This window comes from Scyliorhinus canicula, chromosome 12, assembly GCF_902713615.1.
Source record: "Scyliorhinus canicula chromosome 12, sScyCan1.1, whole genome shotgun sequence".
In the NCBI taxonomy this organism is placed as follows: Eukaryota; Metazoa; Chordata; class Chondrichthyes; order Carcharhiniformes; family Scyliorhinidae; genus Scyliorhinus; species Scyliorhinus canicula.
Window position 1 is genome coordinate 161,721,262 of NC_052157.1, and position 104,237 is coordinate 161,825,498.

Genomic DNA, 104,237 nt, shown 5'->3' on the forward strand with positions numbered 1-104,237 from the left:
AGTTTTGGAGCAAATTGACTTCAGGACATGGAATAGCGAGTTGTGGCAAAAGGTTATTTTTGAGATAGTGTTTCCCCCAAGGGTCAATACGAAGACCAGCACTTTTTCAAATTCTATACAAATGACTTGAATATTCGAATATAGAGTAAAAATTCAAAATTTGTTGATGATACCAAACTTGGAAGAGTGGTGAACAGTCTTGATGCAGACCATCTACTGAGGCCGGGCAGTGAGGGCAGCTGTGTAGCGATAATGCTACTGAGCGAGTAATCCAGAGGCCTGGATTAATGTCCCAGATACACAAGTTCAAAACTGACCATGGCAGCTGGGAGATTGTAAATTCAATCAATTGCTACATCTGAGATAAAGGGCTAATTCCATTAATAATGATCATGGAGCTACCGGATTATTGTTAAAACCCATCTGGTTTACCAATGCGCTTCTCTCGGCAGGGGGAGAATGTCCACTGTCCAAGTGCTGACCACAGTAAGAAGTCTTACAACACCAGGTTAAAGTCCAACAGGTTTGTTTCAAACACGAGCTTTCGGAGCACGGCTCCTTCTTCAGGTGAATGGAAAGGCTTGTTCCAGAAATGTTTATATAGACACAGTCAGAGATGCCCCGGAATGCGAGCACCTGCAGGCAATCAAATCATCAAAGATGCAGAGAGAGAGGTAACTCCAGGTTAAAGAGGTGTGAATTGTCCCAAGCCAGTTCAGTCGGTAGGCCTCTGCAAGTCCAGGCTTGTTGGTGGGGGCCGAATGTAATGCGACATGAATCCCAGATCCCGGTTGAGTCCGCATTCATGCGTGCGGAACTTAGCTATAAGTTTTTGCTCAGCAATTTTGCGTTGTCGCGTCTCCTGAAGGCCTCCTTGTAGAATGCTGACCCGGAGATCAGCCTGGTGTTGTAAGACTTCTTACTGTGCTCACCCCAGTCCAACGCCGGCATCTCCACATTGTGTCTATATAAACATTTCTGGAACAAGCCTTTCCATTCACCTGAAGAAGGAGCCGTGCTCCGAAAGCTCGTGATTGAAACAAACCTGTTAGACTTTAACCTGGTGTTGTAAGACTTCTTACTGTGCTCACCCCAGTCCAACGCCGGCATCTCCACATCAAGTGCTGACCCACAGCAATGTGGTTGAGTCTTCACTGTTGTCTGTAATGGCCTATCAGGACATGCAATTTTTCAAAAATGGGGCCACCAGCGCATTCTCGAGTGATGGACAGTAAATGCTGGCCTTGCCAGAGACTTTCGCATCACTTTTTAAATAAATTTAGAGTACCCAATTTTTTTTTCCAACTGAGGGGCAGTTTAGCGTGGCCAATCCACCTACCCTTTTTGGTTTGTGGGGTTAGACCCACGCAGACACGGGGAGAATTCCACACGGACAGTGACCCGGGGCCAGGATCAAACCCTGGTCCTCGGCGCCGTGAGGCAGCAGTGCTTACCACTGCGCCACCAGGCCGCCCGGCACTCCCATCACAGGAACACATTTAAAACATTAGAACAGGTAGATAAGTGAACGGTGGAATGTAATACAGAGGATTGTGAGATGACAGAAGGGGTAAGGAGAGGATATCGAGACTAAATGTGGTAGGATGGCTGGACCTGGGGTGCTTTTGCATGAATCTTTGAAGGTGGTAGGACATATTGAGTGAGTGCAATTAGCAAAGTGTATGGGTGCTTGAGCTACACAAATAATGGCATTGAGAACATCATCCAGGAAGTTATGTTGAACTTTTCTAAAACTCTGGTTAAGCCACCATTAGAGTATTGGCTCCAGTTCTGATCACCGCATTTCAGGATGGATGTACGAATCCTTGAGAGGTGCACAACAGATTTACCAGAATGCTTCTAGGGATGGGTGGGGGCTTCATGTGGAAAAGTTAGGTTTGAGAAGCTGGGATCATTCTCCTTGGAGCAAAGGAGGTTGAGGGGAAATTTGATAAAGGTGTACCAGATGATAACAGATTTAGATTTTGGACAAAGGACTATTCCCATGAGCTTACGGTACAAGGATGAGGCGGACTACAGGCATAAGGTTTTTAGCAAAAGATGTGGGGGGTGGTGAAGAATAACTTTTGTTCTGACCTGGAACACATTCTGTGGGATTCTCCCTCGTCAGGATCCTCCGCTTCACCAGCAGTGCACCCATGCCCACGGGTTTCGCAATGGCGTGGGGTGGCCACAATGGCCCCATTGGCCGGCTGGTGGGCAGACGGAGAATCCCGCTGCCGGTGGGAGCGGCCAGGGCTGGCGGGCAGACGGAGAATCCCGCTGCCGGCGGGAGCGGCCCTGCCAGAAACCGGGGATGGCGGGACGGAGAATCCCACTGCCGGCGGGAGCAGCCGGGGCTCTCGGGACGGAGAATCCCGCTGCCGGCGGGAGCAGCCAGGGCTGGCAGGATGGAGAATCCCGCTGCCGGCGGGAGCAGCCGGGGCTGGCGGGCAGACGGAGAATCCCGCTGCCGGCGGGAGCAGCCGGGGCTGGCGGGCAGACGGAGAATCCCGCTGCCGGCGGGAGCGGCCCTGCCAGAAACCGGGGATGGCGGGACGGAGAATCCCACTGCCGGCGGGAGCAGCCAGGGCTGGCGGGACGGAGAATCCCGCTGCCGGCGGGAGCAGCCAGGGCTGGCGGGACGGAGAATCCCACTGCCGGCGGGAGCAGCCAGGGCTGGCGGGACGGAGAATTCCGCTGCCGGCGGGAGCAGCCAGGGCTGGCAGGACGGAGAATCCCGCTGCCGGCGGGAGCAGCCAGGGCTGGCGGGACGGAGAATCCCGCTGCCGGCGGGAGCAGCCAGGGCTGGCGGGACGGAGAATCCCACTGCCGGCGGGAGCAGCCAGGGCTGGCGGGACGGAGAATCCCGCTGCCGGCGGGAGCAGCCAGGGCTGGCGGGACGGACATCCCACTGCCGGCGGGAGCAGCCAGGGCTGGCAGGACGGAGAATCCCGCTGCCGGCGGGAGCAGCCAGGGCTGGCGGGACGGAGAATCCCACTGCCGGCGGGAGCAGCCAGGGCTGGCGGGACGGAGAATCCCGCTGCCGGCGGGAGCAGCCAGGGCTGGCGGGACGGAGAATCCCGCTGCCGGCGGGAGCAGCCACGGCTGGCGGGACGGAGAATCCCGCTGCCGGCGGGAGCAGCCAGGGCTGGCGGGACGGAGAATCCCGCTGCCGGCGGGAGCAGCCAGGGCTGGCGGGACGGAGAATCCCACTGCCGGCGGGAGCAGCCAGGGCTGGCGGGACGGAGAATCCCGCTGCCGGCGGGAGCAGCCAGGGCTGGCAGGACGGAGAATCCCGCTGCCGGCGGGAGCAGCTAGGGCTGGCGGGACGGAGAATCCCGCTGCCGGCGGGAGCAGCCGGGGCTGGCGGGCAGACGGAGAATCCCGCTGCCGGCGGGAGCAGCCGGGGCTGGCGGGCAGACGGAGAATCCCGCTGCCGGCGGGAGCGGCCGTGTCAGAAACCGGGTCTGGCGGGACGGAGAATCCGACCCATTGTCTACGAGGGTGGTGGAAGCGGAAACAACCGATGAATTCTGAAGGAAATTGAATAGGCACTTGACGGAAATAAAGTGGCGGCATGGAGGCGATGGAAATGTCAGAGCGGAATGTGCTGAGTTATGACCCCTGTACCCATGCTGAGATAGCTGATTTTGGTATGAACATGCAGTGTTTGTTTATAGGTGCCAACATGGCCAGTTACTGTGGGAGGAAATAAAGGTCCAGAAAAGCAGGATGTTTGTCAGGGATAACAACAGGAGCAACAAACAGCTTCCCTCCTGAGCGTACAACCTTCCGTGGTACGGTCCAGTGGGTGCTGAGTGTTCCTATTGTCCTCGTGCCCGACTCCAATGTGAATTTCAGTGGGTTAGTTTTTGGCATGAAGCAGGAGCAAATATTTCACAGCTGAGGTCAGTTTCATCCCCAGTTGAAGCCAGGTTCCAGCAGAGGCTGGATGGAGAATAGGAGAGGGGACTGAGAATAGAACAACTGAACTGAATGTAATGTTCATCTTTCACCTCAGGACCTTGGCTTTTCCATTCAGTCCCACTTTCAATAATGGAAACATTTTCTCTGTTTCATGCTAAGGTTGAGACGCACATTGTTGGAGACAGAGCTTTACTCTGTATGTGTGGCTAATCCCCTACCATACCTGTCCTGGGAGTGTTTGATGGGGACAGTGCAGAGGGAGCTTTACTCTGTATCTAACCCCGTGCTGTACCTGTCCTGGAAGTCTTTGATGGGGACAGTGTAGAGGGAGCTTTACTCTGTATCTAACCCCGTGCTGTACCTGTCCTGGGAGTGTTTGATGGGGACAGTGTAGAGGGAGCTTTACTCTGTATCTAACCCCGTGCTGTACCTGTCCTGGGAGTGTTTGATGGGGACAGTGTAGAGGGAGCTTTACTCTGTATCTAACCCCGTGCTGTACCTGTCCTGGGAGTGTTTGATGGGGACAGTGTAGAGGGAGCTTTACTCTGTATCTATCCCCTGCTGTACCTGTCCTGGGAGTGTTTGATGGGGACAGTGTAGAGGGAGCTTTACTCTGTATCTAACCCCGTGCTGTACCTGTCCTGGGAGTGTTTGATGGGGACAGTGTGGAGGGAGCTTTACTCTGTATCTAACCCCGTGCTGTAGCTGTCCTGGGAGTGTTTGATGGGGACAGTGTACATAGAACATAGAACGATACAGCGCAGTACAGGCCCTTCGGCCCACGATGTTGCACCGACATGGGAAGTCAAAAACTAAAGGCCATCTAACCTACACTATGCCATTATCATCCATATGCTTATCCAATAAACTTTTAAATGCCCTCAATGTTGGTGAGTTCACTACTGTTGCAGGTAGGGCATTCCACGGCCTCACCACTCTTTGCGTAAAAAACCTACCTCTGACTTCTGCCCTATATCTATTACCCCTCAATTTACGGCTATGTCCCCTCGTGCTAGCCACCTCTATCCGCAGGAGAAGGCTCTCACTGTCCACCCTATCTAACCCTCTGATCATTTTGTATGCCTCTATTAAGTCACCTCTTAACCTTCTTCTCTCTAACGAAAACAACCTCAAGTCCATCAGCCTTTCCTCATAAGATTTTCCCTCCATACCAGGCAACATCCTGGTAAATCTCCTCTGCACCCGTTCCAAAGCTTCCACGTCCTTCCTATAATGAGGCGACCAGAACTGTACGCAATACTCCAAATGCGGCCGTACCAGAGTTTTGTACAGCTGCAACATGACCTCATGGCTCCGGAACTCAATCCCTCTACCAATAAAGGCCAACACACCATAGGCCTTCTTCACAACCCTATCAACCTGGGTGGCAACTTTCAGGGATCTATGTACATGGACACCGAGATCCCTCTGCTCATCCACACTGCTAAGAATTTTACCATTAGCCAAATATTCCGCATTCCTGTTATTCTTTCCAAAGTGAATCACCTCACACTTCTCTACATTAAACTCCATTTGCCACCTCTCAGCCCAGCTCTGCAGCTTATCTATGTCCCTCTGTAACCTGCAACATCCTTCCACACTGTCTACAGCTCCACCGACTTTAGTGTCGTCTGCAAATTTACTCACCCAACCTTCTGTGCCCTCCTCTAGGTCATTTATGTGGACAGTGTAGAGGGAGCTTTACTCTGTATCTAACCCCGTGCTGTACCTGTCCTGGGAGTGTTTGATGGGAACAGTGTAGAGAGAGCTTTACTCTGTATCTAACCCCGTGCTGTACCTGTCCTGGAAGTGTTTGATGGGAACAGTGTAGAGGGAGCTTTACTCTGTATCTAACCCCGTGCTGTACCTGTCCTGGGAGTGCTTGATGGGGACTATATAGAGGGAGCTTTATTCTGTATCTAACCCTGTGCTGTCTCTGTCCTCAATGTGTTAAAGTGTTAGTCAGCTTGTGTTGTTTGTAATAAAGATATCTCCCTCAAGTTTCATCTCGTGTTGCCCTGATTTTGCAGGATATGGCCTCCCACTGCCTGAATGAGACATTAACCCACTTGACTTTCCACGTGTAGTTTATGGACATGTTGGGAGGAGGTTGTGGTGTCGTGGTATTGTCACTTGACTGGTAATCCAGAGATCCAGGGTAATGCTCTGGGGACCCAGGATCGAATCCCACCACAGCAGATGATAGAATTTTAAAAACTCAATCAAGTGTCTGGAATTAAAAGTTTGATGGCCATGAAAGCATTGTTGGTTGTTGTAAAAACCCACCTAGTTCACTAATGTCCTTTAGGGAAGGAAGTCTGCCTGGTCTAACCTACATGTGACTCCAGGTTCACAGCAATGAGATTGGTTTGGCCTAGCCACTCAATTGTATTTGACTGCCACAGATAGAAGAAAAAGGAATGGAACCAGGCGGACCACCTAGAATCAAACTAGGAAGCAAAAATGACAACGGCAAACATGGGAAACCTCTTGCTGATTACCACATACCCCCCCTCAGCTGATCACTACTGCTCCATGTTGAACTCCACTTGGAGAAAGCACTGAGGGTGGCAAGGGCACAGAATATAGTCTGCGTGGGGACTTCAGTGACCATCACCCAGAGTGGCTCAGTAGTACCAGGGGCAGCACGGTAGCACAAGTGGATAGCACTGTGGCGTCACAGCGCCAGGATCCCAGGTTCGATTCCCCGCTGGGTCACTGTCTGTGCGGAGTCTGCATGTTCTCCCCGTGTCTGCGTGGGTTTCCTCCGGGTGCTCCGGTTTCCTCCCGCAGTCCAAAGACGTGCAGGTAGGTGGATTGGCCGTGATAAATTGCCCTTAGTGTGCAAAAAGGTGAGGAGGGATTATTGGGTTGCAGGGATAGGGTGGAAGTGAGGGCTTAAGTGGGTTGGTGCAGACTCGATGGGCTGAATGGCCTTGTTCTGCACTGTATGTTCTATGTACCACCACAGACTGAGCTTGCCGGGTCCTAAAGCACACAGCTGAAAATTGGACTCCGGCAGGTCGTGAGTGATCTAACGAGGGAAAATGTACTTGACCTCAACCTCACCAACCAGTCTGCCGCAAATGCCCCTAGACATGTCAGTATTGATAAGAATGACCACACAACAGTCCTTGTAGAGGTGAAGTCCCATTTTCACCTTGAGGAAACTGTTATATTCTCTACGTGCTGCAAGGAGAAAAGGTATGGTGTTGAAACTGATATATATTACATTTTATATTCTGTGGCAGTAATGCTATTAAAACCCCTGGTTTAAAATACTACAAGCAGTGTGTCTACTAAAGCTGTAACTAAGAAGCCATATAAGAACATAAGAACTAGGAGCAGGAGTCGGCCATCTGGCCCCTCGAGCCTGCTCCGCCATTCAATGAGATCATGGCTGATCTTTTGTGGACTCAGCTCCACTTTCCGGCCCGAACACCATAACCCTTAATCCCTTTATTCTTCAAAAAACTATCTATCTTTACCTTAAAAACATTTAATGAAGGAGCCTCAACTGCTTCACTGGGCAAAGAATTCCATAGATTCACAACCCTTTGGGTGAAGAAATTCCTCCTAAACTCAGTCCTAAATCTACATCCCCTTATTTTGAGGCTATGCCCCCTAGTTCTGCTTTCACCCGCCAGTGGAAACAACCTGCCCGCATCTATCCTATCTATTCCCTTCATAATTTTATGTTTCTATAAGATCCCCCCTCATCCTTCAAAATTCCGAGTACAGTCCCAGTCTACTCAACCTCTACTCGTAATCCAACCCCTTCAGATCTGGGATTAACCTAGTGAATCTCCTCTGCACACCCTCCAGTGCCAGTATGTCCTTTCTCAAGTAAGGAGACCAAAACTGAACACAATACTCCAGGTGTGGCCTCACTAACACCATATACAATTGCAGCATAACCTCCCTAGTCTTAAACTCCATCCCTCTAGCAATGAAGGACAAAATTCCATTTGCCTTCTTAATCACCTGTTGCACCTGTAAACCAACTTTATGTGACTCATGCACTAGCACACCCAGGTCTCTCTGCACAGTAGCATGCTTTAATATTTTATTGTTTAAATAATAATCCCGTTTGCTGTTTTTCCTACCAAAATGGATAACCTCACATTTGTCAACATTGTATTCCATCTGCCAGACCCCAGCCCATTCACTTAACCTATCCAAATCCCTCTGCAGACTTCCAGTATCCTCTGCACTTTTTGCTTTACCACTCATCTTAGTGTCATCTGCAAACTTGGACACATTGCCCTTGGTCCCCAACTCCAAATCATCAATGTAAATTGTGAACAATTGTGGGCCCAACACGGATCCCTGAGGGACACCACTAGCTACTGATTGCCAACCAGAGAAACACCCATTCATCCCCAATCTTTGCTTTCTATTAATTAACCAATCCTCTATCCATGCTACTACTTTACCCTTAATGCCATGCATCTTTATATTATGCAGCAACCTTTTGTGTGGCACCCTGTCAAAGGCTTTCTGGGCGGAGAAACCCTTCTGACGACCAAATGAAATGAAATGAAAATGGCTTATTGTCACAAGTAGGCTTCAATGAAGTTACTGTGAAAAGCCCCTAGTTGCCACATTCCGGCGCCTGTCCGGGGAGGCTGGTACAGGAATCGAACCGTGCTGCTGGCCTGCTTGGTCTGCTTTAAAAGCCAGCGATTTAGCCCAGTGAGCTAAACCAGCCCCTATGGGGTGATTTAGCTCACGGGGCAGCGTCAATTTGACGGCAGTTTTCGAATCTCCACTCCCTCCGAAATGGCATTATCGCACCGCACACCATTGAAACAGCATTGGCGCGTCATTGGAAGGCCCTCCAACGATGCTCTGCCCCGATAGGCCGAGTTCCCGACCGTGCAGTTGGCGTATGGTTTGAGCGGTCGGGAACCCGGCGTGGCAGCCGGGGACTGTGTCCAGCGCCGCCACACTCGGCTGGGAGCTGTGCTGTTGGCCTGGGGGGTTTCTGCGAGGGCTGGGGACTGCTGGGGGGTGGCCTGTGGGGTTGTATTTCGCGCACGGCCAGCGCCATGTTGTACGGCGCGACCTCTGCATGTCATCGCCATGAGCATCCCCGGCCAGGGACTCGGCCATTCTCTGGACGTTTTCGGCACAGGAGCCAGGAGTTTCCGCTGCTATCCCCTCACCGGTCCCGGAATCGATGAGGGTTCGCCGTCGATTTTGGTGCCATAAAACGCCCGCAAATTTTCCATTTCAGCCGGCACTTAGCCGCTGAAACAGAGAATCCAGCCCAGCGTGTTCAAGTTTTTTCCTTTTATTTAAAAACTGTTTAACTGTTAATTGTAAAGCTATTTCTTTGATCTTAATGTAATTAATTCTGTGTTTAAATTGAAAGATTTTGAAAATAAATTTAGAGTACCCAATTATTTTTTCCCAATTAAGGGACAATTTAGCGTGGTCAATCCACCTAACCTGCACATCTTTGGGTTGTAGGGGTGAGACCCCCACAGACACGTGGAGAATGTGCAAACTCCAACCGGACAGTGATCCTGGCCTGGGATTGAACCCGGGTCCTCGGCGCCGTGAGGCAGCAGCACTAACTAACGACTGCGTCACTAAAGTTTTATGTTAGATTTGTATCAAACCTTGGTCAGACCACATTTGGGAATACTCTGCACGGTTCCAGCTTCCACATTGTAAAATGGATGTCGGGGCACAGAGAAGGTGCAGAAATCAGATTTACAAGGATAATAACAAGATTGAGAGGTTATAACTATCAGGAATGATGAGACAGACTGGGCATCTTTAGACACAGGAAAAATGGAATTTACAGCCTTTTTTTTCTCAACATAAAAGATACCTATTGGTCAGGTAATAGCTCCTGGGGTGAAGGATCCTTTCCTCGTCCAGGATCCTAACAAATGTTGGGTTTCGGTCCAGGGTCATAACACCATAAATGAATAATAGAAAATGCTCAGGGAAGAAACAATTCTGCTGCCTGCAGGGGATCATGTTGTCGTTGGTGGGATATTACACTGCCTCATTTATATTGGAGTGAGGGGCAGCACGGTGGCACAGTGGTTAGCATTGCTGCCTACGGCGCTGAGGTCCCAGGTTCGATCCCGGCTCTGGGTCACTGTCCGTGTGGAGTTTGCACATTCTCCCCGTGTCTGCGTGGGTCTCACCCCCACAACCCAAAGATGTGCAGGGTAGGTGGATTGGCCACGCTAAATTACCCCTTAATTGGAGTGTCATTTTTGAGGGCAGGGAACTCTGAATATATCTCTGTCTCAATGGTGTTTGCAGTTTAAACAACAAAATGGAAAAATCCTGGATTTGAGAAAATTTGGTTGTGTTTATGAACTTTGTACTTGCTCCAGGATTCCATGTGGTGCAGCAGATGGAAAAGTCTGGAATCTTTCGGCTTTCCTGAAACCATTCTGACCATGAGACCCGAGCAGAACCTTATCAACTCTGTCCAACTATTTAAACTATTGTGTTAATAGCCTGGCTGTAAATTCCATTTTCCCTATGTCTAAATAAAGAGGCCCAGTCTGTCTAATCATTCCTGATAGTCATAACCTCTCAATCTTGTTATTATCCTTGTAAATCCGATTTCTGCACCTTCTGTGTGCTAGAAGCTGGAACTGTGCAGAGCATTCTCAAATGTAGTCTGACCAAGGTTTGATACAAATCGAACATCAAACCTTTCAAAGCTGCTTTTCAATTCTATCTATCTGCAAATTAACCCAAGAACTTTACTCTTGAAGCCAGACTCCTGCACATGGGTTTTACTCTTCCACTGTGACAATAATATGCCGAGCTATGTCCACCACTTACTTCAGGCACCTTCCTAATCATCCTTGGCAGGAGTTTAGGGCTGACTAATAGATCCATTTGTCTTTGTCTGCAAACTTCAGCTCCTGTTAAGCTGATTTGAGTCCTTGCTGAGAAAGAATGAAGTGTCTGTCGATGACCTGGAACTGTGCAATCCTTGTGTGGCCTTGCACGGCTCGCCTCGATGATCTCTCGTAGAATCGTTCAATAGAACCCCTGCAGTGCAGAAGGAGACCCATCAAGGCTGCACCAACACGGCCACACTACCTAGCTCCAATCCCCATCCTTTTCCTGCAACCCCACCCTATGGGGCAATTTGGGGTCGGAATCCAACCCGGATCCCTGGCGTTCTCAGGCAGCAGTGCTAACCACTGTGCCACCATGCCGCCCCATCTAACGGAGCCATTTGTTGAAAAGTTACAAGCCAATAGGTGAGATCAAAACTAAGACAGAGTCTTCTCTTGCACAATTTATTGACAGTACAGAGTCAACACTCTTCCAACCCCACTAGTGTCCCAGCTATTTCCATTTCCAGGTGTACAAATACCCATCACCTGTAATACCATTAAACCTGAACACTATAATTACCAACAATTTTGACACATTTGCCACAAGAATTGTGCTTCACCCATTATAGGAAATGCTTGTTGTGAATAGAAGCTGGAATTTAAGCTTTCTCTTCTGCCCTTTCCTTTCTCTCAGGTTCTTCCCTCCTGACAATAAAAGACTCAATTCCTTCTTCTCAAGAAGGAACTGGGTATTACATCCCAGCCTTGCCGGGGACTGCCATCCCAGCCTTGCCAGGGACTGCCATCCCAGCCTTGCCAGGGACTGCCATCCCAGCCTTGCCAGGGACTGACATCCCAGCCTTGCCGGGGACTGACATCCCAGCCTTGCCGGGGACTGCCATCCCAGCCTTGCCAGGGACTGGCATCCCAGCCTTACCAGGGACTGACATCCCAGCCTTACCAGGGACTGGCATCCCAGCCTTACCAGGGACTGCCATCCCAGCCTTGCCGGGGACTGACATCCCAGCCTTGCCGGGGACTGACATCCCAGCCTTGCCGGGGACTGCCATCCCAGCCTTGCCAGGGACTGCCATCCCAGCCTTGCCGGGGACTGCCATCCCAGCCTTGCCAGCGACTGCCATCCCAGCCTTGCCAGCGACTGCCATCCCAGCCTTGCCAGGGACTGGCATCCCAGCCTTGCCGGGGACTGACATCCCAGCCTTGCCGGGGACTGACATCCCAGCCTTGCCTGGGACTGACATCCCAGCCTTGCCAGGGACTGACATCCCAGCCTTGCCAGCGACTGACATCCCAGCCTTGCCAGGGACTGACATCCCAGCCTTGCCAGCGACTGCCATCCCAGCCTTGCCAGCGACTGACATCCCAGCCTTGCCAGCGACTGACATCCCAGCCTTGCCAGGGACTGCCATCCCAGCCTTGCCGGGGACTGCCATCCCAGCCTTACCAGCGACTGCCCACATTCTGAGAACAAATATAACTGAACCATGGCCCAGCCACTCACCAGTATCGTTCCCACGTGCCCAGTCGTCATGCGTGCAGTTAGTTATTGGCTGTTGGCCAGCTGTTCCACTACTGGGGCGTCATCGCTGTCCATTCTTGGGCTACACTTGTATTCTTGGCTAGAGCCGATGGTAGCAGACAGCGCTCAGCATGCTGTCTGTCATATTTATTTTCCTCTCTAAACAGGGGCCCCTGTGGTTACGCCCCGACCTGAGCCCAGCCTTTTGATACTCCATTCCCTGTTTCTTTAAATGGGTCCTTGTTTAATCAGCAGTGTACGATTTTCGAGCCTAATTGTGCAAGATTCTATAACTGTTCCATAAATGAACTTCTCCTGTATAGCACCTTGCCACACCCCAAACCATTTCACTTAAACTGACTTGCATTGATGTTCAGTGAAAGCTTTATATCTCAGCCGCACAGTAGGAGCCCACAAACAGCAGGCAGACCAGTTAAGAGTGAAATAGGCCAATTACTCTAAATTTCAATGTTGTGTGTTGAGGAATGTCGGAGAGGTGAAAATCCCTCCTTTTCATCTAACCTAAGTGGCAGGTTTTGCATCTGTTCAGAAGGGTTGCCCCTCTGACAGTGCAGCACTCCCTCAGTACTGACCCTCTGACAGTGCAGCACTCCCTCAGTACTGACCCTCTGACAGTGCAGCACTCCCTCAGTACTGACCCTCTGACAGTGCAGCACTCCCTCAGCACTGACCCTCTGACAGTGCAGCACTCCCTCAGTACTGACCCTCTGACAGTGCAGCACTCCCTCAGTACTGACCCTCTGACAGTGGAGCACTCCCTCAGTACTGACCCTCTGACAGTGCGGCACTCCCTCAGTACTGACCCCCTGACAGTGCGGCACTCCCTCAGTACTGACCCCCTGACAGTGCGGCACTCCCTCAGCACTGACCCTCTGACAGTGCGGCACTCCCTCAGTACTGACCCTCTGACAGTGCAGCACTCCCTCAGTACTGACCCTCTGACAGTGCAGCACTCCCTCAGTACTGACACTCTGACAGTGCAGCACTCCCTCAGTACTGACCCTCTGACAGTGCGGCACTCCCTCAGTACTGACCCTCTGACAGTGCAGCATTCCCTCAGTACTGACCCTCTGACAGTGCGGCACTCCCTCAGTACTGACCCTCTGACAGTGCGGCACTCCCTCAGTACTGACCCTCTGACAGTGCAGCACTCCCTCAGTACTGACCCTCTGACAGTGCAGCACTCCCTCAGTACTGACCCTCTGACAGTGCAGCACTCCCTCAGTACTGACCCTCTGACAGTGCAGCACTCCCTCAGTACTGACCCTCTGACAGTGCGGCACTTCCTCAGTACTGACACTATGACAGTGCAGCACTCCCTCAGTACTGACCCTCTGACAGTGCGGCACTCCCTCAGTACTGACCCTCTGACAGTGCAGCACTCCCTCAGTACTGACCCTCTGACAGTGCAGCACTCCCTCAGTACTGACCCTCTGACAGTGCAGCACTCCCTCAGTACTGACCCTCTGACAGTGCGGCACTCCCTCAGTACTGACCCTCTGACAGTGCGGCACTTCCTCAGTACTGACACTATGACAGTGCAGCACTCCCTCAGTACTGACCCTCTGACAGTGCGGCACTCCCTCAGTACTGACCCTCTGACAGTGCAGCACTCCCTCAGTACTGACCCTCTGAAAGTGCAGCACTCCCTCAGTACTGACCCTCTGACAGTGCAGCACTCCCTCAGTACTGACCCTCTGACAGTGCGGCACTCCCTCAGTACTGACCCTCTGACAGTGCGGCACTCCCTCAGTACTGACCCTCTGACAGTGCAGCACTCCCTCAGTACTGACCCTCTGACAGTGCGGCACTCCCTCAGTACTGACCCTCTGACAGTACAGCACTCCCTCAGTACTGACCCTCTGACAGTGCGGCACTCCCTCAGTACTGACCCTCTGACAGTGCGGCACTCCCTCAGTACTGACCCTCTGACAGTGCGGCACTCCCTCAGTACTGACCCTCTGACAGTGCGGCACTCCCTCAGTACTGACCCTCTGACAGTGCGGCTCTCCCTCAGTACTGACCCTCTGACAGTGCGGCACTCCCTCAGCACTGACCCTCTGACAGTGCGGCACTCCCTCAGTACTGACCCTCTGACAGTGCGGCACTCCCTCAGTACTGACCCTCTGACAGTGCGGCACTCCCTCAGTACTGACCCTCTGACAGTGCAGCACTCCCTCAGTACTGACCCTCTGACAGTGCAGCGTTGTCTCAGTACTGACCCTCTGACAGTGCAGCACTCCCTCAGTACTGACCCTCTGACAGTGCAGCGTTGTCTCAGTACTGACCCTCTGACAGTGCAGGGCTCCCTCAGTACTGACCCTCTGACAGTGCGGCACTCCCTCAGTACTGACCCTCTGACAGTGCAGCACTCCCTCAGTACTGACCCTCTGACAGTGCAGCGCTCCCTCAGTACTGACCCTCTGACAGTGCGGCACTCCCTCAGTACTGACCCTCTGACAGTGCGGCACTCCCTCAGTACTGACCCTCTGACAGTGCGGCACTCCCTCAGTACTGACCCTCCAAGTGCCCTCCCCCTGAGGGCAGTATGAAGCAGTGGAAAGATTCTTGGGATGCTTGACTGTCTGAGAGGCTTCACCGTGAATGCTTCTTCAATAGCTGTGACGATCTTCATGGAGTCGATAGAGTAAATAAGAGGGATTATGGAAGATCCCAGACTAGACATGATGTGGGCTATGGGCACCTTTACATAACACGCATCCCAACCCATCGGATACCATTTAGGAATTTTGAGACAGAGCTCCAATGCTCAGTTGTTTTGAGCGTCTGAACCGCGGCCTGTTGGTGCAGGTGTGGAAATGTTCGCAGTTATCTTGTGGCAATAATAACGCTGTCATATATGTGGCAATGTGAAAACAATTCAGCAAATTTGGGGTTTTGTCTCGAAATAAATAGTAATAATAAATAGTGAAACTGTTTAGTGTTGGATGGATTCACAGCAGAGCTGTTGAGTGACTGGGGACACTGAACCTTGAGCTCCCTTGATCACAGCTATTGGATTATTGCTGAAGCATTAATGCTGCATTACATCAGCCTGATAGAGGCTCAGAGTACATTGCCTTATTATTCTGTGTTTATCTGAAAGCAAAGGGACCACTTGACTAATTCCAAGCACTTGGCTGGATTGAACGCAGCTCTCACACTACTGCAGTCTCACAAATAATCACAAAACCTCATTCCTGTTGCTGATAAATGTTTCACATCACACACACCCCAGGTATCACATATTTTCTCATCAGCATTATGTGATATACACTGGTTCTGTGTACCACAAGATGTGCTCAATAATTCTCCATAATATACACAGGGGCTGATATCATCCATAATATACACATGGACTGTTCACTATAATATACACAGGGGCTGTTATTCTCTATAATATACACAGGGGCTGTTATTCTCTATAATATACAGAGGGAAAGTTATTCTCTATAATATACACAGAGACTGTTATTCTCTATCATATACACAGGAACTGTTATTCTCTATAATATACACAGGGGCTGTTATTCTCTATAATATACACAGGGACTGTTATTCTCTATAATATACACGGACTGTTATTCTCTATAATATACACAGGGACTGTTATTCTCTATAATATACACAGGGACTGTTATTCTCTATAATATACACACAGACTGTTATTCTCTATCATATACACAGGGGCTGTTATTCTCTATAATATACACAGGGACTGTTATTCTCTATAATATACACAGGGACTGTTATTCTCTATAATATACACGGACTGTTATTCTCTATAATATACACACAGACTGTTATTCTCTATAATATACACAGGGGCTGTTATTCTCTATAATATACACAGGGACTGTTATTCTCTATAATATACACAGGGGCTGTAATTCTCTATAATATACACAGGGACTGTTATTCTCTATAATATACACAGGGACTGTTATTCTCTATGATATACAGAGGGAAAGTTATTCTCTATAATATACACAGGGACTGTTATTCTCTATAATATACACAGAGACTGTTATTCTCCATAGCATACACAGGGGCTGTTATTCTCTATAATATACACAGGGACTGTTATTCTCTATGATATACAGAGGGAAAGTTATTCTCTATCATATACACAGGGGCTGTTATTCTCTATAATATACACAGGGACTGTTCTCTATAATATACACAGGGGCTGTTATTGTCTATAATATACACAGGGGCTGTTATTCTCTATAACATACACAGGGGCTGTTATTCTCTATAATATACACAGGGACTGTTATTCTCTATAATATACACAGGGACTGTTATTCTCTATAATATACACAGGGACTGTTATTCTCTATAATATACACAGGGACTGTTATTCTCTATAATATACACAGGGGCTGTTATTCTCTATAACATACACAGGGGCTGTTATTCTCTATAACATACACAGAGACTGTTATTCTCTATAATATACACAGGGACTGTTATTCTCTATAATATACACAGGGGCTGTTATTATCTATAATATACACGGGCTGTTATTGTCTATAATATACACCTGGACTGTTATTCTCTATAATATACACAGGAACTGTTATTGTCTATAATATACATGGGTTGTTATTGTCTATAATATACACAGGGGCTGTTATTGTCTATAATATACACAGGGGCTGTTATTCTCTATAACATACACAGGGGCTGTTATTCTCTATAATATACACAGGGACTGTTATTCTCTATAATATACACAGGGACTGTTATTCTCTATAATATACACAGGGACTGTTATTCTCTATAATATACACAGGGACTGTTATTCTCTATAATATACACAGGGGCTGTTATTCTCTATAACATACACAGGGGCTGTTATTCTCTATAACATACACAGAGACTGTTATTCTCTATAATATACACAGGGACTGTTATTCTCTATAATATACACAGGGGCTGTTATTATCTATAATATACACGGGCTGTTATTGTCTATAATATACACCTGGACTGTTATTCTCTATAATATACACAGGAACTGTTATTGTCTATAATATACATGGGTTGTTATTGTCTATAATATACACAGGGACTGTCATTCTCTATTATATAGACAGAGACTGTTATTCTCTATTATATACACAGAGACTGTTATTCTCTAGAATATACAGACTGTTATTCTCTAGAATATACACAGACTGTTATTCTCTATAATATACACACACTGTTATTCTCTATAATATACACAGGGACTGTTATTCTCTATAATATACACTGGGGCTGTTATTATCTATAATATACACGGGCTGTTATTGTCTATAATATACACCTGGACTGTTATTCTCTATAATATACACAGGGACTGTTTTTAGAATTAGAACAGTACAGCACAGAACAGGCCCTTCGGCCCTGAATGTTGTGCCGAGCAATGATCACCCTACCCAAGCCCACGTATCCACCCTATACCAGTAACCCAACAACCCCCATTAACATTATTTTTTAGGACACTAAGGGCAATTTAGCCTGGCCAATCCACCTAACCCGCACATCTTTGGACTGTGGGAGGAAACCGGAGCACCCGGAGGAAACCCACGCACACACGGGGAGGACGTGCAGACTCCACACACACAGTGCCCCAGCCGGGAATCGAACCTGGGACCCTGGAGCTGTGAAGCATTGATGCTAACCACCATGCTACCATGCTGCCCCTAATTATTGTCTATAATATACATGGGCTGTTATTGTCTATAATATACACAGGGACTGTTATTCTCTATTATATACACAGAGACTGTTATTCTCTAGAATATACACAGGGGCTGTTATTGTCTATAATATACACAGGGACTGTTATTGTCTATAATATACACACAGACTGTTATTCTCTATAATATACACACAGACTGTTATTCTCTATAATATACACAGGGGCTGTTATTCTCTATAATATACACAGGGACTGTTATTCTCTATTATATACACAGAGACTGTTATTCTCTAGAATATACACAGGGGCTGTTATTGTCTATAATATACACACAGACTGTTATTCTCTATAATATACACACAGACTGTTATTCTCTATAATATACACAGGGACTGTTATTCTCTATAATATACACAGGGACTGTTATTCTCTATAATATACACAGGGACTGTTATTCTCTATAATATACACAGGGACTGTTATTCTCTATAATATACACAGGTGCTGTTATTCTCTATAATATACACAGGCTGTTATTGTCTATAATATACACCTGGACTGTTATTCTCTGTAGTATATACAGGGCCTGCTATTTGCAATAATGTGTACAATACCATATTTGTCTGTAACATACCCAGGGGTTATTATCAATAGAATAGACATAGGGTGTTTAATGTAAATTGGGATATGTGTGTTTTATGTAACTGACATGAACTTCCAATGTTTTAGTATATGTCTCGGATTCAGTATTTTTTTGTTTGTTGCTACTACATATTGATGGTTTGGAATTAACCCTCACAGCTGCTGGGTCAGGGCCAATGAAGGCCTGGATGTTGGTACTATAGCAATAAATCACCCCATCCTTCAGTTTGCTTGCTCCTGACATTATACGTGGTCCCTGATGTGCTCCAGCCCAGAGGGATCCAGCTGTGATCTGCTCCAGGATATTTGCGTATTAATAGAATGCTGCTCACAGTTTCTGCAGTGTCACCAATGCCCTCTCTGGTCACTTTCTGCGCGTCACTGCGCTTGTGGTACTGAACAGATCTCCAGGTCACATTGACTGTTAGCAATGAGCAAAATTACAGGAGACAGCCGTTCCCCAGAGTTTGTTCAGGGGCAGTATGTGAGGCTCCACCTAATGTTGCAATAAAACGATTGTCCTTATTTGTCTCGCTCACAATTTATTTTATAATCTGACCAGACTATTGCACAGGAAAGACAGTGGGCGAGATTCTCAGGTCCCCAGCCGTGTGTTTCTTGGCCGCGCTACGTTCGCTGGCGGTGGGATTCTATCTTCTCGCCGCTTGTCAATGGGATTTCCCATTGTAGCCACCCCACGCCAACGGGAAAGCCCCTGGCGAGCAGGAGTGCGTTGCCGGCGGGAATAGTGAATCACAATGAGCGGAGAATTTCGTCCAGTCTCTCCCAACATATCTCCAGGTAAACGTTTTGGTCTTGTTATAAATTTCTGTAACCTTCCTGTTTCTCAGGGTTTTTTTTCAAATTTTAAAGTACCAAATTTTGTTTTCCCAATTAAGGGGCAATTTAGCGTGGCCAGTCCACCTAACCGCCACATCTTTGGGTGGTGGGGGTGAAACCCACACAGACCATGGGGAGAATGTGCAAACTCCACACGGACAGTAACCCAGGGCCAGGATTCGAACCCGGGTCCTCAGCGTCACGGTCGGGGTGGTAACCACTGCGCCACATGCTGCCGTTTCTCTTTTTTTTTTACATGATTTTATTCCAAAGTATCAGCTATTCCTCGGTACCATTCTCCCCTTGGAGATTGTAGATTCAAGCCCTACTCCCGAGTCTGGAACCGGCAATCCAAGCTGGCATTGTCAGTGTTGGTGCTGAGGGAGTACTGTACTGTCAGAGGAGCTGCTTTCCAGATGAGACATTAACTGAGTCGTGGCCTTCTATCTGGGTTAGATGGAAAAGATCCCAAGGCCACGATTGGAGATGCGGAGGTGTCCTGACCAATATGTATCCTTCAACCAACATAACAAAGAAAGAATGGTCCGGTCATTGACACATTGCTGCTTGAGAGATCTTGCTCTGCACAAACTGGCTACTTGATCTATATTATAGCAGCAATTACACATCCTTGGCTGTAAAGCTCTTTGAGACCTGCTGAGGTTGTGAAATACAAGTTCTCCTGATCACCAAAGCATTTGTCACATCAGTGTCCCTTTACGAAAGGTGTTTGTCTCATCACATGGATTCAGTGATGTAATTGTGTGGGTGGAGCTGGGCTGTGGCTGTGTGAGGTTTTTGATTTTGCTTTCATTTTGATTTGACTGCTGTGGACTACAGACAGAGAAAATACATGTTTTGGCCTGTCTCTCTCTATTTCCATTTTAAAGAGTTCTTTCAGGAAAAAATATTGAGTTTGGCTACCTGCTTTTTACTAGGTTGGTGGAGCAGATGGAGGAGGAGTTCAAAAGGTGGGACATGCTGCCGCTGTCATTGGCGGGTAGAATACAGTCCGTTAAAATGACGGTGCTCCCGAGGTTTTTGTTTTGTTCCAGTGCCTCCCCATCCTTATTCCGAGGGCCTTTTTTAGGAGGGTGAACAGCAGCATCACGGGATTTGTTTGGGCGCATGGGACTCCGAGGGTGAGGAGGGTCTTTTTGGAGCGAGGCAGGGATGGAGGGGGGCTGGCGCTGCCCAACCTCTCTGGGTACTATTCGGCGGCTGACGTCTCGATGGTACGCAAGTGGGTAATGGATGGGGAGGGGGCAGCATGGAAAAGGATGGAGATGGCGTCCTGCGGAGGCACGAGCCTGAAGGCACTGGTAAAAGCGCCGTTGCCGCTCCCTCCAACGAGGTACACCACGAGCCCGGTGGTGGCGGCTACCCTCAAGATTTGGGGGCAGTGGAGGCGACACAGGGGGGAAGTGGGGGGGCTCGGTGGAGGCCCCACTGCGGGGAAACCACCGGTTTGTCCCAGGGAACATGGATGGCGGGTTCCTGGGGTGGCACAGGGCGGGCATAAGGAAGTTGGGAGACCTGTTCATTGACGGGAGGTTTGCGAGCCTGGGTGAACTGGAGGAGAAGTTTGAACTCCCCCTGGGGATTATGTTCAGGTACCTTCAGGTCAAAGCGTTTGCTAGGCGGCAGGTGGAGGGGTTCCCTTTGCTGCCCCCGCGGGGGGTAAGGGATAGGGTGCTTTCGTGGGGGTGGGTCAGGGATGGGAAGGTGTCTGACATCTACCAGGTAATGCAGGAGGTGGAGGAGGCGTCGATAGAGGAGCTGAAGGCTAAGTGGGAAGTGGAGCTGGGGGAGCAGATTGAGGAGGGGACATGGGCGGACGCCCTGGAGAGGGTGAACTCCTCCTCCTCATGTGCGAGGCTTAGCCTCATCCAGTTCAAGGTAGTGCACAGGGCTCATATGTCCGGGACGAGGATGAGCAGGTTTTTGGGGGTGAGGACAGGTGCATTAGGTGTTCGGGGAGCCCAGCGAACCATGCCCATATGTTTTGGGCATGCCCGGCACTGGGGGAATTCTGGCAGGGGGTGGCGAGGACGGTGTCGAGGGTGGTAGGGTCCAGGATCAAGCCAGGCTGGGGACTCGCGATATTTGGGGTTGGGGTGGAGCCGGGAGTGCAGGAGGCGAAAGAGGCCGGTGTGCTGGCCTTTGCGTCCCTAGTAGCCCGGTGGAGGATCTTGTTGCAATGGAAAGATGCGAGACCCCCAAGCGTGGAGACCTGGATCAATGACATGGCGGGATTCATTAAGCTGGAGAAGGTCAAATTCGCCCTGAGGGGGTCGGTACAAGGGTTCTTTAGGCGGTGGCAGCCTTTCCTCGACTTTCTGGCTCAACGATAGGGAACTAGGTCAGCAGCAGCGGCGAAGTCGGGGGGGGGGGGGGTTCATGGGGGTTTTGTTTATGTTAATTTAATTTATTTTAAATTTATTTTTTTGTTCTTCTGGTTTGGGGGGTGTGAGGGGGCTCGTTATATGCGTTGTTACGGGTCCGGGGGGTGTTCCTTATTGTTATTATTATTGTTCTGTTAAATACATTTTTCAAAAATTTCAATAAAAATTATTTATAAAAAAAAAAGAGTTTGGCTACCTGCTTTAGTAACTTAAAACATATAGTTTGCTTTCCAGAAGGGCTTACACCTGTTGGTGAGACGGGGTCAGAATCTCAGGGAAAGCCAGTCTTATTCAAGTGAAAATGCAGAGTGCTGGGCCACGTCCTTAAAAAGGGGTTTTAGTTAATGAGATTTTGTTTTTGAATTGGAACAGTTAAGGGGAGATTCATTAAGTGTTACACATAGATTAATGTAGCTGTGTGGTATCTTTTTGTTTTTAATTGATAGAAATTCTTGCTGTGTGTTTCTATAAACGTTAACTAAGTTCTTAGAATAAAGCTTATTTTGATTTAAATGTCTGAGAAGACTGTTGAATCACACCTGAGAGGTAGGCTCTTGTGCTCATCCTAGTCAAATTCAACATAAAAGGTTATAGGTCAGGTGAACTCCATAATACACGATGGAGTTTTTAAACCCTGGCCCATAACACAATGAAAAAAATAGAACATAGAACAGTACAGCACAGAACAGGCCCTTCGGCCCTCAATGTTGTGCCGAGCCATGATCACCCTACTCAAACCCACGTATCCACCCTATACCCGTAACCCAACAACCCCCCCCTTAACCTTACTTTTATTAGGACACTACGGGCAATTTAGCATGGCCAATCCACCTAACCCGCACATCTTTGGACTGTGGGAGGAAACCGGAGCACCCGGAGGAAACCCACGCACACAGGGGGAGGACGTGCAGACTCCGCACAGACAGTGACCCAAGCCGGAATCGAACCTGGGACCCTGGAGCTGTGAAGCATTTATGCTAACCACCATGCTACCCTGCTGCCCCAAATGTTAATTGTTAAGTGTCACATGTCCTGTCAAACCCCCTTTGTCACATTTGATCATAGTCAAATGTATTCTAATTGGCACCAATGTATTCTGGCAGAACCATTGCATCATTGCCCTGATGCACTTGACTGCCAGTCCTGGGCCTATCGAGGTTCCTCTGTCTTGAGTTTCACAGACAGCAAACAGCAAAACAAATGGACAAGAACTGAACATTCCAGTGAATTTTACAGCCTTTCCTCTGTCTCTGTCTAATTCACTCATCAGTTTGTGCGGGTGATTTTTCTCTCCACTCTCCCTGTCTCACTCTGTCTTTCATTCCGCTCACTGATAAATAATCCTCTCCTGTTTCTACAGCTGTTATCCTATTAAAGAAAACCATCCAGTCTGTTGGCCTCTGGGGGAATATACATCCGTCCTCTGCACACTGACGTCACACAAATAGGTCTGAAGTTATGGCTCCTGTCACAGGTTTTACAGTTGATTTCAGAAAAGCTCATGTTTGCATCTTGACTCTCAGATTCAAACCTTCAGCTGGAATATTTACCAAGGACGCCGTCAGACATGGGCTAGATGCTGACTCCACACCTGCGCGCAGTATGTACCAGTGAATATTTTAGGAGCAAGAGGTAGCCAATCTGTCACTCAGTCCACGGTGATCTGCTCCTCAGCTCTATTTATGTGCCTTTGCTCTACATTACTTAATACGCTTACCCAACGGAAATCTATCCATCCTCGTCTTGAACATGTTAATTGACGCCAAGCACCCTCACGCCTTTTTGGAGAGAGGGCTCCAGATTTCCACCGCCCCTTGCTTGAAGGAGTGCTTCACCCCTGAACAGCGCAGCTGTTATTTTAACGTTGTCTCCTTGTTGCAGTCTCCTTGTCACCAGAGAAATTAGTTTCTCCTTATTTACCCCGTCACATTCCTTTATCATCTTAAATAGCCCAATTGAATCACCCCTTAATCTTCACAACTTGAGGGAGTACAAAGCTAGTTTATGTAACATGGCCTCAGATTAATGTAACCCTTTTAGTTCTGGTATCATTTTGGTGAATCTGCGTTGCACCCCCAACAAAACCAATCCATCCTTCCTGAAGCCCAGGACCCAGAACGTAATGTCATCCTCCCCCACCCCCCCCCCCCCCCCCCCCCCACCCACCCCACCACCCACCCTGCAGCAGATGTGGAGTCTGCACTCCCAAGAACTAATGCTCCGCGTAATTAGGGCCTGTGCGTAATGTTATCACTTCCGACAGTTTAGCAGCTGCGGTATTTATGACAGTGCGGCACCCCCTCAGTACTGACCCTCTGACAGTGCGGCACCCCCTCAGTACTGACCCCCTGACAGTACGGCACTCCCTCAGTACTGACCCTCTGACAGTACGGCACTCCCTCAGTACTGACCCCCTGACAGTGCAGCATTCCCTCAGTACTGACCCTCTGACAGTGCGGCACTCCCTCAGTACTGACCCTCTGACAGTGCGGCACTCCCTCAGTACTGACCCTCTGACAGTGCGGCACTCCCTCAGTACTGACCCTCTGACAGTGCAGCACTCCCTCAGTACTGACCCTCTGACAGTGCGGCTCTCCCTCAGTACTGATCCTCTGACAGTGCGGCACCCCCTCAGTACTGACCCCCTGACAGGGCAGCATTCCCTCAGTACTGACCCTCTGACAGTGCGGCACTCCCTCAGTACTGACCCTCTGACAGTGCAGCACTCCCTCAGTACTGACCCTCTGACAGTGCGGCTCTCCCTCAGTACTGACCCTCTGACAGTGCGGCACCCCCTCAGTACTGACCCCCTGACAGGGCAGCATTCCCTCAGTACTGACCCTCTGACAGTGCGGCACTCCCTCAGCACTGACCCTCTGACAGTGCAGCACTCCCTCTGTAGGCTTTAAGAGTTGTTCTAAAGGAGCCGAGAATTAGGTTATGAGCTTCAGGGAGGGAATTCGAGACATTCAGCCCAGGCAGCTGGGTACAGCTGCCAATGATAGAATTATTAACATTGAGGATGTGCAGGAGTCTGAAACTGGAGCAGCACAGAGATCTTGCAGGATTGTTGAGCTGGAGGAGATTATCCAACATTATTAAAAACATCTGGCTATTGGAAGCAGGCTGCGGGATGGGGGGAGGGGGGGGGGGGGGTTGAGTTACTCTTGCAGAGAGCCTGCAGCGACAAGATGGGCCAAATGGTCTTTTTTTATGCTGTAACTACTCTAGGAATTTATGATTGCAGTTGATGGGAACTTGCTATGTGTAAATTGTCTGCTCTATTTCCTATATTACACCAGCGACTACACTTCCAAGGTAATAAGTTGGCCTTTCTCATTGTTTATTTTTCTTCTCTTTCTGCAGGATTTAGGGATGGAATCGACCTCACTGGATGATGTCTTGTGCAGATATGCCAGCTTCCGCAATCTAGTAGATCCCATTACTCACGATCTGATCATCAGTCTAGCCCGATATATCCATTGCCCCAAACCGGTAAGAAATACTCTGTGTTCCCAGTCTCACGGCCCAGGCACTCTTGCTGTCAGTAATGTCTGACCTGAATCGATTGACCTTCTCAGGGGACCGTGACAGTACGGAGGCAGTTCCTGTGCAATCGTCCTGTCGATGCTCAGCAAATATGAGATTGGGGCAGTTAATCCGAGAAAGAGCCCAAAAAGGGGGGAAAAGGTGTCCAACAGTGGGCAGCACTGTAGCATAGTGGTTAGCACTGTTGCTTCACAGCACCATGATCCCAGGTTCGATTCCCGGCTTGGGTCACTGTCTGTGAGGAGTCTGCACGTTCTCCCCGTGTCTGCGTGGGTTTCCTCCGGGTGCTCCGGTTTACTCCCACAAGTCCCGAAAGACGTGATGTTAGGTGAATTGAACATTCTGAATTCTCCCTCTGTGTACCCGAACAGGTGCTGGAATGTGGCGACTAGGGGCTTTTCACAGTAACTTCATTGCAGAGTTAATGTAAGCCTACTTGTGACAATAAAGAGATTATTATTATCACATCTAGGACTATCCAGTGGCTGCAGTGGAGACATTGGACATCCTGTTCCCCGCTCACCAGCCCCCTCTAAAATCTGGAGCATCAACCCATTCAATGACTGAGTAGAAAGTATGTCTCACTCTATCTGTCATTCGCTCTATTTCTACTCGGTTTCTCTGCCTTTCATTTTGTTTGACCATCTCTAACTCATATCAATCTCTCTCATATCAGTGCCATCAGGGGCTGGTTTAGCTCACTGGGCTAAATTGCTGGCTTTTAAAGCAGGCCAGCAGCACGGTTCGATTCCCGTACCAGCCTCCCCGGACAGGCACCGGAATGTGGCGACTAGGGGCTTTTCACAGTAACTTCATTGAAGCCTACTCGTGACAATAAGTGATTTTCATTTCTCTTTCTCTGTCTCTTTTTAGTCTAAAGCTCCGTCTTTCTCACTGATGACTCTCTCTCTCTCTGTCTCTCTGTTCATTTGTCCCTCACCAGCACCTGTTGCCATCCCTAGTTGCCCAGGAGAAAGTGGTCAGATGGCGCTGTTAGGAAGGGAGTTCCAGGATTTTCACCCAGTGACAGTGAAGGAACGGCGATATAGCATTACACTGGGTGTCTGGTTAACTACTCCAGTGATAATACCACAACGCCACCACCTCTCCCAAGGAGACTTGATCAGTTGCTTTAACACCAAAATCACTGCCTGATGTTGGTTCATTTGGAGCTCTGCCAGATTACCTTTCTCTGGGACATTTCCTTCACCCATGAACCTACCCAATGTTCCTGTGCTCAATCTTGTTTAAGAAGCTTTTATTTGGGCAGCACGCTGACGCAGTGAGTTAGCACTGCTGCCTCACGGCGCTGAGGACCCAGGTTCGATCCCGGCCCTGGGTCACAGTCCGTGTGGAGTTTGCACATTCTCCCCGTGTCTGCGTGGGTCTCACCCCCACAACCCAAAGATGTGCAGGGTAGGTAGATTGGCCACGCTAAATTGACACTTAATTGGAAAAAATTAATTGAGTATTCTAAATTTTAAAAACAAGAAGCTTTTATTGAAATATTTTTGGCCTATTGCCGTTGAAATGAGATCCTGATTTAATTAGCTTCACTGTGTAATTCAGATTTATCAGCCTATCCGTGTAACTTGCCAGTATGTTGATCTCCAAATCTCAGAGTATTGAAGAGCACAATAGTAGAAACATTTGCCTCCCTATCCTTCTGCCCACTTTTGGATTTGCCCCTCACTGTTCTCGGGACACAGTTTACGGCTTACCTTGGCAAACAGGGCGATGGGGGAGGGGAGATTGCCTCGCCAAGGGTCAGTGTCAATGATAATTATTTTAGTTGAAGTACTACCTTGGAGTGACTACCCCAAAGTGTGTATTTGTTCCTGGAGGGGTCAGTGGGTATCAGCCTGTCCTTGGCCTCTGAGGCAGATGATATTGGGTTAAATACACTCAATTCCCAGAGCGAGTGCCGCACTGTCAGAGGGTCAGTACTGAGGGAGTGCCGCACTGTCAGAGGGTCAGTACTGAGGGAGTGACGCACTGTCAGAGGGTCAGTACTGAGGGAGTGCTGCACTGTCAGAGGGTCAGTACTGAGGGAGTGCTGCACTGTCAGAGGGTCAGTACTGAGGGAGCGCTGCACTGTCAGAGGGTCAGTACTGAGGGAGTGCCGCACTGTCAGAGGGTCAGTGCTGAGGGAGCGCTGCACTGTCAGAGGGTCAGTACTGAGCGAGTGCCGCACTGTCAGAGGGTCAGTACTGAGGGAGTGCTGCACTGTCAGAGGGTCAGTACTGAGGGAGTGCTGCACTGTCAGAGGGTCAGTACTGAGGGAGTGCTGCACTGTCAGAGGGTCAGTACTGAGGGAGTGCTGCACTGTCAGAGGGTCAGTACTGAGGGAGTGCTGCACTGTCAGAGGGTCAGTACTGAGGGAGTGCCGCACTGTCAGAGGGTCAGTACTGAGGGAGTGCCGCACTGTCAGAGGGTCAGTACTGAGGGAGTGCCACACTGTCAGAGGGTCAGTACTGAGGGAGTGCCGCACTGTCAGAGGGTCAGTACTGAGGGAGTGCCGCACTGTCAGAGGGTCAGTACTGAGGGAGTGCCGCACTGTCAGAGGGTCAGTACTGAGGGAGCGCCGCACTGTCAGAGGGTCAGTACTGAGGGAGTGCTGCATTGTTAGAGGGTCAGTACTGATGGAGTGCCGCACTGTCAGAGGGTCAGTACTGAGGGAGTGCCGCACTGTCAGAGGGTCAGTACTGAGGGAGTGCCGCACTGTCAGAGGGTCAGTACTGAGGGAGAGCCGCACTGTCAGAGGGTCAGTACTGAGGGAGTGCCGCACTGTCAGAGGGTCAGTACTGAGGGAGTGCCGCACTGTCAGAGGGTCAGTACTGAGGGAGCGCCGCACTGTCAGAGGGTCAGTACTGAGGGAGTGCTGCATTGTTAGAGGGTCAGTACTGATGGAGTGCCGCACTGTCAGAGGGTCAGTACTGAGGGAGTGCCACACTGTCAGAGGGTCAGTACTGAGGGAGTGCTGCACTGTCAGAGGGTCAGTACTGAGGGAGTGCCACACTGTCAGAGGGTCAGTACTGAGGGAGTGCTGCACTGTCAGAGGGTCAGTACTGAGGGAGCGCCGCACTGTCAGAGGGTCAGTACTGAGGGGGTGCCGCACTGTCAGAGGGTCAGTACTGAGGGAGTGCCGCACTGTCAGAGGGTCAGTACTGAGGGAATGCCGCACTGTCAGAGGGTCAGTACTGAGGGAGTGCTGCACTGTCAGAGGGTCAGTACTGAGGGAGCGCCGCACTGTCAGAGGGTCAGTACTGACAGGGTGCCGCACTGTCAGAGGGTCAGTACTGAGGGAGTGCCGCACTGTCAGAGGGTCAGTACTGAGGGAGTGCCGCACTGTCAGAGGGTCAGTACTGAGGGAGTGCCGCACTGTCAGAGGGTCAGTACTGAGGGAGTGCCGCACTGTCAGAGGGTCAGTACTGAGGGAGTGCCGCACTGTCAGAGGGTCAGTACTGAGGGAGTGCCGCACTGTCAGAGAGTCAGTACTGAGGGAGTGCCGCACTGTCAGAGGGTCAGTACTGAGGGAGTGCTGCACTGTCAGAGGGTCAGTACTGAGGGAGTGCCGCACTGTCAGAGGGTCAGTACTGAGGGAGTGCCGCACTGTCAGAGGGTCAGTACTGAGGGAGTGCTGCATTGTCAGAGGGTCAGTACTGAGGGAGTGCTGCATTGTTAGAGGGTCAGTACTGATGGAGTGCCGCACTGTCAGAGGGTCAGTACTGAGGGAGTGCCGCACTGTCAGAGGGTCAGTACTGAGGGAGCGCCGCACTGTCAGAGGGTCAGTACTGAGGGGGTGCCGCACTGTCAGAGGGTCAGTACTGAGGGAGTGCCGCACTGTCAGAGGGTCAGTACTGAGGGAATGCCGCACTGTCAGAGGGTCAGTACTGAGGGAGTGCTGCACTGTCAGAGGGTCAGTACTGAGGGAGCGCCGCACTGTCAGAGGGTCAGTACTGAGGGAGTGCTGCACTGTCAGAGGGTCAGTACTGAGGGAGTGCTGCACTGTCAGAGGGTCAGTACTGAGGGAGTGCTGCACTGTCAGAGGGTCAGTACTGAGGGAGTGCCGCACTGTCAGAGGGTCAGTACTGAGGGAGTGCCGCACTGTCAGAGGGTCAGTATTGAGGGAGTGCTGCACTGTCAGAGGGTCAGTACTGAGGGAGTGCTGCATTGTCAGAGGGTCAGTACTGAGGGAGTGCCGCACTGTTGGAGGGTCAGTACTGAGGGAGTGCTGCACTGTCAGAGGGTCAGTACTGAGGGAGTGCTGCACTGTCAGAGGGTCAGTACTGGGGGAGTGCTGCACTGTCAGAGGGTCTGTACTGAGGGAGTGCCGCACTGTTGGAGGGTCAGTACTGAGGGAGTGCTGCACTGTCAGAGGGTCAGTACTGAGGGAGTGCCACACTGTTGGAGGGTCAGTACTGAGGGAGCACCGCACTGTTGGAGGATCAGTACTGAGGGAGTGCCGCACTGTTGGAGGGTCAGTGCTGAGGGAGCACTGCACTGTCAGAGGGTCAGTACTGAGGGAGTGCTGCACTGTCAGAGGGTCAGTACTGAGGGAGTGCTGCACTGTTGGAGGGTCAGTACTGAGGGAGTGCCGCAGTGTTGGAGGGTCAGTGCTGAGGGAGCGCTGCACTGTCAGAGGGTCAGTACTGAGAGAGTGCTGCACTGTCAGAGGGTCAGTACTGAGGGAGCGCTGCACTGTCAGAGGGTCAGTGACTAGAATATCTGAGACCTGCTTACCAAAGTGATTCTTCTACGGAGAAGCTCGAGTCTAGGGTGCGTTGCCATGACAGTCAAAGGAGGTTTTACACGGACATTACGAAGGCTTCACTTCAGTGTTTTGATACCCTACATCATAATTTGTACATCAAGAGTTGTGATTCTCTACATTGTAATAATAACCTTTATTAGTGTTACTCGTAGGCTTACATTTACACTTCAGTGAAGTTACTGTGAAAAGCCCCTAGTCGCCACATTCCAGCGCCTGTTCAGGTACGTCGAGGGAGAATTCAGAATGTCCAATTCACCTAATAGAACATCTTTCGGGACTTGTGGGAGGAAACCGGAGCACCCAGAGGAAATCCACATGGGGAATAGACATGGGGAGAACGTGCAGACTCCGCACAGACAATGACCCAAGCTGGGAATCGAACCTGGGACACTGGCACTGTGAAGCAACAGTGCTAACCACTGTGCTAGCTTGCTGCCTATAATTTGGGTGGTACTGTTTCCCCAGTTCTACATTAACCCTTACTAACCCGAACATTCTTATACTTCATGGACCCCAGAGCAATTATTCGGAGATGTGATTGAACTATTAAAATCACCTTACTGAATGAAATCTCCCCATGATCTGGCTGTTTGCTGGATTCTACATGTGATGAAGTTGATGCTTGGTGTATTTGGAGTGGTCTGTGGCTTTACTCAGAGCCCAAGAGGCCAGTGATGGGGTAAAGTGCTGTACTTCAACTACTCAATGTTTGGCCAATAGCCAGGAGTGTAATAAAATGATACATGTGAAAACTCCCAGCACAGCATTTGAAAAAGAGAACTGGAGAGTGAGAGAGCTGGAGTTCTGGAGTGGGAGACTGGGAGCCAGACTTTGGGGGGGGGGGGGGCAAACACAGACACAAAGGGCCAAATGGCCTCCTTCTGTATCATTCAGTGAGAGGCAGACAGATAAAGAGAGTGACAGGGCGGCACGGTGGCGCAGTGGTTAGCATTGCTGCCTACGGCGCTGAGGACCCGGGTTCAATCCCGGCCCTGGGTCACTGTCTGTGTGGAGTTTGCACATTCACCCCGGGTCTGCGTGGGTCTCACCCCCACAACCCAAAGATGTGCAGGGTAGATGGCTTGGCCACCCTAAATTGCCCCTTAATTGGAATTTTTAAAAAAAAGACAAAGACAGGGACAAAAGACAAAGAGAGGGAGAAAGACAGATGCTGCAGAGAGCAGGTATTTATGGTGCAACCACATTAAAATCCGTTTCTTCTCTTTCCTCATTCTCATATTTCCCACAAGAGCACTGGGGCTGTTCCTTTCAGTTCCTTTCCTTTCAAGGAATGCAGCTTGATTGACACTGAATCTCGGCCTCCTCTGATTCCCCTTCTATTCTCCCCCCCCACACGCACAGACACACGCACACACTTACACAGGCACGCACACACTTATACAGATATACACACAGGCATGCATGCACAGGCACGCACTTATGCAGACACACGCAGTCCTTATTTTACGTCCCATAAATAAACCACCAAATTTTACACTTGGTGAGCAGATTGATAATGAGTGCGACCCTCCTTGGGCCCCGATTAGCGAACCTCCCCCCTTCCTGTGAGTAATCTCTTGGAACGTGCAGACTCTGGGCCTCCTTTCCCACAGCCCTGGGGGAGTCCGAGAAACAGGCCTATCCTCCAAATTAACCATTAACACACATTCCTGAACAGTTACATCAGGGGCTGTGGAATGCATGAAAACTCCAGCTGGCTGCAAACACAAATCATAGTATTGGATCACCTCTCTTCCACTGCTCCCTAACACTGTGCTGCTGAGTGTATCCAGCTGGGCATACTCGGGCTGTCTGACACAGTTAATCCTCCTCCAGTGCCTCACCATCAGGGTGAGACTGTTTTCACCAGCTTCCATTCTTTTCTATCTCATAACCAGAGAGTTGCCATCAATGGGTTCTTTTCCCACTCCCACACCATTCCCTCTGGTGTTGCCCAAGGATCTATATTTGGCCCTTTCCTATTCCTCACTACCTGCTGTTCCAGAGTCTTTGAGTCTTTTAGAACACAGGAGGAGGCCATTCGGCTCATTGAGTCCATGCTGGCTCTCCAGTACTATCCCCCCCCCCCGCTCTGTCCCCATAGCTCTCAACTGCCCAACCAACTCTCTTTTGAAACCATTTATCATCTCCATTTCCAGCACCCTCGGAGACAGAGGGCTCCAGGTGATTACCGCTCACTGGGTAAAATCACTCTTCCTCACATTTCCCAGGCATCTCTTATCTGCCCAAAACCTTAAATCTCTATTTGGGACCAAACCAGAGTTCTATAAAGGTCCAGTAGAACTTTCCTGTTTTTGTACTCAATCCTCTATTTTTTTTAAATTCCAATTAACGGGCAATTTAACGTGGCCAATCCACCTAGCCTGCACATCTTTGGGTTGTGGGGGCGAAACCCACGCAGACACGGGAAGAATGTGCAAACTCCACACGGACAATGACCCAGAGCCAGGATCGAACTCGGGTCCCCAGTGCCGTGAGGCAGCAGCGCTAACCCCTGTGCCACCGTGCTGCCCTCAATCCTCTATTTATGAAGCCCAAATTCCAAATGCTTTGTTAACCACTCTTTCAATATGTTCTGCCGCCTTTAAAGATCTATGCACATGAATCCCCAGCTCCCTCTGTCCATGCACATTCTTAGAACTGTGCCAGTAAGTTTGTATCGCCTCTCTCAATTCCTTCTGCAAAAAGCATCACCTCGGGGCGGCACAGTGGCTCAGTGGTTAGCACTGCTGTTTCACAGTGCTGAGGACCCGAGTTAGATCCCGGCCCCCGGTCACTGTCCGTGTGGAGTTTCCACATTCTCCCCCAGTTTGCGTGGGTTTCGCCCCCACAACCCAAAGATGTGCAGGGTAAGTGGATTGGCCACGCTAAATTGCCCCTTAATTGGAAAGCAAATGAATTGGATATTCTAAATTTATTCTAAAAAAGCATCACCTCACACTGCTCTGTATTGAATTATGTCTGCTACTTGTCTGCCCAATCTGCTAGCCTGTCAATGTCCTGTTACAGTCAATCGGTATCATCCCCACTGTTTGCCACTCCTTTTTTAATAAATAATTTACCCAATTTTTTTTTGCAATTTAAGGGGCAATTTAGCGTGGCCAATTCACCTAACCTGCACATCTCTGGGCTGTGGGGGTGCGACCCCGCAGACACAGGGAGAATGTGCAAACTCCACACGGGCAGTGACCAGGGGCCGGGATCGAACCTGGGACCTCGGTGCTGTGAGGCAGCAGTGCTAACCATTGTGCCACCGTGCTGCCCCCTGTTTGCCACTCCTATGAGTTTGGTATCATCAGTAAATATTGAAACTTTTCTCAGGATTCCAATACCCAACTCATTCATGTATCTCTCTAAAGAGCAGGTGGTGTTCGCATTGCCTCTTGTGCTCACCACCATTTACCATTCTCCAGTCTGAAAGACAACCATTTATTACGACTTGTTGTTATTAGTCATCAGACAACTTTATAAAAATCCATGTTGACATTGACGCTCCTATTCCATGAACATTAATTTTGTTAACGAGCTATTTTTGGTTAACGTCAGCGACATAATCTGAAAACACAATGTCCGTTTGCACTTGTACACTGACCCCACTCAGTTCTTCCTAACCACCATCTCAGGGCAGCATGGTGGCGCAAGTGGTTAGCATGGTTGCCTCATGGCGCCGAGGCCCCAGGTTCAATCCGTGTGGAGTTTGCACATTCTCCCCGTGTTTGCCTGGGTTTCACCCCTGTCTATCTCTCTCTCTCCTTAAAAGTGCTGCTTAAAACCCAACTCATTGGCCAAGCTTTTGGTCACCTGTCCTTTGATTGTTGGGATGGGTTTCGCTGGCGAGGTCAGCATTTACTGCCCATCTGAAATCTCCTTGGGAAGGTGGAGGTGAACTGCCTTCTCAAACTGCTGCAGTTTAGGGGGGGGGCAGTGCCGTAGTGGTATTGTTGCTGAGCCAGTGGCCAAGGTAACGCTCGGGGGATCCGGGTTCGAATCCCTCCACTGCAGATGGTGACATTCAAATTCAATAAAACTCTGGCATCAAACATCTAACGATGACCATGAAACCATTGTTGACTGTCGTAAAAGCCCATCTGGTTAAGAGAACGAAATCTTCCGTCCTTTCAGCAGTCTTAACTGTCCTTTGTAAATGCACAAACCACTCAGCTCAAGGCAATTAGGGATGGGCAATAAATGGTGGCCCAGACACTAATGCCCACATCCCCGAATGAATTTTTTTTAAAAAAGCCCATGAGGTGTAGGTACACCCACGGTGATGTTAGGGAGGGGTTCCAGGATTTTGACGCAGCGACAGTGAAGGGACAGCGATATATTTTCAATTCAGGATAGTGTGTGGGGTATTTGACTGTGGGCATGTTCCCAGGAATCTGCTGCCCTTGTCCTTCTGGGTATCATGGCTTTGTAAGGCGCTATCAAAGGAGCCTTAGTGAGTTGCTGCAGTGCATCTTGTAGATCAGGGGTGGGCAAACTACGGCCCGCGGGCCGCATGCGGCCCACCAAAGGTATTTCTGCGGCCCTCCAAGTCATTAAAAAAAAAATTTTTTTAAAAGGTTTGTGGGGGGGGGGGGGGGGGGGGGGTGGGGCTGTTGGGTTACTTACTGGTATAGGGTGGATACGTTGACTTGAGTAGGGTGATCATTGCTCGGCACAACGTCGAGGGCCGAAGGGCCTGTTCTGTGCTGTACTGTTCTATGTTCTATATGAGGCACCCAGAATCATAACCGGGTGAAGTAATTATTTTACTTAATATACTATGCGGCCCTTTGTGAATTGTGAATTTCTGAATGTGGCCCTTGCACGGAAAAGTTTGCCCACCCCTGTTGTAGATGGTACACACGGCTGCTACTTTCGTTAGTGGCAGAGGGAGGGAATGTTTAAGGGGATGAGTACAGTGCCAGTCAAAGCGGGGCTACTTTGTCCTGTACTGAGTCACTGTTTATTCAGTATGGTAAGGGTTAATTACATTTGCCAATGTTGTATAAAGTGGTCAGTAATTACAGGCAGAGAGAGGGAAGATTGAGATCTGAAGAATGTTGTCCAAATGTCTGTTTAGACTCAAGCTGAAGGAAGGCAGGACAACTCCCTGCAGTCAGTGGGAGAATCAGAGGGCATCTTACACTGTTATCAGCAAGGTTTCTTAAATAAAGTAGAAACGTTTCAGGTCTGTGAATGTGATTTCTGAGACTCGCCAAGGTGAAAATCCAGAAAACTGATAAACTATGGAAGCATTTGCCAAGAGCTGGTTTAGCAAAGGCTTTACAGTTAAACTCCCAGCAGAGCGACCTGGAAAATTAGCTTTGACCTTTAGCAACAGGGCTGTTCTGAGGTCCAAAACTGCCGCGAGGTTTTGCTGCAGCTTTATAAACCCCTGGTTAGACCACACTTGGAATATTGTGTCCAATCTTGCCGCCCCATTATAGGAAGGACGTGGATGCTTTGGAGAGTGTGCAGAGGAGATTTACCAGGATGCTGCCTGGAATGGAGGGCATGTCTTATGAAGAAAGGTTGAGGGCTTTTCTCACTGGAGCGAAGAAGGAACAGAGGTGACTTGATAGAGGTGTACAAGGTGATGAGAGTGGATAGCCAGAGACTCTTCCCCAGGGTGGAATTGGCTGTCATGATGGGATATAATTTTAAGGTGATTGGAGGAAGGTATAGGTGAGATGTCAGAGGTCGGTTCTTTACACAGAGAGTGGTGGGTGCGTGGAATGCACTGCCAGCAGAGGTGGTGGAATCAGAGTCATTAGGGACTTTTTTTTTCTGTTTTTAAAATATAAATTTAGAGCACCCAATTCATTTTTTCCAAATTAAGGGGCAATTTAGCGTGGCCAATCCACCTACCCTGCACATCTTTGGGTTGTGGGGGCGAAACCCACGCAAACAAGGGGAGAATGTGCAAACTTCACACGGACAGTGACCCAGAGCCGGGATCGAACCTGGCCTCAGCACCATGAGGCAGCAATGCTAACCACTGCGCCACCGTGCTGCCCTGACATTAGGGACATTTAAGCGACTCTTGGACAGGCACATGGACATCAGTAAATTGAAGGTGTGTAGATTAGGTTGATATTATACACGATAATGGTCGGCATAACATCGTGGGCCGAAGGGCCTGTGCTGTACTGTTCTATGTTCTATGTTGATGTTATTATGTCATCGTGATAAGATGGGGCTTTGTCTGGCCTGAGTTACGAGCCAGGGCAACCGCAGTCTTCTCCGTTTAATTCACACTCAGTTCCATGTAACTGATCTAGCGTCGTGAGTTATTTTATATTTTCAAGCCACCCACAGACGAGGGTCTGAAGTTACCTGGAGAAGTTGAGTTGTTCTCCAGTTTTAAGGAAAATTTAATAAAAGTGTTCAGAATTCTGAGGGGTTTTGATAAATTGAATAGGGAGAAACCGTCTCCAGTGACAGGAGGCTCAGGGACCAACTAACAGAGAATTAAGATAAATGGCAAAAGGATCAGAGGTTAGTTGAAGGGCTTTTCTTTTCATAGAGCTAGTTGTAATGGTCTGGAATGCAGTGTCACAGAGCAGGCTGATAGGCTGATGATATCTGCAAGGGTATGCCAACTTGGAACACTGGTCGTGGGGGTGTGCAGTTTTGTTTTGCTTTGGTGTGAGGGAACAAGTGAGACCCCAGTGGGAATAAACCGCCCAGTCATCATGTAACAATGATTAAAGATTATTTATTGAAGTAAAGTAAAGACAAATACACACAGACAGGACTACTTTACTCTCGTTTTCTCAGTGGGTAATAATTAATGTAGGTGAAAGGAGTCCCATCCTCCGCCTGGAGATCCGGTGAGAGTCCCATCGTCACCTCCCATGGGGAAGGTCTGCAGAAGTAAGTGCCTCTCAGGACATTGGATCACCACCCAGCGCCCTCCTACCCAATTAAGCGCCCCAAACTCTAAACACATCTCAATGGAGGGCATTAAGTTTCACCCAATATCCTGAGAATGGCCAGTGGCTGATGGACCTCAGGATCAAGGACCTCAGGATGGAGATCCCAATGCTTCTCTCTCTCTCTCTCTCTCCCTCTCCCCCCCCCCCCCCCCCCCCCCCAAACAAAAGCTGTTGGCCAATCAGAGGCCAACAGCTCTTCATTGTTTGGCAGCAGTGGACCAATCAGAGACCCTGGATCTAGGTCATGGGTAAGAGACGGCTTGATGGATGTCGTGTTGCGAGTGTCACAGGAGGGGAGGGGGTGGCGGGGGGTGAGCACAAATGTGCCAGTCATTAAGACGGGACCCTCAATTAGACATTGAAAGCCTTTGAACGAGGACCTCCCACCCCACTGGAGGCCACAAATATGGACTGTCTGGATGGCAACTGTCCTGCTTGCCATTGGTTGAATATCAATGGTGGTGGAATGAAGCCCTTACGTTGGCATTAACTGCCCATTATCTGTGGGTGAGACGGGCATCTGTAAGTCTTCCCGCTCCGGATGTAATCGAGGCAGGAAGGCAGTGGGATCCCCACCCAGCATCCTCCTGCCCGATTAAATACCCTAAACTCTGAACATCTCTCAGGAGAGGGCATCATGTTCCCCCCAATGTCCACCCACACGTCTCCCAGGTCACCCCCTCGGTCTTCTGTTTTCTACAGAGAAGAGCCCAATCCTCCTCAAATTTTCCTAACTGCAATCATTTCTCAGTTCTGATATTATCCTCGTAAATCTGTTTTTTGCACCTTCTCCAGAACTTTTCACAGCCGAGTTAATTCAGTTGTATTATCATCAGTGACCTCAATGTACCAACCTGTGTGGTGTTAGATTTTGACAGCAGCTATGATGGAAGGTGCCAAGCTGCGAAAGAGTCGAGGATTTTGTGATCTTGTAATAATTCCCTGGTGTTATTCTCGGCATGCAATGGAGCTTACACCCCCCCCTTGCACACCCACCTTGCACACCCACCTTGCACCGGGGAAAGACACACTCACAGTTTCACAGTCCTTCAGGATGCTAGCTCACGTCAAATCATTGATCATATCATAGAACTTCCTGTCATCAGTCATTTTGTTATGGTAACAAAGGACTCTCAAATGTTCACCTCCGTCTTTCACAGATCAAGAATGTAGAACTTGCACTTGCCAGCCGGTTTAACCCAGCCAGCTGGTTTGTGATGCAGAGCGAAGCTGACGGCTGAGGTTCTTCGTGAAGACCCCGCCTGCTCAACCTTGCCCCTCTCCTGATCCTCCGGTTAAATCGTGGCGGAACCTGGCCCCCCTTCAGCACAATGCGACTGTACCAGGGCCATGAGGGATCTTGAGAGATGTTCTTTCCCTCTGTGTGAGACAGTGAGAACAAGGATATTCAACTGTGGAGGGAATCAAAGCTGAACCTGAAGCTGCAATCACCTGATATCCAACGCGAACCTTGCCTGGTTTTCCCTCTGATTAAAATCTATTGATTATCTAATGCCTCCAATTACATAGAAAACTTGCAGTGCAAAAGGAGGCCATTCAGCCCATCGTGACTGCACCGACTCTCCAAAAGAGCACTCTACCTCGGCGCATTCCCCACCTAACCCCCGTAACCCTGTGCCTTGATTATGGCCAATCCACCTAACTCGCATATATTTGGACCGTAGGAGGAAACTGGAGCACACGGAGAAAAGTGCAAACTCCACACAGAGTCATCCAAGGTCGGAATTGAACCCGGGTCCCTGGCGCTGTGAGGCAGCTGTGCTAGCCACTGCGCCACCGTGCCCGTGTGAGGCACAGTGCTAACCACTGCGCCACCGTGCCCATGTGAGGCACAGTGCTAACCACTGCGCCACCGTGCCCGTGTGAGGCACAGTGCTAACCACTGCGCCACCGTGCCCGTGTGAGGCACAGTGCTAACCACTGCGCCACCGTGCCCGTGTGAGGCACAGTGCTAACCACTGCGCCACCGTGCCCGTGTGAGGCACAGTGCTAGCCACTGCGGCACCGTGCCCGTGTGAGGCAGCTGTGCTAACCACTGCGCCACCGTGCCCATGTGAGGCACAGTGCTAACCACTGCGCCACCGTGCCCATGTGAGGCACAGTGCTAACCACTGCGCCACCGTGCCCGTGTGAGGCACAGTGCTAACCACTGTGCCACCGTGCCCGTGTGAGGCAGCTGTGCTAACCATTGCGCCACCGTGCCCATGTGAGGCACAGTGCTAACCACTGTGCCACGCAGGTTGATAGAATTGTTAAGAAGGTGTATGGTGTGTTGGGTTTGATTAACAGGGGGGTTGAGTTTAAGAGCTGCGAGGCTTTGCTGCAGCTTTATAAAACCCTGGTTAGACCACATTTGGAATATTGTGTCCCATTCTGGTTGCCTCATTATAGCAGGAATGTGAATGCTTTGGAGAGGGTGCAGAGGATATATTACCAGAATTCCAGATTTCCTGTTGTGATTCCCTCAATTCCCCACTGTACATTGGCAGGAGGCAGGTTGCTGTGTAGTTGACTATTTGACTGTATGGTTGTTTTCAGGAAGGGGATTCAGTTGGAGCCATGGAGAAGGTTTGCAGGCAGCTGACCTACCACCTCAGTCCACATTCACAGTGGAGACGTCAAGGCCTCATGAAAAGGAAGCCCCAAACCAGGTAATTCACGCTCTGATTGTTACAATGCTGCTTTCAACCTCTCACTACATCCCTCAGCCCCACCTACTCACCTCCTCGTATCCCTCAGGCCCACCTACTCACCTCCTCATATCCCTCAGCCCCACCTACTCACCTCCTCGTATCCCTCAGGCCCACCTACTCACCTCCTCATATCCCTCAGCCCCACCTACTCACCTCCTCATATCCCTCAGCCCCACCTCCTCGTATCCCTCAGCCCCACCTACTCACCTCCTCGTATCCCTCAGCCCCACCTACTCACCTCCTCATATCCCTCAGCCCCACCTACTCACCTCCTCGTATCCCTCAGCCCCACCTACTCACCTCCTCATATCCCTCAGCCCCACCTACTCACCGCCTCGTATCCCTCAGCCCCACCTACTCACCTCCTCGTATCCCTCAGCCCCACCTACTCACCTCCTCATATCCCTCAGCCCCACCTACTCACCTCCTCGTATCCCTCAGCCCCACCTACTCACCTCCTCATATCCCTCAGCCCCACCTACTCACCGCCTCGTATCCCTCAGCCCCACCTACTCACCTCCTCGTATCCCTCAGCCCCACCTACTCACCTCCTCGTATCCCTCAGCCCCACCTACTCACCTCCTCATATCCCTCAGCCCCACCTACTCACCTCCTCATATCCCTCAGCCCCACCTACTCACCTCCTCGTATCCCTCAGCCCCACCTACTCACCTCCTCGTATCCCTCAGCCCCACCTACTCACCTCCTCATATCCCTCAGCCCCACCTACTCACCTCCTCGTATCCCTCAGCCCCACCTACTCACCTCCTCATACCCCTCAGCCCCACCTACTCACCTCCTCATATCCCTCAGCCCCACCTACTCACCTCCTCGTATCCCTCAGCCCCACCTACTCACCTCCGCCTATCCCTCAGCCCCACCTACTCACCTCCTCGTATCCCTCAGCCCCACCTACTCACCTCCTCATATCCCTCAGCCCCACTACTCACCTCCTCATATCCCTCAGCCCCACCTACTCACCTCCTCGTATCCCTCAGCCCCACTACTCACCTCCTCATATCCCTCAGCCCCACCTACTCACCTCCTCGTATCCCTCAGCCCCACCTACTCACCTCCTCGTATCCCTCAGCCCCACCTACTCACCTCCTCGTATCCCTCAGCCCCACCTACTCACCTCCTCGTATCCCTCAGCCCCACCTACTCACCTCCTCGTATCCCTCAGCCCCACCTACTCACCTCCTCCTATCCCTCAGCCCCACCTACTCACCTCCTCGTATCCCTCAGCCCCACCTACTCACCTCCTCCTATCCCTCAGCCCCACCTACTCACCTCCTCGTATCCCTCAGCCCCACCTACTCACCTCCTCGTATCCCTCAGCCCCACCTACTCACCTCCTCGTATCCCTCAGCCCCACCTACTCACCTCCTCATATCCCTCAGCCCCACCGACTCACCTCCTCGTATCCCTCAATCCCACCTACTCACCTCCTCATATCCCTCAGCCCCACCTACTCACCTCCTCATATCCTTCAGCCCCACCTACTCACCTCCTCATATCCCTTAACCCCACCTACTCACCTCCTCATATCCCTCAACCCCACCTACTCACCACCTCATATCCCTCAAACCCACCTACTCACCTCCTCATATCCCTCAACCCCACCTACTCACCTCCTCATATCCCTCAACCCCACCTACTCACCTCCTCGTATCCCTCAGCCCCACCTACTCACCTCCTCGTATCCCTCAGCCCCACCTACTCACCTCCTCGTATCCCTCAATCCCACCTACTCACCTCCTCGTATCCCTCAGCCCCACCTACTCACCTCCTCATATCCCTCAGCACCACCGACTCACCTCCTCGTATCCCTCAATCCCACCTACTCACCTCCTCGTATCCCTCAGCCCCACCTACTCACCTCCGCCTATCCCTCAGCCCCACCTACTCACCTCCTCGTATCCCTCAGCCCCACCTACTCACCTCCTCATATCCCTCAGCCCCACTACTCACCTCCTCATATCCCTCAGCCCCACCTACTCACCTCCTCGTATCCCTCAGCCCCACTACTCACCTCCTCATATCCCTCAGCCCCACCTACTCACCTCCTCGTATCCCTCAGCCCCACCTACTCACCTCCTCGTATCCCTCAGCCCCACCTACTCACCTCCTCGTATCCCTCAATCCCACCTACTCACCTCCTCGTATCCCTCAGCCCCACCTACTCACCTCCTCGTATCCCTCAGCCCCACCTACTCACCTCCTCGTATCCCTCAATCCCACCTACTCACCTCCTCGTATCCCTCAGCCCCACCTACTCACCTCCTCATATCCCTTAACCCCACCTACTCACCTCCTCATATCCCTCAACCCCACCTACTCACCACCTCATATCCCTCAAACCCACCTACTCACCTCCTCATATCCCTCAACCCCACTTACTCACCTCCTCATATCCCTCAACCCCACCTACTCACCTCCTCGTATCCCTCAGCCCCACCTACTCACCTCCTCGTATCCCTCAGCCCCACCTACTCACCTCCTCGTATCCCTCAATCCCACCTACTCACCTCCTCGTATCCCTCAGCCCCACCTACTCACCTCCTCATATCCCTCAGCACCACCGACTCACCTCCTCGTATCCCTCAATCCCACCTACTCACCTCCTCGTATCCCTCAGCCCCACCTACTCACCTCCGCCTATCCCTCAGCCCCACCTACTCACCTCCTCGTATCCCTCAGCCCCACCTACTCACCTCCTCATATCCCTCAGCCCCACTACTCACCTCCTCATATCCCTCAGCCCCACCTACTCACCTCCTCGTATCCCTCAGCCCCACTACTCACCTCATATCCCTCAGCCCCACCTACTCACCTCCTCGTATCCCTCAGCCCCACCTACTCACCTCCTCGTATCCCTCAGCCCCACCTACTCACCTCCTCGTATCCCTCAGCCCCACCTACTCACCTCCTCATATCCCTCAGCCCCACCTACTCACCTCCTCGTATCCCTCAGCCCCACCTACTCACCTCCTCGTATCCCTCAGCCCCACCTACTCACCTCCTCCTATCCCTCAGCCCCACCTACTCACCTCCTCGTATCCCTCAGCCCCACCTACTCACCTCCTCGTATCCCTCAGCCCCACCTACTCACCTCCTCGTATCCCTCAGCCCCACCTACTCACCTCCTCATATCCCTCAGCCCCACCGACTCACCTCCTCGTATCCCTCAATCCCACCTACTCACCTCCTCATATCCCTCAGCCCCACCTACTCACCTCCTCATATCCTTCAGCCCCACCTACTCACCTCCTCATATCCCTTAACCCCACCTACTCACCTCCTCATATCCCTCAACCCCACCTACTCACCACCTCATATCCCTCAAACCCACCTACTCACCTCCTCATATCCCTCAAACCCACCTACTCACCTCCTCATATCCCTCAACCCCACTTACTCACCTCCTCATATCCCTCAACCCCACCTACTCACCTCCTCGTATCCCTCAGCCCCACCTACTCACCTCCTCGTATCCCTCAGCCCCACCTACTCACCTCCTCGTATCCCTCAATCCCACCTACTCACCTCCTCGTATCCCTCAGCCCCACCTACTCACCTCCTCATATCCCTCAGCACCACCGACTCACCTCCTCGTATCCCTCAGCCCCACCTACTCACCTCCTCGTATCCCTCAGCCCCACCTACTCACCTCCTCGTATCCCTCAGCCCCACCTACTCACCTCCTCCTATCCCTCAGCCCCACCTACTCACCTCCTCGTATCCCTCAGCCCCACCTACTCACCTCCTCGTATCCCTCAGCCCCACCTACTCACCTCCTCGTATCCCTCAGCCCCACCTACTCACCTCCTCATATCCCTCAGCCCCACCGACTCACCTCCTCGTATCCCTCAATCCCACCTACTCACCTCCTCATATCCCTCAGCCCCACCTACTCACCTCCTCATATCCTTCAGCCCCACCTACTCACCTCCTCATATCCCTTAACCCCACCTACTCACCTCCTCATATCCCTCAACCCCACCTACTCACCACCTCATATCCCTCAAACCCACCTACTCACCTCCTCATATCCCTCAACCCCACTTACTCACCTCCTCATATCCCTCAACCCCACCTACTCACCTCCTCGTATCCCTCAGCCCCACCTACTCACCTCCTCATATCCCTTAACCCCACCTACTCACCTCCTCATATCCCTCAACCCCACCTACTCACCACCTCATATCCCTCAAACCCACCTACTCACCTCCTCATATCCCTCAACCCCACTTACTCACCTCCTCATATCCCTCAACCCCACCTACTCACCTCCTCGTATCCCTCAGCCCCACCTACTCACCTCCTCGTATCCCTCAATCCCACCTACTCACCTCCTCGTATCCCTCAGCCCCACCTACTCACCTCCTCATATCCCTCAGCACCACCGACTCACCTCCTCGTATCCCTCAATCCCACCTACTCACCTCCTCGTATCCCTCAGCCCCACCTACTCACCTCCGCCTATCCCTCAGCCCCACCTACTCACCTCCTCGTATCCCTCAGCCCCACCTACTCACCTCCTCATATCCCTCAGCCCCACTACTCACCTCCTCATATCCCTCAGCCCCACCTACTCACCTCCTCGTATCCCTCAGCCCCACTACTCACCTCCTCATATCCCTCAGCCCCACCTACTCACCTCCTCGTATCCCTCAGCCCCACCTACTCACCTCCTCGTATCCCTCAGCCCCACCTACTCACCTCCTCGTATCCCTCAGCCCCACCTACTCACCTCCTCGTATCCCTCAGCCCCACCTACTCACCTCCTCATATCCCTCAGTCCCACCTACTCACCTCCTCGTATCCCTCAGCCCCACCTACTCACCTCCTCGTATCCCTCAGCCCCACCTACTCACCTCCTCCTATCCCTCAGCCCCACCTACTCACCTCCTTGTATCCCTCAGCCCCACCTACTCACCTCCTCGTATCCCTCAGCCCCACCTACTCACCTCCTCGTATCCCTCAGCCCCACCTACTCACCTCCTCATATCCCTCAGCCCCACCGACTCACCTCCTCGTATCCCTCAATCCCACCTACTCACCTCCTCATATCCCTCAGCCCCACCTACTCACCTCCTCATATCCTTCAGCCCCACCTACTCACCTCCTCATATCCCTTAACCCCACCTACTCACCTCCTCATATCCCTCAACCCCACCTACTCACCACCTCATATCCCTCAAACCCACCTACTCACCTCCTCATATCCCTCAACCCCACTTACTCACCTCCTCATATCCCTCAACCCCACCTACTCACCTCCTCGTATCCCTCAGCCCCACCTACTCACCTCCTCGTATCCCTCAGCCCCACCTACTCACCTCCTCGTATCCCTCAATCCCACCTACTCACCTCCTCGTATCCCTCAGCCCCACCTACTCACCTCCTCATATCCCTCAGCACCACCGACTCACCTCCTCGTATCCCTCAATCCCACCTACTCACCTCCTCGTATCCCTCAACCCCACCTACTCACCTCCTCGTATCCCTCAGCCCCACATACACACCTCCTGGTATCCCTCAATCCCACCTACTCACCTCCTGGTATCCCTCAGCCCCACCTACTCACCTCCTGGTATCCCTCAGCCCCACCTACTCACCTCCTCGTATCCCTCAGCCCCACCTACTCACCTCCTCGTATCCCTCAGCCCCACCTACTCACCTCCTCATATCCCTCAGCCCCACCTACTCACCTCCTGGTATCCCTCAGCCCCACCTACTCACCTCCTCGTATCCCTCAGCCCCACCGACTCACCTCCTCGTATCCCTCAGCCCCACCTACTCACCTCCTCATATCCCTCAGCCCCACCTACTCACCTCCTCGTATCCCTCAATCCCACCTACTCGTATCCCTCAACCCCACCTACTCACCTCCTCGTATCCCTCAGCCCCACCTACTCACCTCCTCATATCCCTCAGCCCCACCTACTCACCTCCTCATATCCCTCAGCCCCACCTACTCACCTCCTGGTATCCCTCAGCCCCACCTACTCACCTCCTCGTATCCCTCAGCCCCACCGACTCACCTCCTCGTATCCCTCAGCCCCACCTACTCACCTCCTCATATCCCTCAGCCCCACCTACTCACCTCCTCGTATCCCTCAATCCCACCTACTCACCTACTCGTATCCCTCAACCCCACCTACTCACCTCCTGGTATCCCTCAGCCCCACCTACTCACCTCCTCATATCCCTCAATCCCACCTACTCACCTCCTCGTATCCCTCAGCCCCACCTACTCACCTCCTCGTATCCCTCAGCCCCACCTACTCACCTCCTCGTATCCCTCAGCCCCACCTACTCACCTCCTCATATCCCTCAGCCCCACCTACTCACCTCCTGGTATCCGTCAGCCCCACCTACTCACCTCCTCGTATCCGTCAGCCCCACCTACTCACCTCCTCATATCCCTCAATCCCACCTACTCACCTCCTCATATCCCTCAATCCCACCAACTCACCTCCTCGTATCCCTCAGCCCCACCTACTCACCTCCTCGTAACCCTCAGCCCCACCTACTCACCTCCTGGTATCCCTCAGCCCCACCTACTCACCTCCTGGTATCCCTCAGCCCCACCTACTCACCTCCTCGTATCCCTCAGCCCCACCTACTCACCTCCTCGTATCCCTCAGCCCCACCTACTCACCTCCTCCTATCCCTCAGCCCCACCTACTCACCTCCTGGTATCCCTCAGCCCCACCTACTCACCTCCTCGTATCCCTCAGCCCCACCTACTCACCTCCTCGTATCCCTCAGACCCACCTACTCACCTCCTCATATCCCTCAGCCCCACCTACTCACCTCCTCGTATCCCTCAATCCCACCTACTCACCTACTCGTATCCCTCAACCCCACCTACTCACCTCCTCGTATCCCTCAGCCCCACCTACTCACCTCCTCATATCCCTCAATCCCACCTACTCACCTCCTCGTATCCCTCAGCCCCACCTACTCACCTCCTCATATCCCTCAGCCCCACCTACTCACCTCCTCATATCCTTCAGCCCCACCTACTCACCTCCTCGTATCCCTCAGACCCACCTACTCACCTCCTCATATCCCTCAGCCCCACCTACTCACCTCCTCATATCCCTCAATCCCACCTACTCACCTCCTCGTATCCCTCAGCCCCACCTACCCACCTCCTGGTATCCCTCAGCCCCACCTACTCACCTCCTCATATCCCTCAATCCCACCTACTCATCTTTTCCCCTTATCCGTTAATCCCAACTACTCATCCTGTCCCCATATTCCTCAAACCCAACTACTCACCCTGTCCTCATTCCCTCAACCCAACGTACTCGCCCTGTCCCCATATCTCTCAACCCCTCCCACTCCGCCCCCAGGGAACTGGGTAATGACTAAAGTAATGCTCATTTTCAGTGTGAGACTCAAAGCTAATTAATGTGTTTACTGAGTCAATTCTTCAAAAGCTAAACAAATCTTTTAGCCGTTTGAGTGCTGTTTGTGGATCGTGCTTTGTACAATTGGTTGCCACATTCACTGACATAGTAAAAGTTCAGTGAGTCACTGTGATGGCGAATCCAGGGGAATTCAGTTAAAAATAGTAGAACAACTTGTAATATTATCATGTAAAGACAGGGTATAAATGCAGGGTGTTGTTGAATAGGAGGATTTGATGATCGGATGAGATGGGGTAGGTTGGGACGAGACTTCGAGATGTAGAAACATAGGACTCAGGAACAGGAGTCAGCCGTTTGGCCTTTGGATCCTGCTCTGCAATTTGATAAGATCACAATTGATCTGGTTGTGGACTCAACTCCACCTTCCTGTCTGTCCCCCAAAAACCCTTGACCCACTGGTCGCACCAAATTCTGTCTAACTCTAATAAATTGAGTGACCCCAGCCTCTCCTTCCTCGGGAACAGAATTCCAGAGATTAACAACCCTCTGAGAAAAACCAATTCTTCTGAGCTCCGTCTGAAAAGTGAGACTCCTTGGGAGGGATTCTCCATCTCTCCGGCCTCGTTGCGCTCTGGCACGAGTGAAACGAGGTCGGTGAATAGCGGGAGAGGCTGAAAATGAGAACTGCATCAGGCGGCAAACAGTTTGCGATACAACCGGCCGACTCCCGGGATTTCACCGTAGCGAGGCGAGAAACCAATTATCACCACTTAAGCCCCATTTCTATACAATTAACGGGAGCCACCCCACATCCAATGGCCTGCCATTATTCAGCGGCCTCCCCAACAACACGCTAACGCTTTCCACTGAGGTGCATGTGTATCTGCCCTGGTGGAGGGTGGGGATGACAGCTGTGACGTATCGATTTTGGCATCCTTGGAGCTCTCCTCCAAAGTGGTCTCCTGAGAGGCTGCAGAGGGGCCACCCAGGATGGGCCGATGCCGCCGGCTGGGGACATAGGATCAGTGGGAGGGATGGGTCAGTCAGTATGGCATTCACAACTCATGTGTGACAGGTCCTCTGGGTGGGGCCCGGTAGTTCCTCAGCTCTGCCGCGTCCACCAGCCTCCATGTTGCTGACCGATCTGTCCTCGGCCACACCGGTCACCTCCAGGACCCGCTCTTCAATTGTGGTGAGGATTCATATGTTCGCTACCCCTCCACCCCTCTCCCAGCGATTGTGGGACTTGCGAGCGCGGTCCCAGTGAATCAGCTGGCTAACCTTCATTTATGAGAAGCCCGTGACGCCTCATTAAGTGGACCAATTAACGTTGAATAGCGTTGCAGGCCTTGCCGGGCCGAGAGTCAGGAAGCTCGCGGCAGCTCTCGCTCACTACCACACTTAGAAATCATTCCGGAGAGGACGGCACGGGTGGTGCAGTGGTTAGCACTGCTGTCTCACGGCACTGAGGACCCGGGTTTGATCCCGGCCCTGGGTCACTGTCCGTGTGGAGTTTGCACATTCTCCCCATGTCTGAGTGGGTTTCACCCCCACAACCCAAAGATGTGCAGGGCAGGTGGATTGATCACGCTAATTGCCCCTCAATTGGAAAAAAATTATTGGGCACGTTAAATTTATATTGAAAAAAAAGAAATCTTTGCGGAGAATCGCGGCCTTAGTTCTGACACGGGGACTGAATCCCGGGTGTTCTACGGTCCCGATGTCGGCAGTGGTCTCAAAGCCATTCAGGACTTGCTAACGGGTCAGGACCAGCACCACGTGGATCGAGTACGATTCCAATGCACGCCACCGTGTGATTCACTGGGCACGCCACCGTGTGATTCACCGGGGTTGGCACTCGAGAGCCTGGCAGCTGCAGCAACATTGAAACTCCCCACTCCCCACACACTCTCATTCCAGCCCAGAAGATGCCACCCCAAAGAGAGGTACTGAGGTTCACCGATACAGAGCTGGAGACACTGCTGGATGCCGTGGAGGAGAATCAGGATATCTGTTCCCCGGGGTGGGAAGGAGGCTGCCACCCACCAACATCCACTGCGCCTGGGCGCAGGCGGCAGAGGCCATGAGCGCCGTGGGCCCCACTGCCAGGATCGGACAGCCGTGCAGGAAGAAACTGTACAAACTCCTCACGGTGGCCAGGGTGCGTCTCCAGCTCCGTATCCCTGGCACCAACCCCCCCACCCCCAGGCGGAGCGGTAAGCAGTGCTGAGTGAGGATGGACAATCCTCAGGCCAACCAGGGTGAGTCACCACCACCGTGCCCCTGGCACCACCACCGTCCCCCAAACCCAATCACCACCCACCCACATGCAGCCCCCACCAGGCGGAGCGGTGGGCAGTGCAGGATGGGGATGGGCAATCCTCAGGCCAGCCAGGTGAGTCACCACCACCACCGTGCCCCTGGCACCGCCCTCCTCAGCGGCAGCTCGCACCCCACCCTGTATCACTTGCCAACACCCATACCGGGTGCCCTGCACACACAGGCCATTAGCCGCGGACCCCTGTGCTTCCCATGTCCGAGTGTCTCACATTCTGCATTAACTGTCCCTCCCAGCGGAAGGCGGCCCAGAACCGCAGGCAGTGGGAGAAGACCGGAGGGGGCCCGCCGGACCTGCGGCCCTTCACTGTCGCAGATCAGAGGGCGATGGACCTGGTCGCTGGGGTTGGGGAGCCGGCAGTCATCCAGGCGGAGGTCCAAGTTGGTCCCCAAAGAATTGGGATATCCCTCTGGCACGTGTGTCACCCACCCCCCCTCCCCAGCCACAACACCCTGCACCACCCTGGAGCACTAGGCTGGGTACGACACCAACATCCCGTCACAGCTGGCACTGACACCCCCCACCATCCCAGAGACACTCACCTCAGCCGGGCAGTACTGTGAAGAGGCTCCTGGGGCACAATCTGGTGCACAACACACACATGCTGAGGTACATCAGATGGAGGTTGGAACCCCCGAGGGGGCGGATGGTCCGAGGGCCCAACCCCAGGGATTAACTGCTGTCCAGCTGGGTTTGGGTTTCTGAAAAGGGCGGTCCCATCAATGCTGGAGAAGCAGACAGAGAGCGGGGGTCTACAGGAGGGGGTGTCAGCAACCGTCCAGTGCCTGCAGGTGTAGTTGGTGGAGTCCCAACTACTTGCAGAAGCAGGAGGCGGTGTCAACCATGCGTGCCCCTCAGGTCAATATCGTACAAGTGGCGTCCGCAGTGGAGGCCTTAGGTGTAAAGGTATCAGCCATGGGTCAGGATGTCCAAGACCTGGGGCACAGTGTGCAGGCAGTGTCCGATGCACAATACAAGGTGGCCATGTCACAGGCAGCCATGTACCAGGGCCACATGAACATTGTAGCAGTGCTCTAGAGCCTGGCCCAGTCACAACGGGTCATGGCTGTGGACGTCGAGGGTATTGGCCTGGCGCAGGAGGACCTGAGCCGGTCCCTGAGTGATGTGGCACAATCCCAGAGGGACAGTCGCCATGCTCCATGGCCTTGAACATTGAGACCCTGGTCAAGGTGATAGCCAGCAGTGTGGGCCATGGGTGTTGGAGGTGGACACGGGCCAAGGCCCCAGGGCAGTCGGAGGTTACCCCCAGATGGCCCTCGGAGGCAGCAGGGGACGGGGCCAGATATGTTGGAGGGCCATGTGGAGGGCTGTTAGAACATAGAACATTACAGCGCAGTACAGGCCCTTCGGCCCTCGATGTTGCGCCGACCTGTGAAACCCCTCTAAAGCCCATCTACAGTTTTCCCTATTGCTTTTCTAGTTTTCTTGCCAAATTAGACAAGTTCACATTTTCCCACATTATATTCCATCGGCCACTGTGCTTCCCTTGAGAGTAATAAACTTGAGACACACGAGTGTTCCAGAGTTAAACCAAGGTAATTACATAGGTATGAGGATAGATTTGGCCCTAGTGCATTGGGCCGAAAGACTAAAAGATAGGACAATTGATGAAAGTTGGCAGCTATTTAAGGAGATATTCAATTCCCCCTAACTAAAATATATTCCAGAGAGGAAGAAAGATTGTAAGAGGGGAAAAATGCATCTTTGGCTAAGTAAGGGGTCTAAAGATAACATAAAGGCAAAAACTATGACATGCCATATTGCAAAGGTCATTGGCAGGCTGGAGGATTGGGAAACTTTTAAAGGGTTACTAAAAAAGTTATAAAAAGAGCAAAGGTAAATTATGAAAAAAATCTAATGCACAATATAAAAACAGCAAAAGATTCTTTAACCATATAAAAAGGAAGGGAGTAGCTAAAGTCACCGTTGGACCCTTAGAGAATGAGACTGGTGAGTTAATAGTAGAGAACACAGAAATGGTACAGACACTAAATCAATATTTTGCCTTGGTTTTCATGGTGGGGGACACTAGAACCACCCCAATAGTAACAGGTAATGCACAGGTTTTTGAAAATGAGGAACTTAAAACAATCACCATCACTAGGAGAAAAGATACTGAGCAAACTATTGGGTTTAAAAGCAGACAAGTACCCAGGGCCTGATGGCCTACATCCTTGGGTCTTAAATAATAATCTTTATTGTCGCAAGTAAGCTTACATTAACATTGCAATGAAGTTACTGTGAAAAGCCGCTAGTCCACACATTCCGGCGCCTGTTCGGGTACACAGAGGGAGAATAATTCAGAATGTCCAATTCACCTAACAAGCACGTCTTTCAGGACTTGTGGGAGGAAACCGGAGCACCCGGCGGAAACCCACGCAGACATGGGGAGAACGTGCAGACTCCGCACAGACAGTGACCCAAGCCGGGAATCGAACCTGGGACCCTGGCGCTGTGAAGCCACAGTGCTAACCACTTTGCTACTGTGGCAGCAACGATAGTAGAGGCATTGGTTATAATATTCCAAAATTCCCTGGATTCAAGATATCTACCAGTGGATTGGAAAAAGGCTAATGTAATGCCCGTATTCAAAAAGGAGAAAGGCAGAAAATAGGAAACTATAGTCCAGTTAGTTTAACGTCGGTCATTGGAAAACTGTTACAATCCTTTTATTAAGGAGGTAGTAAAGGGGCATTTGGAAAGTCAAAATGCAATCCATTAGAGTCAGCGTGGTTTTATGAAGCGTAAATCATTTTGATAAATTTTCCGGCGTTCTTCTAAGATGTAACAAGCAAAGTGGAAAATGGGGATCCTGTAGATGTAATGGGCTGGATTCTCCGTTTGGGAGACTAAGTCCCCACTCTGGCATGAAATCGGTGGTGTTTTACGTCAGGAATACTGGCGCAAAACAGCCACCGATTCCCTGTTCCGGGGGGTAGAGGGGGGGGGGCTAGCAGCCAGGCAACATAGAGGTCCCAGCATTGCCAGGTCTGTGACCGTGCATGCACGTGGCGGCAGCCTGCACCGCCATGCAGTCCGCGGACCCGGCCCGCACAAATAGTACCCCCATACGGCCGCTCCCGCGCCCCGGACTGCTCCCCACCCCCACAGTGCCCCCAGCCCCGAATAATACCCCCCTGCCCGCGGATCAGCCCTCCCCCCCCCCCCCGACTGTGGCGGGGCTGGACTGAGTCCGCAGCCGCCACACTGAGATCCTAACGGATGAGACCACACGTGTCCCACGCCATCGGGAACTTGGCCGGTTGGGGATGGAGCATCGCGGGGCGAGCCTCAGGCGGTGTGCAGCATACTCCTAAAGTGCGCCGCTTTTCAGGGGATGGAGTATCGCGAAAGCAGCGTGGCCCCCAATTTTGTCGTCATCCGGGATTCTCCACCTCATCGCCAAACGTGATGTTAGCGTCGGGGACCGGAGAATCCAGCCCAGTGTATCTGGGCTTCCAGAAGGCATTTGATAAGGTGCCACACAAAAGGTTAATACACAAGGTAAGATCCCACGGGGTTGGGGGTAATATGTCAGCTTAGATAGAGGATTTCTTTTTAAAGATAATTTTTATTGAAATTTGTTACAGAAAATATAACAACAAACAATGAAAAGCAACAATGAAACACCATAATAACTGTAACACCCCCAAGACCGTATCAACGCATGTATCTCGCCCCCGCCACCCCTAAACCCAGTAAACAACAAGAGAACTTAAACATAGATTAAATTAAAATTAAATAAGCAAACATAGTCAACGTCGTCACCCCCCCTCGTTCCCCCCCTTCCCCCCCCCCCCGGGTTGCTGCTGCTGATGACCCAGTTCCCTATCGCTGAGCCAGAAAGTCGAGGAAAGGTTGCCACCGCCTAAAGAACCCTTGTACCGATCCTCTCAGGGCAAATTTGACCTTCTCCAGCTTGAGAAATCCCGCCATGTCATTGATCCACGTCTCCACGCTTGGGGGTCTCGCATCCTTCCACTGTAGGAAGATCCTCCGCCGGGGGCTACTAGGGACGCAAAGGCCAGCACACCGGCCTCTTTCGCCTCCTGCACTCCCGGCTCCACCCCAACCACAAAAATCGTGGGTCCCCAGCCTGGCTTGACCCTGGATCCTACCACCCTCGACACCGTCCTCGCCACCCCCTTCCAGAACTCCTCCAGTGCCGGGCATGCCCAGAACATATGGGCGTGGTTCGCTGGACTCCCCAAACACCTGACACACCTGTCTTCGTCCCCAAAGAACCTACTCATCCTAGACCCGGACATGTGGGCCCGGTGCAGCACCTTGAATTGGATGAGGCTAAGCCGCGCACATTAGGAGGAAGAGTTAACCCTCTCCAGGGCATCAGCCCATGTCCCATCTTCGATCTGTTCCCCCAGTTCCCCCACCCACTTAGCCTTTAGCTCCTCTACTGACACCTCCTCCAACTATTGTAGATATCAGATATCTTCCCATCCCCGACCTAGACCCCCGAAAGCACCCTGTCCCTCACCCCCCTCGCGGGAAGCAAAGGGAATCCCTCCACCTGCCGCCTAGCAAACGCCTTTACCTGCATATACCTGAACATGTTCCCCGGGGGAGCCCAAATTTCTCCTCCAACTCCCCCAGGCTCGCAAACCTCCCATCAATGAACAGGTCCCTCAGCTGTCTGATGCCCGCTCTGTGCCAACCCTGGAACCCCCCATCAATGTTCCCCGGGACGAACCGATGGTTCCCCCTTAACGGAGCCTCCATCGAGCCCCCCACTTCCCCCCTATGTCGCCTCCACTGCCCCCAAATCTTGAAGGTAGCCGCCACCACCGGACTCGTGGTATACCTCGTAGGAGGGAGCGGCCATGGCGCCGTTACCAGGGCCCCCAGGCTTGTATCTCCACAGGACGCCCTCTCCATCCGTTTCCATGCTGCCCCTCCCCTTCCATCACCCACTTGCGCACCATCGACACATTGGCCGCCCAATAATACCCTGAGAGATTGGGTAACGCCAGCCCCCCACCATCTCTACCCCGTTCCAAGAAGACCCTCTTCACCCTCGGGGTCCCATGCGGCCAAACAAAGCTCATGATGCTACTAGTCACCCTTTTTAAAAAGGCCCTAGGGATAAAGATGGGCAAACACTGAAAAAGGAACAAGAACCTCGGGGGAACCGTCATTTTGACGGACTGCACTCTACCCGCCAACGATAGCAGCACCATGTCCCACCTTTTAAATTCCTCCTCCATCTGTTCCACAAGCCTGGTAAAATTAAGCTTATGGAGAGTCCCCCAACTCCTGGCCACCTGCACCCCCAGGTACCTGAAACTCTTCACTGCCCTCTTAAACGGGAGCCTCCCTATTCCCTCCTCCTGATCACCCGGGTGTACTACAAATACCTCACTCTTGCCCAGATTCAACTTATAGCCCGAGAAGCTCCCAAACTCAGCCAACAGCTCCATCACCCCCGGCATTCCCCCCTCTGGGTCCGCCACAGCAGGTCGTCCGCATACCGCGATACCCTATGTTCTTCCCCACCCCGCACCAGGCCCCTCCACCTCCCCTACTCCCTCAGCACCAAAGCCAAAGGTTCTATCGCCAGTGCAAAAAGCAAGGGGGACAGGGGGCACCCCTGCCTGGTCCCACAGTAGAGCCTGAAGTACTCCGATCTCCTTCCATTAGTAACTACACTCGCCATCGGGGCCTCATACAGCAACCTCACCCATTTGATGAACCCTTCCCCGAATCCGAACCGCTCCAGCACCTCACACAGGTACCCCCACTCAACTCTATCAAACGCCTTCTCTGCATCCAGCGCCACCACTACCTCCGCCTCCCCCTCCACCGCCAGCATCATAATAACATTTAACAATCTCTGCACATTCGTGTTAAGCTGTCTTCCCTTGACAAATCCTGTCTGATCCTCGTGTATCACCCCTGGCACACAGTCCTCTATCCTGGTGGCCAGGATCTTCGCCAGCAACTTAGCATCCACATTGAGGAGCAAAATTGGCCTGTATGATCCACACTGCAAGGGGTCCTTATCCCGCTTCAGGATCAGAGAGATCAGCGCCCCGTGACATTGTCGGGGGCAAAGCTCCCCCTTCCCATGCCTCATTGAAGGCTCACACCAACAGGGGGCCCACCAGGTCCACGTACTTTTTATAAAATTCCACCGGGAACCCATCCGGCCCCGGCGCCTTACCTGACTGCATTTGACCAATCCCCCTGACTAGCTCCTCCAACTCTATCGGCGCCCCCAGCCCCTCCACCAGCTCCTCCTGCACCTTTGGGAAACGTAGCCTGCTCATGAAGCGCCCTCCTCCACTGTGTCTCCGCCTTTCTGGTGGTCAACAAGTCGAACTTGGCCTGCAAACTACGCCGTTCTCCCAGCAACCCCTCCTCCGGGGCCTCCGCGTACCTCCTATCCACATCCAGGAGCTCTCCCACCAGTCTCTCCCTCTCCTTCCTCTCCCTCCTTTCCCTATGGGCCTGGATGGAAATCAGCTCCCCCCGGATCACTGCTTTCAGAGCCTCCCAGACCATCCTCACCCGGACCTCCCCCGTGTCGTTGATCTCAAGATACCCCTCAATACTTCCCCGGACCCTCCTACACACCTCCTCATCAGCCAGCAACCCCACGTCCAGACGCCACAGCGGGCGAATTGCAAGGGGTCAAATCCACCCACCTTATGCCAAACCCGAGACCTCATTCCCGGCATGACTACCGGAGGTCCATCCCACTGGTCCGCCAATTGCGTTTGCCGTCCCCAATCCACCTACCTTGCACATCTTTGGGTTGTGGGGGTGAGACCCACACAAACACGGGGAGAATGTGCAAATTCCACACGGACAGTGACCCAGGGCCGGGATCGAACTTAGGACCTCGGCCCCGTGAGGCAGCAGTGCTAACCACTGCTCCCCTTAATTGAGGAAGGATGCAAATGCATTCGGGTTGGCTCAGAGAAGGTTCACTAGGTTGATTCCAGTGATGAAGGACTTGTGAAGAAGGATTGAGCAGTTTAGGTCTATACTCACTGGAGTTTAGAAGAATGAGGGTGATCTAAGTGTATAAGATGCTGACGAGGATTGACAGGGGAGTGGGTGCTTCCCCTTGGTGGACATTCTAGAACGACAGGCCAGTTAGGCTAAGGGGGGGCAGATTCAAAACCAAAATTAGGAGGAATTACTTCACTCAAAGGGTCATGAATCTATGGAGCCTCTTCCCCAGAGTGCAGTGGAGGCTACAACACTAAACACATTTAAGGAGGAGGTTGATAGGTTTTTAATTAGTAGCAGGATGAAGGGTTATGGGGACCGGGCAGGAAGGTGGGGAAGAGGCCGAGGTGAGATCAGCCATGATTGTATTGAATAGCGGAGCAGGCTCGAGGGACTGAATTGTCTATTCCTGCTCCTAGTTCTTATGTTCTTATCTTACCAATTTCCCCAGGCTCACTCCCTGGGGAATCAACATTAGCTTCAGTTAATATTCTTTTCCCCGAGATAATATCTTGTGTTTTTTTTTAGTCTTTCTTTGCTGGCTCTTAAAATCTGATCAATCTTTTGACTGACCGTTAATCTGCAGATGTGAACAGTGTTTCTCTCAATTCGATACAATGCTTAATTTCCTTATCCAGCCCAGGATGATGCATCCTTCGCAAAGAATCTTTCTTTCTCATTGGTATAAAACATTGCTGAGAGTTGTAAATATCTCCTTAAAAGTTTGCCACTGCATCTCCACCCTTTAACCTAGTTGCCCAGTTCACTTTCGCCAACTTTGTCTTTCATAACCTCATAAACACCTTTATTTTGGTTTGAAACACAAGTCTCAGACTCACAATTCTCCCGTTCAAACTGAATGTGAAATTCTATTATGTTATGATTACTGTTACCCTAAGGTTGCTTTACCACGAGGTTAAGGTCCGTGGGGCAAAGTTTGGAGGAGATGTGCGAGGCAGGATTTTTACACAGAGGGTGGTGAGTGCCTGGAACGCGTTTCCAGGGGAGGCTGTGGAAGCAGATACATTAACGGCGTTCAAAGGGCATCTTGACAAATACATGGATAGGATGGGTATAGAGGGATATGGCACAAGGAAGGGCTGAGTGTTTTGGTCAAGGGTGATAGAATTTTTTAAAATAAATTTAGCGCACCCAATTTATTTTTTCCAATTAAGGGGCAATTTAGCGTGGCCAACCCACCTACCCTGCACATCTTTGGGTTGTGGGGGTGAAACCCACGCAGACACGGGGAGAATGTGCAAACTCCACGCGGACAGTGACCCAGAGCCGGGATCGCACCTGGGACCTCAGCGCCGTGAGGCAGCTGTGCTAACCACTAGGCCACCGTGCTGCCCTTCAAGGGTGATACCATGACCGGTACAGGCTTGGAGGGCTGAAGGGCCTGTTCTTGTGCTGTTTGTTCAGTGCTTTTTGTTATTGATTAATCATGTCTCATTGCACATTCCTAGGTTTAAAATAGCCTGCGCACTGGTTGGATCTGGAAATTACTGCTCTAAGAAATTCTCCCAAATATCAGTTGGTTAGACAGCTGGTTCGTGACGCAGAGCGTACAGCGGCGTAGGTTCAATTCCCGGACTGGCTGAGGTTATCCATGACCTTTCCCCTCACCTGAAATGTGCTGACCCACAGGTTAAATCACCACCAGTCAGATCTCCCCCTCAAAGGGTCATCTGCGACTATGGCACATAGGGAAGGTAGTGGCATAGTGGTATGGTAACAGGACTAGTAAACCAGAAACCCAGAGTAACTCTGAGGACCAAGGTTCAAATCCTGCCACTGCAGATGATGAAATTTGAATTCATGGGCGGCATGGTAGCACAGTGGTTAGCACTGTTGCTTCACAGTGGCAGGGACCCGGGTTCAATTCCCGAATTGGGTCACTGTCTGTGCGGAGTCTGCACGTTCTCCCCGTGTCTGGGTGGGTTTCCTCCGGGTGCTCCGGTTTCCTCCCACAAGTCCCGAAAGACGTGCTGTTAGGTGGATTGGACATTCTGAATTCTCCCTCTGTGTACCCGAACAGGCGCCGGAGTGTTAATGTGAGCCTACTTGTGACAATAATAATAAAGATTATTAAAGATTATTCAGGGCTTTATAAGATACTCAAACAAGTGACCTCTTTACCTTTCCTATTTTGTAATTCAATGTGAGGCAGTTTGAGTTGGCCCTGGGATGTGTTGAGATGTTTAGAAACTTGGCTGATCCTGTTGTTTGTTAAAAGAGGGATATTTTCTCATACTGATTAATGCGAAGGGATTAAGAGTTCCAATAGGCAAGCCTGCTTTAGCAGCATTGTGCGCAGCGAATCAGTGCGAAGACTGGGCTCCAACCTGGCTGTCTGCTGACTGGGATTTGCTGTAAATGGGAGAGAGCCTGTGACTCAGGGGAGAAGTATTCTGGGCGCTGATCCTAAAGCTTTGTGCCAATTCAATCAGCTTCTGTGGTGAAATTAACATTTTAAAAACCACTGGTTCTCGGGGGGGGGGGGGGGGGGGGGGGGGGGGGGGGGGGGGTTGATGGGATCCTTGGGGGAGATGTCAGTACCTGGGGTTGGAGAGGGGGGGTTGAGGTTCATGGGGGGTGTATCAGTACCATGGGTGGGGAAAAGCTGGCACTACCCTGGATGGGGGTGTTGGGCAGAGTTGGGACAATGGCATGTTTGGGGAAGTGGCGAGGGCAGGGCCGGCTCAAGGCACCGGCAACTCGGGCAGTCGTCCGGGGCGCCATGTGCTGGGGGGCGCCAGAGACTCGGGTCCCGCGCATGCGCAGTTGGGCTGGTACCAACCAGCGCATGCGCGGTGGCCGCCCTCCCCCAAGGTGGCTGCCCTCCCCCAAGGCGCCCCCCCGCTCGGTCCGCTCCATCCCTCGGTCCTCCCCGCCCGCCCCCCCCTCGGGTCCGCCTCCCCCGCCCCCCCCCCCCTCGGGTCCGCCTCCGCCGCCCCCCCCTCGGCCCCACCCCCCCCTCGGCTCGGCCCCGCCCCCCCTCGGCTCGGCCCCCCCCCCTCGGCCCCACCCCTCGGCCCCGCCCCCACCCCTCGGCCCCGCCCCCCCACCCCTCAGCCCCCCCCCCCCACCCCTCGGCCCCGCCCCCCCAAGGGCGCCGAAGTTCAGCTTGCCCGGGGCGCCAGCAACCCTAGGGCCGGCGCTGGGCGAGGGGGTGGGGGGAGCAGAGTCTGAAACAAAAACAGAAAATATTGGACAATATTGAAATCTAGGGGTGCAGGTTCATGGCTCCTTGAAGGTGGAGTGGCAGGTGGACAGGGTGGTGAAGAAGGCATTCAGCATGCTAGGATTTATTGGTCAGAATATTGAATACAGGAGATGGGGCGTCTTGTTGAAGTTGTACAAGACATTGTTGGGACGACACATGGAATACTGTGTTCAGTTCTGGTCATCCTGTTATAGGAAGAATATTGTTAAACTAGAAAGATTGCAGAAGAGATTTACAAGGATGCTCCCAGGACTTGATGGTCTGAGTTATAAGGAGAGGCTGGACAGGCTGGGACTTTTTCCCTGGAGCGTAGGAGGTTTAGGGGTGAACTTATAGAGGTCTGTAAAATAATGAGGGGCATAGATAAGGTAGATAGTCAACATCTTTTCCCAAAGGTAGAGGAGTCTAGAACTAGAGGGCATAGGTTTAAGGTGAGAGGGGAGAGATACAAAAGAGACCAGAGAGGAAATTTTTTCACACAGAGGGTGGTGAGTGTGTGGAACGGGCTGCCAGAGGCAGGGGTAGAGGCGGGTACAATTTTTTCCTTTAAAAAACAGTTAAACAGTTACATGGGCAGGGTGGGTATAGAGGGATATGGGCCAAATGCAGGCACGTGGGACTAGCTTAGTGATAGAAACTGGGCGGCATGGACAGGCTGGGCCGAAGGGCCTGTTTCCCTGCTGTAAACATCTATGATCCTATGACAATCTCCACAGGTCTGACAGCATCTGTAGAGAAAGGGAGCTGATGTTTTGAGTCGGATATCTCTTTATCGAAGTGGTGTAAATATCCTGATACCGTGGTGAGGGTGGTGAGGGTGTTGGGTCCCTGGTGACATCACCCCCTGAAAGTTCCCATCCAAGTCACACACACAATCACAGAATTGTTGCAAGGCAGAGGAGGCCATTCAGCCCATCGTGTCTGCACCTGATCTCGAAACGAACATCATGGCTTAGTGCCATTCTCTTGCTATTTCCCCATACTCTGGCACATTGTTTCTATCCTGACATGGAATTATATTGCAAACGCGTGGCAAGGTGGCACAATGATGGGTTAGCACTGCTGCCTTACACGCCAGGGACCCGGGTTCAAATCAGGATTGGGTGATTGTACGGAGTTTGCACGTTCTCTCCGTGTCTGCGTGGGTTTCCTCCGGGTGCTCCAGTTTCCTCCCACAGTCCATAGATGTGCAGGTTAGGTGGATTGGCCATGATAAATTGCCCCTTAGTTGGGCAGCATGGTGGTGCAGTGGTTAGCATTGCTGCCTCAGGGTGACGACGACCAGGGTTCGATCCCAGCCCCGGGTCACTTCCCGTGTGGAGTTTGCATATTCTCCCCGTGTTTTCGTGGGGCTCACCCCCCACAACTCAAAGATGTGCAGGGTCGGCAGACTGGCCATGCTAAATTGCCCCTTAATTAGAAAAAATGAATTGGACACTTTAAATGTATTTATTTTTAAATTGCCCTTTAGTATCCAAAGGTTATGGGAATAGGCTGGGGAGTGAGCCTAGGCTAGGGTGCATTTTCAGAGGAGGTCAGTGCAGACTCGATGGGCCGAATGGCCTCCTTCTGCACTGTAGGGATTCTATGATTCATTCACTGTCATTGGGTCAAAATCCTGGAACTCGGTGGCCTAGTGGTTAGCACAACCGCCTCACGGCGCTGAGGTCCCAGGTTCGATCCCGGCTCTGGGTCACTGTCCGTGTGGAGTTTGCACATTCTCCCCATGTCTGCGTGGGTTTCGCCCCCACAGCCCAAAAAAAAATGTGCAGAGTGGGTGGATTGGCCACGCTAAATTGCCCCTTAATTGGGAAAAATAATTGGGTAATCTAAATTTATAATTTTTAAAAATCCTGGAACTCTGGCAGTTGATCACCACCTTGTCAAGCTCAGTTAGGGGTGGGCAATAAATGCTGCCCTAGCCAGTGACGCACACATCCTCAATACACATTTTTTGAAAGCGCTGTCAGCTATAAGCTCCTGCAAATTGTCTTAAATCCCTACTGGAGAAATAAAAGACAGGTTTTCTTGGAAGAGCTCCTGTAGATGATTAAAATGCCACCATGGCCTAACCGAGCTGAAGCCCAGCAATGTTTACTGTGATTTGAATGATGAATTAACTCCATGGAGATGCAGCTACTCCCAATCATTCCCCAGACTGACCCTCCCCCAATCATTCCCCAAACTGACCCCCCCCCAATCATTCCACAGACTGACCCCCCCCCCAATCATTCCCCAGACTGACCCCCCCCAATCATTCCCCAGACTGACCCCACCCAATCATTCCCCAGACTGACCCTCCCCCAATCATTCCACAGACTGACCCCCCCCCCCAATCGTTCCACACATTGACCCTCCCCCAATCATTCCACAGACTGACCCCCCCCCCAATCGTTCCACACATTGACCCTCCCCCAATCATTCCACAGACTGACCCCCCCCCAATCGTTCCACACATTGACCCTCCCCCAATCGTTCCCCAGACTGACCCCCCCCAATCATTCCACAGACTGACCCCCCCCAATCATTCCACAGACTGACCCTCCCAATCATTCCACAGACTGACCCCCCCCCAATCATTCCACAGACTGACCCTCCCAATCATTCCACAGACTGACCCCCCCCCCCAATCATTCCCCAGACTGACCCCCCCCCAATCATTCCCCAGACTGACCCCCCCCAATCATTCCCCAGACTGACCCTCCCCCAATCATTCCACAGACTGACCCCCCCCCCAATCATTCCCCACACTGACCCTCCCCCAATCATTCCACAGACTGATCCTCCCAATCATTCCACAGACTGACCCCCCCCCAATCATTCCCCAGACTGACCCCCCCCCAATCATTCCCCAGACTGACCCCCCTCCAATCATTCCCCAGACTGACCCCCCCAATCGTTCCACAGACTGACCCTCCCAATCATTCCCCAGATTGACCCCCCCCCAATCATTCCCCAGACTGACCCCCCCCCAATCATTCCCCAGACTGACCCCCCCCAATCATTCCCCAGACTGACCCCCCCCCCAATCATTCCCCAGATTGACCCCCCCCCAATCATTCCCCAGACTGACCCCCCCCCAATCATTCCCCAGACTGACCCCCCCCCCCAATCATTCCCCAGACTGACCCCCCCCCCCAATCATTCCCCAGACTGACCCCCCCCAATCATTCCCCAGACTGACCCCCCCAATCATTCCACACACTGACCCCCCCCCAATCATTCCACAGACTGACCCCCCCCCAATCATTCCCCAGATTGACCCCCCCAATCATTCCCCAGACTGACCCCCCCCCAATCATTCCCCAGATTGACCCCCCCAATCATTCCCCAGACTGACCCTCCCCCAACCATTCCCCAGACTGACCCCCCCAATCATTCCACACACTGACCCCCCACAATCATTCCCCAGATTGACCCTCCCCCAATCATTCCCCAAACTGACCCCCCCCCCAATCGTTCCACAGACTGACCCCCCCCCCAATCATTCCACAGACTGACCCCCCCCCAATCGTTCCACAGACTGACCCCCCCCAATCGTTCCACAGACTGACCCCCCCCCCAATCGTTCCACAGACTGACCCCCCCCAATCATTCCCCAGATTGACCCCCCCCAATCATTCCCCAGACTGACCCCCCCCCCAATCATTCCCCAGACTGACCCCCCCCAATCATTCCCCAGACTGACCCCCCCAATCATTCCACACACTGACGCGCCCCAATCATTCCCCAGACTGACCCCCCAATCATTCCCCAGACTGACCCCCCCCCAATCATTCCCCAGACTGACCCCCCCCAATCATTCCCCAGACTGACACCCCCCAATCATTCCACAGACTGACCCCCCCCCAATCATTCCCCAGACTGACCCCCCAATTCATTCCCCAGACTGACCCCCCCCAATCATTCCCCAGACTGACCCCCCCCAATCATTCCCCAGATTGACCCCCCCCCCCATTCATTCCCCAGACTGACCCCCCCCAATCATTCCCCAGACTGACCCCCCCCAATCATTCCACAGACTGACCCCCCCCCAATCATTCCACAGACTGACCCCCCCATCATTCCCCAGACTGACCCCCCCCCCCCCAATCATTCCCCAGACTGCCCCCCCCCAATCATTCCCCAGACTGACCCCCCCAATCATTCCCCAGACTGACCCCCCCAATCATTCCCCAGACTGACCCCCCCAATCATTCCCCAGACTGACCCCCCCAATCATTCCCCAGACTGACCCCCCCCCCAATCATTCCCCAGACTGACCCCCCCCAATCATTCCACACACTGACCCCCCCCCCCCCAATCATTCCCCAGACTGACCCTCCCCAATCATTCCACACACTGACCCCCCCCAATCATTCCCCAGACTGACCCCCCCCCAATCATTCCCCAGACTGACCCCCCCCAATCATTCCCCAGACTGACCCCCCCCAATCATTCCCCAGACTGACCCCCCCCATCATTCCCCAGACTGACCCCCCCCCAATCATTCCACACACTGACCCCCCCAATCATTCCCCAGACTGACCCCCCCCCAATCATTCCCCAGACTGACCCCCCCCAATCATTCCCCAGACTGACCCCCCCCAATCATTCCACAGACTGACCCCCCCCCCCAATCATTCCACACACTGACCCCCCCCAATCATTCCACACACTGACCCTCCCCCAATCATTCCCCAGACTGACCCCCCCAATCATTCCACACACTGACCCCCCGCCAATCATTCCACACACTGACCCCCCCCCATCATTCCACAGACTGACCCCCCCCAATCATTCCACACACTGACCCCCCCCAATCATTCCCCAGACTGACCCCCCCAATCATTCCCCAGACTGACCCCCCCCCCAATCATTCCCCAGACTGACCCCCCCCAATCATTCCACACACTGACCCCCCCCCAATCATTCCACAGACTGACCCCCCCCAATCATTCCACAGACTGACCCCCCCAATCATTCCACAGACTGACCCCCCCCAATCATTCCACACACTGACCCCCCCCAATCATTCCACAGACTGACCCTCCCCCCAATCATTCCCCAGACTGACCCCCCCCCAACCATTCCACAGACTGACCCCCCCCAATCATTCCACACATTGACCCCCCCCCCAATCATTCCACGGATTGACCCCCCCAATCATTCCCCAGATTGACCCCCCCCAATCATTCCACAGACTGACCCCCCCCAATCATTCCACACATTGACCCCCCCCCCCAATCATTCCACAGATTGACCCCCCCAATCATTCCCCAGATTGACCCCCCCCAATCATTCCACAGACTGACCCCCCCCAATCATTCCACACATTGACCCCCCCCCCAATCATTCCACAGATTGACCCCCCCAATCATTCCCCAGATTGACCCTCCCCCATTCGTTCAACAATCATCAAAACATTTGCAATGGATTTGGCTGAAAGCAGGTCTTTGGCGGCAAGATGGCATAGTGGTTAGCACTGCTGTCTCAGGGCGCCCTAAATTTTGTTTAGTTCCGACCTCCCCCTCGTGTGTCCATAAATCTCTTAAAAACTGTGTGGCCCCCCATCCCCCCGGTCTGTGTACAAAGTGGTAGAATGGTCTCAGGGTCTGGGGGGCACAGAGTGGGAGAGGGTCTCAGGGTCTGGGGGGTACAGAGTGGGAGAGGGTCTCAGGGTCTGGGGGGTACAAAGTGGTAGAATGGTCTCAGGGTCTGGGGGGTTACAGGGTGGGAGAGGGTCTCAGGGTCTGGGGTTACAGGGTGGGAGAGGGTCTCAGGGTCTGGGGGGTACAGTGGGAGGGGCTCAGGGTCTGGGGGGTACAGGGTGGGAGAGAGTCTCAGGGTCTGGGGGTTACAGGGTGGGAGAGGGTCAGGGTCTGGGGGTACAGTGGGAGGGGGTCTCAGGGTCTGGGGGGTACAGTGGGAGGGGGTCTCAGGGTCTGGGGGGTACAGGGTGGAAGAGGGTCTCAGGGTCTGGGGGTTACAGGGTGGGAGAGGGTCTGGGGGGTACAGGGTGGGAGAGGGTCTCAGGGTCTGGGGGGTACAGTGGGAGAGGGGAGAGATGTCTGGGGGGTACAGGGTGGGAGAGGGGCTCAGAGTCTGGGGGGTACAGGGTGGGAGAGGGGCTCAGGGTCTGGGGGTACGGTGGGAGAGGGGAGAGATGTCTGGGGGTACAGGGTGGGAGAGGGGCTCAGGGTCTGGGGGGGTACAGGGTGGGAGAGGGGCTCAGGGTCTGGGGGGTACAGAGTGGGTGAGGGTCTCAGGATCTGGGGGTACAGTGGGAGAGGGGCTCAGGGTCTGGTGGTACAGTGGGAGAGGGTCTCAGGGTATGAGGGTACAGGGTGAGAGAGGGTCTCAAGGTCTGGGGGTACAGTGGGAGAGGGTCTCAGGGACTGGGGGGATACAGTGGGAGAGGGGCTCGGTCTGGGGGGTACAGGGTGAGAGAGAGGCTCAGGGTCTGGGGTACAGGGTGGGAGAGGGGCTCAGGGTCTGGGGGGTACAGGGTGGGAGAGGGGCTCAGGGTCTGGGGGGTACAGTGGGTTGAGGGGCTCAGGGTCTGGGGGTACAGGGTGGGAGAGGGTCTCAGGGTCTGGGGGGTACAGTGGGAGAGGGCCTCAGGGTCTGGGGGGTACAGGGTGGGAGAGGGGCTCAGGGTCTGGGGCGTACAGGGTGGGAGAGGGGCTCAGGGTCTGGGGGGTACAGGGTGGGAGACGGGCACAAGGTCTGGGGGGTACAGGGTGGGAGAGGGGCTCAGGGTCTGAGGGTACAGGGTGGGAGAGGGTCTCAGGGTCTGGGGGGTACAGGGTGGGAGAGGGTCTCAGGGTCTGAGGGTACAGTGGGAGAGGGGAGAGATGTCTGGGGGGTACAGGGTGGGAGAGGGGCTCAGGGTCTGGGGGGTACAGGGTGGGAGAGGGTCTCAGGGTCTGGGGGGTACAGAGTGGGAGAGGGTCTCAGGGTCTGGGGGTTACAAAGTGGTAGAATGGTCTCAGGGTCTGGGGGGTTACAGGGTGGGAGAGGGTCTCAGGGTCTGGGGTTACAGGGTGGGAGAGGGTCTCAGGGTCTGGGGGGTACAGTGGGAGGGGCTCAGGGTCTGGGGGGTACAGGGTGGGAGAGAGTCTCAGGGTCTGGGGGTTACAGGGTGGGAGAGGGTCAGGGTCTGGGGGTACAGTGGGAGGGGGTCTCAGGGTCTGGGGGGTACAGTGGGAGGGGGTCTCAGGGTCTGGGGGGTACAGGGTGGAAGAGGGTCTCAGGGTCTGGGGGTTACAGGGTGGGAGAGGGTCTGGGGGGTACAGGGTGGGAGAGGGTCTCAGGGTCTGGGGGGGTACAGTGGGAGAGGGGAGAGATGTCTGGGGGGTACAGGGTGGGAGAGGGGCTCAGAGTCTGGGGGGTACAGGGTGGGAGAGGGGCTCAGGGTCTGGGGGTACGGTGGGAGAGGGGAGAGATGTCTGGGGGTACAGGGTGGGAGAGGGGCTCAGGGTCTGGGGGGTACAGGGTGGGAGAGGGGCTCAGGGTCTGGGGGGTACAGAGTGGGTGAGGGTCTCAGGATCTGGGGGTACAGTGGGAGAGGGGCTCAGGGTCTGGTGGTACAGTGGGAGAGGGTCTCAGGGTATGAGGGTACAGGGTGAGAGAGGGTCTCAGGGTCTGGGGGTACAGTGGGAGAGGGTCTCAGGGACTGGGGGGATACAGTGGGAGAGGGGCTCGGTCTGGGGGGTACAGGGTGAGAGAGAGGCTCAGGGTCTGGGGTACAGGGTGGGAGAGGGGCTCAGGGTCTGGGGGGTACAGGGTGGGAGAGGGGCTCAGGGTCTGGGGGGTACAGTGGGTTGAGGGGCTCAGGGTCTGGGGGTACAGGGTGGGAGAGGGTCTCAGGGTCTGGGGGGTACAGTGGGAGAGGGCCTCAGGGTCTGGGGGGTACAGGGTGGGAGAGGGGCTCAGGGTCTGGGGCGTACAGGGTGGGAGAGGGGCTCAGGGTCTGGGGGGTACAGGGTGGGAGACGGGCACAAGGTCTGGGGGGTACAGGGTGGGAGAGGGGCTCAGGGTCTGAGGGTACAGGGTGGGAGAGGGTCTCAGGGTCTGGGGGGTACAGGGTGGGAGAGGGTCTCAGGGTCTGAGGGTACAGTGGGAGAGGGGAGAGATGTCTGGGGGGTACAGGGTGGGAGAGGGGCTCAGGGTCTGGGGGGTACAGGGTGGGAGAGGGGCTCAGGGTCTGGGGGGTACAGGGGGGGAGAGGGGCTCAGGGTTTGGGGGGTACAGAGTGGGTGAGTGTCTCAGGATCTGGGGGTACAGTGGGAGAGGGGCTCAGGGTCTGGGGGTACAGTGGGAGAGGGGCTCAGGGTCTGGGGGTACAGTGGGAGAGGGTCTCAGGGTATGAGGGTACAGGGTGAGAGAGGGTCTCAGGGTCTGGGGGTACAGTGGGAGAGGGGCTCAGGGTCTGGGGGGTATAGGGTGAGAGAGGGGCTCAGGGTCTGGGGTACAGGGTGGGAGAGGGGCTCAGGGTCTGGGGGGTACAGGGTGGGAGAGGGGCTCAGGGTCTGGGGGGTACAGTGGGTTGAGGGGCTCAGGGTCTGGGGGTACAGGGTGGGAGAGGGTCTCAGGGTCTGGGGGGTACAGTGGGAGAGGGGCTCAGGGTCTGGGGGGCACAGGGTGGGAGAGGGGCTCAGGGTCTGGGGGGTACAGGGTGGGAGAGGGGCTCAGGGTCTGGGGGGTACAGGGTGGGAGATGGGCTCACGGTCTGGGGGGTACAGGGTGGGAGAGGGTCTCAGGGTCTGGGGGGTACAGAGTGGGAGACGGGCACAAGGTCTGGAGGTACAGTGGGAGAGGGTCTCAGGGTCTGAGGGGTACAGGGTGGGAGAGGGGCTCAGGGTCTGGGGTACAGGGTGGGAGAGGTCTCAGGGTCTGGGGTACGGGGTTGGAGAGGGTCTCAGGGTCTGGGGGGTACAGTGGGAGAGGGTCTCAGGGTCTGGGGGTACAGGGTGGGAGAGGGGCTCAGGGTCTGAGGGGTACAGGGTGGAAGAGGGTCTCAGGGTCTGGGGGGTACAGGGTGGGAGAGGGTCTCAGGATCTGGGGGTACAGTGGGAGAGGGGAGAGATGTCTGGGGGTACAGGGTGGGAGAGGGGCTCAGGGTCTGGGGGGTACAGGGTGGGAGAGGGGCTCAGGGTCTGGGGGGTACAGAGTGGGTGAGGGTCTCAGGATCTGGGTGTACAGTGGGAGAGGGGCTCAGGGTCTGGTGGTACAGTGGGAGAGGGTCTCAGGGTATGAGGGTACAGGGTGAGAGAGGGTCTCAGGGTCTGGGGGTACAGTGGGAGAGGGTCTCAGGGACTGGGGGATACAGTGGGAGAGGGGCTCGGTCGGGGGGGTACAGGGTGAGAGAGAGGCTCAGGGTCTGGGGTACAGGGTGGGAGAGGGGCTCAGGGGCTGGGGGGGTACAGGGTGGGAGAGGGGCTCAGGGTCTGGGGGGTACAGTGGGTTGAGGGGCTCAGGGTCTGGGGGTACAGGGTGGGAGAGGGTCTCAGGGTCTGGGGGGTACAGTGGGAGAGGGCCTCAGGGTCTGGGGGGTACAGGGTGGGAGAGGGGCTCAGGGTCTGGGGCGTACAGGGTGGGAGAGGGGCTCAGGGTCTGGGGGGTACAGGGTGGGAGACGGGCACAAGGTCTGGGGGGTACAGGGTGGGAGAGGGGCTCAGGGTCTGGGGGGTACAGAGTGGGAGAGGGTCTCAGGGTCTGAGGGTACAGGGTGGGAGAGGGTCTCAGGGTGTGGGGGGCACAGGGTGGGAGAGGGTCTCAGGGTCTGAGGGTACAGTGGGAGAGGGGAGATATGTCTGGGGGGTACAGGGTGGGAGAGGGGCTCAGGGTCTGGGGGGTACAGGGTGGGAGAGGGGCTCAGGGTCTGGGGGGTACAGGGGGGGAGAGGGGCTCAGGGTCTGGGGGGTACAGAGTGGGTGAGTGTCTCAGGATCTGGGGGTACAGTGGGAGAGGGGCTCAGGGTCTGGGGGGTACAGTGGGAGAGGGGCTCAGGGTCTGGGGGTACAGTGGGAGAGGGTCTCAGGGTATGAGGGTACAGGGTGAGAGAGGGTCTCAGGGTCTGGGGGTACAGTGGGAGAGGGGCTCAGGGTCTGGGGGGTTAGGGTGAGAGAGGGGCTCAGGGTCTGGGGTACAGGGTGGGAGAGGGGCTCAGGGTCTGGGGGGTACAGGGTGGGAGAGGGGCTCAGGGTCTGGGGGGTACAGTGGGTTGAGGGGCTCAGGGTCTGGGGGTACAGGGTGGGAGAGGGTCTCAGGGTCTGGGGGGTACAGTGGGAGAGGGGCTCAGGGTCTGGGGGGTACAGGGTGGGAGAGGGGCTCAGGGTCTGGGGGGTACAGGGTGGGAGAGGGGCTCAGGGTCTGGGGGGTACAGGGTGGGAGATGGGCTCACGGTCTGGGGGGTACAGGGTGGGAGAGGGTCTCAGGGTCTGGGGGGTACAGAGTGGGAGACGGGCACAAGGTCTGGAGGTACAGTGGGAGAGGGTCTCAGGGTCTGAGGGGTACAGGGTGGGAGAGGGGCTCAGGGTCTGGGGGTACAGGGTGGGAGAGGTCTCAGGGTCTGGGGTACGGGGTGGGAGAGGGCCTCAGGGTCTGGGGGGTACAGTGGGAGAGGGTCTCAGGGTCTGGGGGTACAGGGTGGGAGAGGGGCTCAGGGTCTGAGGGGTACAGGGTGGAAGAGGGTCTCAGGGTCTGGGGGGTACAGGGTGGGAGAGGGTCTCAGGGTCTGGGGGGTACAGGGTGGGAGAGGGTCTCAGGGTCTGGGGGGTACAGTGGGAGAGGGTCACAGGGTCTGGGGGGTACAGGGTGGAAGAGGGTCTCAGGGTCTGGGGGGTACAGGGTGGGAGAGGGTCTCAGGGTCTGGGGGGTACAGAGTGGAAGAGGGTCTCAGGGTCTGGGGTGTACAGGGTGGGAGAGGGTCTCAGGGTCTGGGGGGTACAGGGTGGGAGAGGGTCTCAGGGTCTGGGGGGTACAGTGGGAGAGGGTCACAGGATCTGGGGTACCGGGTGGGAGAGGGGCTCAAGGTCTGAGGGGTATAGGGTGGGAGACGGGCTCAGGGTCTGGGGGTACAGTGGGAGAGGGTCTCGGGGTCTGGGGTACAGGGTGGGTGACGGGTTTGTGAAGCTGTCTGAACTGAATGTGGTGTCAACACAAATCTAATCAAACCACAGAGTTTTATACCACAAGAGGAGACCATTTGACCCATCAGTATTGTACTAGCTCATCACATTCTCTTTCTCATTGCACTTGGTCCTCACATATTTCTCCTCCAATTATTTAACAAATCTCTTTAGAAAGTTGCTATTACATCTGCCTGAGTGCCCTGTGGGTCAGTGTCTGACTGCCCTGAGGGTCAGTGCCAGACTGCCCTGTGGGTCAGTGCCTGACTGCCCTGTGGGTCAGTGCCTGACTGCCCTGTGGGTCAGTGTCTGACTGCCCTGTGGGTCAGTGTCTGACTGCCCTGTGGGTCAGTGTCTGACTGCCCTGTGGGTCAGTGTCTGACTGCCCTGTGGGTCAGTGCCTGACTGCCCTGTGGGTCAGTGCCTGACTGCCCTGTGGGTCAGTGTCTGACTGTCCTGTGGGTCAGTGCCTGACTGTCCTGTGGGTCAGTGTCTGACTGTCCTGTGGGTCAGTGTCTGACTGCCCTGTGGGTCAGTGTCTGACTGCCCTGTGGGTCAGTGTCTGCCCTGTGGGTCAGTGTCTGACTGTCCTGTGGGTCAGTGTCTGACTGCCCTGTGGGTCAGTGCCTGACTGTACTGTGGGTCAGTGTCTGACTGCCCTGTGGGTCAGTGTCTGACTGCCCTGTGGGTCAGTGTCTGACTGTCCTGTGGGTCAGTGTCTGACTGCCCTGTGGGTCAGTGCCTGACTGTCCTGAGGGTCAGTGCCAGACTGCCCTGGGGGTCAGTGTCTGACTGCCCTGGGGGTCAGTGTCTGACTGTCCTGTGGGTCAGTGTCTGACTGTCCTGTGGGTCAGTGTCTGACTGCCCTGTGGGTCACTGCCTGACTGCCCTGAGGGTCAGTGTCTGCCCTGTGGGTCACCGCCTGACTGCCCTGTGGGTCAGTGTCTGACTGTCCTGTGGGTCAGTGCCTGACTGTCCTGTGGGCCAGTGTCTGACTGCCCTGTGGGTCAGTGTCTGACTGTCCTGTGGGTCAGTGTCTGACTGTCCTGTGGGTCAGTGTCTGACTGCCCTGTGGGTCAGTGTCTGACTGTCCTGTGGGTCAGTGTCTGACTGTCCTGTGGGTCAGTGTCTGACTGTCCTGTGGGTCAGTGTCTGACTGCCCTGTGGGTCACTGCCTGACTGTCCTGTGGGTCACTGCCTGACTCTCCTGTGGGTCAGTGGCTGACTGTCCTGTGGGTCAGTGTCTGACTGCCCTGTGGGTCAGTGTCTGACTGTCCTGTGGGTCAGTGTCTGACTGTCCTGTGGGTCAGTGTCTGACTGTCCTGTGGGTCAGTGTCTGACTGCCCTGTGGGTCAGTGTCTGACTGTCCTGCGGGTCACTGCCTGACTGTCCTGAGGGTCAGTGTCCGACTGCCCTGTGGGTCACCGCCTGACTGCCCTGTGGGTCAGTGTCTGACTACCCTGTGGGTCAGTGTCTGACTGTCCTGTGGGTCAGTGTCTGACTGTCCTGTGGGTCACTGCCTGACTGCCCTGTGGGCCAGTGTCTGACTGTCCTGTGGGCCAGTGTCTGACTGTCCTGTGGGTCAGTGTCTGACTGTCCTGTGGGTCAGTGACTGACTGTCCTGTGGGTCAGTGTCTGACTGTCCTGTGGGTCAGTGTCTGACTGTCCTGCGGGTCAGTGTCTGCCCTGTGGGTCAGTGTCTGACTGCCCTGTGGGTCAGTGTCTGACTGCCCTGTGGGTCAGTGCCTGACTGCCCTGTGGGTCACCGCCTGACTGCCCTGTGGGTCAGTGCCTGACTGCCCTGTGGGTCAGTGTCTGACTGCCCTGTGGGTCAGTGTCTGACTGCCCTGTGGGCCAGTGCCTGACTGCCCTGTGGGTCAGTGTCTGACTGTCCTGTGGGTCAGTGACTGACTGTCCTGTGGGTCAGTGTCTGCCCTGTGGGTCAGTGTCTGACTGCCCTGTGGGTCAGTGTCTGACTGCCCTGTGGGTCAGTGGCTGACTGCCCTGTGGGTCAGTGCCTGACTGCCCTGTGGGTCAGTGTCTGACTGCCCTGTGGGTCAGTGTCTGACTGCCCTGTGGGCCAGTGTCTGACTGCCCTGTGGGTCAGTGTCTGACTGCCCTGTGGGTCAGTGCCTGACTGCCCTGTGGGTCAGTGTCTGACTGCCCTGTGGGTCAGTGTCTGACTGCCCTGTGGGTCAGTGTCTGACTGCCCTGTGGGTCAGTGTCTGACTGCCCTGTGGGTCAGTGTCTGACAGCCCTGTGGGTCAGTGTCTGACTGCCCTGTGGGTCAGTGGCTGACTGCCCTGTGGGTCAGTGTCTGACTGCCCTGTGGGTCAGTGTCTGACTGCCCTGTGGGTCAGTGTCTGACTGCCCTGTGGGTCAGTGCCTGACTGCCCTGTGGGTCACCGCCTGACTGCCCTGTGGGTCAGTGTCTGACTGCCCTGTGGGTCAGTGTCTGACTGCCCTGTGGGTCAGTGCCTGACTGTCCTGTGGGTCAGTGTCTGACTGCCCTGTGGGTCAGTGCCTGACTGCCCTGTGGGTCACTGTCTGACTGTCCTGTGGGTCAGTTCCTGACTGCCCTGTGGGTCAGTGTCTGACTGCCCTGTGGGCCAGTGTCTGACCGTCCTGTGGGTCAGTGTCTGACCGCCCTGTGGGTCAGTGTCTGACCGCCCTGTGGGTCAGTGTCTGACCGCCCTGTGGGTCAGTGTCTGACTACCCTGTGGGTCAGTGTCTGACCGCCCTGTGGGTCAGTGTCTGACTACCCTGTGGGTCACTGCCTGACTGCCCTGTGGGCCAGTGTCTGACTGTCCTGTGGGCCAGTGTCTGACTGTCCTGTGGGTCAGTGTCTGACTGTCCTGTGGGTCAGTGACTGACTGTCCTGTGGGTCAGTGTCTGACTGTCCTGTGGTTCAGTGTCTGACTGTCCTGCGGGTCAGTGTCTGCCCTGTGGGTCAGTGTCTGACTGCCCTGTGGGTCAGTGTCTGACTGCCCTGTGGGTCAGTGCCTGACTGCCCTGTGGGTCACCGCCTGACTGCCCTGTGGGTCAGTGCCTGACTGCCCTGTGGGTCAGTGTCTGACTGCCCTGTGGGTCAGTGTCTGACTGCCCTGTGGGTCAGTGTCTGACTGCCCTGTGGGTCAGTGTCTGACTGCCCTGTGGGTCACTGCCTGACTGCCCTGTGGGTCACTGTCTGACTGCCCTGTGGGTCACTGTCTGACTGCCCTGTGGGTCAGTGTCTGACTGCCCTGTGGGTCAGTGCCAGACTGCCCTGTGGGTCACTGTCTGACTGTCCTGTGGGTCAGTTCCTGACTGCCCTGGGGGTCAGTGCGAGACTGTCCTGTGGGTCAGTGCCTGACTGTCCTGAGGGTCAGTGCCTGACTGTCCTGAGGGTCAGTGCCAGACTGCCCTGTGGGTCAGTGCCTGTTAGATTGCAACAGTTTGCTGGGTAAAAAGGTTCAGTGAATTTCCTGTTGTACTGCATGCATCTTTTTATAAGGCCCAGGATTCTGTATGTTTTTAAATGTTTGTCCTGCCAGTTTAAGGGTACATTCTGCCTGAGGCCTCTCTGTGCCCATTTACAATTGTTCCATTTGCCAATACACTGAGTGAATTACAAAGCATTTTGAAGGTGCCTGGCAGAGAGGGTTAACATATGGCTAATGAGCCATACTGAGACCTCTGAACTCTAACAGGGAGGAGGAGAGAACTATTTTTTAATAATGAGGTGTGAAATGAATGACTCACAAGCAGTTGTGAAATCAAATTTATCTCATGTTGTTTAGTAGCTTTCAAAAGAGAATTGCATAAATATGTGAAAAGTAGAAATTTCCAGGGCAGAGCAGTGGGATTCATTTCGAAACTCTCTCAAAGGGTCTGACGGAGCCGGTATCTCCTCTCGTCCTGGATTATTCTCTCAATGCTACCTGTGCTATTAACTACTGGTTATTCAGCATTTCCTGAAACAGGATGGTTGTTGTGCATTCTCAGGGTATGAGGGTTGAGGTGAGGTGGCAATGTGTGCTGGGCAGATTGAGGACTGACTTGTATCTTCTCCCAACATCAGCACAGGGCCTGTGCGTGGAGGTTGGGGCAAGGGGGCAGCATCAGGAAGGTGAGGAACGTTAGGAGGAGACAGGACCAGCCACAAAGATCAAACAGTTGGGTTCTCGGGGTTGGGGGGGGGGGGGGGGGGGGGTTTGTACAGGTCCCAGCTCCCCCAGAACCAGTCCCAATGCCCCAGGAATCTGAATCCCTCCGCTTCACACATCTCTTTAGCCATGTATTGACGTGATACATTCTGCTGTTTGTACTCTACCTAGCACATGGCACTGGTAGTAATCCTGGGATCACTACCTTTGAGGTCCTACATTTCAACTTGCTTCCGAACCCCTTATATTCTGCTTTTAGTACCTCATCCCTTTTTTTTAACCTGTGTTGTTTGTACCATCCCCTGTACCCCAACCACAAACAGAGGCCGGTTTAGCTCAATTGGCTAGACAGCTGGTTCATTGTGCAGAGCGAGGCCAACAGCGCGCGTTCAATACCCCTACCGGGACCCCTGTGATGGGGGACCCCCCACAGGGACCCCTGTAACAGGGGGATTCCCATCAGGGACCCTGAAATGCGGTGTCCCCCTAACCCCCTCCGGGTTACTTTAGATGGGGAGTTCTCCCTATTACAGGGGTCTCTGTGGGGTCCTCCTATGGGGGTCTCGCTATTACAGACATACCTGTGGGGGGTCCCTCTGTTATGGGGTATTTCTATTACAGAGGTCCCTATGGGGGGTCTCCCATTACAGACATACCTGTGGAGGGTGTCAGGTAGAGGAGACGTAGGCAGGCAGTGCAATGTTGGGATGGGGGGGCCCTTGGTGGACTCGGATGGTCTCCACCAGCGTGGCCCTGACATGGTGGACCTTGTGGTGGGCCAGAGGGACCCCCTTGGCTTACCGCACGGTCCACCATGTCAGGACATGGCTGGTAAAAACCGCAAGTGATCCGCACCCACGTGATTCCTGGCCGGGGGGAATAGTGGGAGGCTGGCGCATAGGGCCCGCTTTGGATCATTAAGAGGTATTTTCATTTATTTACATCTCCTCTTCGTCGCGCATCATGGACCTCGTTCAGGCTGCCAGCAGGGAGGCCGAAACTTCGTGTTTGAATCGGCACCGATCCCAATTTCCGACAATGTCTGATTTTCCATCTCATCGTGGAATACATTCCGGGAGTCCCAGAACAGAGAACCCCCCCATGACTAAAGGGTGCTGATGGGGGCACATTGACAGATCAGAATGTGTTAATGGCAGAACACTGGTCACCAGTGTGTCAAAGAGAAACTTGAAACAGGGAACAGATGGGCCAAGTGGGGTGCAATGGGGGCAGGGGGCACAATGGTGAGGGAAAAACAGATCAATGGAAGAAATTCAAATAAATGGCTAGAAAGAAAAATGGGCGGGCGGCACAGTGGTTAGCACTGCTGCCTCACTGCACCGAGGTCCCAGGTTCGATCCCGGCCCCAGGTCACTCTCCGTGTGGAGTTTGCACATTCTCCCCGTGTCTCACCCCCACAACCCAAAGGTCCTGTAGGTGGATTGGCCACTCTAAATTGCCCATTAATTGGAATAATAAAAAAGGTTAAAATAAAAATGGGCTGAAGGTGGAGGAGAGAGTTCACAGGCTGAAGTTGTTGAACTCAATGTTAAGTCCCGAAGGCTGTAACGTGCCTAATTGGAAGATCAGGTGCTGTTGGCGCTGGGCTTCACTGGAACATGGGTAGCACAAGTGGTTAGCACTGTGGCTTCACAGTGCCAGGGTCCCAGGTTCGATTCCCCGTTGGGTCACTGTCTGTCCGGAGTCTGCACGTTCTCCTCGTGTCTGCGTGGGTTTCCTCCGGGTGCTCCGGTTTCCTCCCACAGTCCAAAGACGTGCAGGTTAGATGGTTTGGCCACGCTAAGTTGCCCTGAGTGTCCAAAAAAAGGTTGCCATGATGTGGAGATGCTGGCGTTGGATTGGGGTGAGCACAGTAAGAAGTCTTACAACACCAGGTTAAAGTCCAACAGGTTTGTTTCAAACTCGAGCTTTCGGAGTCGCCTGAAGGATTCGCCTGTGAATTCACCCGAGGAAGGAGCTGCGCTCCGAAAGCTAGTGTTTGAAACAAACATGTTGGACTTTAACCTGGTGTTGTAAGACTTCTTACAAAAAAAGGTTGGGTGGGGTTATTGGGTTACGGGGATAGGGTGGAAGTGAGGGCTTAATGTAGGTCGGTGCAGACTCGGTGGGCCGAATGGCCTCCTTCTGCACTGTATGTTCTAACATTGCAACAGGCCAAGGACGGACATGTGGGCGTGAGAGCAGGACGGGGAGTTAAAATGGCAGCGACAGGAAGGTCTGAGTCCTGCTTATGGACGGACTGGAGGTGTTCTGCAAAGGGGTCACCCAGTCTCCGTTTAGTCACTCCAATGTAGAGTAGACCATAATGGGAGCAGTGAATGCAATAGACCAGATTGAAGGCCGTGCCTCACTTGGAAAGAGTTTTTAGGCCCTTGGATGGGGAGTAGGTAGGAGGCAAAGGGGCAGGTGTTACACCTTCTGCGATTGTATGGAAGGAGCCGTGGGACGAAGGTGAGGTATTGGGGGTGATGGAGGAGTGGACCAGGGCATCCCGGAAGGAACGGTCCCTGCGGGACGCTGACTGGGGAGTGAGGGGAAGATGTGTTTGGTGGTGGCATCATGCTGAAACTGGCGGAGGGTGATATTTTGAATACGGAGTCTGATGGGGTGAAAATTGAGGATAAGGGGGACCCTATCCTGGTTGTGGGAGCGAGGGGGAAGGGGTGAGAGAAGAAATGTAGGAGACTGGTCAGACACGGTTGATAGTCTTGTCGACCACAGTGGGTGGGATGCCACGATTAAGGAAGACATGTCGGCAGCACTGTTTTAGAAAGTGACATTGTCGGAACAGATACAACGGTGAAGGAACTGGGAAATGGGGTGGAGTGTGAAGAGCTGTAATCGAGGTAGCTGTGGGAGTCAGTGGGATTGTAATGGATACTAGTGGACAGTCCATCCCCAGAAATGGAGATAGAGGTCAATGTTGGGAAGTGTCAGAAATGGACCATATGAAGGTGTTAGAGGAATGAGAGTGGAAGCGAAATTGATACATTTATCCAGGTCCAGCTGGGAACATGAAGTGGCACCAAAACAGTCATCGATGTACCAATAAAAATTAGAGATAGAAATTAGAGATGGTATTAGACCCTGTCCAGTAGGTGTGGTGATATGCATCACTCTAAATACACAAGGGTTAATGTAGATACACTAGGACACTGTAAATACACAATGGGTTAATGTGAACACACTACACCAGCTAGACACTAGAGGGAGCACCAGAGACATGACACACAGACATTCAACCAATAGGCCAGTATGATAGGACACGACCAATGGGCATTCACGATACACACAGAGGTGACACTACCACAGGGATTACACCAACCCATATATAAAGGACACAGCACACATGATCTTCTTCTTTCCAGTGGAGACACTTAGTGAGTACAGAGAGGGTTGATTGAAACACATCACACCCACCACGTGGATTGTAGCAGACTGGTTAGGTAGTCTGAGTAGCTATAGCAGGATTAACAGGAGAGTCGAATCCAAGTAGGAGAAGCAGCTTATGCTACGTCAAGAGCGTAACAAAACAGTCAGTGCCAGACTCTGGTAGTCCATCACTTTTAAGAAAGCGATCCATCTTCACAGTCTTCTTGCTAGCAGCTGGAAAATGGAAGCAGCCCTGCTCTGTGAATTGGCACAAAAAGCACACACCTGGAGTGCGCTTGATGTCAGTTGCACATACAGGGTGCGTGACCTGCTTTCTGCTGCTGCTTCTTGCCGGAAGACCCCACGGCCGGGATTCTCCGATATCGGTGGGGCGGGCCGTACTGGTGCCAAGGAGTGGCATGAACCACTCCGGCGTCGGGCTGCCTGGAAGGTGCAAATCCTCCGCACCTTCGGGGGCTAGGCCGGGCTGGAGTGGTTGGCGCCGTGCCAACCGGCGCCGAAGGGCCTCCGCTAGCCAGAGCGAGTTGGCTCATGCACAGGGGTGCCAGCGTGTTCCCAGAACTGCTGCCGTGTTTCCTGCGCATGCGCAAGGGGGTTTCTTCTCCCTGCCAGCCATGGCGGAGCATTACACAGACTGGCACGGAGGGAAAGAATGCCCCCACGGCACAGGCCTGCCCGCAGATCGGCGGGCCCCGATCGCGGGCCAGGCCACCATAGGCACCCCCCCCCCCCCCTGCCCCTGGAGGACTCCGCAGGCTGCCCTCAGAGCCAGCTCCCGCCGGTACGGACCTGGTCTAATCTCCGCTGGTGGGACTGGCTGAAAACGGGCGGCCGCTCGGCCCATTGGGGACTGGAGAATTGCCGGGGGGGGGGGGGGGGGGGCCACTGCCAACGACCCCCGACCGGCGCAGCGCAATCCCCGCCCCAGCCAACAAAACAGCGCCGGAGAATTCGGCAGTCGGCGCGGAGCGGTGGGGTGGGATTCACGCCGCCCCCCGGCGATTCTCCGACCTGTCGGGGGGTCGGAGAATCCCGCCCCATATTTACTTTCATTCAAAAGACAGGAGTAGCCGTTGGGCGCTTCTCCCGCGGTCAGAACCATCACGGGAATGGTGTGACTGATATTTCCACAACCTCCCCCCACCCAACAGCTGCCCGCGACCCACCTGCAAGATGCAACCCTCACCTTGTAAAACCCTGATCTAGAACGATAAGAGCAGCAGATGCCTGGGAACCCCACCACCAGGAGGTTCCCCTCCAAGTCACTCAACACCCTGACTTGGAAATATATCGGCTGTTCCTGCACTGTCGCTGGGGCAACATCCTGGAACTCCCTCCCTAACAGCACAGTGGGTGTACCTACATTTCATGGACCATGGACAAGAAGGCAGCTCACCACCACCTTCTCGATGGATGGGCAATAAATGCTGGCCTTTTTGAAGTTTAATCAGTGTTATAATGTAGCAAACATGGCAGCCAATTTGTGCACAGTAAGATCCCACAAGCAGCAGTGTGATTTTTAAAAAAAATTTAGAGTACCCATTTTTTCCAATTAAGGGGCAATTTAATGTGGCCAATCCACGTACCCTGCACGGGAGAACGTGTAAACTCCACACAGACAGTGACCCAGAGCCGGGATCGAACCTGGGACTTGGGCGCTATGAGACAGCAGTGCTAACCACTACACTACAGTGCTGCCCCTTAGCAGCAGGGTGATAATGGCCAGGTAATCTACTGTTGGCTGAGAATACATTTTGGCCCCAGGAAGATTCCACAGCTCTTTGAAAATTTCCATTGGGATTTTTACATTCACGTGCAAGAGCAGGCAGAGTGTCAGTTTAATGTCTTCTGTGAAGAATATCTCTAACATTGCAGCACTCTGTTAGCCCTGGAACTGGTAGTGTAGGCCTAGATATGTGCTCAGCTCTTTGGGGTGGGCTTGAATCCATCAGCTTCTGGCTAACAAGTGACTGTGCTACTTGCTGAGTCACAGTTGATAGTTCGTGAATAAACTCCAAGTTAGGCTAGGGTTTGGGAGGCCGTGGAAGGAGGGGGAATGAAGGCCCCCAAAGGCTTCTTGTCATGAGGTGATCTGCACCTTTTGTGCTGTGACATCAATGTGGTGTTATGGTTGTGTTGTCAGTCACCGACTGACCACTGGGAGTCTCATTAGTATATAAGTGAATGTGAGAGTCAGATGACCTTAGACTGACTGGAGAGCTGGAAGAGAGGTTGCTTGTGCATCATCATACTGTTATTCATCTGTTGTTTTTTATATAGTTGACCCACAGTTAATGTTAGGAAATTGTTTATAGCTTTAGCTACCAGTGTTCTTATAATATAAACCAGGCCACCTGACAAGAACATTACAATCAACACATCGTTTTCTTCACCGTGTGAGGCACTGAGATAACATCTTCTTTGTGGGCAGTTCTGGGAGAAAAGATAATCAACTGAGAGATGGGCCAGACTTGCAGTTGTCAGTGTAGCTGCAGAGCGCTGATTCACTGTGTCACTGATGCCCTGCCCCTGAATGACCGATTGCTTCCTCTCCAGCTGTCAGCTCCGGATCATGATCTTTAAATAGCTTCAACTGAGGAGCAATTGTTTTCATCCACATTAACTGTCCAATCCCAAGATATATTCCCGCAGGGAAACATTCCAATCGGAGCTGTTGGTGTCTCGGGTTTGAATTTGTGAGTGAGGCCATGTTTAAGTGACATAAATACACACTTTCAACCCAAAACATTAAAGGACAAATCCATTGAGGAACACTGGAACAGCCTTTTATCATAATCTTTATTATTGTCACAAGTAGGCTGACATTAACACGGCAATGAAGTTACTGTGAAAAGCCCCTAGTTGCCACATTCCACCACCTGTTCGGGTACACAGAGGGAGAATTCAGATTGTCCAATTCACCCAACAGCACGTATTTCGGGATTGTGGGAGGAAACCGGAGCACCCGGAGGAAACCCACGCAGACACGGGGAGAACGTGCAGACTCCGCACAGACAGTGACCCAAGCCGGGAATCGAACATGGCGCAGTGAAGCAACAGTGCTAACCACTGTGCTACCCGTTAACTAATTCTCATCTTGGGAAACTAAAGTTGATCAATTGCACCTCAACCCCAACCGGCAGTAACTAGTTACTCTTCGCTTACTGTCCCATCTAATAAACCCTTTGCTGTCTGATTTTAGTTTTTTCTGCCTAATATTACAGGGAATAACCAGCATTACATACACATTGCATTGGAATGGGGATGAAACTGAGGCACTGCATCCTGTCTAAACCCCTGGGCACTCACATGGGTCAGCCTGGGATGAACAGGACGGTAATAGAGGGATACGGACCCCGGAAGTGCAGAAGGTTTTAGTTTAGACAGGCATCATGATCGGCGCAGGCTAGAGGCAACACGGTGGCACAGTGGTTAGCATTGCTGCCTACGGCGCTGAGAACCCGGGTTTGAATCCCGGCCCTGGGTCACTGTCCGTGTGGAGTTTGCACATTCTCCCCGTGTCTGCGTGGGTTTCACCCCCACAACCCAAAGATGTGCAGTTTAGGTGGATTGGCCATGCTAAATTGCCCCTTAATTGGAAAAAATAATTGAGTACTCTAAATTTAACAAAGAAGAAAATGATTGGCGCAGGCTTGGAGGGCTGAAGGGTCTGTTCCTGTGCTGCACTGTTCTTTATTCTGTGTTTGAATGTCAAGGGTTCCAGTGAATGGAGTTTCGGGGTTGAGGTCGTGATTTGGACTGTGCACTTGTGTTTCGATGGTTTTGTGGTGTCTGCTTCTTGGGGTCAGTATTGTTTATTATCCACTCTCCTGTGAAGGACCTTGGGACTGTGCGAGGAGATTAATGAGGGGACTTGTGCTGATGTTTTTGTGGTACATAGCCCAATATTTTACCAATAGTTTTCATGCCATAAATCAGTCTAGATATTTGCTCCTTAAACCGGTTTCCCTGATCAGCTCCCATTTTCTGATTGTCAATCATTTATTTTACTTCCAGTCTGAAAGCTGCCCTGTCTGGGAGCCCGACAAATGAGACCATGGATTTATCTGGCATTGCCCTGACGTCCAAGGATATTGAACGAGTGGATGTGTACTTGCACCAGAATCAAGAACTGATCAGCAGTGTGGAGCTGTGCTTCACTGAACTGACGGACGATGGTTTCCTGAACCTGCTACCAACCCTCAGCTCCCTCCCGCATCTCAACACTCTGTCCTTGAATGGCAACAAGCTGACCAGGAGCATACTGAGGGAGCTAACAGAAATGCTGAAGGATCTAGAGAAGTTCCCCAGTATCACCTGGATCGACCTGGGTAACAATGTCGATATCTACTCATTGCCTCAACCCTTCCTTGTCAACCTGCGGAGGCGAAGTCCCAAGCTTGGGAACCTGCCCACCATCTTGGAGTTCGGGGAGGGTCAGGGCAGTGACCCAGAGGACCCTGAGGCTGACACATGTGAGAGCCCAGGTGACAGAATGGGGTTAACTCAGGATGTGATGCCTCAGCTTCATCCCCACTCCAATACAACCACGGTGTGTGAGGGTTTGGAGGATGAAGAGGCTGCCGAGCCTGTGGATGACTCGCTGGCCAACCAGACCTGACATGAGCAGTGTGTAACTGGGACAGTTTCATTGGCAGGATTGGCAAAATGCACCAGGCAAGAAACACCCTGAAGCACTTAAACTGCCAGATGAGGGGAAAGTGTCAAAAAGGAGAAGCATTGATCAGGTTTATGAACCCATGGTGGAACCAATGTGCTTGGAAAGGCTGTCACCCAATGACTGCTCTTCGATTGGAGACTTGCATATTTTAAACAACACCTGTCTTCCTTTCCATAATGTTCTGTCTAACTCTGAGACTGAATGTACTGTCACTGGGACAGAATCAACCAAAGGGACTCGGTTGGGGGGGGGGCATTGGAGGGTAATGAGGGGAAGGGATGTTCAGTGGCCCCCAGCCCTTTGTCCTGACCCTCTGAAATGGTGAGTCTCAGTCACTCGGGGAGGCAGTCAGGCTCTAGGGAGAGTCTGTGTGAACAGGAGCAGGAATCCTTCATTTGTTATTCTTTTATCCCAATTTCCTGTCCTTCAGACAGGTGTCACAACACATATGTATCCCTCTTGAATCCTTCAACAGAATTGGCACTTACACCACTGAACATCTGCTTCATCGGTAAAGACGTCTTAATGGGAAGAAATGTTCTTTTGTGTTACTGATGGTTAATTATTTAAAATGGTTTCCGCTACTCAGGCAGAGAAGAAATGTCCCCATCTTTCCCACAGTTCCACATTTCAACCCATCCAATCAAGTTTCCACCCTCTTGGGACTGACACAGCTCTTATCGAAGTCACAAAGGTAAACGTTCCCTCCTCGTCCTTCCCCAACTGTCATACAGCTTGACCACACCCACCTCCTCCTACACCTCTCCGCCATAGTCCAGTGAGGGGTGGGCTGCCCTCACCCGGTCCATTCTGACCTATCAAATCATAGTCAGAGAATCACTCGTAATGGCTGCCACACCGTTACCTCTGGTGTCCCCCCTCACCCCCCAGGATCTACCATTGGCCCCTCCTATTTCTCATCTACATTCTGCCCCTCAGACGTCCAAAAGCAGTGTTAGTTTTCACACTGACGCTGAATACACCCAGCTCTACCTCAGCAACTCCTCACTCAACCCCTCCACTGCTGCAGAATTATCCAAAATGTATCTAACACCCAGTACCAGATGAGCAGAAACTTCCTCCAGTTAAATATCGGGAATATAAATATAATAATAATCTTTATTGTCACGAGTAGGCTTACATTAACACTGCAATGAAGTTACTGTGAAAAGCCCCTAGTTGCCACATTCCGGCACCTGTTTGGGTACACGGAGGGAGAATTCAGAATGTCCAATTGTCCTAACAAGCACGTCTTTCAGGACTTGTTGGAGGAAACCGGAGGCCCCAGAGGAAACCCACGGAGACACGGACAGAACGTGCAGACTCCACACAAACAGTGACCCAAACCGGGAATTGAATCCAGACACTGGCGCTGTGAAGCATCAGTGCTAACCAATGTGCTACCATGCCGCCTTTCTGAAGCCATTATCTTCAGTTCCCACTCCAGAATTCCATCCAGAATTCCATCCCCAGCTATTGACCTGATCCCTCTACCTTCCAGAAATTTGAGATTGAGGAAATCCAGTTGCAACCTCTGTGTCCCATTTCATCCCGAGATGAGCTTCCGATCACATATTCAGGCTAGTATTAAGCCCACCTATTATCACCTGCATGCCACTGCCTGGCGCTGCCCCGCATCGGCTCCTCTCCTGCTGAAACCCTCTTTTGTGTTTTTGTTTCCTCTAACTCGGTGATTCCAACACTCTCCTGGCTGGACTCTCAGATCTGGTCCCGGCCTTTCACAGACCCTCTGCATCCTGTCAACTAACTTGCACCAAGTTGTGCTCACCCAACGGCCACATGCCAGGTGACCCATATTGGAGCCCTAAGCACAGGAATTCCATCATTAAAAACTCTCCGCCTCGCGACCACTCTCCTTCATTAAGACACTCCTTGAAACCTTTGAGCAAGATCTCCTGTCTCCGGGAGTGTCAGTTCTCTGTCCAATGATGCTGCTCGGAATGCTTTGGGATGTGTTATTACTTTAAAGGTGCTATAAATGCAAGGTGTTGTTAATTTTGACCTCTAGCTCCTCAATTCTTCCGATTCATTCTCATTTTCTCATTGCTGCAATATTGCTGAAACCAATTAGAGTTAGATCATCAAATCCACAGAACTCCCTTTCGTCCAAACAAAATGTATTTCACTCCTTCATTGAGCTGAATAAATCCGTGTAGAGGGTGCTTTACTCTGTATCTAACCCCGTGCTGTACCTGTCCTGGGAGTGTTTGATGGGGACAGTGTAGAGGGAGCTTTACTCTGTATCTAACCCCGTGCAGTACCTGTCCTGGGAGTGTTTGATGGGGACAGTGTAGAGGGAGCTTTACTCTGTATCTAACCCCGTGCTGTACCTGCCCTGGGAGTGTTTGTTGGGGACAGTGTAGAGGGAGCTTTACTCTGTATCTAACCCCGTGCTGTACCTGTCCTGGGAGTGTTTGATGGGGACAGTGTAGAGGGAGCTTTACTCTGTATCTAACCCCGTGCTGTCCCTGTCCTGGGAGTGTTTGATGGGGACAGTGTAGAGGGAGCTTTACTCTGTATCTAACCCCGTGCTGTACCTGTCCTGGGAGTGTTTGATGGGGACAGTGTAGAGGGAGCTTTACTCTGTATCTAACCCCGTGCAGTACCTGTCCTGGGAGTGTTTGATGGGGACAGTGTAGAGGGAGCTTTACTCTGTATCTAACCCCGTGCTGTACCTGCCCTGGGAGTGTTTGTTGGGGACAGTGTAGAGGGAGCTTTACTCTGTATCTAACCCCGTGCTGTACCTGTCCTGGGAGTGTTTGATGGGGACAGTGTAGAGGGAGCTTTACTCTGTATCTAACCCCGTGCTGTCCCTGTCCTGGGAGTGTTTGATGGGGACAGTGTAGAGGGAGCTTTACTCTGTATCTAACCCCGTGCTGTACCTGTCCTGGGAGTGTTTGATGGGGACAGTGTAGAGGGAGCTTTACTCTGTATCTAACCCCGTGCTGTCCCTGTCCTGGAGTGTTTGATGGGGACAGTGTAGAGGGAGCTTTACTCTGTATCTAACCCCGTGCTGTACCTGTCCTGGGAGTGTTTGATGGGGACAGTGTAGAGGGAGCTTTACTCTGTATCTAACCCCGTGCTGTACCTGTCCTGGGAGTGTTTGATGGGGACAGTGTAGAGGGTGCTTTACTCTGTATCTAACCCCGTGCAGTACCTGTCCTGGGAGTGTTTGATGGGGACAGTGTAGAGGGAGCTTTACTCTGTATCTAACCCCGTGCTGTACCTGCCCTGGGAGTGTTTGTTGGGGACAGTGTAGAGGGAGCTTTACTCTGTATCTAACCCCGTGCTGTCCCTGTCCTGGGAGTGTTTGATGGGGACGGTGTAGAGGGAGCTTTACTCTGTATCTAACCCCGTGCTGTACCTGTCCTGGGAGTGTTTGATGGGGACAGTGTAGAGGGAGCTTTACTCTGTATCTAACCCCGTGACATGATTTCTCAGCACTGTTCTATGCACAGCAAATGTGCAATACAATCCCTGTTAGAGGTGAATCTACTGAAGTAATATTTGAGACAGGTTAACTCCAATGGAGTATAGAATCTGATCATAGTCTCAGGATCTAATTGGAAGTTTTCTGCAGTTTTAAGAGGTTTATTAGTGAAAGAAAGACCTGAATTTATATTGAACCTTTCACAGCTTCCGAAATATCCCAAAGCACTCTGCAGCCAATCAAATCCTTCTGAAGAGTAGCTGCAGTTCTAACATAGGAAACGCAGCAGCCAATTTGTGCACAGCAAGATCCCACACACAGCACTGTGACAAATGACCAGATGATCTATTTTAGTGATGTTGGTTGAGGGAAAGATATCGGCCAGGACACCAGGAGAATTCTCCTGCTCAATTAATCTTTGAACTAGCAGCCGTAATATCTTTTCCATCCACCTGAGAGATGGAATGACATTGAACAGGACCCTAAAAGGAGATGGGATTCACAGAGAGCGAGAGGGAAAGTGATCTGATCTGCTGTCTCGTGTTCTATCCTGTTCTGTTGATCGATTTCCTGAAAGCTGCTTGTACCTTTTATCAAACAGAATATTTTTATCCCTGCTAATGTCACTGTAGCTGAAATAGAATAGATAAAATGATATGTGTCAATGCTTCCTGAAATACTAGCCATGGTTTTAAATTTGCTGGTGATTTTGTATCAGATGATACATTGATAATAACTGTGGTGATATGCATCACTGTAAATACACAAGGGGTTAATGTACATGCACTACACCTAGCTAAACACTAGAGGGAGTACCAGAAACATCATGACACACAGACATTCAACCAATAGGTCAGTAAGATAGGACACGACCAATGGGCAGTCAAGACACACACAGAGGTGACTCTACCACAGGGGGGCATTACACCAACCCATATAAAAGGACACAGCGGGCAGCACGGTGGTGCGGTGGGTTAGCCCTGCTGCCTCACGGCACCGAGGTCCCAGGTTCGATCCCAGCTCTGGGTCACTGTCCGTGTGGAGTTTACACATTCTCCCCGTGTTTGCGTGGGTTTCGCCCCCACAACCCAAAGATGTGCAGGGTCAGTGGATTGGCCACGCTAAATTGCCCCTTAATTGGAAAAATGTATTGGGTACTCTAAATTTAAAAAATAAAAGGACACAGCACACATGATCTTCCTGTTTCCAGTGGAGACACTTAGTGAGTACACAGGGTTGACTGAAACACATCACACCCACCACGTGGATTGTAGCAGACTGGTTCATCAGTCTGAGTAGCTATAGTAGGATTAACGGGAGAGTCAAATCCAAGTAGGAGAATCATTAACAATTTAATAAATGTGTTAAAGCTATCTCCAAGTCTGAACCTTCCTTTTTCAGAGTGCACATCAAGGAAGCAGTTTATGCTACGTCAAGAGCATAACAAAACAATAACTTAAGGAATCTAATCCTGAGTGAAACTCCAGTATCTGTCAATGTCTGATCTCGGAGATCGCTTGTATGCAATTGTCAGGTGAGGACAGATCTGTCTTTTGCTATAGTTTGTTATGGACTTTCTAAATTCCTAAATCCACTTATGGTAGTCGGTTTAGCACAGTGGGCTGGACAGCTGGTTAGTGATGCAGAGCGAGGCCAGCAGCGTTAGTTCGATTCCCGTACCGGCTGAGGTTATTCACGAAGGCCCCGTCTTCTCAGCCTTGCCCCTTGCCTGAGGTGTGGGTGACCCTCAGGTTAAATCACCACCAGTCAGCTCTCCCCCCTCAAAGGGGAAATGAGCCCATGGTCATCTGGGACTATGGTGACTTTATCCAATTATTCTTTTCCAATTAAGGGGCAATTTAGCATGGCCAATCCACCTAACCCTCCTCCACCTCCTGGTACCATACTGTAAGAAGGCATTGGTGATCACAGACGCCTATTAGATTGGTCCATGGTTTGCCATTGCCTTCTGTAGTAAATGCTCTCCTGCTCTTTCCACCTGTCATTAGGAACTTTGGGAGGATTTCCAGACTGAAAGCCAACCCGATTGGCCACGCGATGAACGCACCTTCCGTGTCCATCAAGTCCTGAAGTGGGACTTGAACCCTCAGTGTCAGGCCCAGAGATAGTGATGCTCCCCACAACAACTTTTGCGATGAGGAAAGACTTGCTTTGTTGACTTAGAATTTTTGGGACTGAGGAGGAGAGAAAAATTGAGGAACTTGGATCCAGTGATAGGAAATACCTACTTCTGTGAGTGGAGAGGCCAATTACCAGGGGTATGGAGGTAAACTAATTTGCAGAAAGATTACAGGGGCGGGGTGTTATTCGAGAATTATTTTTCATGAGGTCGGTGGAAAATCTGAAACCCATTTACTGACAGTGATTATGAAATGAAATGAAAATCGCTTATTGTCACACGTAGGCTTCAAATGAAGTTACTGTGAAAAGCCCCTAGTCGCCACATTCCGGCGCCTGTTCGGGGAGGCTGGTACGGGAATCGAACCGTGCTGCTGGCCTGCCTGGGTCTGCTTTCAAAGCTAGCGATTTAGCCCTGTGCTAAACCAGCCCCAGATTAAAGCAAAACCCCTCATCAAATTTAAAAAATACTTGGAACAGCCCTTAAAGTGTAAGGGCTATGGACGAAGAGCGAGAAGGTGGGATTAAACAAGGTAGCTCCTTTGTGCCCGGCACAGAAATGATGAACTGAATGTCGGTCTCCTGAGGTGTAAATTTTCTATGCTTAAAACCTACAATTCGGAGGAAACTTCATTGACCAGAAATATTAACTTTAATTTTCCACAGTTGCTGCCAGACCCTATTTCCAGCAATTTCTATTTTTATTTCACTCAACCAACATCTAGAGTATTCTGCTTTTGAACTGGACTAGCCATTTAAATACCATGGCTACAAGACCTTTCTTCCATCCTTAGGTCAGAAGTGTGGATATTCGCTGATGACTGCACAATGTTCAGCACCACTTGCAACTCCTCAGATAATGAAGCAGTCCATGTCCAAATGCAGCAAGACCTGGACAATATCCAGGCTTGGGCTGACAAATGGCAGCTAACATTTGCACCTCACAAGTGCCAGGCAATGACCATCTCCAACAAGAGAGAATCTAACTGGGCAGCACGGTAGCATTGTGGATAGCATAATTGCTTCACAGTTCTAGGGTCCCAGGTTCGATTCCGGCTTGGGTCACTGTGCGGAGTCTGCACGTCCTCCCCGTGTCAGCGTGGGTTTCCTCCGGGTGCTCCAGTTTCCTCCCACAGTACAAAGATGTGCAGGTTAGGTGGATTGGCCATGCTAAATTGCCCTTAGTGTCCAAACTTGCCCCTGAGTGTTGGGTGGGGTTACTGGGTTATGGGGATAGGGTGGAGGTGTTGACCTTTGGTACGGTGCTCTTTCCAAGACCTGGTGCAGACTCGATGGACCGAATGGCCTCCTTCTGCACTGTAAATTCTATGATAAACTATTTTCCTATGATAAACACCACAAGACCTCCCTCAACCCCAATCTCACATACAGAACATCTGGTCATCATTGCTGTTGACGGGATCTTGCAATGGGAAGATTGCTGTGTTTTCTACATTTCAGCTGTGAGTTTAAAAGTGTTTTGGTACATCCCGAGGACATGGGAGGTGCTATATAAATTCATGTGTATCCGGGCGGCTGGAGGATTCTTGACTTTCCTATGTTCTTGTCAAGAGATTGTGGTGCCTTTCTGCTCTGCTGATGAGGAGGCTTCACTTGTGTTTTGAGCTCTCGGGATACGTTGCCCTGCTGCCTGCCTCTATGGCTACGTCCTTGAGTAAAGTGGAAGGAGTTTGGCAGGAATGAATTTCAATGTCAGTGAAGGCCGGGTGTGAAAGTAGCAGTAAACCTGTGAGTAATGTGTAGCTCCGACCTCCTCAAGCTGTGCTCCTGCATTTCCTGAGCTGGAAGTAATTACTATTTTATGCAGCTTTGATGTTTCTCTGTAAGAGCCTGTGGATAGGCATCTGCTGATGGTCAGCATCATAGGCAAAGCTGCTTCAGAGAGTAGGAGGGAACTTGAGAAGCAGACTACTGGAAAAGATTACAATACTTTACTGTAGTGCGGGCATTTGAAATTAAATTAAAAATTGGGCCGTGATAAGTATTGAGTGTGGATTATTATTACCAACCTCTACACCACTCACCCACCACTGGTACTGCAAGGGAGGGCTGGTATTAAAATGACCTGGCCTCCAGGGTCATTCATGACTTCCTGGATGATCCTTGGGCCTTTGAGAGGGGAGCTGCTGCTCATGGCACTCGTCTCTGCTTGATCTCCAAAGCTTAATCCTTCAATGAGTTCCCCAAATCCATCAAAATAAATTACAGCACTTTAATTACACCTAGTGTACATTAATGTATTGCTGAACCAGGGGTCCCCCAGAGCTAACACCCATTGCAAAGCTGTTCCAGTCTGTGGGCGGACACCGTGACCCTCAGCTCCACAACTTCTCTGACAACTGCCCGCGACCCACCTGCAGCCCGCAACATGTACCAAGAAAAACCCTGGACGAGGACATCACAAACAACAGAACTGCATTACTCAGATGGAAGTTAAGTACATTTCATCTCCTTGGGAAATGCTTCGTCAATTAAATTTCAACTGTACGGTGTGTCTGACTGACGCACACTAACTTAGTCATTTTATGTGTAGCAGTGACTGGAATTATTAAAGACTCCTGATGTTACCTTTTGTATTTCAGCCCAAAGAGGTTATAAATCATCAAGCTGGAGCCTTTCAGCAGAATTGTATCCATCCATCTGCTGAAGTGCCAATGAGACTACACCACAGAGACAGCCTCAATAAACAGTGACTCTGCACAGTTACACAGTGAGTGATCCTCACCCTGCTGAATAAACAGTGACTCTGTGCAGTTACACAGTGAGTGACCCTCACCCTGAATAAACAGTGACTCTGTACAGTTACACAGTGAGTGATCCTCACCCTGAATAAACAGTGACACTGTACAGTTACACAGTGAGTGATCCTCACCCTGCTGAATAAACAGTGACACTGTACAGTTACACAGTGAGTGATCCTCACCCTGCTGAATAAACAGTGACTCTGTACAGTTACACAGTGAGTGATCCTCACCCTGCTGAATAAACAGTGACTCTGTACAGTTACACAGTGAGTGATCCTCACCCTGCTGAATAAACAGTGACTCTGTGCAGTTACACAGTGAGTGACCCTCACCCTGAATAAACAGTGACTCTGTACAGTTACACAGTGAGTGATCCTCACCCTGAATAAACAGTGACTCTGTACAGTTACACAGTGAGTGATCCTCACCCTGAATAAACAGTCACTCTGTACAGTTACACAGTGAGTGACCCTCACCCTGAATAAACAGTGACTCTGTACAGTTACACAGTGAGTGATCCTCACCCTGAATAAACAGTGATGTGGAGATGCCGGCGTTGGACTGGGGTGAGCACAGTAAGAAGTCTTACAACACCAGGTTAAAGTCCAACAGGTTTGTTTCAAACACGAGCTTTCGGAGCACGGCTCCTTCTTCAGGTGAATGGAAAGGCTTGTTCCAGAAATGTTTATATAGACACAGTCAGAGATGCCCCGGAATGCGAGCACCTGCAGGCAATCAAATCATCAAAGATGCAGAGAGAGAGGTAACTCCAGGTTAAAGAGGTGTGAATTGTCCCAAGCCAGTTCAGTCGGTAGGCCTCTGCAAGTCCAGGCTTGTTGATGGGGGCCGAATGTAATGCGACATGAATCCCAGATCCCGGTTGAGTCCGCATTCCGCACGCATGAATGCGGACTCAACCGGGATCTGGGATTCATGTCGCATTACATTCGGCCCCCACCAACAAGCCTGGACTTGCAGAGGCCTACCGACTGAACTGGCTTGGGACAATTCACACCTCTTTAACCTGGAGTTACCTCTCTCTCTGCATCTTTGATGATTTGATTGCCTGTAGGTGCTCGCATTCCGGGCATCCCTGACTGTGTCTATATAAACATTTCTGGAACAAGCCTTTCCATTCACCTGAAGAAGGAGCCGTGCTCCGAAAGCTCGTGTTTGAAACAAACCTGTTGGACTTTAACCTGGTGTTGTAAGACTTCTTACTGAATAAACAGTGACTCTGTACAGTTACACAGTGAGTAACCCTCACCCTGCTGAATAAACAGTGACTCTGTACAGTTACACAGTGAGTGATCCTCACCCTGCTGAATAAACAGTGACTCTGTACAGTTACACAGTGAGTGATCCTCACCCTGCTGAATAAACAGTGACTCTGTACAGTTACACAGTGAGTGATCCTCACCCTGCTGAATAAACAGTGACTCTGTACAGTTACACAGTGAGTGATCCTCCCCCTGAATAAACAGTGACTCTGTACAGTTACACAGTGAGTAACCCTCACCCTGCTGAATAAACAGTGACTCTGTACAGTTACACAGTGAGTGATCCTCACCCTGCTGAATAAACAGTGACTCTGTACAGTTACACAGTGAGTGATCCTCACCCTGCTGAATAAACAGTGACTCTGTACAGTTACACAGTGAGTGATCCTCACCCTGCTGAATAAACAGTGACTCTGTACAGTTACACAGTGAGTGACCCTCACCCTTCTTCACCTGAAGAAGGAGCCGTGCTCCGAAAGCTCGTGTTTGAAACAAACCTGTTGGACTTTAACCTGGTGTTGTAAGACTTCTTACTGTGCTCACCCCAGTCCAACGCCGGCATCTCCACATCATCTGTACAGTTACACAGTGAGTGACCCTCACCCTGAATAAACAGTGACTCTGTACAGTTACACAGTGAGTGATCCTCACCCTGCTGAATAAACAGTGACTCTGTACAGTTACACGGTGAGTGACCCTCACCCTGCTGAATAAACAGTGACTCTGTACAGTTACACAGTGAGTGATCCTCATCCTGCTGAATAAACAGTGACTCTGTACAGTTACACAGTGAGTGATCCTCACCCTGCTGAATAAACAGTGACTCTGTACAGTTACACAGTGAGTGATCCTCACCCTGCTGAATAAACAGTGACTCTGTACAGTTACACAGTGAGTGACCCTCACCCTGCTGAATAAACAGTGACTCTGTACAGTTACACAATGAGTGATCCTCACCCTGCTGAATAAACAGTCACTCTGTACAGTTACACAGTGAGTGACCCTCACCCTGAATAAACAGTGACTCTGTACAGTTACACAGTGAGCGATCCTCACCCTGCTGAATAAACAGTGACTCTGTACAGTTACACAGTGAGTGATCCTCACCCTGCTGAATAAACAGTGACTCTATACAGTTACACAGTGAGTGACCCTCACCCTGAATAAACAGTGACTCTGTACAGTTACACAGTGAGTGATCCTCACCCTGCTGAATAAACAGTGACTCTGTACAGTTACACAGTGAGTGACCCTCACCCTGAATAAACAGTGACTAAGTACAGTTACACAGTGAGTGATCCTCACCCTGAATAAACAGTGACTCTGTACAGTTACACAGTGAGTGATCCTCACCCTGCTGAATAAACAGTGACACTGGACAGTTACACAGTGAGTGATCCTCACCCTGCTGAATAAACAGTGACTCTGTACAGTTACACAGTGAGTGACCCTCACCCTGCTGAATAAACAGTGACACTGTACAGTTACACAATGAGTGATCCTCACCCTGCTGAATAAACAGTGACTCTGTACAGTTACACAGTGAGTGACCCTCACCCTGCTGAATAAACAGTGACTCTGTACAGTTACACAGTGAGTGATCCTCACCCTGAATAAACAGTGACTCTGTACAGTTACACAGTGAGCGATCTTCACCCTGAATAAGCAGAGACTCTGTACAGTTACACAGTGAGTGATCCTCACCCTGCTGAATAAACAGTGACTCTGTACAGTTACACAGTGAGTGATCCTCACACTGCTGAATAAACAGTGACTCTGTACAGTTACACAGTGAGTGATCCTCACACTGCTGAATAAGCAGTGACTCTGTACAGTTACACAGTGAGTGACCCTCACCCTGAATAAACAGTGACTCTGTACAGTTACACAGTGAGTGACCCTCACCCTGAATAAACAGTCACTCTGTACAGTTACACAGTGAGTGATCCTCCCCCTGAATAAACAGTGACTCTGTACAGTTACACAGTGAGTGACCCTCACCCTGAATAAACAGTGACTCTACAGTTACACAGTGAGTGATCCTCACCCTGAATAAATAGTGACTATGTACAGTTACAGTAAGAAGTCTTACAACGCCAGGTTAAAGTCCAACAGGTTTGTTTCAAACACGAGCTTTCGGAGCGCAGCTCCTTCCTCAGGTGAATGAAGAGGTGGGTTCCAGAAACACGTATATAGACAAAGTTAATGATGCAAGACGATACTTTGAATGCGAGTCTTTGTAGGTAATTAAGTCTTTACAAGTCCAGAGTCCAAGTACAGTTACACAGAGATCTGTGATCTCTCACATCCAAACATTGAACAAGAATCAATGCTGTCCATGTCTTGATCACACATAACCTCCAACTGCCCCTGTTCACGGAAGCATTTCAAAATTGCAACCAGATTTTCAAGAACAGAAAGAAAGAAAGTTTTCTTTGTGCACTGTGACTTGTTGTTTAAGGAGTGGTTTTAATCAAAATTGGTTCTCGCTGAGCGTGTTCTCTGTTTTCCTGAGAGGGTATTTCTGTCTGAATAACTGTCACAGTTAACATTGTACGGCTTCACTGATTGTCGACTCACTTTGTGCCAGACAGCATGAATTATTCATTGAATGACAAAGTACTTACAGTACAGATACTGGCCATTTGGCCGACCTGGTCCATGTTAGTGTTTATGCTCCAGCAGAACCTCCTCACACTTGACCTGGCCTTATTTTATCAACAAAATCTTCTGTCCCTTTCTCCGTCAAATACTTTCATCACATTCCTTCATGGGCCATCACATTCCTTCATGGGCCATCACATTCCTTCATGGGCCATCACATTCCTTCATGGGCCATCACATTCCTTCATGGGCCATCACATTCCTTCATGGGCCATCACATTCCTTCATAGGCCATCACATTCCTTCAAGAGCCGTGGGGTTATGCTGCAACTGTACATGACCCTGGTGAGACACATTTGGAGTATTGTGTGCAGTTCTGGTCACCTCACTATAGGAAGGACGTGGAAGCATTGGAAAGGGTGCAAAGGAGATTTACCAGGATGCTGACTGGTTTGTAGGATAGATCGTTTTGAGGAAAGGTTGAGGGAGGTAGGGCTTTTCTCTTTGGAGTGGAGGAGGATGAGAGGCGACTTAATAGAGGTTTATAAGATGATGAGAGGGATAGATAGAGTGGACATTCAGAGACTATTTCCTTGGGTGGATGTAGCTGATACAAGGGGGCTTAACTGTAAGGTTCAGGGTGGGAGATATAGGAGGGATGTCCGAGGTAGGTTCTTTACTCAGAGAGTGGTTAGGGTGTGGAATAGACTCCCTGCTGTGATAGTGGAGTCGGACACTTTAGGAACTTTTAAGCGGTTATTGGATAGGCACATGGAGCAGACCAGAATGACATGGAGTGGGATTGCTTGATCTTGGTTTCGGACAATGCTCGGCACAACATCGAGGGCTGAAGGGCCTGTTCTGTGCTGTACTGTTCTATCTTCTATGTGGTTATCACTGGCTAGGCCAGCATTTATTGTCCATCCCTAAATACCTTTCACAATGTAGGTGGGGAGCAGCCTTCTTGAACCGCTGCAGTCCATGTGGTGTAGGTACACCCACTGTGCTGTTAGGGAGTGAGTTCCTGGATTTTGACCCAGTGACAGTGAAGGAACGGCCGATATATTTCCCAGTCAGGGTGGTGAGTGACTTGGAGAGGAACCTCCAGGTGGTGGGGTTCCCAGGTATCTGCTGCTCTTGTCCTTCTAGATGGCAGTGGTTGTGGGTTTGGAAGGTGCTGTCTCAGAAACCTTGGTAGTTCCTGCAGTATATCTTATGGATGGTGCACACGAGGACAGCACGGTGGCGCAGTGGGTTAGCCCTGCTGTCCCACGGCGCCAAGATCCCAGGTTCAATCCCGGCTCTGGGTCACTGTCCGTGTGGAGTTTGCACATTCTCCCCGTGTCTGCGTGGGTTTCGCCCCCACAACCCAAAGATGTGCAGGGTAGGTTGATTGGCCACACTAAATTGTCCCTTAATTGGAAAAAATGAATTGGGTATTCTAAATTTATGTATTTTTAAAAATGGATGGTGGACACTTCTGCTACTGTGTTGGTGGTGGAGGGAGTGAATGTTTGTGGCAGGGGGAGCAATCAAGCTGGGCTGCTTTGTCCTGGATGGTGTTGAGCTTCTTGAGTGTTGTTGGAGCTGCATTCATCCAGGGAAGTGGAGACTATTCCATCACACTCCTGACTTGTACCTTGTGGATGGTGAATAGGCTTTGGGGAGTCAGGAGGGGAGTTAATTGCCGTAGGATTCTGAACCTTTAACCTGCTCTTGTAGCCACAGTGTTTATATGGCTAGTCCAGTTCAGTTTGTCGTCAATGGTAACCCCCACGATGTTGGAGATGATTCAATGATGGTAAAGCCTGACCAACAAGAGATGATCTCAAACACTCCCTGTGGAAGCGAGTTCCACATTCTCCCCACTCTCTGAGTAAAGATATTTCTCCTGGATTCCCTTTTTATTTATTTGTGATTGTATTTTGTTTCTGGCCCCTTGTCCTGATCTTGTCAGATGTGGAATCAACTTCTCTGCATTTACCCGATCAAAACCCATTCATCATCTTAATTATCTCTCAGTTCTCCCACTCAGTCAATTTTCAAGAGAAAAGAGCCCCAGTCTGTCAGAATCTTGACGTTCTGGTGTCAATCTAATCGGGGTTCATTTGTACCTTTCCAATTCCTCCATATCCATTTTACAATCTGAAGATCAGAATTGTTCATAGCAAGGTGCAAACTTTTTTACTAGAATGACCATTTAGCCCCTGGAGACTCGATAACCATTCAATAAGATCATTTCTGATCTTTGACTTCAATTTGTCTTTCCCACCCTCTCTCCGTTTTCCTTGATTCCCTTCAGTCCAACTATCTAATAGGCTGAGCCATGGATATATTGAGGAACGTTGGGAATCCAGCTGACCAGCTGTAGGACCAAGGTTGTACACAGATTCTCAATTATTTATGAATTAATTGGTCTTGCCGTCCCAGTTCATTGATCACTGATGTTTTTGGCAGAGACTCAGGAGCTAATGAAGTTTTTTTTGAATGTGAGCAATTACCTGTCACAATAATCCATTCGGATGCAGGAATTTTGCTCAATTCTGCAACCTCTCAACAAACAGCAGCCAACAGGCAGAATAAATTATTGGGAGCACAGCAATAAGCAGAAATTACAAACACCGTTTATTTCGATACAATTCCAATAATCCTCCAGGAGGCCGGGAATTTTATACAACAGAGGCTCTCCTTGTAGCATAATGCCCCGCCCCCTTAAAGGGGAAGTCCCCCTCCCCTTAAAGGAGAAGGTCATATTCCAGGGAGGTTGTGGGAAATGGTATAGTCCTGTTCCCGGGACCTCCATTGGGGTTACAACTCTACTGACATTATTTTATGGTAATTTCCATTCCTGCTTTCCTAAAGGCATCGGGACAGAAGGAATAGAATCAGCAGTTGGCCATTTGGCCCCTGGTTCGTCATTCAATAAAATCAAGACTGACCTGATTGTGGTCCTAACTCCACTTTCCTCCCATCTCCAATAACCTTCTCCCATATCAATCAACAATCGGTCCAACTCAGCCTGGAGTATATTCAGTGACTCAATCTCCACAGCTCCCTGGGGAGGAGAATTAAAGCTGAAGAGTGTCCCGAGAGATGAAATTCCTCCTCATCTCACTCTGAAGGGATGACCCCATATTTTTAAACCACGCTCCTAGCTCCCCTCAGAAGAGGAAACCTCCTCTCAGAATCTTCCATGTTTCAATCAGATAATCTGATTGGGGACAGCCAGTGGCGCAGTGGTTAGCACTGCTGCCTCACAGCGCCGAGGTCCCGGGTTCGATCCTGGCCCCATGTGGAGTTTGCACATTCTCCCCATGTTTGCGAGGGTTTCGCCCACACAGCCCAAAGATGTGCCGGGTAGGTGGTCACCATAAATTGCCCCTTCATTGGAAAAAACATTTTAAAAAAAGAGATTACCTTTCATTCTTCCAAATGCCCATGAGTGTAGGTCTGACCCAACTTTCCTCATTAGACACCCGCTTCATCCCAGTGTTCCAGATGTCTCTCAATGGTCCCACACCTCACTGGGGTACGGGTCCCACACACACTCACTCTCACTGGGGTACGGGTCCCACACACACTGACTCTCACTGGGGTACGGGTCCCACACACACTGACTCTCACTGGGGTACGGGTCCCACACACACTGACTCTCACTGGGGTACGGGTCCCACACACACTGATTCTCACTGGGGTACAGGTCCCACACACACTGACTCTCACTGGGGTACAGGTCCCACACACACTGACTCTCACTGGGGTACGGGTCCCACACACACTGACTCTCACTGGGGTACGGGTCCCACACACACTGACTCTCACTGGGGTACGGGTCCCACACACACTGACTCTCACTGGGGTACGGGTCCCACACCTCACTGGGGTACGGGTCCCACACCTCACTGGGGTACGGGTCCCACACCTCACTGGGGTACGGGTCCCACACCTCACTGGGGTACGGGTCCCACACCTCACTGGGGTACGGGTCCCACACCTCACTGGGGTACGGGTCCCACACCTCACTGGGGTACGGGTCCCACACCTCACTGGGGTACGGGTCCCACACCTCACTGGGGTACAGGTCCCACACACACTGACTCTCTCTGGGGTACAGGGTCCCATACACACTGACTCTCACTGGGGTACAGGGTCCCATACACACTGACTCTCACTGGGGTACGGGTCCCACACACACTGACTCTCACTGGGGTATGGGTCCCACACACACTGACTCTCACTGGGGTACGGGTCCCACACACACTGACTCTCACTGGGGTACGGGTCCCACACACACTGACTCTCACTGGGGTACGGGTCCCACACACACTGACTCTCACTGGGGTACGGGTCCCACACACACTGACTCTCACTGGGGTACGGGTCCCACACACACTGACTCTCACTGGGGTACGGGTCCCCACACATTGACTCTCACTGGGGTACGGGTCCCACACACACTGACTCTCACTGGGGTACGGGTCCCACACACACTGACTCTCACTGGGGTACGGTACCCCACACACACTGACTCTCACTGGGGTACGGGTCCCACACACACTGACTCTCACTGGGGTACAGGGTCCCATACACACTGACTCTCACTGGGGTACGGGTCCCACACACACTGACTCTCACTGGGGTATGGGTCCCACACACACTGACTCTCACTGGGGTACGGGTCCCACACACACTGACTCTCACTGGGGTACGGGTCCCACACACACTGACTCTCACTGGGGTACGGGTCCCACACACACTGACTCTCACTGGGGTACGGGTCCCACACACACTGACTCTCACTGGGGTACGGGTCCCACACACACTGACTCTCACTGGGGTACGGGTCCCACACACATTGACTCTCACTGGGGTACGGGTCCCACACACACTGACTCTCACTGGGGTACGGGTCCCACACACACTGACTCTCACTGGGGTACGGTACCCCACACACACTGACTCTCACTGGGGTACGGGTCCCACACACACTGACTCTCACTGGGGTACGGGTCCCACACACACTGACTCTCACTGGGGTCCCACACGCACTGACTCTCACTGGTGTCCCACACACACTGACTCTCACTGGGGTACGGGTCCTACACACACTGACTCTCACTGGGGTAGGGGTCCCACACACACTGACTCTCACTGGGGTCCCACACTCACTGACTCTCACTGGGGTACAGGGTCCCATAAACACTGACTCTCACTGGGGTACGGGTCCCACACACACTGACTCTCACTGGGGTACGGGTCCCACACACACTGACTCTCACTGGGGTACAGGGTCCCACACACACTGACTCTCACTGGGGTACAGGGTCCCATACACACTGACTCTCACTGGGGTACGGGTCCCACACACACTGACTCTCACTGGGGTATGGGTCCCACACACACTGACTCTCACTGGGGTACGGGTCCCACACACACTGACTGTCACTGGGGTACGGGCCCCACACTCACTGACTCTCACTGGGGTACGGGTCCCCCACACACTGACTGTCACTGGGGTACGGGCCCCACACACACTGACTCTCACTGGGGTACGGGTCCCACACCTCACTGGGGTACGGGTCCCACACACACTGACTCTCACTGGGGTACAGGGTCCCATACACACTGACTCTCACTGGGGTACGGGTCCCACACACACTGACTCTCACTGGGGTACGGGTCCCACACACACTGACTCTCACTGGGGTACGGGTCCCACACACACTGACTCTCACTGGGGTACGGGTCCCACACACACTGACTCTCCCTGGGGTACGGGTCCCACACACACTGACTCTCACTGGGGTACGGGTCCCTCACACACTGACTCTCACTGGGGTACGGGTCCCACACACACTGACTCTCTCTGGGGTACGGGTCTCACACACACTGACTCTCACTGGGATATGGGTCCCACACACACTGATTCTCACTGGGGTACAGGTCCCACACACACTGACTCTCACTGGGGTATGGGTTCCACACACACTGACTCTCACTGGGGTACGGGTCCCACACTCACTGACTCTCACTGGGGTAGGTGTCCCACACACACTGACTCTCACTGGGCTGGCACTCATTGAGTGCTTGTTGAACGGTTGAATATTGCACTGACAGTCTGTCACTGCAGCTTTGTGTTAAAGGTCGTGTGCTATTATTTGAGATGTTTTCATCACACCTCTTAAATAAAATAGATTTTTTTTATGCCTGTGTGTGGGATCTTGCTGATTGCAGTGTTGTCTGCTGTCTTTCCTACATTCCAACAATGATACACTTCAACAAAATGAATCGGCTGAGAAACACTTTGAGATACCCTGGGGATGGCAAAGGCTGTGAATAAATCCCACATCATTTCTTTCTGGCATCTGTTACTTAGCATTCATTAAGCAATGGATTTACACCCAAGGCCTTGTGTTAATCTGTTCTTCTGTCGTCCATGGCTCTGGCCTGAAGGTGCTGAACTTCGCTTGTCTTATCAGAGAATCATTATTGCGGCTCATGCTCGGAATCCTAACAGTCCAGAAAAGCAAAATGATGTGGATACTGGAATCTGAAACAATACTGAAAAATGGCGGTAAAACCCAGCGCGTCTGGCAGGATCTGTGCCGAGAAAAAATAGAGTTAATGTTTCCAGCGTTTTCTGCTTTTGTTACTGACATCCCATATGTGACTTCACGCTAAGGCTCCAGGGACAAATGATGTATTCTGTTCAGATGGAGCCCCACTGTAATCCTGTATCGCCATCTGCTGGTTGAACCATCAAAGAGCCAAATTCATTCAGACACATCACCGAGGGAAGGTTGGCGAAGTTTGCATCAGATAGTCTGTGATTAGTGCTCAGTTAGCCATTTTCCTGGCCATTACTTCAACTTTCCATACATTGCAACAATCATCACACCTTCAAATAAGTCATGGGGAAACAAGATGAGGGAGAAAGGAATAACAGGATATGCTAATAGAGTTGGAAGAAGAGGATGGAGGAGTTTGTGTGGAGCAGAAACAGCAACATGGACCAGTTGTGGTGAATGACCTGTTTCTGAGTTGTACACTTGATTTAAAAAAATTTTTTAGTGTACCATGTCTGCGTGGGTTTACCCCGGGTGCTCCGGTTTTCTCCCACAGTCCAAAGACGTGCAGGTTAGGTGGATTGGCCATGCTAAATTGCCCTTAGTGTCCATAAAGGTTAGGAGGGGTTATTGGGTTATGGGGATAGGGTGGAAGTGAGGGCTTAAGTGGGTCGGTTCAGACTCGATGGGCCAAATGACCTCCTTCTGCACTGTATGTTCTATGTTCTTATTCAAGATGATCTCAGACTGTGAAAGACACTATATGATCTTTCATATCGACCTGTGTTTATTGATCTGTTGTAACTTGCCCCAAGTCAGAATCAGCTGTGCTCACTGACCCACACTGACCCTCAGTCGAGCAACACCTTGGTTTTAAAATTCCCATCCTTGTTTTCAATTCCTTCCATAGCCTCGATCCATCTCTATCTGTGTGATCTCCTCCAGCCCTACAGCCCTTTGAGATCGCTATGCTCCTTTTAATACTGGCCTCTTGGGAATCCCAGATTTAAATTGCTCCCATATTGGAGATTGTGCCTTGAGCTGCCTTGACTCTACATTGTGGAATGCCCCCACCACACCGCTCTGCCTCGCCACCTCATTTTACTTCTTTCGGGCACCAATTTAAAGTGATTGGCAAAAGAAGCAAGTGGAACATGTTGGGAGGGGGGAATTTATTTTCACTTGCAGGTGGTTAGGGTCAGGAATGCAGTGCACTGCCTGAGAGAGGTAGAGGCAGGTTCGATCGTGGCTTTCTTTCTTTTCCTTTTTAAATAAATAGAGTACCCAAATCATTTTTTCCAATTAAGGGGCAATTTAGCATGGCCAATTCGCCTACCTTGCACATCTTTGGGTTGTGGGGGCGAAACCCACGCAAACCTATTGTGCCCTATTATGCATTTTCTTTTTTTTTCATGTACTTAATGATCTGTTGAGCTGCTCGCAGAAAAATACTTCTCATTGTACCTCGGTACACGTGACAATAAACCAAACCAATCCAAACACGGGGAGAATGTGCAAACTCCACACGGGCAGTGACCCAGAGTCGGGATCGAACCTGGGACCTCGGTGCCGTGAGGCAGCAGTGCTAACCGCTGCATCACTGTTTCGCCCTTGTGGCTTTCAAAGGAAAATTTGAGTTATTGAAAGAGAAAAATGTTTCAGGACTAAGGCACTGGGTGAATTACTCCTGCAAAGTGCTAGCACAGACATGACGAACCGAATGGCCTCCTCCTCTGCTCTAACCATTCTGTGATGCTGTGAAGATATTCCTTAAAGACTGCCTCTTCAATCAAGCTTTTGGTGACTGTGTAATTTGACTATATGTTAGATATTGGGCTATGAAGCCCCTGTGGACCACTTTGGGCTCTCATCCAGACACAACTGAACAATGCAGGGAGATAGACGCCTGACCTCCGGCCGCCGGGGGCGCTGATTCTTGGAGGTCGGCACCGGGTCGCCTCTTGCCTGGATCGAATCCTCGTCGGTTCCCGCTGTTGTCATTGGTAACTGGACTGCAGCAATCGGCGCCGACGCCCGGCAGTGACGTCAGACGCAGGGATGTCAGCTGAGCCAATGGGTGACGGAGCGGCTAAATACGAATTAGAGGAAAAAAACCGCGGGAGGAATGGAGACTCCGCGAGTTGGAGGTGAGGGAGTGGGGGGGAATAGTGAGGGGTGGGGTGATAGGGAGAGGGAGTGGGAGTGGGAGTGGGAGTGGGAGAGGGAGAGGGAGAGGGAGTGGGAGGGAATAG

General features: G+C 52.1%; 2 protein-coding genes across 2 annotated transcripts in view; both read left to right on the forward strand.

The window, feature by feature from the left end:
* The first annotated feature begins 23,372 nt into the window (after nt 1–23,372).
* Nucleotides 23,373–84,401, forward strand: lrrc75a (leucine rich repeat containing 75A). Its single transcript, XM_038814746.1, has 4 exons — nt 23,373–23,497; nt 25,264–25,392; nt 39,727–39,839; nt 82,517–84,401. Exons 1-4 carry the CDS (start codon nt 23,474–23,476, stop codon nt 83,118–83,120), a joined length of 870 nt encoding a protein of 289 aa, XP_038670674.1. The 5' UTR covers nt 23,373–23,473; the 3' UTR covers nt 83,121–84,401.
* A 19,124-nt stretch (nt 84,402–103,525) lies between these two features.
* Nucleotides 103,526–104,237, forward strand: part of LOC119974355 — a 6,244-nt gene continuing 5,532 nt past the window's right edge. Inside the window, exon 1 of the mRNA XM_038813126.1 lies at nt 103,526–104,132. Coding sequence (XP_038669054.1) covers nt 104,111–104,132 — 22 coding nt within the window. The 5' untranslated portion in view covers nt 103,526–104,110. The remainder of the gene's footprint in view (nt 104,133–104,237) is intronic.

Bases quoted from the DNA above. Each gene is read 5' to 3' on its own strand.
- lrrc75a (XM_038814746.1), top strand. From the start codon at position 23,474: ATGCTGACTCCACACCTGCGCGCA. The intron at 23,498-25,263 runs GTATGTACCAGT...CTCTTTCTGCAG, and splicing joins TGACTCCACACCTGCGCGCA to GATTTAGGGATGGAATCGAC. The intron at 25,393-39,726 runs GTAAGAAATACT...GGTTGTTTTCAG, and splicing joins ATATCCATTGCCCCAAACCG to GAAGGGGATTCAGTTGGAGC.